The sequence below is a fragment of the Monodelphis domestica genome, chromosome 4 (assembly GCF_027887165.1).
Source record: "Monodelphis domestica isolate mMonDom1 chromosome 4, mMonDom1.pri, whole genome shotgun sequence".
Lineage (NCBI taxonomy): Eukaryota > Metazoa > Chordata > Mammalia > Didelphimorphia > Didelphidae > Monodelphis > Monodelphis domestica.
Window position 1 is genome coordinate 167,634,782 of NC_077230.1, and position 144,179 is coordinate 167,778,960.

The following is a 144,179-nucleotide window of genomic DNA, read 5'->3' on the forward strand; positions in this document are numbered from 1 at the left end:
TAAGTATTTTCAACACCCTAAGTATTTCTTATATCATAGACCTCCCATATCTGTTATCACCTTGTATAATAAAGCAATCAGTTAATCCCAGTTTCCCTTGATTAACTTAAGCATCCGCAGTTCCCAAAGTATCCTTTATATCATAGATATTTTAAGTATCTTAGTTATCATCTTATATCTGTGATGGTAAACCTATAGCACCCATGTCAAAGATGTCATGCAGACACCTCTTTGTGAGCATGTGTCCCATTGCCTGCCAAAGTTATTTATTAGAAAGGCTGAGGAACTACAGTTGAACTGCTCCCTTTCCCCCTCTCCACTACACCTGCCCACCCCTCTGCCCAGCAGCTCAATGGAAGCACTTACTCCTTCCCTTGAGCAGAGGGCTTGGACCACTCTCCTCCCTTTCTCCCTTTCCTGAGTGGGGTAAGTGGGGTGGGGCACAGCAGGCAGTCTGGTTGGGTGGAGCATGGCACTCAATCTGGGGGAAGGGTGGAGCACAGGACACAATCTCTAAAACAGTGACAGCAAACCTTTTAGAGACTAGTGCCAGGCCCTGCCCCCACCACAACACCCAGACCAAGTGCTGTGCCTTCCCTGCATGCCATGCCCCCCCTTCTCCACCAAGTGCTGGGTGTGCCCTGCCCCCCTTACTCCACACAGGGGGAACAGGGAGGGAAGAAACACTCCCATTGGGCTGCTAGGCAGAGGAATAGGTGATTTGAAAAAATGTCATCAGGCACAGAAGAAAGGGGGTAGGGAGCAGCTCCACCTTAGTCCCTCTACCTTTCCAGTAACAAATTCAGGGGTTGGGGGAGAGGCAAAGAGGGGATAGTGGCTATGTGCCCACAGAGAGGGTTCTGCATGTCATCTTTGGCACCTGTGCCATAGGTTTGTCATTATTGCTCTAAAAGATTCACTACAACTGCTTTATATAATGATACAATCAGCTTAATCCATTATTTCCCTTTCTCTTAGATAACCTAAGTACCTCTTGTATCATTGATGTCTTAAGTATCCCAGTTAATACTTTCCCATGTAGGAATGTGACAAATTTAACCCCACTGAGTCCCTTGAGTTTTTTTATTTTCTTTTCACCTTTTTTCACGCTTCTTTTGAGTAATGAATTTGATGATCAAATTTTCTTTTCAGCCTTATCTATGCTTCTCTCTTATCATGAGGAATACCTGGAAGTTCTCTACTTCATTAAATGTGTATTTCTTCCTCTGAAGTATTATGTTCAGTTTAACTGGGTAAGCAATTCTTGTTTGTAGTCTTATATCCTTTGCTTTGCTAAGTATCATATTCCACACCTTTCAGTCCTTTAATGTAGAAGCTGCTAGGTCCTATGTAAACCTGACTTCTGGCTCTATAATATTTGACCTGTATTTTTTTTTTCTGGCTCCTTGCAGGATTTTCTCCTTTTCTTGGGAGTTCTGGAAATTGGCTTACTGTCAAGGTTGTTCTTTCTGCTGAGGGTTCCTCTGGATATGTTTGCACTGATATCAAAACTCCTCAGTACTGAGTGTTTCTCACACTACTCATTGTTCTCATTTCTTACACCAGAAAAGATGGGTCCTTCCTGCTGCTCCTTTACATTTTCTTGGCTGAAACCCTGCTCCACTCAGTTTTCTATAGGCTCCATTGTTCTAACATTTGTTTTGAAGCATTTTTTTCTTTTGTGGTTGTTTGGTGGTGGATGTGGTTGAGCTTAGACTGTTCCTTTCTCTGCTATCTTTGCTGCCAGAAGTGGGAATCTTCCCTCTTTAATAAATTCTACCTGGCTTACAATTTTTCTCTCTTCCCCAACTCTTGTTCTCATACTAGGGGACTTCAATATAAATATTTATTTTCCCTAATACACTCTAACTAGTCAGATCTTTAGCCTATTCACTTCTCATGAGCTACTCCTCCATTCTATCTCAGCTACACACAAACCTTATCACCCTTGATTTTTCAATCACCCACAAATATTACACCTCTATGCCCAAGAGTTCTGAAATTCCCTTATCTAACAATAATTTATCAGTTTTTCATTTCTGCACATAACTTCAACTATATGCTCACTGATGCTAGGCAATCCTAATCTTTTATATCTTTTACTAACTCACTACTCCACCCTCCACATTGACTCTTCCAAACTTTTTCATCCCTCCTCAAACTTTCTACAGATTTCCCTACCCCATCCTCTCAGCTAAAAAACTTTGCTTCATATTTTATGGCAAAAAATGAAGACCTTATTCAACAGAGGCTTCCATTTCCTCCCCATCTCACTCTTTTCTTCACCCCTTAAAATCTAGCCTCTGACCTAATTACTCCACAAAAGTTTCTTTCTCTAAAGTCACTAATGATCTCTTAATTGCCAAATCCAATGGCGTTTTCTTAGTCCTCATTCTCTTTGATTTCTCTGTGGTCTTTGACTCTGTTGCTCATTCTCTATGGATACTCTCTGCTTTCTAAGTTTTGAGGATCTTTCCTGGCACCCCTTCTACCTATCTGCCCACCTCTATCCTTTGCTGAATTGTTCTTTAAGGGTTGGTGTGCCTCAGTTCTGTTCTGGGTACTCTTCTCCTTCTATTCTATTTCACTTGATCTCATTAGCTCCTGTGGTTTTAATTATCAACTCTATGCCAATTTCCCCTATTATGCCCTAATATCTCTTCTGACCTCCAATATTCCATCTCCAACTGCCTTTCAGACATTTAAAATTGAATGCTGAACACACATCTTAAATTCAAAGTACAAAACAATTAATTATCTTTCCTTTTAGTTCCTCTATCCCTTCCTTAATACTGTAGAGGGCAACACTATCCTCCCAATCCCCCAGGAAAACAACCTAAATACTATCTTTTCTTTCAGATTGCTATTACTCTGGTACAGGTAACTCATTGCCTTACATGTGGAGTATTACAATAGCCTGCTGGTAGGTCTTCAGACCTCAACTCCAATCCATCCTCTAATCTGCCACTAAAGCAATTTTCCTAAAGCCCAAGTCCAATCACGACACTCTCCTAATCAATGAACAGTAGGGGGTTTAGCATTCAAGTCTTTCTCATCCAGTTTCCTCCTATATTTCCAGTCTTCTTATACATTACTTCCTAATACATACTGTTCAATTCAGTGATTCTGGTCTCTTTGCTTTTCTACCAACGAGATATTCCATCTCTCTGCTCCAGGCATTCTCTCTGGCCATTTCCCATTCCTGAAATATTCTCCTTCCTTTGATCTGACTACTGTCTTCCCTGGCTTCCTTTTAAGTCTCAACTAAAATCATACCTTCTCCAAGTAGCCTTCCTCAACATATCTAAATTTCAGTGTCATCCCTCTATAGTTTCCTACTTATTTATATAGCTTGCTTTGCATATATTTGTTTGCATGTTGTCACCCCCATTAAACTGCAAACTCCCTGAGAACAGCTAGACTATCTTTTACTTCTTTTTGTATTTCTGACAGGTAGCACAGTGACTGGCATATAATAGATACTTAATAAATGTTTTCTGATATGTTTATACTTTTCAATCTCCCAAAGAATCCCTCTACTCCTTTTCAATTTTGGGGCCAGCTTTTTATTGATTGGCGTGTACTACTAGAAAGAGCTATTGGGCTCATTTAAGAGGTTCTGCGCTGTTCTGGAGCTTTATGCAGTTAGCACGTTATCATCTACAAACAGGAATATCTGAAGAAATTCAGCATTTATATAAACACATCCTGATAGAATGTAAACTCTTTTGAGAGCAGGGATAATTCTGTTTCCTTGTATCTTTGATGCCCAGCATGCCCAGTACAATGCTGGGCAACAGTAGGCATTTAATAAATGCGGAGTGATTGATAGATCTAAAGGAAATTTCTCTTCAATTTCTAAATTTGTAAATAGACCCTAACGAAACATTAAGCAAACAAAAGGTGCATACAGAAAAATTTAGTCTTATGAGTTGAAGAGTCAAAGGCTTTGTCATTTACTGGCTTTGTGTTGTTAAGCAAATAAATCACTGTTCATTGGGCCTCATCAGTAAAACAGCGGGGTCCGGGCCAGGCGATCTCCAAAAAAATCAACTACTAAGCAGAAAACAAGCCTATATCTTTGAATAAAACTAGTGGGAAGTGCTGCGAAGTTAGGTGTAGATACGGCCATGGGAAAAAGAAAGTAGTAATATATACTTTCTTTCAGCCAGTTTTCTTTTCTCTGTTTAGATGGAAGAAAAGGACTCTTGTATAGGTCACAGACACTTGGGGTGATTAACCTAAAGTATGTGGCACGTAGCCCCAGGTTGTAGACCGCTTAGAAAACCCAGTATTTCTAATATCTCCCTCTTTGTCTGGGGTTAGCACCAGAAAACGGAGGGTTAGAGCCCAGGGAGCTGGCGCTCCGGAACGGGGGATCAGACTTAGAAAACGTGAAGGCAAACCAGAAACGCCGCTTCCGCCCTTCTGTCGAGTGAGGCTAGTTCGCGTTCTGTTTATTCCTCCCCGAGGTCAAAGTCTCGCACCCGCAGCCACCTCCCATTGGCTGTTGATGGAACGGAAGCCGAAGAGGATGAGCGTGAACCCGGAAGTGCTTCGCGGCCAAGGCCTGGGCAACTCTTTTGAATGGAATCGAGCTGATTCATCGCGCGTTCGCGGAGCCGGGGCTAGGGGGCTAGTTGGAGCCGCTCCATCTGCTGCCACTATCACCTCAGCAGTCACTCGTAGAAAAGTCGCTTGACTCCCCACCTTCAGGTAAGGGCCGTGAGGGGACAGACTCCGTTGGGACCCGGCTGAGAAATCTGCTTGGCTAGGCCGCTCCCAGCCCCGGATTTTCCTTAGTCACGTTGCCCGATGGGAGCGATGCAAAGTCGGTAAGGCGTCCCTTGGAGGCATCCGTAGAGGAGTCAGAGCCCTTTAGATCCTACTCAGCCGAGTCTCTTCTAGGGCCTTTAGTGATGGTTCCGGGTCTTGTAGTTTCTTTCGACCATTTCTTTTATTTGCTAAGATTTGCAAAGAAGACCCCCCAGTTTTTGGCTTCTACCTTTTAGGAAGGAAAGAGAAAAGGCAAAATGAATAGTCAGTATCTTCACCAAATGCCGAAAATTTGATTGCTAGAAACTCAACTCGACCACCAGTCATTATTTCCTTTTTGTATCTAACAGTGATCCTTGTCCTCACATCTGTCAATTCAACCCCCCCCCATAAAAAAAAAAACTTCCAAAATATTGGAATCCACTGATTTGGCACTTGGAAACATCCTTTATACCTTAACAAAAATTAAATTGAAGCATTGCCCTACTAGAGAATTTGGTAATTGCATTGCTCTTTCCCCCACTGGAAGAAGAAATCTGGTGTATTTTTGCCTTTAAGATAAATTCCCTGATGAAGAATCTTTTTTCTGGTGTTTCTTTTGAGGGATGGAAAAAAGTAATCACTTTGAGATAGCTTCTGTAAAAATATAATGAATAAACAAATGTGGTAGAAATCTTTACCTTTGAGCTGCTTTCTCAAGGATGAATAGGAAAATAAATATTGAGTTCTATGTAGAATTTATTGTAAAGACAATTCAATGATGCCTTTGAAATAAAGGCCCTCAGAGGTTATCTTAATCAGTCTTCTATCTGGAAGCATTAATGTCCTGTATAACATCTAAGAAATTGGATACCATTCATGTAATTTTTAAACCCTGATTCAATTCTCCATTGGTCATCTCCATCTGTTCTTACCCCTTAGAGGAATAGACCTAGTGGCTTTCAAATAGATATGTACTTAAGTGAATGGGAAACTCCCACTGAAGTACAGTTCTGGAAATTGTTTTTCAAGATGCTGCATCATAATATTTATGTAGATCAGCTCAATTGAACTGATCCACTGTTCTTGGCATGAATTATTTTTTTTAAAGCAGCCTTTGGGCTTCTCTAGTACTTAAAGATTGGAAATCAACATCAAGAAACATTTGCTTTTATTTTAAAGTTATCTAAATTTCTTGTAACAATGTTCTCTGCATGCTTGTTGCAACTTAATTTTATTTAAGTAAAGCATGTAACTTTAAAAGGCTATTTCTAAGTATTATACCATCACTGTAATTTGCATTTTTATTTCTGAAAAAAAATAGAGAAAAAGAATAATATTCTCAGCACTTCTCCCTTTCATCATATACAGCTATCCATCTTAGCCCAGGTTCTACTTTCTCTCTGAAGCCTAGTCTGACTACTAATGATTTTTCCCTTACATAAATTCTGAGCACTTCTTGATTGGAGTACTCATTTGGCACTTAAGCAGGCAGTATTTTGTGTTAGACATTATATTATTACTTAACTTTGTATCATTTTCCTATTTAGATTCTGTTCAACAAGGTTTACCTACTGTGTAAGATTGATTGTAGCTACTATATATTTTGCTTTGGGTATCTTCCATGTATATTTTACATGGCACATGGGCATTTGATAGATATTTGTAAAAATGCAATCTTGAACAGACACCACAATGACCATCCAGGTCATTGAATACTATGACTACTACTAGTTTGATTTTAAGTTCCTGTTGATGGAAACATTTTTGGTAGGATCTAAGAATTCTATTTATGCTATTAACTAAAATATCTACTTTTACCTTCCATTTTGGTTTTCCTCCCTGGAGGAAGACTTTTAATACATCCCTCAAAAATTTAGTTCTACCTACAAATCGGTAAAACTATAAAATTTGGAAGAATCACATTTTTAAATGATTGAAGTTTTCTTTCCATAATGAAATAAAAAAATAGCATCCTGATGAAGAAACTGAATATTTTCTTCTGATTATGTGCTTAATGATTTAATTTTACCATTATTTACATTTTGTAAATTTGTAGAATATATCTTTTTCCCTATTTAAATGTAAAACAAAATAAAAAGTACATTCCAAAGTCTCTCCTATCTCTCTAAATTTTTATTCATTCTTTTTCATTAATGCCCTTATTTTATTATGATATTTTAAAAGCAAATATAGCCCAATACTATTAACATCTCAGAGACAGTACTTCTGAGGAGTTGTGCTCTAAGGTAGAAATGAAGGAAGATTCAATAGACCTTACCCTTAGTAAGCTTCTATTCTTTTAGAATGGAATAATCTGTTCACAGAGAAGACATTAGTAGCAGGGAGGAGGTCTACTATGGGCACTTGAGCATTATGTAAGGGGGATCAAATCATAAGATCATAGATTTAGAACCGGAAGGGATTCTAGAAGCCATGTAGCCCACTGTCATCTGAGGCCAGAGCCATCCATACTTGATTATAGTTACAGAGGTAGTAAAAATGACAGGTAGAATTTGAAATCAGGTCCTTTGACTCCAAAGCCAGCACTGTTTCTGCTGTATTGAGAAAAATATGCAATAAATCTGGGAAAGTTGGTTGGAATAGTTGCTGTAGCTCATTAAGCAGGTTAATATTATGGTCAGACCTGTGCTTTCTGAATATTAGTTTGACATTTTTGTGGAAAAGATGATTTGGAGAGAGGCTAGACTTGAGGCAGGGAAACCAATTAGAAAACTGCTGAAATAGACAAAGTGAGAGGTGACTATGGCATTGGGTAATGGTGGTAGTTGTATGAGTGGAGAGGAGGGTGAGTTCTTGAGGTGTTGTAAATGAAAATAGGTAAGGCTTGGCAAGTGATATGGCAAAACTAAGAAAAGTGAAGAGTTGAGGGTATTTTCAAAATTTTGAGCCTGGACAGACAGAAAAGATGCCCTTACCAAAAATGGGAAAATTTGGAAGATGCACAGGTTTGGGGGAAATATATAGTTTTGTTTTGGATATATTAAGTTTGAGATACAATTGAAATGTAATGGAAGTGTCTACTTGGTAGTTGATGGTCAGAAATAAGATTAGGGCTGGATATATAAATCTAGAAATCATCTAGATTTAGCACAATGCCTTTATCTTAGAGATAGGATAAGCTGAAGATCCTTAAAAAAAAAATAGTACAAGAGCATAGATTAAGTTAGAAACAAGAACTGGGACCAGATCCTGGCTTTCCTGATTCCTTGTCAAGTCACTAAACTTAAGTGCCCTACCACTGGACTAAGATGGCTCTGGAAGAGAGAAAGTGAGGCAGATGACTTTGCCCAACTTAAATCCAATTAATTTGGAAGTCTTCAAAAAAAAACCAAAAAACTGAAGAACAAAGGGCTTATTATGTGTCTGATACACAAATATGAAAAAGAAGGACAGTCCCTGCCCTCAAGGACCTTAGAATCAAATGGGGAAAGACAAGACATAAAAGAAAACTGAAAAGAGAAAGGCCAGGGCAACATAGTGGAGAAGTCAAAGTAAAAGTAAATGCCACCTGGTGGGAAATGAGATGTCTGAGGAGTTGCATTCTGCTCTTGCCCCTGCTCCCCTCCCTGTCTTAAGATTCCTTAGAAAGGATAATAGGATAGCTTGTGAGTCCTTGCTGGCTTTATGTATATGTATATATATATATATATATATATATATATATATATATATACACACACACACACACACACACACACACACACACACACACACACCTTCTGATTTGTTCCTTCCATCATGTCTGTGTACAATTGCTTTTTGTAATTTTTATACAGGGTACCCCAAAAGCTTTAACAGCTTTAACCTGCACTCAGACTTTTTGGACACCTTGTATGTATATTCCTTTCAAATTTCATCTTTCTATATTGGATATATTGCCTGTCAGCACCATTTTGAATGAATGAAAAAACATTTACTAAATCTTTACTATGTGACCCTTTGCTAAGAGCTGAGCATAGTCCCTGCTCTCAAGAAGCTAACAGTCTAATAGGAGACATATAGGAAAGTGGTATCCAGGAAAGGAGGTAATGGTTAGGAAAGTCAAAAGGATGACAAATGAAGTCATTGAAGAGAAAATTGTTATGCTCTTTCCGGGAGCATTTGCACAATTGATTTAATTATTCTGAAATTGAAATAGGAAGGGAGCTGCATGGTGGTTGATGAGAGAAACTGGGAAGGAAATGAAGTATAGCTGGAACTAGGCCTGGACTTGGTGGATAATTTGTTCTTCCAGACAACCATTTATCTGGACATGCTGCTTAAAATCTGGGTATTTGTTCTCCAAATAACTAAACTTAACTGTCATTACTAGCTTTGTGTCCATCATCTGCAGATTTGATAAATAAGCCATCTATGTTTTCATCCAAGTCACTGATTAAAAATAATTAACAGAGATTGCCAGGGCACAAGATAAAATCACATAGCATGTAATCAGAATTCTATCTAGATTGACAAAATCAATACTCTTTGGCAATAGTGATTTTGTAGTTGAAAATACTTTTACTGTCATCCATCCTGCCCTGTGAATGTAATCTGAGACTCTGAAGTCTTTTACAACTCTCTTACAATTCTCTTATTTTGTTAATGTCATTATATACAAAGCGGTTCTATGTTTCTTGGTTTCATTCTTTTCTTGGGGAGATGGAGGGTAGGTACTTACAATGAAAGGTCAAGTGGTGCATTTAGAAAAGGCACAAATATAGTTAAGAGGATCTGGGTTCAAACCCTGCCTTTGGCATTTACTACCTTGAAGAAGCTAGACCTAGATATAATAGACAGCTCATCCTTCCAGATAGATATATTTGGGCATAGTGCTTAAAATCCAGGTATTTAGTCTTTAGTGTATTAACTATTCCTTCTAGCCTAGCATCCTTCGCAGATTTGTTTAACATGTCATTGATGCTTTTTCTATCCAAGAGAGACAATATGTACACATGTATTTTGTAAATTTTAAATTTTACTCCACCTTGCTTAGTCTTTAGAATTCTAGCAACCAGGAATGTATACACCCCCACTTAAGGATTAAGTGTGGGGGAGGAAGGTCTATGACACTCATGTGCTAGCAAGTGACAAATCATAAACAACTAACTGACCCTTGGGCTGTCTAAAGCTAAGTTTAAACCACTGTTGGTACATGTAAGACAGAGGAAGTGACATAAAGAACTATCTTTTCATTTCTGGTCACTTCTGTGAGAGGGACTTGTCTGTGGAACTCCACCGTGGACGACGATCACATGGTGAGTGATAAGGTTGACTCCCCTTCTCTTGGCTTTTCTGGAGTCAACAGCCTCTGGAAAGGTCCATCTTTTGGGACTCCTTTTCCCTTGGCTTTTTTGGAGAGATCCCTTGGCTGAGACCTCTGAACTCCTGCCTGGCTCAGACCAGGATGAAGCAAATCTTCCTCTCTTTCTCCCCCTTCCCCCTCCCCTCTCTCTCTCTTCCTTCTATTGTAAACAAACTGCCATAAAATTCCATTCTGACTTGAGTATTTCATTGGGATTTAGAATTTAAATCCCTGGCGACCAACTAAAAATATATATTCAGTCCAACCATAAAATTTATCCCTTACAGTTTATATTCAAAATGGATAAAAGATCATTGTGGAAGAAAGATACCAGAAACTAAGTATAACAAAAGGTTAACTCCAGAAGTTGCTTGAGTTGAGCCTTGAGGCAACCTAGGAATTCTGTGAGGCAGAGGGAAGGGGAGAAGTACATTCCAGGGGCAGAGAAAAACCTTTGCAAAGGCATGGAAACAGAAGATTTAGATGTGAGCATGAGGAGTAATAAGGACAACATTTTGATTGATCTGTAGTAGGTAAAAGGGTATTGAAGTGTTTGTTAGGCTTTAAATCCTATAAATGAAGATTTGTCATAAAGAAGATTTTATATTTATACTAAGTAAAATAAGATGACTATACGAATATATGAAATAAATAATGAGTGATACAGAGCCACTAGAATTTATTGATGGGGAAGTATTAGACCTGTACTTTAACACAATCAATCTGATAATTTTTGTGAAGGATGATGAGGTAGGTAGGAGGTAGATAGATAAGAGGAATTATCTTAGGGAAGAGGAATTATATGATATTTCCAGTCTTTCCCTGTTTACTGAATCATTCGCTACTTCCTAGAAACTTGCCATATTCTCAAAAAAACTATCACTTGATATTTCATCTGTACCATCTTTTCTGCTCCTTTTGACTAAACTCTTTGAAAAGAATATCATTTCTCTCCTCTCTTCTTAATCTCTTATGTCTTTCAGCCTCATCATTTCATGAAATCTGCTCTTGCCAAAGTTACCAATAATCTCTTAATTGCCTATGCCAGTGACCTTTTCTCAATCTTTATTCTCCTCAACCTCTTTGAAACCTGTTGATCACCCTCACCTACTTGTTACTCTATTCTCTCCAGACACCACTCTTCCGATTTTCTTCCTATTTATCTAACCACTTCTCCTTATATATCTTTTGCTGAAGCCTTTCCATGATGACACCATAGATTTTTCAAAGATATCTGTGCTGGGTCCTCCACTCTTCTCACTCTGTACTACTTTTCTTAGTGATCTCTTCAGTTCCCAAAGATTTAATTACCATCTCTATGCTAATGATTCTCAAATCTAGCTATCTTGCCCTGTCACTTCTCTGACCTTCAGTCTCTCATCTCCCTTTTAGAAATCCTGAATTGGATGTCCAGTGCATCTTAAGTTCACCATGCCCAAAACTGAACTCATTCTTTTCCTCTCTCCCAAACTTGCCTGTTACCATAGAGGGCAACACCATCCTTTCTGTCACACTGACTGGCAACCCAGGTGTTATCTTGGATTCCTTATTTTCTCTCATCTCCCCCTCAGCCCCATCCAGGCTGTTGCCAAGGCCTGTTGATTTCACCTTTACAATAACTCTTGAATATTCCCCCTGCTCTTCTGATTCTCCACTCTAGTTCAGCCCTAATCCTCACATGTAGATAATTGTAGTAGCTACTAGTGGGTCTGCCTACCTCAACTCTCTCCCCACTCTAATCCATCCTCCATTCAATCTGCAAAGTGATTTTCTTAAATCACATGTCTGTGTTAGTTCCTTTCTCAGTAGCCTCCAGTGTCTCCCTTTCATCTTTAAGATTGAATGCAAAATTCACATTTGGTGTTTAAAGCCTTCATTATTTAACCTCTTATTCCCTTTCCAGTCTTACTTCCCTCCAAATACTCTTCAATCCAGTGACAGGGGTCTTACTGGCTCCAAATAAGATATTCTTCTTTTCTGCTCCTATCATTTTCTCTGGTGATCCCCCATTCCTGGAATGCTTTGGCTCCTCATCTTTGCTGGTTGGCTTTCAAGTCCCAACTAAAATCCCATCTTCAAAAGAAGCCTTTCCAACTTCTTTTAATTCTATTATCTTCCCTCTCTAAATTATTTCCTATTTATCCTGTATGTTGCTTGTCTGTGTATAGTTGTTTGTGTGTTGTCTCCTAATAGTGCAGTCAAGAGGTGATGAAGGTTTTAATTAAAGTGGTAAATGTAAGTTCAGTGAAGTACCAAAGATATACCGTGCTGTGAGCTTAAAAGTGATGTCTCTCATTTGGGTCAGAGGGTCTGACTACTAATATAATGTTTTATAAACCTGATTCTTCTATTGTTTTGAGAGGTCTATCTCTTTAAACAGTCCCAGTTTGACCATTTAATTGAATTAATGGATAGTGAAGTAAGCAGATCCAGGAATACATGCAGTGGTTCCAATAGTGTAAAATGGAAAGTATAGCAAAATGGAATTGAATACTAAAGAAAAACGATTCTAGTTGAAAGTTTTATTTTATTATTATTTTTTAATAGCTTGAGGAAGTGTGGTATGGGTGTTGTTCTTTGAGTCAGAAGGTACCTATTTCTTATTCTACCTCTTGGCATTACCTTGGTCACCACGGGCAAATTATAGGACTGGAGATCATATACCTTAAGCTGGAAGGTCTCTCAGAAGTTATCTAGTCCAACTCACTTTTGTTTATCAGGAAACTAAATGTAAAAATTACATGCCCATGGTCCCACAGGTAGTATCAGGGGCAGACTTTGAGCCCAGGGCCCCTCCAGAACCAGTATTTTTCCCTCAGAACTATGTCACTTAATAAGTATTTCTTAAGCACCCATTATGTTACAGACCTTGTGCTAGGTTCTGGGTATAAAGTTACAAAGGTGTGGTACTTGAGCTGAATCTTGAAGGAAATTAATCCGGATTCTATATGGTATAAAGTTAGGCCAGAAGCATTTACTAATAGCCTTCTATGTGCCAGGCACCATGCTGAGTGCTGGGAATACAAAAGCAGGCAAATGACAGTCATTGCCTTCAAGGATCTCACAATTTAATAGAGGAGACAACATGAAAACAACTATATACAGATGAGCAATGTACTGCGTAAATAGGAAATAATTAGCAGAAAGAAGACACTAGAATTAAGAGGGATTGGAGAAAGGCTTCCTGTAGAAAAATAGGATTTTAGTTGGGACTTGGGAAAACAGAGAAAGCAATAGGCAGAGAAAGGAAGGACTGTGTTCCAAGGCATGAGGAACACCCAAAGAGAATGCTTGGAGTTTATAGTGGTTTGTTGGGGAACACCAGGAGGCCAGTGTCACTGGATGAAGAGGGTATAAAATTTAAGTGAGGAGAGAGTGTGTTCCATGCACGTGGGGCATTTGACCCAGTGTTAGGCTATGGCGTTGGGTGATGAAGCATGGTGTGGGGGAATCAAAGAGTGGCCAGTATGACTGGACTATTTGGAGGGAGAAGGGAAGTAATGTATAATGAGGCTGGAAAGCCAAGTTGTGGCTAAGATACAAACACCTTTAAGAGCTAAACAGAGGCATTTTTATCAGAGGCAGCAGGAATTAGAGCTACTAGGTTAAGGTAGTGACATGGTCAGATCTGTATTTAAGGACACTTATTTTGGCATATGTATAAAGATTGGATGGGTGCAAAGAGAACGGTGATGGATGACAAAGACCTGAACTAAGGCTTTGGGACTAGAGAGAGGAGATTGATATGAGAAACTGGGGAAGTTAAGATAACAATGAAGTTATAAACTTGAGAGGTTAGGTGAATGGGGATAGAAATTTGGAAGTTTGATATAGGGATAGATTTGAGGAAGGATTACGAGTTCTCTTTTGGGGCATGCTATTTTTGAGATGTTTCTCGGATATCTGTATTGAAATATCCAATGGTGATGTCTGTGATTATGAGCAATCAGTTGGTGATGATTAAACCAATAGGAAGTGATCACCAAAGGTCACCAAAGGAGAGACCAGAGGACTTGGAACAGAAGCAGAAGGTATTGATACAGAGAATTCACTAGAAAAGATGACTGAAAAGGAATGATCATAAAAATACAGCGTATTCAACAGAGTGAGATGCTACAGAGAAGTCAAGATGAATGAGGATTGAGCAAAGAATATTAGGTTTGGTAATGAGATTAAAGAGCAGTTTCATTTGAGTGGTAAGGTTAGAAGATAATTTAAAGAAAACTGTGGAGTGACAGAAGAGGAAATAAAATAGTCTAGACAATTTTTTTTTCCCCTAAGAGTTTGAGAAGAAGAGGCCTGTTGAATGTTGATGTGAATAGATGGTACGGTCTAGTGAAGATTTTAAGTGTGAGGGATATTTGTAAAGGTTTGAAGGCAGTAGAAAGGGAACTATCAGTTAATGAAACACTAAGAGGCATAATTGAAGAGCAATTTACTGGAGATTGAGTGTGTTCAAGGCTTAGTGAAAAGTGTTATCCCGGGAAGGGCCCCTCATTGGGGTAAAGGGGAGAAGGTGGGAAGAAAAGGTAAGTCATGGTAAATGTCTTCAGCTTTCCAAGTAAAGAGGCATAGTTATCCTCAGTTGAGTTTGGATAAAGATAAAAGAGACTTGAATAGAGATGGTAACTTTTAGAATACCTTCTGCTAGGAGAGAATTGGTTTGGAAGATACCTACTCAGAGGTGATAACTGAAGTGTTCAGAAGATAAAGTCACCAAACAAGGAAATTTAGATAAAGAACACAGGGAAGGGAAGAAGAGAAAACAGAAGAAATTTAGTCAGAGAACAGGGAGAACCATGAGAATGAAAAGTGACAAAGAAAAGGTTTCTAGGAAAGTATAGTAAATAGTGACACATGAAATAGAGAAGACAGGAAGGATAGGATGGTCATTAGGGACTTCTATTCAGTGATAGTACAGAATAAAGTCTGCTTTGTTAGAACTGATAATAGCAAAATGGGATGGAGAGGAAAATAATTCTTGTAGGACTTTCTTCACTAGACTACTCAATTTAAAATTAGAGTTTGAAGGGACCTTGAAGGTTCTCCTACCCAAATCATGAGTACTACCTAGAGGGGATTCTTGTCCTTTTTCTGGTGAAACCTATGGAAACTTTCTCAGCATAATGGGTTTTCTTTTGTTTTCCTAAACCCTTACCTTCTGTCTTGGAATCAATATTGTGTATTGGTTCCAAGGCAGAAGAGTGGTAAGAGCTAGGCAATGGGGGTCAAGTGACTTGCTCAGGGTCACACAGCTAGGAAGTGTCTGAGGCCAGATTTGAACCTAGGACCTCCTTTCCATCTCTAGGCCTGGTTCTCAATCCACTGAGCCACCCAGCTTCCCCCACCATCATGTTTTTGTTTTTAGATCTATTAAATAAAATACATTGGATTAAGGAAGATAAATATATTGAAATATAGTTATTTTTTTAAAAGACTGGCCCTTTCTTCCTCCCCCCTGCCCCTGGCAATTTGCTCTTAATCCTAGCTTCATTCCTAATATAACAACTATTACTGACTTGAATTTGAGAAAGTCTCTATTCCTGTCAAGGCTATAGAGAAGGTATAGTTCTCATATGTCTTAGGATGTAATTTAGGATTAATTTTGTTTTTCAAAAATGTTTTAAAGGATTTTAGGGGGAGATATTTTGTTTCAACATAAGCCAATACTCAGGACAATCTACCACTTCCCTCACTACATTTCCTTGTAAATATCTATTCAGAATAACTTAATGACTGCAACTTGTTGTATTGGTCACTTTTTATCTTACCTAGTTTTTGGTGGTTAATTGATAAAAAAAAATGTTAAAACTTTGAAGGTGTGATAACAAACTTTAGTTTTATTTGACTTAAGTTTCGTTTCACCTTTAATGTTTTCTTTGTTTACATTATTGGTAACATCAGAATTATCAAAATCATTGGTCTATCAAATTCTTAAATGTGGCTCAGCCAAGTTAAAATGCAATTGGGAAATGTTTAACAAAATAAATATAAATTCAACAGAGGTAATATCAGTTTGTGGTTTTCTAAGTCAGTGTATTGCATTTGAGGATCCATTCTGTTTGAGTTGGACACTACTGGTGTTTTTTTTGTTGTTGGTTTTTTTGGGGGGGGGTCTATACTCTTCTATTTGAAATTCTTCAGGATAATAAAAACATTGTATTTTATACATACTTGTGTATATTATACACCCACATTGTCTTCTCTGGCCAATGTAAACCTTCTTATAGTTTTAAAAAGAATTATTTTGTAGCATGGACTGGGCAACCAGTGACATAATTTTGTTTCTATAGAAAAGTACCTCCCCAATTTTAAAAAGATTGAAAAATTGACCTTTGGAATAAAAATTTGTTCATTAGCAGGGGACTTCTTTCATATTACTATGATAAGCATTGAGCTTCAATATTATGACAAAACATCTGGGAGAAATATTTAAATGTAATGTCATGATTCTAACATGTTGGAGAACTCAGCAGTGTTGGGAAAGGATGCCTGAGGAATTAACTTCTAGTAGTACCTTAGTGTTCTACTGGGGCAAAACTTCTTTTTTGTTGTTATTTTGCTTGCTTAATCTTCATAGTCATTACAGTTGTTCCCCCTCCCTTTTTTTTTTAAGTTTAGGAAGGAGAGAAGAGAAAAAGATACTTTGGAAGAGTTTTACTTCAAAACTGCTACTAGGATCAAGAGTTTGAACTAAGAAGAATTTTTTGCCAAATTCAACAAATTGAAGCCTGAAATACTGTAGTTAGTGACCAGGTAAGAAACAGAAATATGTTTCATCGATCTGTTGTTTTTTTTTTTTTGTTTTGTTTTGTTTTTTCTGAAAAGGATTTGGCTTTGGTAAATATATCGTGCTTAGCCATCCTGTAAATGTAGATTTGACGTGCTAAATAATCATCCACATTTGTAAAGGAATTCATAGTGGGCAATTTGGAAATCCCTGATTTTGTAACATACTTTGAAATATTACTTATGTCTTCTGTTAATTTATTTTTGACATTTTACTAAAAGTTTTGTGTAATTTTTAATATATTATCAAAATAAACATTCTCAAAAAACTTTCTTCTTGATTTTATCTGTATGTAGTTCAATTCTTTAAAAAATAGTTCACTTTGAATAATGTTTTCCTGTTAACTGAAAAACCCAATTTTACTAAAAACAAAAATTTTATTGGACAGATTTTCTTTCCCTTTGCTTCCTACATTGCTTTCAATTTTCACAGCATCTGGAAATCTGTCTTTGAAAGCTCTAAAGCGCAAATGGATAAATTAGATTCAATGGAGAACAGCATATTAAGTATTTATTAAATTAGCATACTTTTTCTTAGTTAAGTCTTTTTGATTACTTCTTAAAATTTTGATACTCAGGGTCATGTTTAGAAAATGGATTCTTGTTTTGAGTTTATTTGATGCTGTGCTAAGAACATTTTTTCCTTGCTCAGTAATAAATATATACCAATCTACTTGTTTTTACAATTTGTACTCTTTTAATAATTTATGAGCATATAAATGATCCACATAATAATAGGAAACTTTGTGAAACCATAGGAAGTTTCTTGAAGGTCTTTTTTTATTATACTTGCTATATTCATCTAGAAATTATATATGGTATATGTATTTTTGCTTTATAGAAACTCTTTGGAAGCAAATCATACATTAAACTATAATAATTACTTTATCATGAGTTTTTTTCATTAAACAATTATTAAAGTTTAAGTTAAGGGAACTTAAAAAAATTATTCAGTAATTTATATTTTCAGCATGGTTCAACATATATATATTTATAAAAAGTTCTTTTCTTAGTGGTATAATAATTACAGCACTTTATTGGATTTTAGTGTCTTTGACAGTTTCACCTGGTAAAACAATGTAGACAAAGTCATTTTGCTTAGTATTGTTTCCAGTAACTGTAATGACATGTGCTAAAAAAATGTGACTTGGGATGAACAGAATTCTTGAAAGATGATAGCAATTTTGAAAAAAGAAAATTGCTTAGGAAAAACAAAATGTTTTAGGCATACAGAAGTTAGATGCTTAATCTTTTTAAATATTGTAAATAATTATATGATCGTTGAAACCAAGTAAACCAAGTAAAGATACACACACACATTTTCTTCTTTTGTGTTCTAACTATTCTGCCTGAGCTATTTATATTCACAAGAATTATTTCTTTAACTTTATCTAAATATACTAAAATAAATTAAATTGTTTTTATTAATAACCTAAATCATTTATATTTAGTGACTCACAACACTTGCCAGCCTAGAATTTCCTAAGTGAAGAAGGTACATTACCATACGTTTGCTCCCTACTATCTGCAATAAATGAAATTTCTGTGTAGCTTCTAGAACGTTAACTGAATGCATTTAATGTTTACTTTATAGTATTTCTTTTTAGTATAATGAGTTCATTAAAAAAAGCTTTTGATGCTAATTCAGAGATCCATAATCTGCTCACAATGTCTTTCACATGTAGTTTTGATGATAACTGACAAGCTGTAAGTTAATTAGCACAGAACTTACTAATGAGGATGTTAAAATTTAATTTAAAAGTGAGGATTTTTATTTGTACACTCTGGACAAATTGACGCACACTCAATCATATACATGGTAAGTATTCCAGGCACTTTTCTTGTTCAGGTACTGTTATCAGATAACAATAAGAAAATATAATTAACTTGATAGCAAAGTTTTGAAAAGTATGCTAAGATTGCTTGTCTTTAAAACTGGGGATAACCCAAAACCAAAGCAGTAAAATAAGGTCTGTTAATTAGCGTAGAAGACAGCTTCTTGAATTAATATGTGGTGTTAATTAACAGGAAGTCTGATGTTGTGTTGTAATTACCACCAATATTTTTGACATACTGAGTGACTGAAGGTGAATTATATAGATAGCAATTGAGTAAACACTTTTGTGCTTAGGAACGTTTTCCTTTGTTTCTGTTTTCTAGAAATATGGACAGACTACTTCGACTTGGAGGAGGTATGCCTGGGCTTGGCCAGGTTAGTATACAGTTTCTCAGTGTATCTTTGAACATAAAGAAAAAGATAAAACCTTTTTTTCCAGGTTTCTAGAGGTAAAAGAAACCTCAAGAAAATAACCCCACAGATGACCTTATGGCCTTCGTGTTATCTTGCTACACTAAAGGCATATGGAGAACACAGTTATCCTAATTGATATTCTGCCCTGGGAATAATAATGTTAACTACTTGTTTGCTTTTGATATTTTGAGGTTTATAAGCTTTTCAGAGTTGCTTTTTATTAAAAGGACTAGGTTACTTGAAATACCTTATTTGTTTTAACTTTTTTTAGTAGTACTCATGCAAAATTAATGGTCACGACTATTAGCTGTAATCTAAAAGTGATCATCAAAATTAGTTATGTGTATGAAGTCTTATATGAGGTTTTATATTGCCAGCTACCATATGCCTCATACCATATTTTTTTAAAGTATGTGATTACATGTCTTTTTTTTCTTTTAGTTTTTTGTATAGAAATAATTTCTTTTACATGTAGCTGATTAATTACTAAGTAATGATCTAGGTATCTTCTTTGTTTTATGTTATTGATGTGGAAAGTAGAAGGAAATAGTGTTAACCATTGTGTCTTCTGAAGCCAGTGAAGATATTCTCTTTTATCAACTCTGTGCTAAGTATTGTAGGAGCTGCTGAAGTCTAGTTTAAAAAGTTATGAATTTGAAGTTAGAAGAATTGAGTTCAAGTATTAGGTCTAAATTCATATTAACTCACTTATTGTTAGCAGTATATTCTTTGGCTGTTTTCTGAACCATAGTTTCATCATCTCTAAAATTAGGATAATAATAATTTTCTTTCTGAACTTACAGGATTATTGGAAGAATCAAATAAGAAAAAGAATATAAAGCACTTATCAAATTGTAAACTACTGTCAGCTGTCACTTACCTACTTCAATATTGTATGCATCTTTTTTATGTTGTTCCCTTTCCAATTTTCCATTTCTGTAGAAATGAGTTTAGTTTACATATTGAAGTTCATGCTTGACCCTAGAGATAATCTAGATGAATAATCTCATTTTACAAAAGACTGAGTCCTTGGCAGTCTATTTTTTATATCCTATTTTCATTATTTCTTTAGCCATCATCATCCCTCTAATACATTATTACCACAGGAGGTTGTTGTCTTCTCATTCAAATAATGTTTATTGTAAGCACCAATATCTTTCATATGAAAGTTGAAGACATTTTTGGTATTGAGATATTTATGTTGAGACATTTAGTTTCATAGCTTGTGTGTAAATTCATTCATTAGATAGATGGCCAAATTCTATTTTGGTTTGTAATTATTTCATATTTTCTTTAGAGAGCTAAAAACCTCTTTCTGATAGTTTATTGCATCCTGGAGCAGTCTTCAGTTATTTTTAGTGTCTTTTTCTTAAGCAGTTTTGAGCATTTCTCATGTTTCTTTGCTGCCAACCTGCTTCATGACTCTTCATTTTTCTAACATCTGCGTAGTCTAATCCTTCAAACTTATGCCTTCTCAGGCCTTTCTGAACTTGACGCTTACTGAAACCGTTTTGAGATACATGGTAAATTTTCCAGATGTCTCCTAAAATTTCATTGAATTTGATTTGAAATTAATTATAAAAACATAACTATTTTTTTTAAAAAAAACCTTAGTTTTCATACTATAGCCAAGCAATGTAGTATGTAGATATTTCTTAAGGGAATTAGATTGGTGTTATAGAAATGTATGAAGGATCTGTGGTCATAGGATTATAGCTTTAGTTGGAAGAGAATCTTCAGGTCTTGTCCACAAACACACACTCACACTCAAACACCACCCCATTTTGCAGATGAAGAATTTGAGACCCAGTGAGATTAATTTCCTTGTCTGAGCTCACAACTGGAATTTGAATCTTGTAGTACAGTCCTAGGGAGAAGTTTCTTGAGGCATAGATAGGGTGAGATACTTGTCAAGGGTTACTTAGATAAGTGTCTAAAGCACTATTTCACCCAGATCATTCTAATGTCATGTCCAAATGCTCTTCACTCCACCTTGCAACTTTAGCTCAGATTTTTAAAATAAATACATGATTCTTATTCAAAACTTCCCATAATTTCTTTTGTTGAAGTCTCACAATTGCCCTGTTAAGCCCTTAGGGGTGTTATCTCTTTTCGACAGAAATTGAGGCTTAGAGAATTTAAGTAACTTGACTGAAAATAGATAGTGTCATTGATAAGATTTGAACCCAGATCTCAATTTACTCTTTAACACTTTTTCCACTATATCATATTTCCTCTCACAATTAAGCCTTTTAGAAAGTGACTGCAATAAGTTATCACATCAGCAGTCTATACTAGAATATTTCTCGTTGTGCATCTCTTAAGGACTTGAAATAATGGAGATCACTGTCTGTTTATTGAACTAAATAATACCTTGATGACCATTGCTAACCTTTGTCCTATTAATTAGTGGAAAAATGTAAATTTTGATAGTCTTTTTAGATTTCTCATTAATCAGAATACATATTCAATGATTCTTAAGTATTTTTTGTACTTAGGAAATGTTACACAAGGTTCTAAAAGGTCATTTATTTTTATTTCATATTCCCAAGGAGATTTTTAAGGTCTTGAAGCAGAGCTTAGTTTTCTGATTTTTCTTTGAGTCTTATTTCTGTGCTTTTCCTTTTTTGTGCTTAGAACATTTATCACAATCGGTGATAGTGAGATTTCTCCACCCCCCCCCCCCAATTTCTTTATTCTCTTTTTAATTTTATTCACCTTTAAGAATTTTTTTTAGTCTTGTTTGCAGTGTTTCATTGCAGAATACTTATTTTTATCTTATTAAATGCTAGAGAGAGAGAGACAGAGAGCACCACATGGCCAAGAGAGATAGACAGAGACTCTGATAGAAGCAGTTTCTAATATTTCTGTAATCCTAACTGTGGCTTATTGGTACTTCTTTTAGCTGTTTGCATTATATTTTCTTTGATTTAGAAGCTCTGGATTTTGATTTTGATGTTCTAGGGAGTTTTTATTTTGCTATTTTGGGAAGTGACTTGTATATGCTTTATATTTTCACTTTGCCCTCTGGTTCTAATAGTTCTGAGCAGTTTGCATTTATGTTATCTCAAAATGTAGTATCTAGTCTTTTTTGATCATGATTTTCAGTTAGTCTGATGATTCTTAGATGATTTCTCCTTGTTTTGTTTTCCAAGTTTTTGATAGTATTGACCTTATATTCTCTCCCCACCCTCCCCCCTGGCTGTTAATTTAATTTTATTATTTCTTGTTGACTCAGTTGCTTTCTGATTTTTGTGGAGTTCAATTCTTGGATAAAGAAGCCCAATAACCAACTCTTGTAATCCCCATTGTCTACTTAGCTGTCCTTTTTTGTTTTTAAACCTTTACCTTCTGTCTTGGAATGAACACTGTGTATTGGTTCTGAGGTAGAAGAGCAGTAAGGGCTAGGCAATGAGGGTGACTTGCCAAGAGTCACACAGCTAAGAAGTGTTTGTGATTTGAACCCAGGACTTCTTGTCTTTAGGCCTGGCTATCAATCCACTGAGCTACCTAGCTGCCCCCCTTAGTTGTCATTTCTTTGAACATTATATAATTTTTATATTTTGTTTCATTTCTTCCCAGTACTTTTGTAGGTCTTTGTTGTCAGGACATTCTTTTCTCTGAGATTCTACAAGGACTTCTTCTGAAGTTCATTTCTTTTTTTCAGTTTACCTGTTGGATTCCTCTCAACCCAGTCATTGGGTTGTAGAATTTTCTTTTGTTTACTCTTTTCTCCAGTAATGTTTTCTAGATTGGGAGCTTTGTGCTTGGATTAGATTCTTCCTGCCCATAATCTTGAATGATTTTGCTTGGTTTTGACTAAACTCTGTCTTCTTCAGAATTCCTGGGTGTTGGCTCAGTATGCTGGTGGCTATACTTAAGTTTTGGCCTGGTTACTTTTATCACCTCTTTTCCTCTTTCCAAATCCACTCCTTTTCTGTGACTCTAGCAGGCTCCATATTTTGTTGGTTGTGTTGTTAGCTGGCCTTGTGCAATGCTCTTGGTGTTGCCGTGGTCCTTCTTCCTTCTGTAGATTGAATGTGGGCTCTGTGGGTTCTGGTCTGCCTGAGGTTCCAGCATGGGCTACCTAGGCCCTGTGCTTCAGGCTAGTCTGGCCCCATCTCCTGGGACAGCCTGGGCCAAGCTACCATGGTTCTGGGCAACACATTGACCTGCCTCTGGCTCCTGTCCGATTGAGGCTGGGATCAGGACTGGACCTGCCTGAGCCTTCGATGGCATTTGAGGTGGCTTTGTTTCCTGCTGTAGGACCAGGATGTTTGTGCTTCTACCTCTGCCTTCCTGGCCCAGCTTATCTCTGCTCAGAACTCCCCAGATTCTGATCTTGTGCAGCCTGGCCTCGACAGAGGAGCTCAAAGATATTTCTCTTTGATTTTCTTTATCCTTATTCCCTCCAGTGCATTTTTAGTCCTTGACTGATATGTTTGCAGGTTATCTGGGCTCCTGTAGATCTTGCTCTCATCATCTGAGAATCAAGAAAAGGGAAGAAGTTTCATCAAATTTCTTGGCAAAACCAATCAGAAACCTGGTTCTCTTTCTCACAACTGATAGGGGCTTCAAGTCTACTGAAGAAGCAAGGGTACAGCGCTCCATGCATGTGGGGATGCCCTGGGACCTTGTGGAATATTTCGTTATATTCACTAAAGGAGAGGCACTTCCTGGTGCTTCTGGTACTGTGCAACTAGACTTAAATTATATTTCAGTAATTGATAGCAAATGCATCCTTTGGAACTAATTTTTCAGTGTTTTATCATGAAATGGGATGGAATGAAAAATAATAAAGCAGCATATAGAAATTGCTGAATATCTTTGCAGGGACTCTTTTTCAATGACAACATTAGTTTTCTTGATTCTTCTGTAACCTCTGCAAATGTTTGGAGGTGGAAAATGGAATGTCATGTACATTCAATAGCTAACAGGCCACTTGGACTGGAGTTTGTTATTTAAGCACTGACAAAAGCCTTTAAGGAACTGACTTTCAATTAGGGGAGACAACATATTAATTTATAAGTAAATTCAAGGTAAGTTGTGGCTAGGGTGCTTACTAGCAGCTGAAGGTTAATAATAACAACAACAACAACAATAATAACCAACATTTATAGAGCACTTAACTGTGTATTGAGCACTGAAATAAGCACTTTATTATCTTACTTGTTCCTCACAACAACCCTGGGATTTAGGTACCCTTATTATCCCCATTGTGGAGATGAAGAAACTGAGAAAAACAAATTAAGTGACTTTCTCAGAGTCCTACAACTAGGGATTATCTGATGCAGGTCTTTCTTATTCCAGACCCAAAGCTCTGTCCACTGTTCCACTTCTATGCTTCATTTAGGACAATGATTCTTAATTTTTTTTGTATCATGGATCCTTTTGGTAGTCTAGGGAAGTCTGTCAACCCCTTCTCAGAGTAAAATTTTTATTTATTTATTTTTAATTAGAAAAAATTTTAATAAATTTCCACATAGGTTTTCCAAAGTTACATGATCCAGTTTATCTCCCTCCCTTCTTCCATCTCCAGAGCTGGCAGGCAACTCGTTCTGGGTTATATGTATTATCATGTAAAACATATTTCCATATTATTTGTTTTTATAAGTGAATAATCTTATAAAACCAAACCCCCAAAACATATACCCAAATAAACAAGTGATAAACCATATGGTTTCTTCTGCATTCCTATTCCAACAGTTCTTTCTCTGGAGGTGGATAACATTCTTTTTCATAAATCCCTCAGAAGTGTCAGAATAAAGTCTTTAAATGCATAAGAAAGAATAAGAAAGAAAGTGTCTGAGATCAGATCTGAACCCAGAACTCCTGTCTTTAGGACAGTCTCTATCCACTGAGCTACCTACCTGCCCCTTCTTTTTCAGCTTTTATATTCTTTCCATGGTATCCTTTCTTTTGAGATTCTGAAATGTAGGTTCATATATAAAGCATATAAATTTAGAGTGATATATTTTATGAATTCTATTTGAAATCCTCTACTTTCCCATTTTTGAAATGAGCATAATTCTTATCCTTAGTTTGCTTTGGTTCTGGGGTAACTCCTGCTTAAGGTAATTTCCTTAGACTAGTAAGTTGCAGGTCAAATTTGGAAGAGGGAGTTTTCACATGTATTAAGGTGAGGTGCGAAAAGATCAGGAAATATGATGAACTGCTATTTTTTTTTAAACCCTTACCTTCCATCTTGGAATCAATACTATGTTTTGGTTCCAAGACAGAAGAGTGGTAAGAGCTAGGCAATGGGGGTTAAGTGACATGCCCAGGGTCACACAGCTAGGATGTGTCTGAGGCCAGATTTGAACCTAGAACCTAGAACCTCCTGTTTCTAGGCCTGGTTCTCAATCCACTGAGCCACCCAGCTGCCCCCTGAACTTCTATTTCTAATAGATTTTACTTACCTATAATATATGCGTTCCTTCATAACTTCTCTGAAGACTTGTGTTTTTGTGATTTCTTTCAGCTTCTTGAAACTAGTTTGTGAACTAGCTCTTTGCCCTAGGATTTTCCCCCTCCCTCCTTCCCTTCCTTTCTATCTTTCTTCTTCCTTCCTTCCTTTCCTCCATAACTCCTTTCCTTCCTTTCTCTCTCTCTCCCTCCTTCATTTTTCTTTCCTTTTTAAGAAAGTTTTTTTTTTATATCCTCTTTGACTTTCCAGGTTCTTGACCCTGTTTCGATCCCAAGATTTAGAGACCTGTCACATCCTCTTCCCTAATTATTTGTGTAGTTACCACTGTGAGTCATTGATCTGTTGCACCTGATCTCTAATTACCTGTTCCCATTATTTTGCCTTCTATTTTAACTGGGTACTTGATTCTTGGCATCTTTCCCTTCTACCCTCTACTCCAGACCACAAGAGTATTTTCCCCCCTAGGATTTCTTGTAAGGGAAAGGAAACTATACAAACTCAGAAACAAAGGATAAGGTAACTAGAAATATTTATTTTTAAAAATAGGGTTGGGAGAGAGATTTCCTAAAGTTAATTAGTCTTTCTATCAAGTCACAGTTCCCAAGCCCATAATTTTCTCTAAGCCTGGAACATCTATCCTGATGTGGCTCCAGAAAGAGTAGTGACTCATCTAAGATCAGGGCCTCTACAGTGATATTAGATTTGCCATGAGGGTATTCAGTGTCCATTTTATATTGCCATACTAAGTTGGCAGACTTTTGATCCACCAGCTTATGTTATTGTTCCTCCCAACTTTATATCATTCACAAACTTGTTAAGTATGCTATCTATATTTTCCTCGAAATCATTCATTAAAATGTCACTAAATCTATGCTACAACTGAAAAAGAGACCAAATCAAATGATTGATCACTTCATTCACATAATAACATTTAGAGCTGAAAGGGAACGTAAAGGCCTTCCAATTCAATGCCTTCATTTTACAAAAGAATAAACTGAGACCCAGAGAGGGGAAGGTACTTGCTAAGGTTACAGAAGCAGCAAATGACAAATATGTAACTATAATCCAGTCTTTTTGGATCCAAACTCAGTGTTCTTTCCTCTGTTTCATGCTGCTTCTCTGTTCATAAAGCATTTCCTAGTAATCAGATGACTTAAAACAGGAGTACTTAATCTTCTTAGTGGCACAGACCCCTTGAGCAGTGTGGTGACACCTATAGATCCCTTCTCAGAATGTTTTTGAATGCAGAAAACAAAATATGTGTAGTATTGTAAAGAAAACCAATCAAAATATTTTTTTAAAGTTCATGGATTAAGAAACCCCTGTCTTAAATCATGTGTCAAATCACAACAGATGCAGAAATATCTTCCTGAGTCCACAGATAGTCTACTATATCATTGGTTCTGTTTTGTGTCAGGAAAGATGTACACCATGAAACTACAAAACTTCTCCATCTAACACATAGACATATGTGTATACACAAACACATCCCCTCCAATTACCACCCACACTCAAATTTGCAATTGATTGTAACCTAGTGACAATAATCCTTAGATTTTTATCTTACATTGTTTTTCAGTCTCATTCAGTAATTTCCAGAAACAGTTACACAAAATGATCAGTTAGTTGTTTAGAATAATTTCCAAGTTATTACATTTTAGTATTATTCTTCTGTAACACTTCCTGATAACATTTTTAACTTTGCTGAGTTTAGAGTTTATAACAAATCATGCCAAGAGTTTATAAGTTAATCATTATTTAGACAGTGATTTTAGAAAAACTTTTCTTAACCTTAGTCAGAAAAGGGTAACAACATTCCTGACAAAAATTCTATATACTTTAGATATTCTTTGTTTCTTGGGTTTTTAAATATTCTTTAATTATAATATTTTGCATGCCAATTCATTTTTCTGATTATCCTTTTCCCAATTTTGTGAAATGAGGTATTCTTATTCTTATTCTTATTATTATTTGACTGAAATTCTGTAAGTATTTATTGGGCTGCATGATCCTTATCACACAATAAAATATGTTAAGTTTTTTAGAAACCTTAAAGCAATATATAAATGCTAGCTATTAGAACTCACATTTCACCCTCTTTGTTATAACACTTGTTATATATGAAGTTCATTAGTAAGTCAAGAGGGACCATAGCTGAGATATTTTAATATAATCATTGTGTGATTTTACCTTATTACAAATAATTTTCTAGAGAAACAATTATTTTTAAAATTAGATGCCACAAAAACTAAAAAATATTTGCTATTTATTACACTATTAAAAATATTGATGCTATTAATTCTGTTAAGTGAATGTCCTTGTATTTCTTTATAATAATGGCTAGTATGTACATATTCTTAAGGTTTGCAGTTGTGCTTTACGTAGATTATCTCATTTGATCCTCAAAACAACACTGTGAGATAGTTGCTATTATGGTTCTCATTTTACCTGCAGAAAGAGACTAAGAGAAATTAAGGAACTTGACCAAGCCACACAAACTAGTAAATGTGTGAAAAGAGATTCAAACTTGGCTTACTAAATTTAGTTGTAATTCTTTGGATACTATGCTACCACCTTCAAGAAAATTAAGGAAAGGATAATACTCCAAATAAATTAATTAGAATAAGCCCTTCTAATTATGAATGCTTTCAGGTTCTAAAGAATATTATACCTTCATAACAAGCTATGTTATGGCATGGAGGGAGGTCTCATATTTACTCTTGAGGTTTTTCATATCATCAAGGGAGAAGCAAATTCCTAGTGGGTATAATCACATCTAATCTATGTAATATTTTTGAGTATTCTAGTTCTGTGACTTTTCAAGGGCCTAGAGATACAACAGCTAATTAAATTATTTGCTGAGATGTAGAGGAGTTAAGATCAGTATTATTGAAGGAATTACTGTCTAGGGTAGAATTACAGATCTTTGAAGAATCTAACTAAGCACATAAAATCAGAACAAGTTAATCATAATGAATCAAATGAAACTTGAAATTTATGTCAGTATATTCTTAAGGCAAAAATTGAGATAATCAAATAATTTTATAAGATCTGATGCCATTTTAGGAGATGGAAGTATTCAGACTTAGGAAGTATAGCTTTTTGTAAATAAGAAAATTTTTTTCCCCCTTTGGATCTATGATTTCATTGGTAGAGGGGAACTTTGATTATAGAATATATATATACATATATATATATATAGAATATATATATAGCTGTCACTTAAAATTTTATAGAATTGCCTGGGAACGTGATAAGTTAAATTATCTACCCAGGGTCATATAGTTGGTATGTGTCAGAAACAATCTCTCCCAGGCTAGAAGGGCTGTGGCCACTTATATAGTCTAATCTCAGTATTGATTAGTACAGAAACTTTTAAGCTACTTCACTTTTCACATCTGGCCCAGTTTGTCCTTCCTTAGGTCTTTATCTCCTAAGGGCTCACCATATTGGTGCTGAACTTAATGACACTTGATTGGCTTTGGCCTTACTGCAGCTCAAAACTCCCAAATTCAAGTTATCCACCAGCCTTGGCTTTCCCAATAGCAGGGATTACAGTCATATACCATCACTCTCAGCCACATATTTGTTACAGTATAGTTTTATTGTGCTCATTGTACTTATAGATGAAATCAAAGACAGAGAGATTATTTAAAATTTGAAGCAGCTGATTTAATTTTACAAGTTTTTTTCTCTCATTTCTTATATACTTCCCTTCTTTTCTCACTGTGGTGTGTTTTCATGATATTTCCTGATTCAAATTACGTCTGAAGTTTTAAAACTATTGTGTAAAGTTCTGAGTCTTTTTCACTGACATTAGCAGATTCACTTAATTCTAATCTTGCATATTTTGAGTGTCCCATATGGTCAGCGTACCTCATTGTTGGTATTCTTTTCTTTGTTCAGTATCCTAGAGGCATGCCATGGACAGAGTAGTCATTACCATATTGCACCTTATAAGTTGTGTTTACCCGTGGTTCTTTTAAAGCCATGTTGCCATTGATCTCAGAGGCTGCTTGTTCCAAGGGAAAGTGAATATAAGAGGGAAAGGCACAGTGGGGATTGCTCTTGGAAAATACATCGACATATATCCCCTAAATAGCAAATTACAAATTAGGCTAATTTTCCATGTTCTCTAAGGTCTACAACTTTACTTGGCCATAATAGCAATTGACGAATTAGTTCTTCATTCCCTGGTATTGTAAATAGCAAAAGATGAGTAGTAGGAAACATGATTCTAATAAAAAAAATAATATAAGGATGATAAATGCCTGACTTTCCAAAGGTAGCCCTCCCTAATATGTAGAAAAATTATTAGCCAGTCGTTTTCCATTTCACTTGATGCATGTATAGATGCATCTATGCATATTTTTTTCACACACATTTTTCTTTGGAGGATATAATGTTCTTTGATCAATATGATGCTAAAACAATGTCTTTTTTTCAGGGATAGTGTTAAGTTCACTTTAAAAAATGCAATATTGTAGTTTCCAGAGATTTAAAGTTGAAGATTCTATACCATGCAGTAGAAAGTCAGATAAGATGGGGGGTTGACTCATGTAGCATCACACTTATAAGCAAAGAAATATTTGTAAATGGTATAAGGAAATTTTTCTGAGGAATGTGTGATTTTAAAAAAAGATCAACTAATTTAGCAGGAGTGAGAAATAACTAATGGGTATTCCCTGTGCTTCATCAATATCTGCTCTGTGTGAAGAGAATGCAAGGACAGCCCCTGGGCACATAGTATGTGAAGTTAGAGAAGGCAATAGATGACATAATTCATAACCATAAGACTGCAAGGGCAGAATGTTGATACTCTAAAGTGGGCTTTTATCTCAGAGAGAACCTGAGTCATTAGAACTTTGAAAATTGTCCAAAGGAAAGTTGAGTGGCATATTGTGATAGCCATAAGCAGGCTGCATCATAGAACTTTAAACCGAAATTACAAAGAAGTACATGAGCATATCCTCATAAATGTATATAAGCAAAAAAGATGGAGTGGTCATATGAGAGCAAGGATTAACTGATGGACTGATGCTTCATATACGCTTTTCGTTAACTCACCTTGTTGAGAGAAAGTGAGAAAACCTGGAGCACATTGGGTGGATCCCTTGTGGCAAATTTAATAGGAGGATATGAACAAGATTCAGTCACATACTATGGGCAGATGTGAATGGGGTACAGTTTGCAGCATTGATAGTAATATTGTTGACATATTCAAGTATGAACAAGACTCAAACATTGTGGTTAGGCTATCCATATCATTTGTATATTCTGCATCACTTCCAGGAGTACCTTCATTGATGAGATCACAGATTCATCATGGTGTTGGAGAATAAATTTTGGGTCATATTTAAATGTGAAAGGCCATGTGTATATAAGTGTTCTGGGTTAGCAATCTAATTAGGCAATACAAATTTCCTAGTTGTATACATAGTACACACTCAATAAATATTTGTTGAATAACAGTGACATGCACATAGTAGGTGTTCAGTAAATCCTTAGTGACTTGACTTTTATATAATAATCAAGTGTTTTTTACATCATATGTATCAGTCATCTTCCTGAAAAGTATTATTTTTGGTCCCTTCACCTGGAGGATTACCAAGAGGTGAAGGACTAGTGAAGCATCTTGATAGTATTTAGCAGGTAGTAGCATTGTCAAAGAGAGATGCATAAAGGATAGAGATTGATGTTATGGAATCTAATATTGTAAACAAATGTCACTAACATATCATTTTTTCCTTCAGTTTTATGTAATAAAAAACTACTTATATATTGAGTCACATAATTTCTTTTTGTGGGGTCAATCTAACTACCTGATTCATAGGCCAAAAGCTGGAATTGTCATGTTTTTTGTAAAACTCAGAAGTTAGAGTTTAACAAGTCATCACCTCTAGTAAAGCTTAAGGGTTTTTGTTATCTTGACAGGTAACATGCAGGCCAGTTAGGTATATTTTAAGAAGAACATTTGAGGAGATACATTTAAGTTTTCCATTTTAATTTTTCTATATCATATCACTTTGATAAAGACCAGTGATACAGAACCAAGGGCAACTTTTGAAAAATGATTTATAAACTCCCTTCTTTCGGTTCTGGAAAAGTTTTAATGTTTAGAAACTGCTTCTATATTCCAGACCATCCAAACAATTTTATGTTATGTTGAAAAATTGCCCTGAGCCATAGATAACTTTTTTTAAAAATTAAGATATTCATAGTGACCAATGTTAGTGTCCCTTGACATTCAATGAAAAGAAAAAGAGGTACAGAGAGCTGTTTTAGTTGAATAATGGACTTGCCAATTAGCCATCAAGTGCTTCCATCTGTGAAATTGTTGATCAGATGGGTTAGCTGGGATGTTTCCAGACTAGGGCATCATAAATGGCACTTGAAAACTGTCACTTTGATGATGAGGTTTGAAGTCTTATACTGCTTAATGCTGTGCAACCCTTTCTCCCTCCTCTTCCCCCCACCCCCAAGTGTTTTTTTTTTGGTTTTTTTTTTTAGAACACAGTGATCCTACTTACAAATTCTGTGGCATCAAGAAAACTTGGGAGACCTGCCACTGATGTAAAATTCTGCCTAATCTGCTGCTCTGGTCTGTGCTGGGTTTAAACAGAGTGTTAACATGGCCTTTAAAGTACTGTGGTTAGTGATCTGCTTGGTACAGAAGTAGGTAATATTCTTTGTCCATGAGCCATAAAGTTGGCACACGTTTCCAACATTCAGAAATATTTTTGTCTTAGTAACAGGGACCAGTCCTCAGTCATTACTTTTATAAAGTGAGATTTCACTTCTTTGGTAGTTAGGGTTATATAATTGGTCAAGATAATTCCATAAATCTTTAGAATATAAAACTTAAGAAAAATCAATTGAGTGAAACTTCAAGACTTAGAAGATGAATTTTAGTTTCCAATAGTTGTAAAATACTTCCCACTCTCATACTAAATACAGATATTAGAGAAATTAAAAACTACATAAAATGTAGTATATTACATAAATGTAGAATCATTTTTATCCATATACTTTGGTTGAATATAGGTTTTACTTGTAGAATATGTAAATATTTCTTTGCAGGGTATTTTAAAAAAAATACAAATTTGAGGAAGTTTATTTAACTGCAAAATACTGTTACAATAGCATATTTCGTCCCTTACCACCAGTCAGGCATTTCTTGAGGGTCTATTTATGTGATAGATGCTGTGAATGGGAGGAAGTATACAAACAGACATGCTTCATAATCTCAAGGAATCTTCTTTTTCCTACATCCCTTTGTTAGTTACTTCTACCTAATGTGCCTCTCAACCTTGTTAAACTTCTTTTATCTTCTCCTTTTCCCATTTTCCATAATTTTCACACTGAGCAATCTATAAATTTCTCTTTGTGTTTATTTATGCCTAACTATTTTACCATTTGCCTATCATACTGTAAGTTCCTAATGAGGATCCATGCCTCTTTAACTTAGGTTGTTTCAATTTTTTAAAAAAATGTCACATGGAGGGCAGCTGGGTAACTCAATGGATTGAGAGCCAGGCCCAGAGATGGGAGGTCCTAGGTTCAAATCTGGCCTCATATACTTCCCAGCTGTGTGACCCAGGGCAAGTCACTTAACCCCCATTGCTTAGCCCTTACCACTCTTCTGCCTTGGAACCAATACACAGTATTGGTTCCAAGACAGAAGGTATGGGTTTAAAAAAATAATGTCACATTAGAACAGTGTCATGTGTGATGGTAGTTTAACAATGTTGAGTTGTAACCTCATATATATGCTCACATTCTGTATACACAAACTATATAAATTTTATTTCTTAGATCCTGCCAAAGATGTGATTTTTACCAACAAAGCTACTGTCTTCTAGATTAACCAAAACTAGTGGCTTAAAGTTCTTTTGAAATTCTCAGAACGTCTTTGGTTTTACCCCATTTTGAAAATGACATTAATAAAAGTAATTTTGAAAGACTAATACCTTTCAAGATTAAAAACATCAGTTTGGTACTTGTAATTTAATTACTGCAAAACAATTTTTAAGCCAGAAGGATTTTTCTGATTTGTCATGATACCTTCCTTTTTTACCCTTGTAAATAAAAAATGTGATAATAGTTGCTGTAGCTAATCTTATGGTTGTATACTGCCCATTCTGATATTGTTCCATTTTGTGCCATTACTTATAACACAAATTTTCAATTTTTCTTCTCTCTTTATTCTTTCTTGCTCAAGCATCAAAATGCATTCATAGCTTCATTCAAGTCAACAAGTATTTCTTAAGTGCCTTCTCTGTGTTTAAGAGTACAAAGAAGAATTAAAAACAGTCCATGTCATCAGGGAGTTTGCGTTCATCACAGTATTTAAAGTAATCAAAATAGATCTCTTTTCAACAAATGAAAGCACATACCATTTTTGTGTTTTTTCTTTGCCTTGCCAATCCCAAAATAATTTATTTTGTTAGAACTGGAAAATATTTTTTTTCCCTAACTGCCATTGAAGCATTTAGATTCCCATAAACTTATGAAATTATATGGTTAATTTGAGATAAAAGAAAAATGTTAATACTCTTTTCACAATTGTGTTTCCTTGACTCATAGGTCAAGAGTACCTTTCAAGGATATGCTAGTTATTGAAGTAGATAATAGATACCCTTTGAACTAAGTGTCAAAGGGAACTCCAGGTTCTAAGAGGCAAGAATGAAAAGTGAGAACATTCTAGGCATGAAGAACCACTTGTGTAGAGGCACAAATGGGTATATACCAAGTCTGTATTGGGAATGATAAGTAACATGTCATAAAACTGGAGAAAGAATGCTGGAGTCACATACTGAAGGATTTTAAATGCCAGAGCTGATATTTTATCCTAGGGGCAATGGGGAACTACTAACTCTTCTTGGGTCGGTTATATTAGAGGAGTTTGAAGAAGGGTTCCCTGCATACTGAAAAGCCCTTTTGTGGTGCCCTTTGGGAAGGATGTACCAGTCTGGAATCCCAGAGGAGAAGCAGATTTGAGTGGATTATATCTGTATCATTGATTGAGGTACTTATAGCATTGAAATTGTAGATCCATTGGACTACTAGAGTATTTGAGTTATTTGCTCTTTCATATTTGAACATATATAGTAGTTAATGGAATATAAATCTCCCCTGTATATATGGGTTCTTCTGAGATTATATGAGATGGTGAGCCTACTACATCTGAAATCTGGAACAAGGAGATGACTGAGAGAACAAACTAGAGAAGATATTCATAGTACAGTATGCGTGTCTTATCCTTGGATATCTAAAATCTTTGGAATCTGGGTGCTGTGCTATTCTCAGCACTTTTCTTGGAATGGACAACCAACCAGATAAACAGAACCCAGATTCCAGTAATGAATGAAGGAGTTGTGGAAGTTTGCAAATAATGATCACTCCAGCTTGCTGGTGGGGTGGATTAGTGCCATTTCTGAGGCTACCTGGCATCTTTTTGTTGTTTAGTCTTTCTATTTATTCATGTCCAATTCTTCATGACCCCACTTAGGGTTTTCTTGGAAAAGATACTGGAATGATTTGCTATTTCTTTCTCCAGCTCACTTTACAGAGGAGGAAACTAAGGCAAACAGGATTAAGTGATTTGGCCGGGGTCACTCAGCTAGTAAATGTCTGGGGCCAGATTGAAGATGAGTTTCCTGGCTCCAGGCCTAGTACTTTATCCACCCTGTCATCTAGCAGTCCCTGAACCTTGAATCTACTCTGTATTTATATGCAAGGTAAACAAAACACACATAGATGGGTGTGTATATATATCTATGTGTGTTTTGTTTCCCTTGTCTAGATTGTAAGCTTGAGAACAAGACTATTTTCATTTTTTTCATTGTGCTTAACATAGTTCCTATTGTATGTGGTGGTGTTTCTGTATTAAGTACCTAATGCTTGTTGGTTAGTGTTTTGGAAACTATTCAAAGTAATGATAATCTTTCATTATCAACTGAAATCCACTTAAGTGTAAGTAGGAATGGAAAATCCCATTCTTGATTCAACAAACACTTATTAGATATCTACTATGTTCAGGCACTGTACTAAACATCAGGGATACAAAGAAGCTAAAGACAGTCTCTGTCTTTGAAAAGCTTACAGTCTAATAGAGGAGACAATCAGCAAGCAAATCTATATACAGGATAAATAGGAAATAACAGATGGAAGGCACTAGAATTAAGAAGAGTTTGGGAAGATACTGTAGGAAGTGGGTTTTAATTTGGATTTTAAAAGAAAGAGTGGAGGAAGGAAGGGATTGCATTCCAAGCCTAGAGCACAGCCAGAGACAATGTCCAGAGCCAAAAGATAGAGTATTTCATTTGTGGAACAGCCAGTAGATCAGGGTCACAGGGATGGAAGAGTGGGGTATAATATGACTGAAAAGATAGGAGGGGGGCTAGGTTACTAAGGGCTTTGAATGCCAAACAGTACATTTTGTATTTATACCTCAAGGCTATAGGAAGCCTCTGAAATTTTAATAGGGGAGTGAAGGGATCAGATTTGTGATTTAGGAAAATCACTTCAAGTGGGCTAAATTGAGGATAGATTCAGCAGGGATAGACTTGTGACAGGCAGACCCACCCTGCAAGCTGTTGCAGTAATCCAGATGTGAGCAGATAAGGACTGCACAGTGACCATGTCAGAAGGAGTATATCTTCAGAGATTTTGCTGAGGTGAAATCAACAGCTTGGCAATAGATTGGTTTGGGGTGGGGTAAGAGTTAATGAGGAATCCAGGATGACTCCTAAGTTACCAGCCTGAGGGAATAGGAGGAGTGTTGCCTTCTAGACTAATAAAAAAGGTAGGAGTAGATAGGGACTAGGGAGAAAGATGCTCTTATTCATCCTTCGTTTTCAAAGAGAACCAATGACATCATGAAGGTGATGTGTTGGCTTGCTTATGACTTAGATTTAAGTGAAACAGAATGGCACAAAGTCCTCAGCCTCACTTTCTTTCAGTCATCCAAGTCCAGTAGCAAGACAAAAGTTAGGATGATTAGAGATGGCTCTGGATGTAATGGATGAGCTTGGTGTCCTCCATGTCTAACTACACTCTAGACCAGGGGTCCCCAAACTACGCCCTGTGGGCCACATGCGGCCCCCTGAGGCCATGTATCCAGCCCCCACTGCACTTGCGGAAGGGGCACCTCTTTCATTGGTGGTCAGTGAGAAGAGCACTGTATGCGGCGGCGCAGCAAAGCGCGGTGTCACTCATGTACAGTACTACTTCTGGTGGCATAATCCTTTGTGTGGCACCGTGTTCTGAGATGAGGGACTGTGCAAAGGATTATGTGACTGCACAATGGAGAGGATTCCGCACTGTGTATACTGCATGAATTTAGGGTTAGGGTTAGAGATAGGGTTAGATCCAGCCCTCCAATGGTCTGGGGACAGTGAACTGGCCCCAAGTTTGGGGACCCCTGCTCTAGACACTCCATATCACCTACTTCATGGCTATTGGAATAAAGTGGTCTCATCTGCCCATTCTGCTGGGGAATGTCTTCACATGCTTGGGGTAGACATCCCCCCTGACTTACACGTTTGAAGCCTGTTGGTTCACCTCAACCTGGTTTAGCCCATCTACTGATGATTTTACTGGGGTATAGCCACATACTACAGCTTCTTGGGCCACTAGTGAGAGTTTGGTAAACACCAAAGGTGAATGAACATCTCTGAAAAGGTCTCAGTAAGCTCTTACACCAGAGGTGCTTATCCTCCCTGAGCATTCCATACACCCCTGGGAGAAAGAGAGTGCTTATTGTTTTGAACCTATTGAGCTTAAGATGTCTATTGGACATTCCATTTGAGTTGTTTAAAAGGCAATTGAAGACTTGAGATTATAGATCAGCAGAGAGATTTGGAGAAGGAAGGTAGATTTGAGAATCATTAGCAAAAAGATGGTAATTAAATCCATAGGAGTTGATGAGCTTACCAAATGAAGTAGTAGAGCGGGAGAAGAGAAGAGAGCCCTGGACAAAACACTGAGGCACACTTACAGTTAGAAGGCAGAATCTGGAGGAAAATGCAACAAAGGAAACAGAAGAGCAGTCAGACAGGCTGGTGACCCAGGAGCGAGTGATGTCTCTAAAACCTAGAAACAGAGAATATCAGGGAAGAGAGATTGATAACAGTGCCAAATGTCAAGGAGAATGAGGATTGAGTCCTTTGGATTTGGCATTATTAACTTTGGTGAGAATAGTTTTGATAGAGCAATTAGATAAGAAGCTGGATTGTAAAGAGTAAAGAGGGGGAGAGGAGAGAAAGTAGAGGTATCTGTTGTAGATGACTTTTTAATGAATTTAGACACAAAGAAAGAGCAGAAGAAAAATAGAATGATAGCAGGAATAGAAAAGCTAGGTTTTTTTCAGGATAGAGAAGATAAGGGCATGTTTTTAGGGGATAATCTGTGGAGGAGACAGGATTAAATGGGATCACTTGAGAAAGGAAAGAAGTTAACTTTGGTAAGGAATAAGGTCCCTTCATATGAAACTAGTTTAACAAGGAGAAAGTAGCAAATGGCAACTAAGTGAAAGGAGATGAGGAAGAAGGGAGTTCATGGTGAATGGCTTCATTTTTTTTCTGTAAAATATGAGTCAAGGTTCTGTCTACTTATTTATCGTAAATGATCAAGATAGTTTAGAGATATTGGTAATAAAGAGATTGGTTTCTGTGATGTGTTGTCCCAAGCCTAATTCCATTGGCCATAATCCATTGGAATTGGAAACCGCACCCTATGTTCCTTTTGGGTGTACATCCTTTTCTGGGTAGTGGGATCCTATAGCAATTGACCTGAGGCCTTGTCACAACAAAAGATTTTCTTTGACCTCTATCTGCCTTGGTTTCCTCACCTGTAAAATGAGGATAAGAATAGCACCTACCTCCCAGGTGTCGTGAGAATAAAAGTAAAATTTGTAAAACACTTTGCAATTATTACAGCACTATGTAAATGGTAGTTATGATGATGATTTATTACTACTTTTAATATCATCATCATCAAGGTAACAGCTAGTAACTTGATAAAGCCAGTATTCAGATTTCCAAGTTTTCCAATTCCAGATCCACAGATGTTTCTACCACATCATCGTTGCCTCGTGATGTCAAGTTAGCTTTTATATCAAGCTAAGCAGAACAAAGAAACCTATAAAGCCTTTAGATGATGGTTCATGTGAGTTGCTGGAACATTGAAGACTTGATCACTTTGCCTTGATGACTTGGGCAGATTAACACAACTAAATGATTCCTCCTTGGGCAGGTATTTATTCTGCTTTAGTTTAAGACTAGAAAAAAGCTAAAATAGGAGAAAAATACTGAATTTGTAATCAGGAGATCTGGGTTTTGATTCAGGCTCTGCAATTTACTAGCTGTATAACCATAAGCAAGTCATAACCTCTTTTAATCTTACCTCTAAAATGGGGCTGATATTTGCATGTGATTATAAATGAACAAGTTTCTAGGACTAGGTTGTAACATCCATAGACTGTTATTAGTAAATTTTAAAAATAATCACGAGGAAAGAATGGTTAACAAATTAATTTTATTTTATTTATAGAGTTTGGAAACTTATGTTTACAAATATAGTCTTATCAGACAACTCCTAAGACTGCAGATACAACTATATTTAATACAAACTTTGAATATGCAGATGCAGTTTTATTTTTTAATAATAGTTGGCTAGATGGTCCTACTGATGCTAATACTTTGTCCCTCAAGAAATGTTCTTAACAAAAAAAGTTGATTTGCTAATATTTAGAACTAAGATACTTGAATGGATATATTACACATGTAACTTTTTTTCTTCTTATCCAGACTAATGATTTCATCACTATGGAGAGCTTCTTGTGTAGAAACTCCCTCAACTGATATAGATTGGCAGCTCAGAGTTTTTGACAATGGCTCTGCAGAGTGCTTGAATCATTTACCTAGCAATGACAGTATTTGAATCCAGGTTTTGATGATTCCAAGGCCAGCCTTCCAAACCACTGTGACAATTTGGAGCATGAATGCATGTTTGCATATATACATGCATAAACACAGTATATATATTTTTACATAACATAATATGTGTGTATATTATATATGCAGTACCTTCCAGGGTACTGAAAGAACCAGCAGGTATGATTGTTAAACCAGCAATACTCACACTTGAAAGATTGTGAGATGTGGGAAAGGTGAAGAAGGACTTAAAAAAGCAAGTATCTTGACACCTTGATTTACCTGTTATGATTAAAGTTTGTGTCTTTAATCTGCTTGCTAACTGAAGGTAATTGACCATGATTTCATCATCTACCTGTATAAACCCCCATTAGTCCTGTATCTCCTCACTGTAACTTCTATTGTATTTCTTTTTTTCTACCTCTTACCAATAGCTTTCTTCTTTTCATTGCTCATTTGTTCTTTGCTCCTGCTTTTCTTACCTATCTCCTTTAACTTCTCTTTATCCAAATGAGATAATATATTGGAAGCACTTGGAAAACATTTGTTTTAGGTAGAGAAATAACCTTAATTAGTGCCAGGTAGAATGAGGAAAAATTATATATTTCAGCCCAGCTATACTACGAATTGTATAAAATATTCTTCCTTGCTAGTAGAGATCTGGTTGACCAGCTAACCAAAATGAAGATTCCCCATGGAAGGCTTTAGCTTATTATTCTGAGTCTATTCCCTTTTCTTTCTCAGTGCCCTTGGAACTACCTGCTCAGTACAAGATGTTGAAGTATTCATTTCTCAGGCCTTGAATGTCCAGGAGCCAGCTTATACCTGTGCAGGGTTCCTCCTTCACAAAAGAGAGTTATGGACTCAATTTTGGAGATATCTGGCAATTTGTGTTGATAGAAGGAATTACTTTCCCAGGGAGTTCCTAGAACATTGAAATAGATTTGCATTGCCTCTTCCTCACCTCATCTCACTCCCAACTTTTCTTTCTTTTACATGCTGATTTTTTCTTAATCTAATGTTTATTGCCATTTTATTCGTTCAAACTTAAAATTATCTTACAAGCTGGAAAGTGAAAAGCAGAGCAGTTTTTTGTTGTATGAAGGAAAAAATGTTTTAAAAAATATTTCAGGAAAGAACCCCATATGAGGAAGCAGGAGCCCTTAATTCTAGTTGCTGATTTGACACTTATCAGTGTGAAACTGGACTGATGACTTCTCTTCTGTGGGCCAAGTTTACTAATTTTTAACAACTAAGATGGATCTCACAGTTTTCTTCTAGTTTTAACATTCTTTTGATCTGTAAATTCTGTTACCTGAACCTATGAGATTATATAGGAAGCCAGGTGTGCATTTAAACTGTTAACTGTTAGCTATGACAAAAGTGAATTCAGAACAGGGATTCTTAGATCAGAGGGGTCAATATGCCTCATTTGTCCCACAACATTCCCAAGTACAGACCAGATTACTTTAAAGTGTCACTGGGAATTATTTGACAAAATGAATACAAATACAATAAAATAAATATCACTACATTTTAAAACTAAGACTCCATATTCCATAGGAATTTTTGTGCTTGGGATAGTTGCCTCTTGGGAGTTTAATACCAGTCTTCTACAGTATTTTATAGTCTGCCATAAGAGTCAGTGTTGTAGATAGTATAAAGCTCTTTAAATACTCTTGAAGAAAGCACATTCTTGCCCTTCCTAGATACTTTTTGGGATATTTTTTTAAAGATCTTGAAACAACTATACTGAGATGCCTCTATAAAATCCTCTGGGGATGAAAGACTAGTCTATAGCAAAGATCATCAAGTGCTGTCCATTCACTTTTAGTGGGTCAAAATAGAGTGATAGATACCCTGCTGGTTGGACAGCCCTGTGGGTGATTGATTATTCTAAGACATAACCCCTAATCTCATGAAACAGATGGTACAGAATCCCAACATTGGCCATAGGAAAGAAAGAGGCAGGGTCACTCCTAGTGAGAGTTTCTGGCCTGAGGCAAATTGTGCTGTTTCCTACCTTATACTTCTATTTTTAACCGTTTTATAAAGTTGAATGAAAAATAGAAAAATAAATGTTAAGGAGCTTTTTTTGGAGGGACAGAAATATAACTAAAAAGATAGTGTAGAAATTTGGATTCCCAAGGCGACCAAGACCAAGGCTTTTGCCTTGTTTCCCTATCTAGGCACTGAAGGACTTTATAGGAGAGCTTTTTACAAGTCATCGCATTTGGTCATACCAATAACCCTGGGAAGCAGATGGAAGTGAGAAGAAATAGGCAATGTTATCAAGGAGGAAAAAAAAAGGAGAAAAGATGAGGGAGAGAATTTATTTACCAATAATGACTTAAAACTAACCAATACCACTTTTTTTTTTTAACTTTTTACAATGAATTTCCAGGAAGGTATCTTCTTTCTTTATAGAGGTATTAGACTAATACACAATCCTGTCAATCATTTACCTTTTTAAAAGCTGGCTACATTTCACCAATAGGGGAAATAATCTATCTTGATTGCCCACAAATATGTACTGAGTAACTGCATGGCAATAGATTCTTTGGAATCGTAGACCTAATTGAAGAGATTGTTCAGGTTTCAAAGTTGCAAGACTAGCTTTTACAATAAAAACGAATGTTCAGAAAAGATCATATAATGAAGACAGAGCCAGCTTTGAAGTCAGGAAGACCTGGGTTCAAGGTCTGCCTCTGAAACATACTGCCCATGTAACCATAGGGGGCATGTATTTTTACCTCTTAGTGTCCTTAGACAACTAAGAAGATAAATTTTTGACAGTGGAAAGAGCACAAGGTGGACTAGACTAGAAAAAGCAAACAAATCGAAAAGTAGTATTCAGAGTATCATGTATAAGCCATTTGAGATTTCATTATTCAGGTGGTTGCCATTTTTAAATATATAGAAATGTAGATACATAATATTCTCTGCTAAATTTTTTTTAATATCACCATCTATTTCTCTCTTCCATTCTTTCTCTCCTTCCTTCCTTTCTTTTTTCTTTCTGAGAATTAATGTGCCATCTGGAAACCTCTGAGATCCTGCCATAAAAGGAATTTTGGCTTTTTGGCAACCAGTCATCAGGATATGCTGTGGCTGTGCACCTCAGAATAATGGAATATAATTAGAAAGGTGGACTAATTCAAAATACATTTGAAGATTTCTCTGTCTCAGAAGATTCTTCTTTGGACATGTTGAGGACATTTTGGAAATAATTCAATTCATATTTATGCTCCTAGGTTGAGGATACCAGGGATCAAGTCATTCATATTCCATATCTTGAAATTCAACATAAATCAGTACAAATAACTGAAAACCTATTCCAAACACTATACATAGCCTACATCTTTGTTTAATGTTAAAATTAGCAAATAGAATTATAGTTTTTATTTGGGGGGGGAGGGATGTGGGAGGTAGTTGTATTGCAATTAACTCTCCTTGCCTTCTGAATAATATATCCATTGGAACTGTCAGCTTGAGGATTTTTTTGTAAGCATTTTTTTTTAACTTTAAAAAGTAACAAGTTTTAAATTAATTGAGGGAAAACAGCTGAAATCAAGCACAGAAAGGGTTAAGTCGACATGAAAGAATTCATTTCCACTTTAATGACCTAGCCTTGCTGGGTTAGGACGATGGGGAACATGCTTCTGACTTGTACTCCTATTGCCAATTAACACCTCCTATAACAGGTTGCCTCAGCTAGTCATTGAAGCACAGGCAGTAGAAATAGTTTACATGCAGCTTGTTTTTCACACTAGTTGTTTAATACTCTCAAAATTAAAGTATTAAAAGGTTGTTTCTTACCTTGCTGGGTAAGAGATAAACAATACAGTGGTAGTTATTTGTATGTTTTTGTATTGGCTTGTTTATGTGCTATTTCTATTTTAAAGGTTTTTAATTGAGGAAACTAAAGGTGGCAACTACATCAAATTTGATATTTTGTGTTGAGATTGCTGAGTGGAGACTATAAAAAGTTAAAGCTCATTTTGTATCAAGTTCCCCCCCCCCAAATTAATGTTTTGTTACTTTTTAAAAGTATAATCACCTCCATTTTTGAAGTTTAAATCCCTTTTTGTGGAAGACTTGTCTGTTAAGACACTATATTATTTCAAAATTCTCAAACAACCAAATATATAGTCCTAACTGGTGCTGGAAAAATAAACCTTTTATAGCTTAGGAGGGAAAAGCATGCATTTTGTGTAAATTCTTGAAATGTTTTATATTATCACTTTTTCTAACATAATTAACTTCAACTTCAATTTTAGACATTTGGGGAGCATTGCAGTTCAGTGGTACTATTTATTTTACATTTCTTTAAAGTGACACTTTGGTTCACATTTAATCAGCAGGTATTTTAATAACATAATAAAATTGGCTAAATAATTGATACCAGTTCACACTAAGAGAAAGGTGGAGTAATATAACTAAGAGTGTTAACAAATTTGCTAAAAGGCCTGAGTAGGTAACACTTGGAGGCCATAGTTTTTTGTGCCGTTATAATGGCAAATGCCTTTTTTTAGCACTTAGTCAACAAGGGCTGCCCAAGGAGAAGTCACAGCTTTTATACTGGATCAGATTTTAACCTTCTAAATGACAAAATGCTTGTTTCATTTAATTTAGCTACACTTAAAGTTTATTAGCAAGGTAAATCATTAGAGCCTTTTAAAAAATCATGAATACATAGCCATAAGTAAATTCTTTATAACTAAATGTGATAAATCAAAATTCAGTTTAAAGTGGTATATTTAGTTATCCTAATTTGTGCCAGGAAAGGGTTTGATGTCAACTTAGGATAGGTGTGTATATGTGCATGTATAAAGACTAACGCAACTATGATTTTTACATATAGACAGGTTATTTCACTCTAATACTTATGGATAGTTTAAAGGCAAAAGCTTCCTGGTGAAGCTGTTTTTTGTTTGTTTACCCCTTTTAAAAACTTATATTGAAGGATACTTTTAAAATATTTTAATATAGTCATAGGAAATAAGTCTTAGGGTATTATAGCAACAAATGTAATTGTTTCAGTTCTTGGTTTTGTGTATAAGACAATGGGAGAATTTTATTTATTTTTTTTTTATTTTCTAAGGCAGTCTGTCAGGAACAATTTCGGGGGAGGTTTAGGGATGGAAGAGAGTGAAATTGTATTCAGATGATCAGGTATTGCCAATTTTTGGCCCGTTTTGCAAAATAACAAGCTGTTTTAATTTGCTCCCACTTAACCTCCCCTGTCCCCCAAGATCCATTTACAAGCTGCTTAGTATATTGAAGATTTTTTTTAATTGGAAAGAATGTCAACATCATAATTGAGCTTAGGTTGTACCTAATATGAAAAGTAAATCCAAAATTGAGATAATAGTTCAATTAAATCAACAGTTAATTTTAAAGCAAATATGCTTTTAAGCTTTGAAATTTACAAGTAGACTCAAATTTTGAATATAGGCCACAATTATAATTTCCCATTTTACTATTTAAGATAACATAAAATAACTTGCTTTTTCCTCTGTAAATAATTATTGTTCATAATGTTTTTCTGTGTCTTGTAACTTTGTCTTAAATATAGGAGAGATGTATTTTGAGGTAGCTAGAGATTCCTAAGAGTAAAATGAAAGTTACAAAAAAAAGTTAATAAAACTTCCTTAATTTGGGTAAAAAATTTCATATAGTATCTTTATTATATTTGTTTATTTTCTGTCCCCAAAACCTTGACCTATTCTTAAGTTATTCTTTGGCCTAGTTTTTAAATTAACTTCAAACTGCTTATATTTTAATATAAAACCTAAAACAATGCAGTACTTTTTGACTCGTTTGATCATTGTAAAATATTGTATGGTACTGTAGTTATTATGGTGTTAAAATAGTTGTAAGGTCATTAGAGTTAACTTGAATAGTTCACACACTCCACAAAGCTGATAATTTTAGAGCTATGCTGTTGATTAAGCACCAGAGAGAAACCATTTTCTCCATTAATTTTTTTTTCTGTTACTTATATTAATAACTCCCTAAATCTACAATCTACTGAGATAATTTTGGTTGAGATTTTTATTTGGAATCTAATTTGGTATTCTAAATCCCATAGAGCCTTGCACATACTGGGTGCTGAATTAAAGTACATTGCTTCTGTTTTCGCAAAGTTTTATTATATAGCATAAGTAAATATAGTACATTTAACTAAATTTATCCAAAAAAGGACCTTACAGATAAGTTTGTCCTTTTTACAGGAGAGGACACTGGGGCCTAAAGCACAGTGGCTGATATAAGCACTTAATAAAAAGCATTAACCGACTCAAGTGACTTGCCAAAAGTGGCGGAGCTTAGTGGCATAGTCAAGAAAAATTAGCCCACAAGTCTCCTGTTTTACTCTCCAGAGCTCTTTCTAATCTTATCTCATTCCTCAAAATTTTAGGTAAATACAATTTACAAAATATATTTTTAAGGACATCATGTGTAGCAAATGTCACTTTCTTAATGATTTAATGTTACAAAATTTACATCATTTTCTCTTTCAGTGACAAGCTGAGAATGTTCTGTGGACAAAGAGTTAAAATAGTGACCAAGGCTATTACTATTTTCCTGACAATGGTTTTGCACTTTACTAGGACTTAACTGGTTCCAGGATCTCTTCATCACTCCCATCACTGAACTATAGAATTTTTTCTTTTTATAGCCTAAAAGACTATATGAGTGCCCTTTTTTATTACATTTTTAAAGAGTATATCTCTTGGTGTTTATGGTTCTCTAAACTTAGCTCTTTTTTTTCCCCCTGGATATTTATTGTGTCCTAATGAACTGGGTAGCAACAATACAATAATCTAAAACCACAAGCATTTATTTATTAAGTGCTTCCTGGGTGTTCAAAGCACTGTGGATACAAAGAAGAAATGGAAAAACTACCCTGCCCACAGAATCTTTCATTCTATTAGGATGAAGTCTGGAAATCCTTAACTTCAGGATTTATAAAGTGAATTCATTCTTAAGAACATCTTTTCAGTAAAACGAATTGCATAAGTTAGTACCTTTACAATTTTTGTGTGTGTGATTGCAGCCTCATATTTGACTACACTTAATTAGTGTGGTTTAGTCATTTGAACCCATTTGGAATAGTTTGCCATTTCTTTCTCCAGCTCATTTTACAGATGAGGAAACTGAGGCAAATAGGGTTTAAGTGACTTGCTCAGGGTCACCCAGGTAGTAAGTTTCTAAAGCCTGATTTGAACTCAGGTCTTCCTGACTTCAGCCCTAGCTTTCTATCCACTGAGCCAGCCACCTAGCTGCCCTTACTTAATTAGGTAAAAAAACAATCAAAAGGGAATGTAGTTGTTCTTAACAATTTACTTAAAATGTTGTGATTCTTTGAATGAAAAAAATTAAAGCACAAAGCCAGTTTTTGAAGTCCTTCCTGTGTGTCAAGTGCTAATACAAATAAAGATGTAAGAAAGTTCATATCTTCAAGAAGCTGACATTCTAGCAGTAGGGGATCAGAGACCCTCAGTCTTAAAAGTCACAGGAATGCTGAATGGATCAAGAGGTCAGCCACTGGACCTACCATTTCCATTGGTAAAGATTATATTGATTTGATTAAAATTCTCTGAGCCAGAAGTGGAAAGGGGAATTAGTGTCCAGGTTTTTCTTCTACCCAGATTTGGGCTTCTTGAACAAGAAATTGTTAGAAATTAGGTTTTTTTCCTTCCATTAGATGTTTGGTACACAAGTCTTTTATGTTATTTATTCAGCTTTGTGTTCACAAGTTTGTTTATTTTTTTGTTTGTTTCCATTTAATCCAAAGACAAGTCACATTTCCTCAAGTCTAGCTTTAAATAGACAGTTCTGTATTAGTGCATATATTGGCAAATTGTTTGCCTAGACAAATTCTTCCTTTGCAAAAGGTCCTTCTTCTCTACCCATCCAAATGCTACCCATTTATCATTTTCTTGTTAGTGCTCCACTGTCTTCCTGAGACCTTTCTTTTACCACTCTTGACTGTCCACCTTGATCGCCAACTTCCCCTAAGATACTGGTGTATTTAAAGTTTATAGTAATCATTTTGATACTTAATCTTTTGTATTCTTTAACTTTTTTTTGAAAGTCTCACCAACTAGTGGCTAATAATACTACTCATTTACAGAGCACTTTAAGATTTAATATATTCATGTTTTCTCATTTGATTATGAGTTATGAAGGCAAAAACTTTGTTTTTGTTTACTTCTTTTTTCTACAAATATCTAGTCAGTGTTAGGGAAATGGTAATTATGTCACTACTCCAAGGATTCATTGTTTTCTAAATGTAAATACTGTAGCTCCCTTCTCCTTGGTAGACTTTGTTACTACTTTGTCCTACTTTAGCACCTCATTTTAGAGTTAACTCCAGGTTCTCCAAGGCTATACCAAGGGATTTCAAGCTCTGCCAATTTCTCCTCTCCTAGAATATAGTCCAGGCCTAGGACTATCTATTTTCTGTGGTCCTGCCTAACTGCCTAGAGAGGCTCAACCTCAGCATGTGAATTTTTTGACATCATCAGTATTTTAGACAAAAAAAAAAGACCCCAGGCCTCTGTGGCATTGTTTCATCTGGCAGGAACAGTATAGCAAAAAGGGGGGAGGATAGTAAGAATTATTACAATTTTAGACAGTCTATAAACATAAAGCAATTAGTACTTTAAGTGTAGACTCCTCATCTAGTGACAACCTTGGAATTCTATTGGAACTAAAGTCACAGAAGTTTTTGACATTTTTAGGTAATAGGAACTGGTTTTTGTGATTTCATTGGTGAAGTAAGATAAGGAAAGGCCTCTCTCATTACAAGTTGGCAACTTCTGTCATTTATAGTCTTAGGGAACAAATGGCCTAGACTAATGATGGCAAACCTTTTAGAGACCAAGTGCCCAAACCGCCAAATGTGAGCTCCCCCGCCTTACCCCAGACAGGGAAGCACTCCCATTGGACTGCTGGGAAGAAAGGCAGGTCATGTGAGAAATATCCTCAGGCAAGAGGGAAAGGGGGAAGGGAGCAGCCCTCTGGCATGCATGCCATAGGTTTGCTGACACAGACTTAGACTTTTTTCACAGGGAACCTGTAAACAAAGGACACAAACAGTAGAATGATTCTTGTGCTGATTTTCCTTATTGAAGGAGTTGGCAGGGTTGTATTTATCAAAATTTAATGGAACACTGGTCATCTCACACTACATTTCTTCATAAGTATTTGCACTGCATAATATCACAAAAAAATAAAATTAAGTGGATCCTTATTTAATAGATAGGAAACAACTAGTCACTAATATGAGGATTATTTCCCAATCAGTTGTCTGTGTTCACAGTCAGACCACAAGTTTAAAACACAGACCAAAATTAATATTAAATTAAAACAGAGGTGGTGAACCTTTTTAGAGAGAGTGCTGTATCCCGCCCCTCCCTTGTGTGCCACCTCAACCTTACCCCCTACAGAGGAGGAAGTGCTCCCATTGGGCTGCTGGGCAGAAGTGTGGGGAAAGTAAAGAATGTGGAGAGGTTAGGGGAGTGGAACAGCTCGGCTCTGAGTCCCTCTGGCTTTCTAGTAACAAACTCTGGTGGACAACTGCAGGCCTGCCCACAGAGCAGACTCTGCTTGCCCTTTTTGGCACATATGTCATAGTTTAACTATCATGGAACTAGAAGAACAAAATAAAATGAGGAGCCCTATTTGTACTTAAGGCAACTATAATCAGGCTAGTTTAAATAACTTTATGTAGAAAATGGGAAATAAGTAATAGATATTAATAAACTTTTATAGTTTCTTTTTATTATTTTATTAATTTTAATTTATCTTTTTTTAATCCAAATATATTTTATTTTCCCAGTTACATGTAAAAATAATTTTCATCATGTTTTCTAAGGTTATAAGATCCAAACCATCTCTTTTCCTGCCTTCTTTACCCCTCCTTGGAGATGGTAAGCAATTTGATCTGGGATATTATCATGGATTTGCATGTATTACCATGCAAAATACATTCATGTTGGTCATTGTTGTAAGCACACACTCATACAAAACTAAAACTCCAAAATAAAACAATAAATATACTGATGTGAAAGATCCAACTCCAAGAGTTCTTTCTTTGGAGGTGGATAGCATTCCCTGTCATAAGTCTTTTGGAGTTGTCCCAGATCATTGCATTGCTGAGAGTAACCAAGTCTTTCATAGCTGATCATTGTAGAATATTGCTGTTACTAGTATAATGTTCACCTGATTCTGCTTATTTCACTAAGCATCAGTTCATGCAAATCGTTCCAGCTTTCTGAAATCATCTTGCTTATCATTTGTTATAGCACAATAGTATCCCATCACCATCATATAAAGCAGTTTGTTCAGCCATTCCCTATTTGATGGACATCCCCTCAATTTCTACTTTTTTTGCCACCATAGAAAGAGCTGCTAGAAATATTTTTGTGCAAGTCAGTCCTTTCCCCTTTTTTTTTTATGATCTCTTTGTGATACACACCCAGTAGTGGTATTATAGGGTCAAAGGATATGCACCATTTTATAGTCTTTTGGGCATAGTTTCAAATTGCCCTCCAGAATGGTTGGATCAGTTCACAACTCCACCAATAGTGTGTTAGTGTCCCAATTTTGCCACATCCTCTCCAACATCTATCACTTTCCTTTACTGTCATACTTGCCAGTATTGTTTTAATTTGCATTTATCCAGTCAAGAGGGATTTAGAACATTTTTATGATTATTGATAACTGATTTCTTCATCTGAAAACTTCATATCTTTTGACAACTTGTCAGTTGGGGAATAGCTTGTATTCTTATGAATTTGACTTAGTTCTCTATAGATTTGAGAAATTAGACTTTTCAGAGAATTTTGTTGTAAAAATTCTTTAACCAATTTGTTTCCCTTCTAATCTAATTCATATTGGTTTTGTTTAGACAAAAGCTTTTCATTTAATATAGACAAAATTATTCATTTTACATCTTATAATGCTCTCAAAATCTTGTTTGGTTATAAATTCTTCCCTTCTCCATAGATCTGTCATATAAACTATGTGCCCTAATTTACTTATGGTATCACTTTTTATACCTAAATTATATACCCATTTTGACCTTTTCTTGGTCTATACCTAGTTTCTGCCATACCATTTTCCTAGCAGTTTTTGTTAATAGTGACTTCTTATCCCCAAAGTTGGGGTCTTTGGGTTTATCAAACACTAGGTTCCTAAGATCATTTACCCCTATGTATTGAGTGTCTAATCTATTCCATTGATCTTCCATTCTATTTCTTAGCCAGTACCAGATTGTTTTTGATGATTACTGGTTTATAGTATAGTTTGAGATCTGATACTGCCAATTCATCTTCTTTCACATTTTTCTATCAGTTCTCTTGATATTATTCTTGACCTTTTGTTCTTCTAGATGAATTTTGTTGATTTTTTTCTTGAGTTTTATAAAATAATTATTTATTAGCTTGATTGGTATGGCTGCAATAATTGCTAAGTAAATTCTTACAATTTCTTAAGGAAGTTTAATTGATGGAAACCAGTCTCTTCAACAAAGAAACTAAAAACAACCTAAAAAAACAGCCTAGCTAGCGAAGAGTTACCAAAATGTCTTTTTTTTTTAAGTTTTTTAAATTGATTAATTTAGAGTATTTTTCCAGGATTACAAAAATCATGTTCTTTCCCCTCCCCCTACCCCTCCCAAAGCCAATGGGTTTTACATGTGTCATTGGTCAAGACCTATTTCTATATTGTTTGCACTAAAGTGATCATTTAGAGTCTACATCCCCAATCATATCCCGGTCGACCCATGTGATCAAGCAGTGGTTTTTCTTCTGTTTTTCTACTCCCACAGATCTTCCTCTGAATGTGGATAGTGTTCTTTCTCATAAGTCCTTCAGAATTGTCCTGAATCACTGCATTGCTGCTAGTAGAAAAGTCCATTACATTTGATTGTACCACAGGGTATCAGTCTCTGTGTACAATGTTCTCCTGGTTCTGCTCCTTTCACTCTGCATCAGTTCCTGGAGGTCATTCCAGTTCACATGAAATTCTTCCAGTTCATTGTTTCTTTGAGCACAATAGTGTTCCATCACCAACAGATACCACAATTTGTTCAGCCATTCCCCAATCGGAGGGCATCCCCTCATTTTCCAACTTTTTGCCACCACAATGAGCATGGCTATGAATTTTCCTGCACAATTCTTTTTCCTTATTATCTCTTTGGGGCACAAACTGAGCAGTGTTATGACTGGATTAAAGGGAAGACAGTCTGCAAAATGTCTTTTAAAAGACCAAAATGCCTTCCAAAAATTATAGAAGAGTTCAGTTTAAAAACAAAAACAAAAAAAACTGATGTGTGGTATCTTCCAACAGAACAGCAAAAATCAGTGGTGGGGAAACAAATGTATATAAAATTTGATGATACATCCAATTAAACAAAAATATCACAAGGGTATTTAAGGATGAAACTGGAAGACAACAAGTAAGGGGGAAAAAAAGAAGGAAAAAGATTGATCAACATTTCCATAACAGACTTTCATCCTTCAATTAAAATGAAGCTATCATAATTAGACTGTGATACCATAATATGAGGAAGTAGAAATGACACTAAAGAAAACTGAAGGTAGGGAAAGCAGTTGGACTGGACTAGATATACAGTGGGGAGGTTTATATTAGAGGTGATACAATTTAGGGTATTATGGGATAGGTTTTTTTAAGGTATATGAAATAAAAGAGGATACCAAATGTGTAGGGGAAATAGTAGGCGTTATAGAAAAAGTTGGTAAACAAATGGAATTGCATGCTAAGTATCAATTCTAAGGCAGAAGAGCAATGAGGCCTAGGCAATTGGGGTTAAGTGACTTGCCCAGGGTCAAATAGCTAGGAAGTATGAAGTCAGCTTTGAACTCAAGACCTTTTGACTGTAGGCCTGGCATTCTATTTACTGTGCTAACTGTCCTCCTTATACTGACTTTTTACTCTTCTCATGGAGTATCCACACAATAAAATAGCAAGAGAGGAAAAAACTGTTTAGCAAAAATAAGCTAACAGTCTGATAGTATATGCAATATTTTACACCCATAGTTTTTACTCCTATATGTTGTGTATCTAATCTATTCTACCATTCTATTTCTTAGCCAGTACCAGATTGTTTTGATGATTACTGCTCTGTAGTATAATTTGAGATCTGATACTCAACTTTGTAGGAAAAAAGAGAAGTACATTATATTTTTTTTTTCTAACTAAGCATGATCTTTATATGGTATAGAATTGTTTCCCTTTTTCTTCTTTTCATTCATATTACTGTAATCATTGTTTTATTGTTTTCCTGGTTCTGCTTAACTCACTACATCATTCATGTAAATCTTCTCATGTTTCTTTTAAGTTTTCATATTGATCATTTCAATACCACAATAACACAATAATAAAGTTATAACTTATCTGTATTGCAGTGTACTTTTAACATTCCTTGCCAAGTATTAATAGTGGAAATATAGCATGTCCAAGCAGAAAATTTACTGGATTTGTACTCAAAGCATCCAGATCAAAACTCTAGCCCCTCTGATTTGCTACTTGTATGACTAACCAGATAGATCATTTAACCTCTCTGTGCCTCATCTTCCTTATCTATAAAATGAGGGGGTTAGACTAAATGGCCTTCAAAATCCCCTCCAGCTTTTTTAAGTTTTTAGAATATTTTGTAGTTTCATGCAATGCTAGAAACTACTTGTAGGACAGTCTGTACATGTTTTATTGACCTTTTTAACTGATAAGGAAATTAAGGTTTAGAAATAGATAATTTGACTGAGTTCATACAGCTGGGACTTGAACTCAGGTCCTCTCATTTCAAATATAATGTTTATTCTATTACATCATGCTATCTCTAAAAGCAGGTTGTTGTTGATTTTTTAGAATTGCTTGTATTTAGAAGTACAAAAAAGGCAAAGTAAATTATTTTTAAAAAATTAATAAACAGCAACCTTTTATTTATTCATCTGCTATAAATCCATTGGGTCCATGCTTCAAAGGCAGAAATGCGAGCAATGACAGCACTGCTCCTACATCAGACTCGGTAACAAAACAGAAAACACATTTAGGACTTGATGCTGCAAAGATACTTTGCAAAATAAAACCATCTGGGATTTGGTGAAGGAATACATCTGGCGTTCTCTTGAGCATCTCTCCATCCATCTTGCCCTTGAAATCATATGCATGTGTATGTGCTTCAGCACATACACACATGCTATCACCTCTGTTATTAGAATAGACCTCCCTAGAATAGACCATCTTCCATAGTATATGCAGGTAGTCTAGAAATACCTAGAAATGAATTAATATGTAAAAGAATATAAAAAGAATGTTTCAGTATAGTCAGAACTCTAATTCAGTACTGTAGACATTAAGCACCTGCTCTTTGCAGGAGACCGCTATGTGCTGGGCTCTAAGAGTACAAAGATAAAAAACATAGCTATTCTTCATAAGAGGCCCACATTCTCCTAATGGGAAATGAAATGGGCACAGACATATCCACTTTGATAGAAACTACTACAGGAAATTTTGAGAAGAAAAGATGAGGTTTTTAATTGGGAAGGGTTTCATGAAGAATTTCTTACCTGAGCTGAGCCTTGATGGAAGATAATGATTTTCAAAATTGTGTTGAATGGAAAGATTAACTTCTAAGCATTGCAACATGGTGTTGCCATTGAAGTGGGAAATGCAATTTTCAGGGAACGGGTATTTTTTTTAGTTTGTCTACAAAATGGTCTCCAGGCCTTTCTGATTGAGCATCTCTAGCCGTAAAAAAAAAAAAAAATCATACATCCAACTAGTATACATATATATTTTGTAAACCATACATATATATTTTTATACCAATAAATATGTACATTAGAAATATTACATAAAATAAAAATCAGAAAGTGACAAGATAAAAATGAAATATTTGATCCTAGAGCCAATAAGGAGTCACCAAAGTTTATTCAGTAGGAAATGAAATGATTAGTTTGTTGTCTATGTGAAGAATGAATTGAAATAGAAAGAACCTTGATGCAAGGAGATCAATTAGGAGTCTATTATAATAATCTAGGTGATGAGAATCTGAATTATAGGGTCCAAGCCATATGAACAGAGAGAAAAGAATAGATAATGGAGATAAAAATGAGAAGACTTGGTGATTGCTTGTTTATGTGAGGTAAGGAATGATGATGTTTAGTCAATGATGATACAACTTAAAAGTTGCAGATATCTTTGTGGCAATCTCATCTAACTCCTACTTAGAAGGAACCCCAACTGTAAGAAACCAACACATGCTAATCCAGTTTCTGCTTTAAGACCTCTAAAAAGGGGGAAACCCACCATTTCTTTAGGCAGACAGCTCTAATTATTAGGAAGTTTATCTTGACATTAAGCCTAAATTTCTTTTCAGCTTTACTCATTGCTTTTGGTTCTCTTCACTGGGGCCCAAATTTGACAAGATCAGTGTCTCTTCCACTTAACAGGCTTTCAGATTCCTTCAGACAGCTATCATGTCTCCCTTCCACCCCCTCCCTGTACCCTGTTCTTCAGGTTAAAATCTTGAATTTCTTTAACTCTGGAGTTCTTAATTGTAACTGTAGTTTTCCTTTGTAATTCTGTGTGTTTTATGTACTTAAAAACATTCTGAGATAGGATACATAATCATCACTAGATTTCCAAAGGGGGCTATGACATAGAAAACATTAAGAAACCCTGTCTTAGATCTTGAAGATATTACCCACTGTGTTAGTTGTCCCTCCTCCCTTTGTGTCATCTTCAAATTTGATGAGCAAACCATTTATGCCTTTATCCAAGTCATTGATTAAAATGTTAAGCAGCAGAGGGCCAAATACAAATCCCTGCCTTACTCCAGTGGAGACCTCCTGCCACACTGACATTGAATAATTAACAGATTGAATTTGGCCATCCAACCAGTGCTGAATCCCTCTTAATTACATTATTGTTTAATCCATATCCCTCCATCTTCACAAAGAATAATATGATATGGGTTTTTTTTGTTTTTTTTTTCAGAAGCTTTGCTTATATGCATAGCATTTTCCTCTCTTTCCAGTTGTTTTTTAGTTTTTGGCAGAAAGGAAATTAGTCTGAAAAGTTAGTCTGGTATAATCCATATTTGTTGAAATCATCCTCACTCTTAGTAATCGCAATTTCTTTCTATGTGTTCAACAACCCTCTCTTTAATGGTCTGTTATACACTTTGCTTAGGAATCAGACTCAAGTTGCCCAATAGTTTGTAGATAGTTCTCTTTCCTTTTTGGAAAATCAGGTAGCTCTCCAATCTTGCATTATCTTTCCTGGTTTTCACATTCTGTCAGATATTATTGACAGTAGCTTAACAGTCACACTTCTCACTTCTTTTAGGGCCTGAGGATGTAGTTCATATGAGCCAATCAGTAGGGACCAACTCTTGAAAGGAATAGAGGAGCCAGAGAGCAAAGTCATGGGCAAAGTAGAAAGAATAGCCTTGACAAAGAGAATTTCTTTCTCATTCTGCTAAGACTGGAACAAAGGCATTACATTGATCCTCACAACAACCATGTGTGGAGGTGTTGTTATTGTCTTTGTTTTACTGTTGATAAAGCTGAGGCTGAGGGGGGTTAAGAGATTTGCCAAGAATCATATAGCTAGTGAGTGTCTGAAGCAGAATTTGAATTCTTTCTTTCTTATTCCAAATCTAGTGCAACCTAGGAGGCATATGAAGAATTTTGAGGTAGGGAGTCTCACAATTAGAGATGACCAGTCATTCTTCATGGAAGAAAGGGGTAAGGCAATCTGCCAGGAGATAAGATGGTTAACAAGATGTTGTAAAGATTTGGGGTATTTACTCCATCAGGGAAGAGTTGTGTGATAAGAAATTGATTAAAATTGAGCAAATGTATTTGTTTAGGGGTGAGGGCCCAATTTATGGAATATAAAGACATAGATTTAGACCTGGAAGAGAACATAATGATTATCTAGTCTAATCCCTTTACCTTATGCTAAGGAAACAAGAAGCCCAGAATAGTCACAGAGCTTCTAAGTGGCAGAGTTGGAATTCAGCCTTTGGTCATCTAACTCTAAAACTACTGTTTTTCCTTTGTACCATGCTAACAAGGTAATGTTAATTTGTTATGGGCCAAGTCCTTCCATCATTGTTCAGGAACTTGAAAGAAAAAGCAAACAACTTAGATGGTAGTAACCCAATGATAAGAATAATTCATTCTTATAAGAAACATTCAATCAGTGTTCAAGGGAAAGACAAAAAGGGTAGAGGTTCAGAAGAGAAGGAAAGGAGCCAGAACAGAGTTGATAGACTGAGAAAAGAGGGATTATGAACTGAAAATTATCTTGAAGATCAGGAGAATCAGGGTTACATTTATAATTAGTGAGTGAGGCAGTGGGAGAGGTGGAGGTACAAAATATTAAGATCATAGAGAAGAACTTATTGTTCAGGATCTTTGAGATGAAATATTTTGTAGTTGTGATGAAATCTACCTCTGCCTCACGGGTGGCTAATTTGGAATAGAGATAGAAGTCAAAAGAGGTCAATATTGAGGAAGCCAAGCTATTCTGTTATCAATGTGAATACTGAAGCCTCAAGGGATGGTGAAAAGGGACTAAAGTGGAAAAGAAGTCTGAAACCAATATTGAACTCATTCAGAAGGAACAGAGGATGAACTGGAAGTTTATAGATAACAGCAACAAAGACTTGGACAGATGGGGTACAGATGATGATGACTGTTAAAGGGGTTGAAATAAAAAATGGCTGTGCCAACTCATCTATCTGGCTCTGTAAATTGGGAATAATGAGAAAAATATTTACACTGGAGAAGGTGGTGGCATATTCAGTAGGAACCTTGATGTCATTGTCCATAGTTGGCAGGCACAATGGAAGGGATTGGGAAAAGGTAGATAGGGATCTTTGGATTGAATTTGGTCAAGAATGAAAGTGCCAGGGGGCTGCTGGGTGGCTCAGTGGATTGAGAGCCAAGCCCAGAGATGGGAGATCCTGGGTTCAAGTTTGGCCTCAGACACTTCCTAGCTATGTGACCCTGGGCAAGTCACTTGACCCTCATTACCTAGCCCTTATCTCCTTCTGCCTTAGAACCAATACACAGTATTGATTCTGAGGGAAAAAAAAGAAAGTACCAAAAAGTTAGCAAAGGAAATGGCATATGGTAGTTTATAATCACAGAGATAATAAAGGAGCAAGAGAAAGGGTTTGTTAGTCATGGGGCATAGGGAACACAAAATTCATAAAAACTTGTTAGGCTAATCACTGTCAAGCTTTAAATTAGAATGTTGGCACAAGGCTGCCTTGACCAGTGATGAAAACCAGGTTAGGCTTATGGGTTCCAAGTGGGTCCAAAGATGTAGGGGCATATGCCCTTTGTGTTTCCAGAAGGAACTTCTCTCCTCACCCCTTAGTTGTATGCAGGAAGGGAGGAAAGTTTATAATGCTTATGGTTTCAGTTTCCAGGTGTCTTTCAAAATGAAAAACCATTTCAGTTGAGCAAAACAGAAAAAGCACATTATAGTTCCATCTGAGATATTTGTACTCGTTAACTTTTGCTTTCCTTTTTCCCTCGGTTCTTTTTTTCTGAGAACAAGATTTTTTCTATAGCTATCTTACACTAAGTAGAAAACAAGAATATTTTTCTTTATTATACTATAGCATCAACAATTTCTGTTTTAAATTTTGCTTACTTCAAAAACAAATCACATTGATTATAATCATTTTTATCTAGAAATTTAACCAGTATAAATTTAATGCCACACCAAGGAGATCATAAGATCCCCAGAAAATGTCTTAATCAGCAGACATCTGACTTGTTTGCCAGACAGAGAGAGATGGCTGCCAACAATATCGAGTTAGAATGTAAACTGGTTTGTAAAATCTCATTTTAAAAAAACAACAACAACAACCTAGGAGCAGTATCATTTCATAAAGCAGAGAAAGATAGTGGAAAGCAAAACTGATTTTAAACAAAAGTTGGCAAAATTACAACTAGACAAAGTCATTCCAAGAGTATTCAAGGGTAAAAATGGAAGAACAATTACAGAAAAAAGAAACATGGAAATAATTTCCAAAAACCATTGTAATAAACTAAACTATCAAGAACAATGGATCCAATATTCTTGGACCCTAATATCACAGCATTGAATGTGCTTATAGAGGAGATAAAAATGACCCTAAAGAGAACAAAAATCGGGGAAATGGCCAGATTAAAGTGTTATAGTGAGTAGTTCTTTGTTGGAAGTGACATGATTGTGATAGAATTGAGGAACCAATAAACAAATTATTTGAAGTAGGGGAAGATACCAAAGGCATGGAAAAACTTCTAGACCTTAATAATACTGAAATGAGGAGACCAATAGAGATCATCAATAACTGCCAACCTATATGATTCCTCTGTACTCTTTATGAAAGTCATCTGTTCATAAGTCAAGGGCATTATTGATGAAGATATCAAGCAACAACAAAGTTTTTGAAGTATTCAATGATGGACTAACAACTTTTCCATTTTACAATTAATAGAAATAGAGAGAGACTACAAGATCTCATGCTTATTGTTTGATTATTTAAAGACATTTAATTTGGTAGAGCAAAGCACCAACTTTACAAGGCCCTTGACAAAAGATGTTAAAATCATTCAAGATTATATCAAAAAGATATTACAGAAAGAACCCTTCTGATAAGAAGCTACCATAATGCACTAGGCACTGGAGATGAATGAAATAATTGCTACTTACATTGGAATTACATAATTGAGGAAATAAGTCAAAATGAAAAATATACAGTGTAAATGTAAAGTGACCAAGTACAAGTTATTCGGGAGGGAGAGCATTAACAGTTGGAGAAGGGAATCAGGAAAGGCTTCATCTAGAAGATGGTGCTTGAGCCTCATCTTAAAGGAAGAGTGGACTCTTAGGAGTAAAGGAGAAGTGCATTTCAGGCATATATGTCAGCCAAAAAAAAAAGATACAAAGACAGGAGATAAAATGTCCTATATGAAAAAAAATGGAAAGCCAGTTTGTCTGGACTACCAAATATAGGAGGGGAAGTGAGCCAGTAAGATTAGTTGGGACCAGATGATATAAGATTTTAAAAACTAAACAAGCAATTTATAAATTTATCTTAAATGTAAAGCTCCTGAAGTTGTTTGAGTGTAGTAGTCCTGTGATTAGACCTGTTAGGACAGTGATGGCTAGAGTGGTGAGGGATTTATGGGAAGGAGACCAATTGGGATACTCTTGCAAGAATCTAGAAAATAGGTGATGAGGACCTGGACTGAGGTGGCACTATGTGCATGGGGAGGAGAGACCAGGTACAAGAAATGTTGTGAAAGTATAAACAGCGAGCTTTAACGTTTGACTATATGGAATAAAAAAAAATGAGGAGTCTGTAATAATGTAAGATTGGCCTATTAATGAATTTCAGCAGAAGTAGCGAAATTTGGAAGAGGAAAGAGTTTAGGGAGAAAGATAATGAGTTCAGACTTAGACAAATTGTTTTTAAGTTTTATCCAAAATATCCAGTTTGAAACAAGCATATATACACATGTTGGAGGATGAGAAGGGAGAGGAGTCCTAGAAATCATCTACTTTGAGATGAAAATTAAACCTATGGAATATAATGAGTTTTCCAAAAAGAATGTAACCCCAGTTAGGGGACATGATGTGATGATGGAAGAGAAAAGACTGAGAAGGAGTAATCAGACATTTTAGGAGGCCAACCAAGAGAAGGTAGTGTTATGAAAACCCGCTTAGGAGAGAAAAGGAAGGTAAACAATGTAGAATGTAGCCGGTAGGTCAAGGAACATTAATACTGAGGGAAGATAACCAATTTGGCAGTTAATACATCATTGATAATTTTGGAGAGAGCAGTTTTGGTTAAGTGATGAGCTAGAAAACTACATTTCAAAGAATTAAGGACTGTGTGATAAGATAGGACGTGGAGACTGTATCCTTTTCCAGGAATTTGACTAAGAAAGGAAGGAAAGATAAAGAATTTTAGCTTGAATAGGGAAAGATTTTTTTTAAATGATGGCCAACAAGCATGTTTGAAAGTGGTAGGAAGAAACTAGTTGAGAAAGAGAGGTCAAAGATTTGAGAAGAGGGATGAGATCAAATGACAGTTTTAATAATAATAATAAAAATGATAGCTAACATGTATAGCAATTACTTTATGCCAGGCACTGTACTAACCTAAGCACCTTACAATATTGTTGTCATCTGATTTTCTTAAGATCCATAGGAGGTAGGCGTTACTGTTACCTTCATTTTACAGAAGAGAAAACTGAGACAAAAAAGTTAAGTGACTTGCTCAGGAGACATACAGTTTGCATAATGGTATATGAATTCTAGAATTAGTGGGATATTCTTTTTATATTATACACCAAAATGGACAATTTCCCATGGAAAATGAATATGCTTTACCTCAAAGCAAAGGCACATATTTTTTACATTAACATTCTATTGGAGTTGCTACATGGGAGCAAGATGTGGAATACAACTACCTTCAAAAAAATTAAAATGAGAATTGCACAAAGGGCAGTGGAGTGATGTATTATGACTATGAGCAGCCTAAAACATAGAATCAATTAGGAACTCCTCAGAACAAGAATGAAGAATGTTATCAAGTAATAATATGATAGAAAAAATAAGTCATGTTTGTCATATGATGAACAAGGAATACAAGATTGACAGCAAGAATGTACCATTGATAATATCACAATGTTAGCAGACAGCACAGAAGGCTTCCAGCACATTGTAATTTCCTTTGGAGAACTTAAGGGAGGACGGGGCAGAATTTTATATAAGATGGGCAGGCTTAGAGAGGTTGTCATCTTCATCACTAGAAGGACCTTCTGAATTGAGATCACAGGCACACAAAATAGCACAAACCTAGGACACATGAAATTCCTCACCAAGTTTAAGGTTTCATTTAAAAAAAGAAACCTTTTAAAGTAAATTCAGTTACATGTAGCATACATGTAATTTACTTTAATAAATTATGTTGGTGTATTATATTAAATATAATTTTTATTATGTACATCCCCAAATTATATTAAATGTTTTTTAAAATGTTCCCATTAGTATAGCTTGTAGTGGGAAGACGTAACCAAGGGATTGGGATCTTTTATTTCTCCCTTCCCTCTCCAAGCAGTGGGAAGATCTGCCACCACTCGAATCACTAATCCCTTGGGATCTTTGATTTCTCACAGGGCTTGGATGAGGTGAACATCAATGCCTTCTGCTATCTGAAGAAATTGGGGGTAGGACAACTGGGTGGCTCAGTGGATTGAGTGCCAGGCCTAGAGACAGACTAGGCTTAAATCTGGACTCAGACACTTCCTAGCTGTGTGACCCTGGCCAAGTGATTTAACCCTCATTGCCTAGCCCTTACCACCCTTCTGCCTTAGGGTTCTAAGACAGAAGGTAAGGGTTTAAAAAAAAAAGAAATTGAGAACTGTTGCCTCCTGTGGTCCTTCAGAGTTCATCATTTGCCCTTCCTCTTTGCCCTTCAGTTCCCTAACATTATTATTTAATCTACTGATGAAACCTAAGAACCCAACATTGCTACTTGTGGGTTTTTCTATCTGTCCTGTAGCTTAACTTTATTTTTTTGTCTCTCCAATTAGAATATGAGTCTATTCCTTATAAGCAGAGGTTGTCCTAATTGTTCTTTTTGTATCTCCAGTTTGTGCTATAATTCTTGGCACATAGTAAATACTTGATAAAAACTTTTCCTTTTATGTGTTAAATTATCAATGACTTTAGGTCTTTAAAGCTTGCTGAGGAAAGAGGGTAATGTTGCACTGATTTCACTTTTCATTCTGTACAAAAACAGGTTGCAAGTGGATTATATCTTCCCTTACAATTTAAAAGTTCTGGAAATTCTATATCTTTATCCAAGAGATGAACAGTTGATTGATAGATTGAAACAAAGCATGAAAGAGACACCTTACAGATCACTTCACCATTTCTAGTTTGGGAAATAGGGAATTTGTGGTGTCATTGCATACCGAAAGCAAATTTGAGAGAGGTGGTAGTGATAAATTTGATTTTGAATATTCCCTTATATGTTAAAATTTTTGGTGATAGGTCTCAAAGAAGCCAGAGGTTTGAGATGAGGAAAGTAAACAATTCAGATATGGAGGTCAGTTAGTACAAAGGCAGAGATGGGACAGGGAGCAGTATGCATGTGAGGGATAGCAAGTAGGCTGGTATGGCTGAACCCTAAAGTACATGGGATAGAATGATGTGTACAGAGGACTTAATTAATTATCCCCTTAGGTATCTCTGAGGAAAATGGCTACTTTCCTTTGGCTGCTCTTTTAGTGAATGTGGCTTTAATTTTTAGCCAATGTATGAATTATTAAAGCAACTTTTAATAGGCTCAAGTGATGAAGACATTACATTTATGACAATAGCAGGTAATAGGCCACATGTAGTAGAGTACTGTGCTAGAAGTTAGGATACCCAGATTCTAGTCTCTCCCTCTGACACTAAACAGCATTTTGATCTTGACCAAGTCATTTAACTGTTTTGGACCTCAGTAGTATAATTGTATTTCAGACTTTGCATGCTGTGATCGAAGGTTCTTCAAAAATGTGACAAGAGCTATACTTGACTTGCTCTGATTGCATGAGGCTTTTAAAAATTGCTTTAGAGCTTGCAGGCCACTTGTAAATTTAGTGTTGGATCCTAAAACACTGGAGGAGCATAGTTTCCTCTCCTGCTCACAAATAATCCTGCTTCCCTATTCATTCTACTTAACACTTCCAATTCCTTTTAAAGTCCAGATTGTCAGATAGTTTTTGCCTAATAGCCATTATTAATACCAGCAGTGTGGTGGCCATGTTTTTATCTGAATACCTCAATATTTAAAGTATAATTTCTTTGGTGTAAATTCCCCCTATCCCACCACCACCACCAGAAGGGAAAAAATCTAAGCTAAACTGGGAAACTTTGCCAAATTCAGCTCATTCAATATTCAGTGAACCCATACTTAGTCACTGAACTTGGTGCACTTTGAGCCTTAGAAAACCTCCAGTCATCTTGCTTTGTTCTTGTGTGGTGTCAGAGTAGAACTTTAGTGGAACTTTCATTGTACCTGGCACCATGGCAGTTACTGAGAAAAGTCATTTTACTCATGTCCTTAGCCTTACTACATTTACAAGTGCATATTTAATATATGTATATGCATGTGCTCGTATATGTGTGTAGGTTAAGCCTAGCAATTAAAACAGTCTTTTGGGATAACTATCCACTTGACTTTCTTTTGCCTTTTGCTGCATTAGTTTTACTCTCTCCCTTATAGATGATCCAAAAGAACCTTAACGGTCATCCAATACTATTCCCTCATTTCTTTTTTTTTTTCAGATGAGAAAACTAAGGCCCAGAGAGGTTAAGTGGCAGGAGAGCCAGGATTTGAACCAGGGTCCACTAACTCCAAATCCCATGCTATTTCTACTGTACCACCTAGATTTCATTATTGGCCTGTAGGGGAAAAAGGTTAGCTCCTTGACTCTAGTTCCTTTCCCAGGAAGGAAAGTCATTTTAATGGGTATTAGTTTTTCACATATGAAACATGCCTCTATATATGGGAAGTAACAAAGCTGCACCTTGCATAAAATGGGTGAATGTATTATTTGTTTTGAAATGTACAAACATATAAAATAAATTCTGTAATCTTTATTAATGAAAATTTAAAAGAAAAGGAGGCAAGTTCTTTACACAAATTTTTCATTACTATTTTACAAATAAGAAAACCAAACCAAAATGGATGTTCCCAATGATCCTGGTCCTTATTTGGTAAAATTTATGTTTTCCAATTTTTAGGTTCACACTAAAGTAGTCATTAGTTTTCATGTATTCTCAGTATACCTTGCCTTTTCTCAACATTATTTCTAATCATTTTTGCACATGGTGGGCAACATTATCATATTTTTAGAAGTGTTAGTTTCATCACAATCTCAAAAGTGGAAAGCCTATAATCTCCTTTATAACATCCTCAAGAACTGTTCTTCCAGCCCCTTCTTTAGGATCTCTTGAATTCTTTATTAAAATACCAAATACAAACAACTCTGCTTCATACAGTTATACGTATAGCATACATTCCTAGAGTATGGTATGCATGTATCTATGTATATATCAATGTAACACGTGGATCTAAAAGTGTAACATATAATGAAAAAAAGTTTTGGCTTCTATAGGGATTATTATTAATTTATAACTTGAATTGCTAACTTCTTTGATCTACAATCTGAAAATACAGTTACTGTCTCAGAAAGGAATATGAGGAGTCTAGAACCCTATAATTGCAAGAGTAACTAATTGCATTGATTTCCAGAATCATTTCATGTCCAACATTTTTTAAAACATGATTGTTCATGGGTGTTCTTATTGGAGAAATCACATTTCTAAAATTATAAACTTCTAACTGGTCACAGCCATGTTTTGTATAGTATTGTATTCTAAAATAGATTTAGAAACTTTTAGTGATAATTTCCCTAAAAGTCCTTTTTGTTCAATAGAGGGCACACCAAGATTAACAGTACTGTCTGGTTCAAAGGTTCTAGTTGAGTTTTCTGAAACATTCATTGTTGCGCCATAGCTTCTTCAACTAGTTGTTCACACCTTGGGCAACAGTGTTAATTTTGGGGAAAAAAAATACTCACAAAGGGAGGGGTAGAGTATTTTGCATATAGCTTTTGCAACTAGGGAATGAAGGTCCATTCCCTCCTCCCCTCCCCCCCAGTTGTACCTATATGTCTGCAGAGGGCTACCATAGTTCTAATGTGCAAGTTACTCTTAGATAAAACCTGATGAAGCTGCTTGTGTTGGTGCCAGTTAATCATGCTAGCCTAACAGCATTTATATTCACACCATTATAAGAGGCACATAGTTAATTGATGAACTGAAGCTATTTTACTGCTGAAGGTAGGTTACTTTTGCTGAAAGACTTATGGGTAGTTGGGGTTTTTCTACTAGGTTGATATGGGGAAATATTTTTTCTCCTTTACACTCCTTATATTGTTTAAGCAAATAAGACCCATAAACACTGAATTTATTTTTTGTTAATATGGGTTAGTTAATAGCAAGTATTTGATAGTATCTGTTAATTATCTTGTTTTCTAGGGGCCACCTACAGATGCTCCGGCAGTAGATACAGCAGAACAAGTTTATATCTCTTCTTTGGCACTTTTGAAAGTAAGTAGAGCCACTTACTTTAGTATGTCTTTTTGCCCTTCTTGCAGCTTTATTAGACTTTTTACTATTTCAGTATCAAATATATTTCATGTTACTTGACACTTTCATATGGAACCTTTTATTTTAAACAGGTAAAAATGAAGAGCATTTTTCCCCCTCTGAAGAAAAATTAGTTGGTAGAAATCTCAAGTAGATTTCTTAGACAGATAAAGCTTTAAATCCAGTTGTAATATTCATTCTTCCTTACAGATGTTAAAACATGGTCGTGCTGGAGTTCCAATGGAAGTTATGGGTTTGATGCTTGGAGAATTTGTTGATGATTACACCGTCAGAGTGATTGATGTGTTTGCTATGCCACAGTCAGGAACAGTGAGTACTTTTACAGTTTCTTCCTGCAAGTAAAAGTGGGTTTTTTCTTTTTCTAAATGCAAAATAACTTTTTGTCCTGCTCCTTTTTGTTTTTGTTTTTTTCCCAACAGTAAAAAAAAAAATCATAGCAATGATTGTAGAAATTTCTACACCATGTCCTGCGTATAGATCTCTTTATTAATACTTTAGCTTTTGAAACAAAATAACATTAAACTTACTGCATATACAAAGAACAAGATACAGTATTGTGTTTGAAAATCCACTTTTAAGTTTGAATTCAGTAAGTTTTGGTTATTGTTCCCATTGTTTTAAAAACATATCCCTTTTTTCTAATATTTTAAAATACATGACTATATGGTTATAACTATTCTTGCTAAGTATTAAGCATGTAATTTGAAGAAATCACAGAAAATGTCTTTTTACCCAGGTGAGGTAAATTATTTATAAAAGTATACACTTTGTTGGTATATAAGGAATCCACTCTGTTTCCTCTTAATGTATTCTGGTTTTGTAGGAAATATATTTGATCGGTATAAATAGGTGCATTTTCTATATTTTTTCATAAGGTTTTAAAGATGTTAAACATTCTACTATCAACATAAGCAGAAAAATCCTTTATAGCTCTGTGGGAATTAAAGCAAAGCAGGTACTTAGGGCAGAATATATACAACAGGATAAATGTCTAAATTACTCTTAATTTAACCATGCTATATTCATTCTGTTAGAATTCATTTTTTCCTTGTATTTATTTTTTCATATTTTCACATGGTTAAATACAGAATTGTTTCCAGGGAAAATATATATTTGGGCTTATAAAAGCAATGACAACATGTTTGCGCTTGTTACATTAAATGCACAGTGCCAAAGTTTGAGGGAGAAAATCATGAGACATTATGTTTATTCTATAGCTTTTCTTTTAATTATAAGTTAACAGAGATCAGCAAATTTCTTCATTAACTGTTACTAGTCCCTCTGGGGCAAGCACACCTTGTCTTATTTAGAGTTGTACACAAGCAGATCTCATAATTTCTCTGTAATTACTTGTCTACAAGATAATATGAGGTAGTAATTTGGATCACTAAATAATAGTAGAAAGTTTTCTCTCTGAAAAGGTTAATTCTTAATTTTCAGACCAAAATACTAAGGATTTCTTTTGAGGAAATATTTGTTTGCTAGTGAGTTTACATAATATTGAAGTTAAACAGTGTTCACATTCTAATGTTATACATTTATAATGAATGGTCTTACAAAGAAATGATGCCTTCTGAGAGATTTTTCTTTCTTCAGAAAAATCCCATTTTGGATAATTTGTCTAAAAAATAATTAACTTTAAAGGCATGGTGATTGATTTTCAGATCTAGCTTTTTTGGAAAGTAGTTTGTGTTTGAGGTAATTATTATTGTCAAAGTAAGCCAGTGCTCAAATTGTGTATTCAGACCCGCTTAACAGACAAAATAACAACAATGTAGTTTCTTAAATTGACTACCAAGAACAGAACACTTGAAGCTACCAGTTGATTATTTCCATGGATTTTTGTCACTGAAAAATCTTTTTTTCTTCTGTGAGAAAAATATTTAAGATTTTATTATGCTACCCACATAAATGCAGAATATTTACCTGCCTATTGAGAATGCAACTTGATCAAACTAGTCCTAAGATTAAAGGGTCACAGATTTAAAGTTGGAAAGGAAACATAACAGTCATCCAAGATCTTCTCCATGGGGTTAGTAAATGCTTTTTTATTGACTAATGGAGACAAAGTTAGGACAGGATGAACTTCTGATCCATCCAGAAATTAAATAATTTTATAATTGTTTGGTCATAAAGTATAAAAAGTGAATCAAATTTTCCAAAGTTATAAACTATGAGAAGTTTGGGGAAAATTTTAAATATAACTGAATGAAAGACCTGTTTTTTAAGGATAATCTCCTCAAAGGATTATCTTATGTAAAATGACTAGATAATTCAAGGGAATTAAGCTGTCTCAAGTTTAAAAAGATTCCATAGTTATTTCTATGAAATTGTCAGTTCACCTTGCATGTCAAGGTTTTTTTGTTTGTTTTGTTCTCTCCAAAGTTCCTTATGTGCTAAAGCTAATCATCTTTCTAAACCAGGGTGTCAGTGTAGAGGCAGTTGATCCAGTATTCCAAGCCAAAATGTTGGATATGCTGAAGCAGACGGGAAGGTAAGGGTTTCAAATCAACACATAAATAAGTAGTCGAAAACATTTCATATGCTATATAAACTGTTTACTTTTTTAGATACACACCTTATAGTTATGTGTATTTATGGATATTATCACTGAAAAAATTCACGACATAAAAGTATAATCAGTTGCATCACCTACCTAGTTATCTCTTCCCTCCCTGAATTACAGGAATCATAAAAACTTGCCAACCAGCGAATTGCCTCACATTAAAATTCTTGACTCTCACGTAGTCAGCCTGTGCTGTAGCTCCCCTCTCTTCAGCATATGGACTTACTATCTAATCACTTAAAATTGAAAGAGCTTATGTTTTCCACATGTTTTGATAGTTACAAGTATATTCGTATTTTGAATATTTAATTATATCTATAGGCATGTGAATTACCATTTAGGTGTAAAGACAGAAAAAGTAGTAAAACACAATCTTATCAATTTTGGTGATTTCAGGCTAAACCTCTCAACAGTTGTCATTTTTTTTTGCTCAGATTCTTTTACTGTGGAAAAAACTTCAAAATTCATGTTAACAAAAGGCTCAGCAGCTGAACAGAACAGTGTAAATTGCTTTTTGACTGAGTTCCTAGTTCTACTGCTGGTTTAATTGATATTTAATACTTTCATGACAGTGGATCCCAGTGTCCGTTGTTCATGATGGACTTTGTGTCTGGAGAAGGCAACTCCCAGAGTTAAGGAGTTAAAGAGTCGATGTTTACTTGAATGCTGAAAGGTAAAAACTGGCTCCAGGAAAGTGTGGCAACAGGGTGAAAAACTGTGAGCCTCACCCACCACTGCTAATGTGCATCTCTTAATGATAGCACTCCTTTGTCACACTGATTCATTTCCATGTTTTCAAGAGATAATACGGTGAATAATTTCAGTGTTTCTAATGGTGCTTTTTCACACCTGTGTGTTTTTCATCTCTTCTTAATTTATACCCTGTTAGTGGAGTGTTTCTTTTCATATCATAAATGTTTTACTACTTCCATTAGGAGTCCCTGAATGCCCTCTTTGTTTCAGGCCTGAGATGGTTGTTGGTTGGTATCACAGTCACCCTGGCTTTGGCTGTTGGCTTTCTGGTGTGGATATCAATACTCAGCAGAGCTTTGAAGCCCTGTCGGAAAGAGCCGTGGCAGTCGTAGTGGATCCCATTCAGAGTGTCAAAGGAAAGGTAGAGTTTGTTTTTCTTTGGGGGTGTGAGGTGTTGGTGGGTGTATATCTAGGTCCTTTCTTATTAGCACAGCATTTCAGTGGCCCATTTATTTATTTGACTATAAAAATGTTTCTTCTGGGAAGTTTTCATAATTAGACTCAATCCAAAATTGAAATTAATCAGCCAATCATGAAAATCTATAAACATATTTCCCTTGTATGTTAAGAATATTATTTTCCAATTTTAAATTCTGTATTTGTTCCAAATTTAGTCAGCTTCCATTTAAATAAATGTATGTCTTTAACCCTTTATTGTTTGAAAGAACATTTAGAAGTGATAACCCCAGACCCAAAATGTTTTATTAATATTTTGACAAATAGTTTAAACAAACTACATTTATGAATAGTAAGTGGGGCTGAATACAGCATTTTAATAGCTAGTTACAAGGCTTTGTTTTGCAGATGTTGCACACGACACTTTTTGGCATTATGTGTTCCAAATGTTTTAGACAATGAAAACTTGCCCCAAAGACTGGGTCTCAACCATTCACATTTTTGAGTGAGGACGCAGATGAATGATTAAGTATGTTAAATGATTCTGAAAAGAGATTAACTTGCAAAGCATATTGGGTTATAGTTGTCCTTTGTTGAAATCTCTTTTGTTCTTGTTTAGTTCTTTTTTTTTATTTCTTTCTTTCTAGCCCCATATGCCATTTTCCTATTTCCTGCCTCATGACAGCAGGGAGCAGCTCTATTATCACCTTCACAGAGCTGTCTGCAAATGTGAGAGGCAATTCGATTTTGCTCAACCACAGGGAGAGTGGATTAGAAAAACTACAGAACGTACAGAAATTGGCTAGGTGGTTACTGCTTTAAAATACTGCTGAGGTGTCTTGTTTGAGCATGTATTTCCATTGTAGTGCAGAATAATCATTAAGATCACAATATATTTATGAAATCTTTTTATGCAATTTTATAAATACTTTTTATAGTACTTAAAATAAATATTGACTTGCAATATATCAGACCTGTATTATAGTAGTAGTGCAGATTACATTTATATCTGTTCACTAGCTCAGACAAACAAAATATTACTGTTACTTCAGAGTGCTCATCTGTTATGAATTTATAGTCCAACCATTTCTGACGTGATATCATTATGATGGATCAAAATTGGGGTCTTTCCTAAATCATGATCTTATTAGTCTTGATTTAGCTTTTCAGGATAGAAGCTATCCACAAAAGAAATAAAAGAAACTAGCACATAAGAGAATTCAAAATAAATAGCATCTGATACTTTGGTAGATAAAAATCTTTTGATTCATTTAATTCCTTTGACTATATATGATTATTTAGTTGGTGTACGAGGAAAAAATAAATTAAATTGTGTTCATTTTTTTAATTAACTTATGGTATCCCACCACAAAATTTTAATTCACATTCCTCATATGAAATACTCTTTGTTTTGTTCCAGCTAATGCCATCAAAATGTTGTCCTCTTTGTTTAAAAATATTCAATAATTTTCACATTGGAATATCAAGTATTCCTTTCAAAAATTTCCTGCCATGTTTAAGTGATGAGTAATCATTGAGGCCTGGTTTTAAAGGAAGGTAGCACTTTAGTTTGTAGCATTGGTTAGAAACTGACAGATTGAATTTCCATGTTAGCTTGACTTAACTGAGAAGGAGGTACTTTGAAAAAAAAAATGAACTTCGACATAGTGGAAAAAAGCAGTCTTATTTCTTTTAACACAGAACGTTACAGTTCTGAGAATTAAAAACCTAGCTAAAACATAACGTAGGTTATAAAATGTTGATTTATATGGCTTTTAATCATTCATATTGGTTTTGATATATAGAAATATTAATAAATGCAGTAAGATTTGTGCCACATTCTAAAATAGTCATAATGAAAATTTTATAATAGTTTTCATGTCTTAACATCTTGAAATTATAAAAAAATTGCATGATCTAGGTTTTGTGTTTGATATGGGAAAATATTTGAGCTAAGTCTATATAGATCTCTAATCTGAATGATTCACATAATTTGTTTTACTTTTAATATTGAGTTGTTTCATATCATGCCAAAAAAGCATCTAGTCCCATATACATAAATTGTCTAAGTAAATTTGGGAAATTATAATTCTTTCAGAATTGTCTCAAAATTATAAGAACTATAATGAATATAAGTAAATATCATTCCAAATATCTTATTGGTTATATGACTTTAAATTCCTAAGTTTACCGGTATTTTTCATATGTAATTTATCAAAGCTGTCAAAATGTATTATGAGGCAACTGTTGACTCAAGAGTTGAAATTGTAAAACATATGCAAGTTATTTAAATTGAGACTATAGATCTTTATCCATGAACCTCTTGGAAGCAACTTTTATCTGTTTTTTTTATATATCCCATTTTATTGTTTATTAAGTAATATTCTGAGTATCATATTTCATCAGTTTTATCGTTCATTAATGATGTTTTTCACATCATTAAAGTATTATAGACTTTGCCATGTAAACAGATGTAGAAATTTCAGAAATGGAAAGTAAGCTAAAGGATTATTTTAAGTCATTTTCGACAACAAAAGTGATTTTTACAGATTGATTAAATTGTTGGTTACCCATCCTGAAATCTTTCCTTACCACATTGCATAGTACAAATATATAAATGACCTATGTATGAGTGATATTTGAGCTTGGCATTGCATAAATTGATTTAGACAAACCTAATATTTTCCAACTAGCAGTCTATAATCAAGAAAAGAACATGGAAGCAGAAAATAACAGCAGATTCATAGGCTGTTAACATTTTAGCCTTGGTTGAACTAAGGCATGTACATAATTGGCATATCTAACATGTATTATAGTGATGCCAACCAAGGGTATTTGTGTAATATTCTAGTATAGTCATTATTGCCAGAAATTACTGTTGAATGAGCTAAATAATAAGAAATATGATACTGTTTTAAGGTAGTTGCTTCCTTAGTTTATTTGTAAAATGTGCCAGTTCAGAGACCTGTTCCTCAGGTTGAAACATGAATTTCATGCTTGCAAATGTTGCTTTATATACTTTCCACACATATGACCCCATCTATTCATCTAACATTCAGTTAGCTTGGTGAATTAAGGTTTTGTTGCCTTACTTGCTTACCACTTAGTTCAGGGAAGATAGTGATGCAGTGCAAGTTGCTGGCTTTGGAGTCACATGACCTAGGTATATGTCCCCCGGCTCACATTACCTGTTCAGCCTTGGGTAAGTCATTCCCTGAAATTTGAAGTTTCCTCTTCTGTGAAATGAGGGGTTTGAACTAGATGACCTCTGTAATCCCTTCCATCTCTTGATCTCTTATTCTTTGACTTAGAATAAAAAGAGTTGTTAAATAGGTTTTGATATTATACATCCAACAAGGTTCCAACAAAAGTCCTGTAAGCAACTGACCAGTTTCAGATTTTCTTTTCTGTATCTGTACTCTAAGGAAATTATTTTAAAATAACAGTAATCATTTATCCCATTTTTTGTAGGAGATTTTTATTGGGGAGGGGTGTTCCATGTGTGTGTTACTTGGTTTTCTTTTGACATATTGCCATTTAGAGGACTTTCCTATGATAATCAGTATACATATAGTATATATCATCAGGAAAATAAGTTACAGGAAGAAAAGATAGATTGGTCATGTGATGAAGGAGATGGCTGAACAGCCAAATTCATTAATATCCTCATTAAGTCTAAAAAGTTGAGGAAAGTATTCAGCATATTGGGTGGACCTACTGTGGTGAACTTATGGAAAGGACATGAGCAAAAATTACACAAAAAATGAGGATTGGGAATGGAGCCTATGGATCCATTTGAATATTGAGAATTTTCCAGATGGATTTTTTTTTATTACATTGTAATCCAGTCAGCAAATGGTTTTTTGGTTTGGGCTTTATTCTGGGAAGGTAGAGTTTGAATAGTTCCAAAATAGTAAGAATTTTGGAATTCAAATGAAATATTATCATAGAGACTGTCCACAAATAACTTATAAAAAGAACTATGGCAGAGTGGAAGGAGTTTTATATTTGATGTTAGGATATGGGTTCAGATTCAGCTCTTAGCTTATTCTTTACCTTCATGACTTTGTCATTTCTCTTTTCTGAAACTCCATTTCTTAATTTGAAAAATGAAGGAGTTTAACTAGATGATATTTCTAAAAGACTCCTTCCTACACTAACTCTTCAATCCTACACGATGAGGCAAGATCCATTAGAGAGTTACCAGACATTTTCCTAAAATTGTGTGATACAAATAGGTCATAAGGTAGTAGTTGTGTGCATACATTAAATGCAAAAGAATATGAGACCAACAAAGGACAATATTGTTTGGAATGGCTTTACGGAGAAGCTAAGACTAAAATTGAGTCCTTGAAGAACAATTGGACTAAGCAAAGATAAGTAAGGAAAGTCTTCTAGGTGCAGGAGCTATTATAAATAAGGAAAATTTCACTTCTTCAAATTCAGGCATCTGTCACAGTGCAAAATCAGTTGCAAATCAGTTATTTTTCAGCATTCTTAGAGAAAGAACAGGAAATTGGATGCTAGTGTGGAAAAGGAGAAGGACAGAGAGAAGGTGTTGTAATAACTCACTTTTCTGAGCCCTAGGAAAGACATCTAGAATGATACTTCCTTTCTCAGGATGGATCCTTTACTTAGTTAACAAATATGTATAAGAAAATTCAAATTGTATGATGTTTTAACTTTTCTAAATATTATAAGATTTCTTTATTAGTTTTATTTAAAATTAAAAATTTTAAATTCTAGTCAATTAAGATGGTTAGGAGCAAGGTCAAAACACAGATGTAGGAAATAAATGTTTCTGAAAATTTATCAGTGAATATTTGTGTAAAATTCTTAAGAAGGTGAAGCTATTAAGGACTAGCGAGATTATTCCTTTCATATTTTCTAGACAACCTGATACTATTTCTAGGTAATTTCTCCCAGGAATATGTTTTAATAAAAGGACTATAGTAATGTCATGGTCGGAATTTGGCTTTAGAGGTTGTGAGCCAATGATCACTAGTTTTTATTCCAGTTCTTAGCTTAGTTGTTTATTTACTGAAAGACTTTTGTCTGCACTAGGCCTCTAACATATCAGAAAGATATGTTATATATTGCATTTAGCTTTAAGAATAAGAAGTAAACATAAGCATAGTCACTTCAGTCCAATTCACTTTTGATAGGACAACTTTTATTAAAAAAAAAAAAAACCAAGATGTTAAGATTGTCAGTAAGGATTCTGCCAATTTGTTTATTGTTGGACATTATGCTTTAAAAGTTTAACAACTATAATTCCAAATTCCCAAATCTTATAAATATTGCAAAATTTTAGAATTACCATTTTCCTCCTCTTTTTTGGTTTTAATATTCATTATATAAATATTTTACTCGTTAACTGGAATTTAGAAAAACTAAATAGAAAAAATATAAATTCATTGCCATAACCAACTTTCCCTTTCCAGCTCCGACTATAAGAATAAGTGCTATTTGCTTCCTATTTTTCACTTTTACAATCAGATTGAAGTCTGGTAGCAAACTGATTTACAATCTATCAAGATAACTGGAAAGAAAATAGTTAGCTGTGCTAAAGAAGTTAAATCTTTAAAAAAAAATAAAGTAGTTAAATCTTAAGTCCTGTGCCATACTCCATAATTCTGCTTAATAAAAAATTCACTTCATATATTCACTATTAAGTGTTGAATTAGGAAACGTTCCAAAAACATAGTGACTCTCCTATGAATATACAAGTAATCCTGGCAAATTCAGGATTCAATTTGAGTTCCTCTGACTCCAGTTCCACCCTTCATTCCATTATACTCGCTTATCTCTCAAACTTTTGACTAAGTCATTATGACTTTATAGTACCTTTGAGGGATAATGAAAGTTCTAAAAGAGACTGGGTCAGAATGCTCAAAAACAAATTTTAAAACCTTATTAAGAGTTATCCTGTTATATTTTGTCCTTTTTCAGTAGCATTCTTCAATAATGATTTAATTATAAGGAATCCTTTCTCAATTCTAATACCTTATAATTTTTCCCCATTTATTCTAAAGGTAGATTGTTTGTACATATTTGTTAGTTATTTCACCTGAACTCCTTAAGGGTTATAATTATTATTTGCTTTTTTACCCTCCTTAGTGCTTTGCACAGTATCTGGCACATATTGATACTTAATAAATATTTGTTGACTGATTTCTTTTTTTTCTAGCATTTTATAACATGAGTTTCGTAGCTATGTTATATCAATGATCTGATACTTATTTCACTTTTTCACTATTAGAAAAGCTATATAAGAAAAATAGGCCATTCTTTAGCACTAAAAGGGATGAACTAAAAGAAAATGAATCATTGTTTCTGGTTTCTTATATATTTTAATATGATTGAGGTGATTACACATTTGGGGAAGCACGATTATCTCAATGTGAACTTTAATTTTTTTTCTATAAAATACATTTTTGTTGATTTTTGTCTTTATCTCACATATATTTCCCACTGTATTCTTCACCAATCCTCTCCCAATGAGACATCTTTTGTATGAAAAAACAAAAAAAGTTCAACAAAACTAATTAGCAAATTGAAAAAGAATTTATTTGCAGTGTTCTCTTTGAGCCCGAACCCTTCCAAAGATGTGGAAAAAGAAGAATTGCCTTCTCAATTCTTCCTTCCAAGCTTTGGTCTTTATAAATTCATAGCATTCAATTTCATTTCATTGTGGGTCTTTCCTTTTGCACTCAATATACTTAAAATAAAAACAAAACACCCCTATCTTCTGTCTTACTGATCCTAAGGCAGAAGAGTAGTAAGGGCTAAGCAATGGGAGATAAATGACTTGCCTAGGGTCTCACAGATAGTAAGTCTCAAGGGTCAGATTTGACCCCAGGACCATCTGTAGGCCTGGCTCTCAACCCACTGAGCCACCTAGCTGCCTCTTCTCCCCCATGTACTTGTAAGGCTCTCTCCCTATTCCATTACTTTTGGAGGGTTAAATGTTTTATCACTGTTGCTCCCAAAGAAATAGGAGTTTCCTGATTGGTTATTGGTTATTGTGACTTCCTTCTTAGATTCCTTGATCTCTATTGGTCCTTTTTCAGCATTTTCTCAAAGCTACAGTTAAATTAGGTATTCATTACTACAGAATCTCAGAATGTTAGATTTGGAAGAGTCCTTAGATATTACTTAATCTAACTAATCTAACTGTTTGTTTCATAGATGAGTTAATTGAATTCCTGAGGGGTGTAGCTCTTAGCCAGTAAAACAGCAGAGCCTCAAACTTAAGACTTTTGATTTCAGATCTATGCTACAATTTCTCCACAACATGAATAGTCATGCTGCATATTATGAAACACGGTTAACCATTTTTGTAGCAAAGTATAATACATGTACTTCCTGCCTACCAAAAGAAGGTTTGTGAGCCAGAGACTTTTAAGAGTAAAGCCAGTTAGTCACTAATCATTTCTAATGCCCACTATGTGCATTGTGGTAAGGGCTTTGCATACAAATAAAAAATACAAAGACAGTTCTTTTCCTTGAGGAGCTTACAATCTAATGGGAGAAGATAGCACAACAAAAAACCTTGAAACTCGGGGGTAAAGTGGCAACATTTTGTTTTACCTATACCTGTGTCCATGTGACAGACAACTCACAGTAGTTTTAAAGTCAGAAGTCTCAGATAAATTTATGGGAAAATAAACCTTAGAAAGCTACCTGTTATTTTTATTTTTAGGGGTATTGATCAAATTTTAAATGTATGAAGAAAAAAATGGTGAAAAACTATTGTTGTAGAAGTTTTTTTAAATGCTTGGCATAACTTTTATATTGCTTTAATGGTATGTTCAATATTGAACCATTTGAAAGCCTCACTGAGTAACTTACACAACCATCCCTAGCAAAGCAATTGATCTTTGATCATTAAAAAGCATCATACCTATGAGATCTAATATGTTTTAGCCTTGACCAATAGTTTCTAGATTTATCAGTCCTTGAGTTTTGAGATTGCCAAAGCAGAGCCAGTTCTAGCCCATTAGAAAATGAAATGACATTAACTTTTTATTTTAGACAGGCTACTGAATTGCTTTATGAGACCTCTATCTTGGACATGGAAATTCTACTTGATTAACAGTATTCTGAGAATTCTACCTACTCCGTTAACTAAGCAGATTTCAGCATTAACAGCTTCTAGGCTTGCTCAAGATAACTTTGATACTATTTATTTAGAGCATATGACTCCAGGGATATTGAAGTGATAAAGTTGTTAAGACTCTAAGGCATACTAATTCATTCTTTTTATAATTGACACTAACATCTAATGTAAATAATACTTAGGTGCATTTTTTATATAAAATTTCTTAAGGAATTACATACCTTTGCAACTATATTTCTTGTTTTGTTTCTTGAAGTCTAAAGAAGAGGTTAGCTTTGTGATACCAAAATAGTAGCTTACATTTATATTTAAAGTTTATAAACACTTTCCTCACAACAACCTTGTGAGTATAGATCATGAAAGTATTGTTGTTCCTTTTTACAAACTGGGAACCTAGAACTCACAAAGGTTCAGTGACTTGAACAACTAGTGAGTATTGGAGTCACTGAACCTTTGTGAGTTCATATATATATCTAGAGCCTTTGACTCTCACATTTAGTACTCTTTCCACCTTACCAGAATGCCATCCAAAGCCTCTGAACAGTTCTCTGATTTAAGCAGTAAATGTTAGCTGCTTAAATTTGTTTTCTGAAATTCAGCCAATCTTCAATTTACTTAAAGTCAATATGTTTTGCTGTACTAATTTTTATAATAATCCTTTTTGTTTTCATTAAGACATGTATCTTCAAAACTTGTGGCTTACCATTGGAGTTCTGATGCATGCCCTCACTTGTCAAGATAAATGTATTATCCTGCAATCAGCTCCCCTACTTCCAGTATATTGAGGTTGTACTACAGATCTAGCCATAGTAAGAAATTCTCCAAGGATAAAGCAAGAAAATGTACATACTCATAGGAATCTCTTTTCCAGAGCTAAAATTGACATTTTATAAATAATTTCCATGTTGCAAACTTGAGACTCCCAATCACAGCAATTCGGTGATATGTATTTGGCATGAGTCAGTTTCAGTTCTTAGTGCTTTTCATTGAAAATGGCATCAAAAGTAAGATTTCTCTGAATTTTTAATGCTATGGGTTTACAAGGGACAAGAGATGTTCTTCTCTTAAAGATGTCTGACAGTGCATAGCAGCATAAATAACGAAATGGTCATAAAGCCAGCAGCACTTCCAAGGTCATTTGCCCCTTAATTTTTAAAGAATCTAGAAATAAACTAAGCATTTGATAACAGGTCTTTTGCAGGCGATAAAAGATATTTTAGATGGGACATTGCCTCTATTTTCACACCTGGCATATTCATATTATATCTTTTACAGATCAACTTTATTCACCAACACGTTTCTTTAGAAATACATAATTCAAAAAATAAATTGAGTTCTTGAATTTCAACAAAGAATCTTCACATTTTATCATTGACTTAGTTCTGAAAATGGCAATCTCAAGCCAAACTTTCTTTTTTGTTGCTTACATTACAATTCTTTAAAATGTAATAGATCTCATAGTGAGCTGCATGTAGAGCTCTTAAAAGGCTTCCAGAAAGTTGTTGTTTTTTTTTAAGTTCTGGAATTTCTTATATACTAAGAAAATCCAAAGAATTGATAGTTTAGAGAAAGAGATTGCCTAAAGATTTATGCAGTTTCCTTTAAAATGTCTTGTTAGTAAACTCTTTAAAGGAGAATTTGCAAAAAATATAGATTGCTCTGTGTAGTATACATTAAAGTATAGGTTATTAAAATAGGTTAGCATTTTTAAAAAATTGTTGAGTGACCTGCAGCTGATTAAAAAGAACATAAGTTAAAAAATGAATAGCATATTGGATGAATTGTAACATATTCATTAGTGAAGCCAAAAAAATCATGAATTTAAACTTAATTTGGAAATGATTGCAGTTTTGGCTCTTCAAACCAAACTCATTACTAAAATCAAATTCTGAGTCCTTGACCCTTGGTCATGCTTAGAGTAAATAAGAAACATAGTTATTGATTTTCAAACTATTAAGCTTTTACAAACTAAGACAGATGTACAAAATGATGCAGTTTTTATTTTGTATTGGCAGCTTCCAAATATTTAGTATCTATTTCCAAGAGTTGCAATTAGTAAAGCAACCATGGTACTGAAATCCGCACATCCCACAAGCTAATTATATTTGCAAGGTCAGAGTGAATACATATTTTCAGAAAAATAAAGGGTTATATAAATATGTGTCTTCTACTTGGCTGTTATATCACAGTTTGTTGATCTGGAGTATAATGTGTACAATTCACAAATTTGTCTGATAACAGAAAGTGGTGTGTGATTGTGTTTATTTTACTAACCAGTATATTCACAGCAATCACTTCCAAATATCTCTCCAGTAAAGATGTGTTAATTACAAAACAGACAAGGTCTTCTATTATATTAAAGCTACTAACAAGAAGACAGCAGGAATCACACATGTAAATAGCATCATCAACCCCTATTTTAGTCCTCTGTTTTGATCTGTGAGTTGCGCATAGACCAAAGGTGCTATTAAAGACTGAGTGTATGAAATAGGCAGCATTATATGAACAAAATTTATTCAACAAGAAAACAGACCTTTAACATGAATTTAACAAGCCTGAGAAATTATAAACTATCATATGCTGCAGATTCATGCAGTGATAATAAACAAAAAAGGAAAGTAAGAGGTTTCCCTAAGCTAGCCAAACTGCTAATGGTTTTGTTATAAGCTGTCTACTGTTGCAGTGACCTCTGAAAAGTCTCAAGGCACTTGTACCAGAAAATATTAAATGGTCAGGATGCTGAATAGAGATTCAGTGTGGTATATTGACTTCAGCATGGGAAAGCATTTTTAAAGGTCTATCGTCATATTCCTGAAAACATTCATCTTTCTTGTGCTTGGAGGTTTTTGTTTTTACATATTAAGAGGTAATTTTGTTAGTCTGTTTTGGGTAAATTGTTTGCATTAATAAGGTGTAGGCTGCCTTAGATTAATGGACATGTGTATCCATTATAAGAAGAGAAAAAATTTAAACTGCCAAATTGAATTGTTGAAAAAACTCAAAGATTTGAAAAAAAGTGGACTTTCCCCCTGTACTTTAATTAATCCTTGGGGGTTCTCTGTTCATGTTGCTGTGTCTGAGATTTCCATTCTTAACTATGCAGTGACCACTTTGCTGTCATTCTATTGCATCATGCTGTAAATACACAAACATAGAAAAAAGCCTTCAGCTTGTACACACCTCCAAGTGCTCACCAGGGCTTTTTCTTGAATCTTACTGTGGCATAATTAACACCTACTTCACCCATTGCTCATTAGTACACCGGACATTAATGAGTCTATTTATTTTGATATGCTCTAAAGGAAAAACCGATTTGTTCTTGCAGTGCAGAAAGCAATTATAAGAGTGTACAAAAATTAAAATGTGGGTTATTTTGCTGTATTTATGCTTTTATTGCGTACTAAGTCTAATTTTGGTCTGCAGGTTGTTCAGCATGTTAGCTTCCTTAAGACAGTTGCTATAGTGATGGCAGTGAATTCCTTTAATCTTGGTGTAGTTAAAGTATTCGTTTTCTATTGGTTATAAATGCTATTAAGAAGTTGTTACTTTACTCATTTCATTTTGCATAATCCATCATAGACTAGTTGAATGATATATTTAGATGCTTAAATATTTTTCCTCGATTTCTGAGTAGAAGTTGGAAATTTTATATTTCATTTAACAAGGCATGATAACTCTTCAACTGATCTTTCTTTTCCTTCTCATGAAGTTTCACACCTGTTTAGAAAGGTTATAAAATATTATAGAGATTTCACATGTAAAATAGTGGTCTGCTGCATTACCATTCGTTAGAAAATGTTCGGTGTAAAAAGTTTATAGGTATTAATAGTATTATGTTTTGGGCAGTGCTGCAAAGTCCAAAATGCTAAACCTTCATGTACTCTCAATTCCTATATTGGAAATGAATAGCTATATTAGAAGAAGTAATTATATACCAAGATAATAATGTTTTTGTTATATTGCCATTAGTAGGTTAAGACTGGTCATTTCAAATTTCATTTCTGTATAAGTGTCATTATTTTAAAGTATGATAAAATAGCTAGTAAATTCAAGCATCTTCCAGAGTCATTATTTCTTGTTTTCTTGTGATAAATGTTTTAACTTGTTCACCATACACACACCCCAAAATAAAATTATAGATTGTTTCCTTTCCCCCCCCCTTGCTTTTTTAACCAAATAATTCATTATGGATATGCACTTAAAAGTTATGCCATCCAATGAAAATGTTCCACCAGTAATATATAGATCTTTAGGAGATGGTGTTGATTTTTGTTACTTTATGAATAAAAAAATAACTTGCATGATAAAATTAATAAATGGATTCTAGAAGCATATGTTTATTCAACCAGACCATGTTGATATATAGAATTTTTAAATTGGGTCGTTTTCATCATGAAATACATATTAAATTATTGAACTTTATTTGGTATATAGATAAGCAGTTTGAAATGCATTTACTAACTGGCCATTATAGTAAAGAAACCTTGAAATGCTCTATTTCTCAGGATGTTTTAGTCAGTTAACAGCTGTCTCTCTTGAATACATATTTCTTTCATGGCAGTCTTTTAGAAAGTGTGTTTCCCCCCCTCCCCCCTTTCCTTCAGACTATCTTTTTTAATATCTAGCATTTTTGCACAACCCTAATTTAGATTCACCTTTTCAATTTGTTTTATTTTCATATTAAGACAGCTTAATTCCCATTTTTATTCTTTGTTTCTCCTTACATTATAACAATAGCTTACATTTTAAAGACAAAACTCTTACATTATTTGAGTTCTAAGGACAATAACTATATTTGGAATGTTTTATATACCAAAACATTTTTCTTTAAAAGTTCAAAGAATTATAACTTTATAACATTTATAACTTTATGTAGTGCTTAGTGATAATAAACGAGGTTAGTGTTCAGTCAGCAAAGAGCTCTAAAAGGTAAAATTGTGTTGTATAAGAATGCAAAACCTTTTTTAAAAATATGTTTACTAAATTTAGCAGAAGGAAGTTGGCCATGGGTTTTTTGTTTTTGTTTTGCAGTGATCCCAGGAATATGGTTATCATTTATGTACTGTGCCCCCTAAATCTCAAATGACCTTGGTCTTCTTACATTGTTTCTTACTTATGATCATGACACTGGTATGGACTTTTAAACCCATCGGCTGATATTCAAACTCTTCCGTAGTCACAAGGAGTAAAAGGCATCTGACTAGGAGAGAATACAGGAGGCAAGTTCCTTGCTGGCTATAATTTTGTTGTCATTTCAAGTATCGTGGTGGTATAATTGATGTGACAGGCCTGGGCCTTAGCTGTGGTCCCTTACCTTGTGCTCACTTTCAGTTTTAGTCTCTCTTTGTCATTCATTTGGATGAGGTAAAATTTAGGTGACAAAACATATGCACACCAATGGAGGCTATATAATAGAAGCTTAGCAATGACGTATTGCAGTAACAGGAATGCAAAATTAATATTTTTCCTCACATGAAGCTCATGAAAATTGTAATAATTGGTGTCACCTTACATTACAAGATAGAGGGTGGTGTGCTGATGGCACAGTCAGCAGGAGGCTCTTTTTTATTAATATTATAATTAAATGATTTTCTGGAAATAGGCCAAAAACAGATGCAAGTTGATCATGCCTTGTCCACTGTTGCTTGGAATCATCACTTGCTGTCTCTAAAAAGAATTGACCTGACACCTTGTTTTTACAGGTTGTTATTGATGCCTTCAGATTGATCAATGCTAATATGATGGTCTTGGGACATGAACCTAGACAAACAACTTCAAATCTGGGTCACTTAAACAAGCCATCTATCCAGGTAATGCCTCTGTTTGATAATGTGCTAAATTCTTGATTTATAATATGGGACCTTTATCAGGTTAGTAATTTAAAAACCTAATATGTCATACTAATTGGTATGCTACTCATCTTTACAATTCTCTGGAAGATACTTGATAATGGGGGCTTGAATGATTTAATAAAGATACTTTTGAATATTAAGGTACCCCTTTTAGGAACATTCAAAAGCATCTTTTCCTAGAGAATATTTTCTGATTTTGCATGTTTGTGATGTTATTAGGTATAGTTTTGGGTAGAATGCATTTCACTTTTTAGCTGTTGCCATCTCTTGCCAAAAATCAAGGGACCTCTCTGCAGCATTAGTCAAAGAAGAACTAGTAAGTAAAAATCAGATAACTGTGAAAGGAAATTTCAGATATTTTTAATGTTCCTGGAATTTTTCCCCTTTTAATTTTACATGACTCTTTTAAAGTTAAAAAAAAAACCTTGAAAAAATATAAAATGTTTTTAAAAGTTGGAGCCTATATTTCAGGCATTCAAATGAGACATTTTTTGTTGCCGAGAAAGTGTAGAAGTGTTTATGTTCAGACACTAAGTATCCTCTTGAGTGATTAATGTTTTCTTTGAATCATTCTCATGCCTCATTGTTTTTACACAGACCTTTATTGCCTATAAAATTATTTTAAATGTGCCTTTAAATGCACGAATATTTGTGACCTTAGAGCTAATTGCTTCTCTGAAGATTAATTAAAAGCAGAGAAATAGTAGTGTATGTGGTTAAATAGAGCATACGGAACAAAGACAATATAGTAGCCATTACACCTCCCCTTCTACCTAGTACTCTCAGATAACTGTCTTTGGGGATTTGTGGCTTTGATTGTTAAACATAGTTAAATCTTTATCAAATTTTGACCATTTAACATTTTGATTTACCTAATTCTATAACAGTCCTTAACAAAATAATCTTGATCAAAGTGAAACATATACTGAGTTAAAGAACCAAATTGTATTGCTCTTGATTTTTATAAGTGAAAACTGCAGAGTATAATGAGTATGAAATAACCTACTAGTATTTTTGATTGGGTATAGACAAGCCCAAGCATGCATGTTTCAAGAGAATATATTACTGGACCTTTTTAGCCTGTAATAATGACCTCCCTTGTAAACCCCCATAGCATCTTACTACTTCATTATTTTTTGCAAAAGGTTAAGTAGCATCTCACAATCAAAGATCATTGTGATTACAGCATGATATAATTCTGCCAGAAGTTTACTAATTGCATGTCAGCAGCCACCTGTTGCATAGTTCATCATTTAAATTAAAGTCACTTTTTTTAACATTAAGTGAATTATAAGCCTAAATGTTATTAATGGACTCTTTTTTTCTTAGAGTCCAGGTTACACATATTTATTTTTTCAGGTATTTCGTGAAATTCTCAGATTTTCTTATAAAGTATTAGCCAAACTAAAGTTATAGGGCCCTGCGTGTAATATAGTTACAGTGTTGTTGTTTCTTTTATTTTGTAGATTGATTTTCTTCAAATTAAAATCTGTAAATATATTTATTTCACAGTTTATATAGTGCCCATCAGAATGACATCTATCTTGGTGTTTTACAGTTTTAAGACACTTTTAAAATATTAAAATACTCAAATGAAGCAAAGCTAAAAAAAAGTAGCAGAACAAACCCTATATCTTTTCCTTACTTATTTTAGACTCACCTATAAAGAAAGGAAACAAGAAAGAACCAAAGTAAGCAGTAATATTCCCTGATGGAGTTTTAAATATTCATCAGAATATGTAATAAAAGGGTCAACAGCTTTTTAAAAGTAGGTTGGCACATTGATAACCCCCTTCTCTCTTCTGATATGACTGGTTATAGTAACTTTCCACCCAAATGGGAATACCTTCTGTGGCAATTAATGATACTTTTAGAACTTGTTTATAATGAATATAGTAATTTCATACTAAAGATAACACATTTCTAAACAATCTATCTTTGTGTCAATTAGCTCCACATTTGAATTGTGTTTTCTCATTGATCATGATACTGTATTAGAGATTTTTAAAATTATTCTGATATATCATATACACAGAAGATGTGATTTGACCTCCAGCATATCTATGAACTATTGAGAAATTAGTAGGATCTTCTTGAAACTTAATTGGTACCTAAATTTTTCTTTTTAGGTTTGTCATCATTAAAACTACAATGGGAAATTCTTTTTTTTTTTTCAAGAATACACTTAGAGTAAATGAGGATAGACTGACAGTCTACCTCATGGAAATATAAGTGTTTTTAAAATATTTTCAGATCCCAAGAATAGCTTTGTGTTGTTTTACAATGTTAAATTTTCTGAAAAACCATCCTTCTACCCACAATAAATAAACATCACCAAAAAGCTACTTAAATATATACTGCTAGAAAAATATTTTAGGGTTTTTTTTTTTTTAAGTATATAGCATAATAAGGGGCAGGAAATTTTGTATTTGAAGTTATTTTAATTTAGCTCAATCAAGCCTTTTACGTAATCTCTAATTTTTTTTTCCTTCAAAAAGTTTAGATTACAATTGGCAATTCAAATCAGGGTCTATTTCCTGCTTTCCCTTAGCAAAGGCTATATAGAGAAGCAGGGTAATATTTATTGAATTCTTCATTCTGGCAGCCCCAGTGGATTTGATTTTACATATGTTTGGGTCTCTTCATTTATCTGAAACTTTCCATGATCTAAATTAAGTTCCATTCCTAAACCTTTTGGATATGAATCCACTTTACTTGCTTTATAAACCTAGGCACACGGACTATATAAGGTGGTACACAATGTCATCCCATCTGGTGATCCCAGTGATCTATGGCTACATTCTGCACTACTACAATGTGGTTTTTATTATCTCTGAAGCACTCACCATTCTTCCTTGTCACATCTATCCCTGACAGTACCCATCTGCCATAATTGCTGTTGTTCATTAGAATTGGGTACCTGCTCTGTACAGAACATTGTACTTATCTGATCATTTTTCATGTCACCTGAATTAAATTATTTGGTCCAGAGATAGAGATAAGTCAAAATGGCAATGAATAAAATGCCACTTCTTTCTCCCTTTTTTAGAATGTCTTTTTACTTTTTAATATGAGTGCCATATGTTCTTAGAAGTCACTTGAAACAAAATAATAAAGCCACACTATAAAGAACTGATTAAGGAATTGTTAGGATTTTGCCATTTGTTTACCCCCAAATTTCCTACTATTCACCTGCTTAATTCCTCTTGAAAACCCCTCTAAGCTTAGAATAAATAACTCAGATCAATGCTGTTTTGTAAAAGGCCTTTACACTGCATGGAAAAGAAAGGTAAGCAAGGAATTCAGGATGTCAGTAAAATAATAACTGAACTAGAACTCAGAAAAAATTTCCAAAAGCATTAATCCTCTTAGGAGTAGTTAGAAATATTATTTGTTCCAAATTTGGACATATCATAGATTAAATGGATTTATGTGGACTATCTAATCCTTGATAATTTCAATGACAACTTTTCCCCCCAAATTCTAAATACCTAGCTTAACTACTGAATTTGGAATAGATCCTATAGGCTTGACTGATTACCTGTATTTTCATAGTCTTTTTTAAAAGTTTGTGAAGCAGAACATAAAACATGGTTCTTATTTGGTTGTCAAGAAAAATTAACCTGTAACTTTTTTCTTTTAAATAGCAAATTACTATGATCTTTGCTATTTTCCTATTACATAATTAAGTGAATAGTTTTAAACTTAAGGAAAAAACTGTCTGCATTTAGAGTACGTCCCCACCAAGTGGCAGCAAGTGTTTGTGGTTTTATCACATGTGAAATAGATTGGATTTGATTGTATTTATTCTTTAGGAAACCATATTGATATTTATCTGCCCCCCCCCGGGGCATTTTCCCCCTCTTAACTGTGATAATTCAACATTTTCCTCAGTTGAAAATTAATTCAGTCCAACAAATTTATCATGTTCTCGACTTTAGGAAAAAGACAAATATACAAATGTAGTCTTCCCTCGAGGAGTTTGTTTTTCTAGACTCTGTACTTTGCAATTTTATACTGAGTTCCCTTTATCTGCCCCCTTTCTACCACTGCTTAGTTTAAATTGAGGTATATTTGCTTCAGAACCAATTACATGCCAGAAATAATTTCTTGGCATATAGTTGGTAATATTTTGATTTGGCCAAAATATATAATCAAAAGCCAAGAAGATAATTTCTTCAGTACTTGAATTAATATATTTTAGGATTGTTATTCTTCTCCAAGAGTTCAGATGTAATGGCTCTTTATGCTGGCTACAACTAATAACTGAAATTATTGTCAATTATTGGTTCTGTTGGGGAGTGGCTTTTCTTGGCATGAAACTTACTCAGTCTATTCCTGACCCACCATTGTCAAGCAACTTTTATTATTTAATTTCAATAGAATTTTTATTATTTAGTCTCTGCATATGTATTCATAGGAAGGTAAACTGTAAAGCAAATTTGAGGCAGATAACCTTTTAGGCACAAGTTGAGTATCAAAATGCACATTGTTCTGTATACAACTCAACAAATTTAAAATGAATTTCATTCTTCACTACAGCTACTTACTTTGGAAGGTAAAAGCTAATGTTGATTGATATTTGTAACTGAAAAACTAGTATGCAACATCATCCTTAAGTTTCTACCTCTATGCTGTTTGTAGAGAGAACTATTTGAATCCACCACCAGAAAAAGCCAAGTGTAAAGAACCCAATTAGGGATGTAGGTAGAAACATAATCCATCAATCATTAAGTGTTTATTAAGTGACTACTACATGCTAAGCACTATGCTAGGCTCTGGGAATACAGAGACATGGCCTGCTATCTGGTCCCCCACTATCTAGTTTGGTGAGGCAACATTTTTGTTCATAGCATCCCAAATTTCTTAGTTTGGTTTTAGGATACCATGTATGTAGATATATACAAAATAGATTCAAGATAGTTTTAGGGGAAGGTTTCCTGTAGGAGATGGTGCTTAAGATGAACCTTGTATCAGTTTAAAGTTCCACCAGAAATACATTAGTGTCCCCTCCAACATTTGTCATTTTGCCCTTATTATTTTTTTAGCTAGTCTGATAGGTGTGAGATACCCATGAATTTTTATACAACAAATAAAACAAAAAAATTTTTTAAGATGACCCTTGAAGGAAATTTGGGATTCCAAGAGGTAGAGGCAGGGAAGGAGTGCATTTCAGGCAATAGAAAGGCATGAATATATAATAAAGGAATTAGATGTTTGACTTTTTTATTTTCTCTTTTGATAGCAGCTAAGACAAAAAATTAAGTTGAACTCTTCAGCAACAGATCTAGAAATTTTTGTTTGTGTGGTTATCCTTGAGCAAGTCAGCCAGCTCAGATGAGACCAAGCTGCTTTGTAATATACATATGGCAACCAATAGGAGTTAACTTCTCTTAATCTCACTTTGTAAATTTGTTGCTAGAAATGATTCTCTTAATCCTGAGTCATATTTCAGAAAAATGTACTCTTTACCATGAACAATAAAATGTAATAGCTGACATATAGTGTCATTGGACCTGCAGTAGACATTAAGATGTTTAGTATATTAACTTGTGGTTCTTTAATTATAGGTTTAAAATTTTAAATTGCCCACCTCCTTTCTAATCACTTAATTTTTGCAGGCATTAATTCATGGACTGAACAGACATTATTACTCCATTACTATCAACTATAGAAAGAATGAGCTAGAACAGAAGGTAAGTTTTCAGTTTTGTTTTAAGAGAGAAAAAAACTGTTTAACTATGGTATGTTGCAACATTGTGATTTGAATTTTAATTTGTCGTTTTTCTTCAGTTATCATTGTCTCCTGTATTTTCTTCTGTATAATGTTTGTGTTGCGTTATAAAATACAATAAAGGAAAGGCTCCTTTGTAATAGGTTACATTTTCTCTTCCATAAGTCATGTTTAATTAAGGTTAGTCACTGGATGCTAAATCAGGAGAGAAGTGGCTAATAAAAATAATTCCAGTGTAATGTTTATTTTGACAGATTACAAAACCTTTCCTTTTCTTAGCTTTGTGATTTGCTGACTAAATTTTTGTTACCCTGTAAAATTGCAGAATTTTTAATTTGTAGCTAAATTATTAACTAATGTGGATTTAATTTCTTAAAGTTTTCCGGAAATACATTGAATGAATTTGTGTGTGTATATTCTGCATGTTTTAATTTGTTTCAAGTTTGCCATTTTAACCCTGAATAAAAAATAAATTGGAAGAAGGCTGAAAAATTTAAGTCGGGCATGATACCACACATTTGTAATACTTGCTCCTGAGGATCACTTGACCTTTAGGTGTCATGAGCTACAGTGGGTTAAGCCAGTCAGGTATCCATACTAAGTGTGTCACCAGTTTGGTGAACCATGTGTGGGTAATGGGGAACCAGGCTGCTGAAGTAGAATCAACCTTGTCCAGGTCAGAAGTAAAGCAGGTGAAGAGTTCCATGCCAATCCAGTAGTGGGTTCAGGCCCATGAGTGTACACTACACTTCCAACTTGTGCAAGATAAAGGACCTAGATTTCATGAGAGAATAGCGAGAGAGAAGGAAGAGACAGAAAAAGAGAGGATAATTATGTTAATGGCCCTCATATTCAGAGTTACCATTCTCCCAATTTCTAAATTTTTAACATCTTGAGTAGGTAAGGATTTTGCTATTTATTTTCAAATATTTTGAATATAACTTTTTTTCTACCTTGCTTCAGTTAATGTGAAATTCTGCCTCTTGTTTAATATTACTGTTTGAATTGTTTTGCTTTTCAATATTGCAGTTGAGTCATACTCCAGAATAGCCTCATTGAACAAAATCTTATTTTGTCGCTTTTTAGAGCACTAATTTAACTATTGATGTTTAGCTATTCTTTTCATACTTAGATGAAGGCACATTAGGGAATCCAGTATTATTGCTCTCAAGGTGAAAAAACAGTGCATCCATAAAGCTATATAAATATTTGTCTCCCTGTCCATCTGCATTTTTGTTTTTTCTTTAGTGTCTTGATAAGTGGGCTTTATATATACATTTCTTTTTTTTTTTCATGAAGGTGATAGTGTAGACATAAATATATTTTATGCTTGGGACACTTTTTTTCAAGTAGTCCATAAATATTTTTCTACATAAGAAATGTGGGATAGCTAAACATTAAAAGATGAAAAATTCATCCAAAAATATAGATGTTTTAACCACATGTTGGTTAACATCTAGCCATTTGGAAATATGCAAATAATTAAGTGACTTTCAACTTAACATCCAGTTTGGGGATATCCTACACCAGAATCTTTGGATTAAACATTACATTTTTTAAAATGAATGTTATTTTTTATCTTAACTACTTTTTTCATTCAGTAGTATAGGCTTTATTTCCACTCTTGTCCAACTATGCACTTTTGTTGTTGTTAGGTCATTTTTCATTCATGTCTAGCTCTGCCCTTCCCAGTTACCCTCAACCATGCACACTAAACTCTAAAACCTAACCCTTTTACTCTTAGGCATAATAGTAACATTCATATGAGGGAACTTTTTTAAAGCTCCTTAAGTGGTAGAGAATCCAACTCTCATGTCTAGCCTTGGGGAAGTTGTCAGGGTGTCAACAGTCCAACATGGACTGTTTTCCCAACAATAATGTCTTTGAAGGGAGGCAGAGCCAGCATCCTACTTCAGCACATCATTCCAGGAGTGCTTCACTGCACATGTAGCTGCTGATCTCACCAACTTAGGTTACCTGACCATTAACAAGGGAAAAGAAGGTGCTGGCTTGCATTTCCTCATCTGGGAGTTTACAGTAGCACTAAAACTACATACCTAGTCCAAATCCTTATATTTTTTAGGTCAAAATTATTTGCCAAATAGTCTACAGAGTTATGAATTTGGGGGTGGGAGTGGGGTGGAATCTTTACATTTAGAAACTGGGTTGTGCAATATGTTCTAGGCTCATGTGCAATAATAAACAAGGCACTTTGAGTCTATAAATTTATGATTGTAGCTCTAGGACCAGAAGAAATCTTAGGAACCATCTAGCCCAACCCCTTTATTTTCAGATGAGAACATAGTAAATTTAAAATTTTATTGTCTTAAGTTTGTTAGAAATATTGTAAACTTGGAAACAGGCATATTTGTATGTACAATAACTTGCTATGTTTAATTTTAAAATTCGTTTTAAGGAACTGAAATTGTTAATGCAGGTAATTGTGATATGACTATTTTTCAGATGTTGCTAAATTTGCATAAGAAGAGTTGGATGGAAGGTTTGACACTTCAAGACTACAGTGAACATTGTAAACTCAATGAATCTGTAGTAAAGGAGATGTTGGAATTAGCTAAGAATTACAATAAGGTAACTATTTCTAATAATTGTTTAAACTTTGGAAGTAAATTTGCCTTTTCTAATGTCAGCTAAATAACTTCATATTTGGAGGTTTTTTCTCTAAAACTATATTACTTTTTTAAGATTCTGTTTTAATCAGATATTTTATTTAACCAATTACATGTAATAATTTCTAGCATATGTCTTCCAAAATCATAAGATTCAAATTATCTCCTGTCCTCCCTTCCCTCCCTCATCTGGAGATGATAAGCAATTTGATCTAGATTATATATTACTTTTTAAGATAATAAAGCAACAACTAATACATTGAAATCTCAAGTTTTTTCCTTAAACTTTCTTGATAGTCAATTATAGAATTTTTAAGCCAAGAAAATAATGCTCCTTTGAAAAGTATAAGCCAATCCTGATGAAACAATTTTAATAGGTTATTATTTGGCTATATAAACCATTAAATCAGCTGAAATGCATTACTTGTTTTATGCAATCTCCTTTGTTTCTCTTTTGCTTTCATATATTTATAAGTGGTAATTTTTTTGTATTAGGAAAGAATCAGAAGTATTAGAAAACTACTTCAGATGATGGTGGAAATATATAATATAGAGTGTAAAGTATGATATACTCTGCTCTATATTGAAGATAGTGTTGAAATAAAATGAACCAGAACTCAGGGCATGTAAAATTCATCTAGGTATTAGAGCAAATATATTGCCCTTTGTAGAAATTCCAAAATTCAAGCCTTGAACTAAAACTGACAGGTCATTGGAAACTAGATTCCAACAGAGTTAGGTTGGTTTTGCAGGGCAAGTACTGATTACATAGCACTCCTGCTGGAAAATCCACAGTAGTGCTAGGGTTCAGAGAAAATGCTTAATCTTTCTAATTTACAACTCAATGCTGTGGAAATTATGAAAAGGAAACAAAATATTTAACATATTTTGGATTGTTAGCCTACTTTTTCTTAAAGATGTTTTTGTTTTTTTAATTACCATACATTCATTAGGTTTTAAGGCAATATGTGTCTGACAGCGTCTGTCTCACCTGAGTCTACCACTTCTCTACCAAGGAGATATTACCGTAAAGTCAGCATTGGATATTGCATTCATAAGTATTCTAAAGTACTTTAGTTTTGTTTTCCTGTACATTATTATAGTCATAGAGACCTTTCTCTTCCTACCACATCCAGATTTGGACTCTTACTTTTCTCCATGATTGAAGGAAAATAAATTTTTTTGTGTGTATTTAAAACACAGAAGCAAATATCCCTGCTAAATCAGTGCCTTTCTAGCCTTCTTTCTTGCTGTTCATCAGAACATTTTGCCTCCCATCTCCATTTCTTTCTACATACCTGGAATGTACTCCTTCATCCTTGTCTCTTAGAATCCCAAGTTTCCTTCAAATATTAGTTTTTGTGCCACTGAGACCTTTCCTGATCCCACCAGTTGTTGGCTTTTGTGATTCCCTCACCTGCTACAGCTTCCCTTCTCTACCTCCCACCTCTCAAAAACCTTATATTTGTTTTCTGTGCATTTTGTATTTCTTATTTATATTTTAATGTGTTGTCTCTTCTGATGGAATACAAACTTCTTGAACACAGGGGCTATTCCTTTTTTATTTCTATTCCCAAGATCTGATACAGAATGGACAGTAAATGCTTACTGATTACTGATTGGCATTATACCTAATGATAATTGAGTTTTCAAGTCATTTATGATTGCCCTGTTGTCTAATATATTTAATACATAGTGATTAGAACATTTAAGTAAGTACTAGGCCATCAATTTCAACTCTGAATTCAGTACAGAAAGAACAATTTAGGAAATCTTGTATTTCACTTTTATTCATTTGGTTATCTCCTTAATTCTTGAACTAAAACACCCACATCCCTGCTATTCTAACTCACCTAATTTATTCATGCCAGGATGCATCTGCTATTTTTGTGTCTTATTTTAGTATTTTGATTGCAAAATTTGTAAATGAGTGTGCAGGTGGAAAAATGAACTGCAAAAGAGCATTACTTCTGTGGGTGGTAGAGGAACAAAGGTGGAGAGCATGATGATCCATGAGTAAGAAATATTTCCCTGCCCCCTTTTTTGTCTACTTTTTTAACATTGGAATGCTATAGATCTTGTGATTTAAGGACCATTCCTCTTTTCATGTGGAAATATTAGCCTATCTGAGTGCCAAAGGAATGTTTGCTTTTAAGGTAATAACAATGATTAAAATAATAGATTCAGATCTAGAAAGAACTTTCAATGGTCATCTAGTCCAACTTCCTCATTTTTCATATTAGGAAACAGAGACTCAGAAAAATTATGTGACTTGCCCCAAGTCACACAGATAATAAGTAATAGACTGGAATTTGAACCCAGTTCTCTAACCTTTAAATCATTACTCTTTTCTCCTTGACAATATTCAGGACCCAAAAGTATTCATTTAGAACACATGACTGCCTCTAAGTTATACAACAAAAGCTACATATTAAATGACAAAATTTCTGTTTAAATTAACATTTTTGGTACCAATTAAATGCTTAATAACGGATAAGTTTTAAAGTATATATATAGGAATTAAAAGTTTTCATCATCTATCATAAATAAAATTTAACAATAAATACCTGCTTAGATATTTTAACATAAAAATGATGAAATTCTGGTCTATCAACATGAAACAAATGCTATGTGGAAAGCCTAATGGTTGGTGTTGGAATCACAAAGACAAAAAATATCTTCTGCCCTCCAGTGTTTACCTTGTACTATGAGGGATAGAACATGTATATAAATAAATATAATGATTTGTAAATTGATGAAAAGGACACTAACAATTGACGAGTCAAAGAATGAATACTTCCTCAGAGACTGTGGAATCTCAGCTGAACCTTGAAGAAGGACACATTTTAAGAGGTCAATATTTGGAAAGAATGGATTAAAAGCATTAAGTTCAAGGAAGAGATAGCAATCTAATTTGTTTAAGGAAGAAAGTTTAAAGCAATTTTGAAAAGATGGATGAGGGTCAGATTGCAGACAGACAAAACTTAAGTCTTAGAACCAATAGGGAACCACTGAAGGCTTCTGAATAGAACTGACAGCAGATCCCATACCTTAAGAACCTTATTTTGATAGCTATATGAAGCTTGGAATAGAGAGAGAAGAGATTTGAAGCAGACTATTACAGTAAACCAAATAACAAATAAGTACTCGAAGCCTTTTTCTATTAATCACAAAATTTTATTTCTTCTGCTAAACAGATATTACCTAGAATTAACCAAACTTTATATTTGTAAAATATATAGCATCAAAATTTTTTGTTGGTTTTTCTATTTTTTTTCCTGATTGCATACAGAAACAATTGTTTTTAAATCCTTACTTTCTGTCTTAGAATCAATAATAAGTATCCATTCCAAGGCAGAAGCGTGATATGCGCTAAGCAATTGGGGTTAAATTACTTGCCCAGGACACAGCTAGGAAGTATTTGAGTTCTGATTTGAACCCAGGACCTCCTGTCTCCAGGCCTAGCACTCTATCCACTGAGCCACCTAGACACCCCAGAAACAATTTTTAACATTGGTTTTCTGCCGTTTTTCAATCTATGTTATTAATGTGAGCAAAAAACTTTTTTTTTCTTATTTTGAGTTAATAGTTTTCCAGTTGCTAGTTTCTAAAACAACCTTTTTTCTTTCCTTTATCTTTGTTTTTTATTCTGTTTGAAGGCATTTCCTCAGGTTTATTTAGATGGGTCAGAATCCTATTGGATGTTATCAGATGATATGTCCCCTCTAGCTTTACAATAAAAATATTTTCTGGTTTAAAAGAGTTTGATGTTATTAAAATCACACTCTATTAGAACTTCAACTTTTTTAAGTTATATTTTCAGTACTTCACAAACCCATGATTTTCTATTAATGAAGCTATTGTCTTCCCCTGATTCAGATTACCATCGCTCTACAATTTAATAAACAATCTTAATGAATTTCTAAGGACAAAAATATGTCACCTTCAACCAGATTGGCTGGTGATCAGCCTTTCCAAACATAGATAGATTAATCCCTAGATGAAATAGTCTCTTACTGAATCTACACTTGAAATTTTCCCAGAATACTAAAATATAACCATTTAAAGATATAAAAGTCATTCACAAACTTTTTAAAGAAGTTAATAGTTCTTTAAATTATTCTCTAAATATGCCCTCTTAAATAAAATGGATAGTTATGAATCAGCTATAGTCTTTTTAGAGATATCAGATTCAAATATGCTATATTTTCATTTTAAATATTTTCCATTCTAAGGGATCTTATTTTATTTATTTATGCCAATTACATGTAATAACAAATTTCCACATAAGTTTTCCAAAGTTATATGATCCAAATTGTCTCCCTTCCTCCTTCTCTCTCCCGTCCCCGAAGCTGATCCCATTTTAGTAGTATATTTTCTATTCAAGGAGAAGTTTGTATTTAGGACCCAAAAGGTATTTCTGACCTGAATTTGAAAACTGGCCAAAGTAATGCCAGGGTAAGGACCGTGTTTAAATGGTAAAATAGTAGTTAAAATTTAAAACCTAGCCAGTGTATTTGGACCTTTTTGTGGAACTGCATTTTTCTTTTTAATCTTTTTTGCAAAGGATGGGTCATGTAATATTAAAAAACAAAAGGTATCATTAAAAAGTAAAATTATGCAGTGATGATAGTTGAAATTATTTTCAGTCATTTGATCGAGATCACTAGTAAGCTTTATTCAAAGAATAGGTAACATGAAACCAATCCTGAGAGTTTAAGGGGAGAAGTCTATTCGTGAAGTAGAAATACTAGAATAATTTTTGATAGTGGACTCTTATTGACTTTCTACATTCATCTGGTTTACTATGTGATTTCTAACTCTTTTTTTCTTATTATCTTATTCTTATGGTACTAGGATTTTGAGAGAAGGTAACATGAGGCATAAAATAGTTGAGATATCTTTCAAGAGGAAAAGATCCAAGGGAAAACATTTTTGACAGAGAAGTCAACCTTGCTTGGCATGGTGGAAAGATCATGATGTCAGAGGGGGGCTGGGTTTGTTAACTCTCATCTTCAGAACTATATCCAAGACATTTCCCACCTCTATGTATGAGTTTCCTTATCTCTAAAAAGGTGAATAATACTTGTCACTTGGTTATTGTGAGGGTGGTGCTTTGTAAATCTTAATAGTACTGTATCAGTGTGGCATTGATACTGTTGTTGTAAGAGTAAATTTGACTGAACTGAAAATTCTAAATTATTGCTAAATAAGATATTAGTCTAAACCAGGGATTCTTTGTCTACTTTTCTCAGATTCCTTGGAGAAATCTTTGGGGGACCTGTACTGAGAATTTTTACTATTTTGATAACTATATTTCAGTATAATTATTTCTTCTGTACATTTTTTGAGAAGTGGTCCATAGTTTTTATGGGTCTGACAAAAAGGTCCATGGCACAAAAATATCATCATCCCCCTCCCATCTATTTTCCTAGACTTCATCATTTCCAGGCAGCATCTGAAAGATGAAATCAACTCAAAACTCACACCTCTGCTTATTTCCCTCCCCAGCTGCATGACTTCATCAGGCCCCCAAACTAAGATTCCCCCCAACACTCCCCACCCAAACTTTTCAGTTGTTCTGGTATGTTTTGCCTTTCACCCCAACCTCCCCCTCACCCCATTAAACTGATCTAGAAAGACATTTGGGCCTCTTCAATTGTGGGTACATTGTAAGGAGTTTGAACTCAGTGTAAAAAGCTTTTAGGAGTTGCTCTCGGTTTCAGATCACAGGAATGGCATCATTAAAACATGATTTTAGGAAGATTCTTGCTAAAGCTATCTGTTTAGTCTCCCTCATTTTACAACAGTAGGAGCATTCAGAACAGGTTTCTCCAGCAGGTGTGTGGGCCAGAGGGAAAACACTGATACTGCTTCTGCTACTTCTAAGGAAACCAGGAAAGCTTAAGTACTATTTGTGGTACTAAAAGCGCAATTATAGGATACACTTAAGTTTTATACAAGCAGGGGGGAAAAGCATGGCCTGTATTGGATCATAATACTGTATTTCCTTTCCGCTAAGTCTCAAAGGAACAGATGTCCCTCTTCTTCAACTTAAGGGCATTACCTGTGCCTTTAGTGACACCTCTTCCCTGTTTCCTGAAAGGTCTTGCTCCAATACCATTCTGTCTTTCTCACTTCTCTGATTCTTTCCTCTTTGCTTTCAAACTTGTAGAGGTCACCTCATCTTGAGTAAAGAATTCCTACTGCTTCCTCTAGCTACCTTTTCCCCACAAAACTTCTCAACCAAGGATCCTTACAGCTATTCTGCATCTTTTAGCTCCTTTTTACTCCCTAAACTCTGCAACCTGGCTTTACCCCCCCATTCCTCATAAACACCCATAAAAAGAAAAGGCATTTGAATTTAGAACATTCATATTTGAGTCCTGGCTCTGATACTTCTCTATTTGCTTGATACTCAGGCACATCTTTGTAAGCCAGCCTGAGGAAATGAAAATTAATGGCTTCATTGTCAGTAGAAGGAAATTGGGAAGAAGTGACTGAGAGGCGATGATGTTAAGAGTTGTGTTTGACATGTCACATATTAGTTGTTAATGAGATATAGGAGATGCAGCCACATATATAGTGGTTGGAATTACATGTTTAAATGGCAGATTTCAAGGGGAAGAGCAGGAAAAAAAAGGACCCAGGACTGAGCCTTATGGAATGCTTGGTAGTTAATGGGTACAGGGAAAGAAAAATGAGAAGAATGGTAAGAGACATTAATAGAAAAACATTTCAGAGGAAACTGAGCTTACAGAATATTACATGGAAACCAGATGGTTAGTTGTTTTAAAAAGGTAAAAAAAGAATGAGAACTAAAAAGAACACAATGGATTTGACCTCAAGGAAGGAGATCCCCAAAAGGAGTTTTACTAAAATCATGAGAATTTAAGCCACAGGTGCTTAAAGAAGAAAAAGGAAAAAAAGATGGAATGACATTTGAGGTTTGGGGGTTGAGTGAAAGCTTTTTAAGACAGGGAAGACTTTTAGGGGGATTATGATCATGCATCAGACCTTGTTCCAAGAATTTTCAAGAACTGTGCAGACAGTGCACGATGGGATAGCCATCTGGGGGTCTTTGTTGATAAACTGTTATAAACGTTTCTAGTGTGAATAGCCACAAACATTTTCAGTGCTTTTTGTTGGTTGAGTAAACCGATGAACATGAATGCAAAAGCAAAATTTGACGCCAAATCATAGAAGTTGCCATAAACACAGAAGTTCCCTAGTGAGGACACTGCCTGTGCCTGAATTTCATTTAATTCTACTGCTACCATTTCTGAATTTTTCTGGTGACTGGCCAGACTAGGAATATGAGTGAAGACAAACTGATCTGGTCTCAATGTATACAAATAGAGGTAAAGCAAGTAGATGAAAGAAATGTTTAGGGCTTTTGGTAGGTGAGTTTGGCCTCCCTTATTATTGAATGGAATATACTTGCCCTTTTGCCATGAGGTTTGCAACCTTGGTGTATGCCTAAATCTACAGCTGCTCCTCAATTCCCAGATGGCAGCTATGGCTGGGAGTACTTTTTGCCATCTGCATTTAACAAGGAGTTTGTGAGCATTTCTTTCTCTCTCCAGGGGGATTATTTAAAATGGGGGAAAAAGTAATTTATAAGGTAGTCACTTTATGAGCTAGAGCTTATTCACCTGTGCCTACTTATATTACCTGTAGATATAGAGAGAGAGTAGTAAGAAATCATTTCCTGATAGTTTTTTTTGTTAATGGATTAGTAGATTGAACCAAACTCCACAATTCTTGTTTTCTAATACTATATGAGGCACCATTGTTGGCATTGTCCATCATGAGTGAACATATAACACAAAGTGTTAGATACTGCTCTTCAGATGAGATGTATGCCTGGCTTCAAACTGGTGAAGGAAAATATATAATATAATTTGATATGATATGATTAATATAATATCATTGGGCTTTTTTAAAGTAAATTTGCATGATGGAGTCTTAGCCATTTAATTACTCCTAATATAATCAGTATATCCATGTAAACCAGACCCACCTGGGACTTACAATATTATTAATGCAATTTTACTAGGAAAACCACATAACACTAGGGTATGTGGAGAAGGGAGTTCCCAGTTAAAAATCAAATTTCTACTATCTGGAAATACAAGGAATGACATCTGACCTTGAATACTTGCTACCCTGGGAATTCCCAATTGGGGAAGTGTTTTAATTGCTATTTTTCCTTTGCTCATTTTTTATGAATCATAATTTTATTTTTTTAAATGTGTGTTAAAGAAGTATAATCTAATAATTAGTAGATACAATTCTTAATCTAGCATCCTTTCTTTTGGGGCTGGTTCTTCTGTTGGGGTAAATTCTCTAGGTACCTTATCCATTTACAAAATTATGCACTTGCCATCTCTGCTCATTTTCAAGTTCTCTGTTTATAAAACCATTAAGAAGGTGTGAAATGTGGCCAAACTTCTCAATTTATGGAAAGCACTTGAAAAGGGATTGAGTTCCCTAAAAGTGAGGAAATTTGGCAGCAAGATGATCAATTTGAAGCACCCAATATGTATCTTGCATTTGTGTATCTGTACCATGTTCCTTTGTCACTATTTCTGTGGTCACCAGTTTTGTGAAGGATTTCTCTTTGCTTTCCAAGTGATTGCCTCTCTCCCAGTTGTTTTCAGTTCTATAAATGAATCATAGAGCTAGAAGGAACAGCCCGTTAAAGTTCATCTAATACATTGGTAGAATACGTCCAATACTTCTTTCAAATGCCATTGAGTGTTACCCATATTATAAGGTTATGTAATCTTAAAACAAAAAGATTATTATAAATTTCTCAACTCTCAAAGCATTTATTTTCTTATAGTAAAACTGATTTTGCATGATTTTTAATATAGTTCTTAAGTCTTCAAATTGATATTTAATTAAATTGTGAAGATTTATGAATGAATGAAGGTTATTGTTTACTTGATGATTTTTTTTAAATGCTTTGGAAAAATTAATAAATAAAATTGAAAATGCTGACCTTGATCTTTCATTTACAGGCAGTAGAAGAAGAAGATAAGATGACACCTGAACAGCTGGCAATAAAGAACGTTGGCAAGCAGGTGAGATGTACCACCTTACATAGTAATGGGCTTTGTGGATTGTCCAACTGTATGTTAGGGCCTGTGTAGGGAACTTCCTCTGCTTTTTTCTGTCTACTGCTTTGTTTTTCTCTGGCCTACATTCAAGACTTTGTTTTCTATTACTCCTTTATTTATTCTGCTTCATTCAAACTAGTCTAACAGTCCCTCTCCTCCCTGACCATCCTCTGGACTTCCTATTAAATGGCTTCAGGACCTTTAAAGCCTAACTAACTCAAATAACATCTCTTCTATGAATACTTTCCTAATTCCCTTAATTGGGAAGGACCTTCCCCTTTGGCCCTCATATGTAACTTAATGTTTTCTTTAATACACATATATTTTTGTACATTGTAGTTACCACTTTACTAGATTCTATCCAAACTTCTCTCCAAGCCTTTGCACACAATAGGTATTTAATAAATGTTTATTGTACTAAGGAAATGTGAAATTAGTTTCAGGGGCCTTTGATGCTCTCTGTATTTTTTGTCTCTTGAAAAATTAAATCTCTAATAATTCACTTACCTAAGTCAGTGATTTTGTTGAAATTATTTTATAAGGAATAAATTTTAAAAGTCTAGCTCTAAACTAATAATCCAACTTGTTTTTTAAACATCTGTTGAGTAGATATTTGTGTGGTAACTGAAATTAAAATCACATACATACAGATTTAAATGGTTATCTATGCTCTATTACCCCAAAACAGAGGGGGGGGGGGGATAAGAATTGAGATATCTAAAAATATATAATTGTGTTCAGAAGTAAATGGTCTTGGGCTTTACTTAAGGGAAATAAACATTTTATTCCCCATCATTGAGGCAAGGGAAAAATAAAAATCTCACCTATTAGGAGACTCTTCAGATTAATGAGACTGTTTTTTAAAGAACATTGAATACTTTTTTTTTCATTCCATGGAACATGGTTATCATATTGCTGATGTTGGCAGAATCCCGCTATTTCAGATGCAAGACACTAAGCTGTCTTTGCTTTCAGCCATCCTACCATATGCTGTGATCCCATCACATCTCACAAGCTATGTAGGTTTGGGCCAGGACCATTCTTGGATGGGAAATCTCTAAGAAACACCCAGCTGCCACAAGAATGTAGTGTAGATGACTGAGGAGAGGATGCTACCAGTTTAGAGCCAGTTATCCTGGTAAAACACTAGGGGCACAGTTCATCTTTAAATGTAATAAATGAAGATTCCATTATGTCCTAAATATTGTTTTCCTTAAAAAAAAAAAAGTAGTGAGTAGATAATCAAATAAGCTTTTCTTATGCCTCCTATTTTCTGTATATTTTGGTCATATGTATGTAGTATAGTTTTTTGCTACATGGGTATGTGATTTTGTTTTTAAGTTTCTGGCATACTGCAGGTTAAGTTAGCAATTTTTTTTATAGAGTTAGGAATTCTTATTTACTGCTTGTAGAACATTTTCCATAATACTCAGAAATTATTTGGACTGTAGGATATAAAGGTTGAAGGTATTTCTCTCTTTCCATTGTTTTCACTGATATAACATCATAACTTCTTTTTACTTGATCCCTTAATGTTGGATTTTCTTTTCTGTTTAGTAAGGAAAGGAAGTAGCTATGTAAACTGAGGGAGATTAGCACTTTTTGTGCTCATAAGGATCATCCAAAAGATCTTAGTATTTTGATTTTGGCCTCTTCTCCATGAGGGGACAAACACACACATACCCACACACACACACATGCATGCACGCAACAAAAAACAACCCAAACTCTTATTCTGTTTCTTTTGCAAATCTGTCTTTCTGATTCACCTTTTAACAAATTACAGTTTTGTGGTTTATCCATTTGAAATTGCTGGTTGCATTTTTTGTGGGAATTTAGTGGTATAGATAACCTCAGGGTCTTGAACATGTAGCTTACAGAGACGTAGCCAAGTAATTATTCGACCGATGAGCAACTGTGTAAATTTGAGAGTCTTGGGTATTACAGCAGTATCTATTAGCATTGTTGTAATTAAAGATTTGTTTATTGTATCCATTACACACTACCTTTTTCAGAGCTTTTTATATTCAACTATAAACTGCTTTGGGCTGGAACATAATATTGCCTAAATTCTCTAGCCATTTATAAAACCGCAAATTTTTCAATCCCAGTTTAATCAGTTTTTTCTAGCAAAGCAACAAAATTTAGCCAAATGGCCTTATCAGTACTTGTTCTTATGTGTGAAATTGCTTAAAATTAGTATTTAAATTCTCTCAATATCAAACAGTAAGTTTCAGTTCAAAAATATCTTTTTCAAATCAGTCAAAACAAGGCATATTGAACTAGGTTCATTAAAATGATGCTGGATTTCACTGATCTTCACTTTTATTAGGCATGGTTCTTTTGTATATTGTTCTTAATAGATTCACACAGTTAAACGTCTTTATAACAGGAGAGAAGTTCTTTTCCCCTCAAATAAGCATGAGTACTGCATATAGAATTCATTATTGTACATTCAGACCAAATTCTGGAAGAATATAAGAGCAGTGATGATATAACTAATCTATTATATTGGAAATTAAATTCAACAATAAAAAGTAAGAGTTGAAGTTGCAGATTTCAGGAAATTGAGTATAGCACAGTTTATCTCAATTTTTCCATTTGCACAATTACCAGGTGCTGATATTTAAATGTACCAAAATAATTATTTTCTCTACTGCTAAGATCATTTCTTCTTTTGTTTTACTTTTAGGACCCAAAGCGTCATTTGGAAGAACATGTGGATGTGCTTATGACCTCAAATATTGTCCAGTGTTTAGCAGCTATGTTGGATACTGTTGTATTCAAATAAAAACAACAGAAAGCGATTAGTGATACTTTCAGTGTATATTCGTCTATTGTTTCTAACGCTCACAATCAGTTGACTGCCGAAGGTGTATTTGGTTAAATGGAAGACATCTGGCATCATTTGCAGTCCAAGAGCAGCTCTATAACACCTTTGGGTCTCTGTTGTGCAATTACTTCTGTTTCTTTAGGTCAGGATCTTTGCAGATTCCAAAGTAGTACAAGAATACATCAAAGTGGACAAATTTTATTAAGTTACCATTTAATATTTGAAGAAATCAGTAGTACATATATATTTTGATTGTTGCTACATAATAAAAATACATTTACAATCTATCTAGTCTCCTGAGGTCTTTTTGGCACTGAGTGGAATTGACAGTATTACATTTGACAACACTCTAGGAAGCTCATACAGATGAGATGTGTTTTCTTTTACATTTTGAAGCTCTTATAACACATAAAACATCAGTGTGATAACAAAACTTCACAAATGAAAAATGGTTGCCATTAGTTTTCAGCTCTCACATATAACCCAGAAAAAGAATGTACACGAACATTTTGTTAAAGGCATTCAGGTGAAATACTGTACTGAAGCTTCTATTAATGTAGCATAAATTACATTCTCAAGACTTAGATGAAATGAATGTTAGGAAGGGGAGGAGAATGAAGTTTTCAGTTTGTTGGTTTTGTTGTTTTTTTTTAAAAGGACTAAGAACTTAAAATGACACTTTGGGGTCCAAAGAGACAACTATAAATTCTTTCAGACATTAAAAAATGATATATTTTTACAGTGATACTGCCTCTCTCTAAAATCAGCTTCCAGCTTGAGATCATTAAGCTTTTTGTTTTTCATTGTGTGCATACCACTGTACTGAACACCAAAGGCTTTGGGCAAGTAGCTTAACTTGTTAGAACCACAATTTGTTCATGTCAGAAGGAATAATAATACTTGTACTACCTACTAAAAGGCAATCTGAGTGCATGGGAGACTGGTTTGGGAGTCAGGACAACCTTTATTCAAATCTTACCTCTCATATACTAGCAAGTCATTTAACTTTCCAACTATCCCAACTATTTCTCAAGTTATATGTTAGCAAAGTAGCCTTCCATGCGGATTGATAGAAGGAATTAACAAACTGAGAGTTCCTTACATGGATCAAATTCCAGGTCCGAACAACAACAACAAAAAAGCCTGCCTCATCATAGGGTTGTGTCAAGTGCCTTTCTAAATCATAAAGCATTATGTAAATAGGAACTCATTATATAGAGCTTGGCAAAGGAGATTCTCGAATAGCTCATTATAAAATGTCTACGTAAATATTGAATTCTCCTTTGCCCAAAGCTCCCAAGGTCCCATAATCTTAGTGAGCCTAATAAAACCAAAGCTTCTTGGGTGAAGGTGTTTTTTTAGTGCCGTGCCTTTCAGGAAAGTTTTAGTTAGTATGTTTAGAATTTAAATTTAAACCGAAGTTACCTGGTTGAAGTTTCAGGCAAAAATTAGGAATTGAAGCTTTTCTGTGGACCAACTCCCTTTTCAGTGTGCCTAAGTGACTTTTTGGGTAGTCTTGCATATTTTTGCTTTTGCCTTCACTTACCCTACTTTCCCAGAGCTAACAGAAGATAGACTATGTTGATTTTTGGTATATGGAATAGACTAGTTGGAACTCCATTAGGTGGCCCACAGATTAGAAAGTATGGAAAAACAACAGTTTCAGGATGGTTTGGGGCATAAAAGAGTAAGTATTGAAACTGATATGAGGAATGGGAACCTTATGTGGGGCTGAATGTGGAGTTGAGACACTTTGTTTCCCATCCTAGCTGGTGTGAGGTACAAGAGCCTTAACCTTTGAACCTTAATATCTTCACCTGTAAAATCAGAATAATACCTATAGGACCCACTTCCCAGGATCCGATGAGATTATACTATTATCTAAAGCACTTTGTAAACCATAAAAGTGTTTCTTGAAATGTCAGCTATTACAGGGAATGTACCAGAAAGCACTTAAATACAGCACTTAAATTTACATTATCAGGAAAAATGACTGTTTGGCTTTACCTAGCTAGCAGAAGCCTGGATGAAGAGAATATTCCAATCTAGCAGGTTTATTTTTAAGCATTTTTTTTCCTCAGATAAAGTATGGTAGGTTGTAGGATTAATTTGTTTTGTTTTGCTTTAAAAAAAATGTTAATGGATTCAAGTTGAGTACAAATAGCTTTAAACTATCTTTTTTTTTTTAATGTTGCTTCTCAATCTTTATGGGGTCCGAGAAGTATGAAAAGCCTTTCTTCATTCTGCGCTTTTATATTCCCCGGGTTCTTTTTACCATCCAGCATCTCTACTACCCCTCACCTCCAGCCCAAACTCCTCATGTAAATTGTTCTCAAACACAGACCTTGCTAGAATAGCTGTAATCAAAACGCCAGTTTTCTTCGTAAATTGTTTTGAATTCAGATTACCCAGAATCATAATTCAAAGCACTTTTCCCTCCTGAAGCTGCTGCTAAATTAGAGGCCTTCACTCAAAAAGCTATTCCAGTTCTGCAGAGAATTTATCTAATGGAGTGTATACACATAACTTTCTTACCCAAAGGAAAAAACTGCCTTCAACGTCTTGATTTTCCTTATTTTATAGCTTTGGGATTATTTTGTAAACCATGTTCAGAAAACCAAGTTTGCCCTTGGTAACTTTGAAGTAGAGAAAGAGCAGATTTATCTTGGTATTCATTTAATTAAGTCAGTGCCGGAAGTGCCTGGTGCTCCTTCCCCAGCCTCCCACCTCATGGGTATTTTTTCCCAGTCTTCAAAATCAAGTCCCAGCCCCAGCGCCAGCCTCTGGAGAATGCTCAAAGTGGAGTCCCGAGGAAGATCATCTCTGTATTTAGAATTGGTAGAAGTCGAGATTGGGAGTCTGGTCCTCTACACATAAAGGGGCCCTTGGAGATGAGATCATTTATCCCAGAACAGATTTTAACCTGGAACCGACTGACTTCCATATCCAGGTTTTCTACCTGTAGACTTTCTCCCTACTTCCCACCATGCTGTTCTCTTTTCCAAGTGAGGCAGCCTAGAAGTCATGATTCCAAATGGCCTATGGAAAATAAATAAGGGGGCACTCAACGTCTTCTCCTGCTGGAGTTACATCCCAAAGAGCTCAGAAAGACTAGAGTCCGGGCATGAAACAAGCCAGATGTGGCGTTTCGTTTTTACTTCTTGGAGGAGCTTTGTCACATTTTTTTCCCTTCTAGAAAATTCTCTTTCCTTGTGACTAGGGAGCCTGGGGATGCATAAGCAAACCTCGAGTGTGTTCGCCTTCCCCCACTCCACCCCTTGGCTTGCAGTCCAAGGTTCCAGGTGGTAGCTTTGGCGGTCTGAGGCCTTCCCCACATACCTAACCCAGGGTACGAGGCGTATTGTAGCTTGAGCACCTTTAGAAGAGCAAGTTTTGTCCGTTGTGCCCAGAGCTCGGAAAGTGAAGGAACCTGGTTGACCCCTCCCCTGTATATCATGACCATTCCAACGCTACAACTCTGCTCATCCAGGCCACAGGAAGGTGTTGCTCTTGCAAAGCCGAGCTCGCCTGCCTTCGGAACAGTAGTTCTGGGGAGCCAGCTTGGCTAAGCGACGTCCCCCTTCCTGAAACACTGGCAGGCAAGAAAGGAGCCCCCCCTCCCCTTCACCCACCCGGTCAGGAGCCCTGCCAGGCGCTGTTTCGTTACCCATCCCCGGCCTAGCTTCCCTCCTCTGCCCAGGTGGGTGGCTCCTCCTCGCAGGCTGAGTGCAGGGGGAAGCCCGCTCCGTCTCAACCACCCCGCGCTACAGTCGCTGCGGGCTGCAGAACAATGAGGCGGAGTGAAGAGAGAACGAAAAAGGATGGGAGGTGCGCTCACGTCCGTTCTAGCGCACATTGCGCTGGCTCCCGGGGCGCGGGCGCACCTGCTGGTGGACAGAGCTGAAAGTCTACCCGAGGGAGAGTTCACAGACCTGTCTAGGCTGAACCGCGATGCTCAGGTTGCGGTTCCTCCTCTCTCTTTTCACCCACCGCACACAGCCTGGCTAAGAAAGCAGCAGGAGGGCGGGGTTGAGGGTGCACCCTACAGTGGGGAAGCAGGTTTGATCACTCTCTCTCCCGCTATGCCAGCTTCCTCCGAGCCAAAGGGATCTGGGCGTCTATCTTTTATCTAGCTATGTCAGTGATTTGGGGATAATCTTATCCTCCCCCCCTCCCACCACAACCCCCCCCCAAAAAAAAAAAACACATCGAGGTCATTTCAGGCCTTGTTCTAATTATTTTAAACCTCTTCAAATTGTGGTTTTCTTCCCCTCCTTTTAAACATTGGAGACGTGGGTTAATTTTCTCTCTAGGTCTTCTCCCCCTCTCCTTTAGCAGCGTTCCTAGTTTTGACACTACTTCCATTTTGTGTCTTCCAAGACCACTGCATCTGATATTTGTATTTACAAAGGGAACCGTCCCCTTTTCCCAGCGTAGCTTCTGATCCACTGGCCACGACAGGGGACCTCCAATGGCAAGAAATGAAAAAGCCCGAAAATCCCATCAGTTAGATGCTTCAAAGATAATCTGCATTCAAGCACGCAGATAAAATATTTATTTACTAAGGAATCCGTAAACATCACTGCAAATACATTAAGGCACTCCAGCTCAACAGCTTATTATTATTTCAGAACCTAAAAATGAGATCATATATTGCCACTGGGTCTGTAGTCAACCCAGAAACGAAACCTTCCAGAACTGGGTGGGTTGGTTACTGCTGCCCACTCCGTCCCCTCCCACATCACACTCACTCTCCCCACCTCGACCACTACGAGCAGCGGCTAATTCTGGAAAAAGAAAGGGGGAGGGGAGAGGGACTAGAGAAAGGGGAAGTATGAGACACACATGACCCATTCACAAAGGGCTAACTCAGGTATTGTGTACTTTTGTATTAGCTGGAAAAGACAAATTCTGGAACTTTTACAGGGTTAGTTGAGGCCACCGGCTCGTGGTTTGTATACTTTGCACTTTGAAAATGGTTACATTCAACTGAATATTTGGCTCATTCAAAACTGAAAAGTCTCCCAACATCGAATCCCCTCCCCCGTCCCTCCACCCAAAAGAAGGGAGGGGGTTGGAAAATGTTTAGTAAATGGCAAGTCTTTTGAATTTTCCTAAAGCAGTGGTCACAAAGCTTAAAGGTGACACAACAATGATCACGGAGAACCAACACACACTTTCCCCCCCTATTGCCCACAATAAAATCATCTCCTTCAAATTGCCATGATCATCGCGACCAGGAGCCAGGTGATTATCCTAATTAATGTCTATCTAATTAAATTACTGTCAGCAGTTAACCAATGGCAGAAGCCGTTTCATCGGCTGCACAGGCAGCAAGATCAAAAGTGAGCCTTTTCTGATTGCTGCATAGTGTCAATTGGCCAATCTCTTCTCCCAGGGAAAAAAAAAAAGTAAATCAAACCTTTGAGAAGCATTTGCTGGTTGAAGTGCTTTCCGTCTAGTGAGGGGGTCTGTGGATTTCTAGTTTATGATAAATAGCACTTTAAAAACCAGGGAAGGGAGGGCGATTGCTCTGGTTCTAGAGCTATGCAGCTGGAGCACTGTCTTTCTCCTTCTATCATGCTCTCCAAGAAATTTCTCAATGTGAGCAGCAGTTACCCACATTCAGGCGGATCTGAGCTTGTCTTGCATGATCATCCCATTATCTCGACCACTGACAACCTGGAGAGAAGTTCACCTTTGAAAAAAATTACCAGGGGGATGACGAATCAGTCAGATACAGACAATTTTCCTGACTCCAAGGACTCACCAGGGGACGTCCAGAGAAGTAAACTCTCTCCTGTCTTGGACGGGGTCTCTGAGCTTCGTCACAGTTTCGATGGATCTGCTGCAGATCGCTATCTCCTCTCTCAGTCCAGCCAGCCCCAGTCCGCTGCCACTGCTCCCAGTACCATGTTCCCTTACCCCAGCCAGCATGGACCCGCGCACCCTGCCTTCTCTATCGGCAGCCCCAGTCGCTACATGGCACACCACCCCGTGATCACCAATGGAGCTTACAACAGCCTCCTGTCCAATTCTTCGCCACAGGGCTATCCAGCGGCGGGCTATCCTTACCCTCAACAGTATGGGCACTCTTACCAAGGAGCGCCTTTCTATCAGTTCTCCTCTACTCAACCGGGACTGGTGCCCGGCAAAGCTCAGGTCTACTTGTGCAACAGACCACTCTGGCTGAAATTTCATCGGCATCAAACAGAGATGATCATCACCAAACAGGGAAGGTAAAAGCTACATTCGTTGCTGCTGCTACAGTTCCTGCTGCTGCTGCTCTTACAGCCGCTGCCTGCTGGGCTAGCGGACAGTCCGCAGAATGGTGGCGACTAAGGCAGCGAGGGTCGGGTTTGGGGGGGGGGGATCAGGAGCAGGGGAATATGAACCCCGATTTTCTTAGCTTACAAAAAAGATAGTGGAGGGATCTGTGCGTGTATGGGGTGACAAACCGGAGGGTAAAGGTGCGATCTAGACCCAAGATCTGACCTGCCTGGGTGGAAAATGGGAAAGGGTCGTTTGGGCACCGGCAACTGGAGAAGGATACGTTCATTTATTAAGCGGGGTCCTTCCTTGCCTCTCCTCCCGGAAGAGAGGGAAGATCTGCCGCTCAAGCCACTCCAACCCACCCCTCTCTTCCTCCACTCCCCAGGTCCCTTCCGAGTTCTTTTTTCTTTCTCACGGTCCTATCTTTAAGCCGGCATCTATGCTTCCTTGGCAAGTGTTGCCTTTACTTCTGGGGCATTGTTTTGTTTTTTGTTTTGTTTTCGCACAAAATCTTTAACATTAACTGTTCTTTCTTCCGTCATTTTCTTCTTCCTTTTCCTTCCCTCTTTTTTAATTTAAATAGGCGCATGTTTCCTTTTTTAAGTTTTAACATTTCTGGTCTGGATCCCACGGCTCATTACAATATTTTTGTGGATGTAATTTTGGCGGATCCCAATCACTGGAGATTTCAAGGAGGGAAATGGGTTCCTTGCGGCAAAGCGGACACCAATGTACAAGGCAAGTTCTTCCAATTAACACTTTTTTCTGACACATATTTAGGTGAGAATGATTAATTAAAGCCTTTGTGGACTGGCTCGAGCGACTTTAAAAACGATTGGCCAATTTTTTTTTTTTTTTAAGAAAAGGAGACGGGGAAAGGGGGGGGGGGGAAGAGAAGTAGACTATACAAAAGCTAATTTAATCATTTATAGCTAATAAAAAGAAAAGAGTGCCTCCTGAAAATTCCTCTTCAAAGTGATTTACTGATCAAGGTGTGTGTGTGTGCTTGTGTATGCATGGGAGTTCTTGAACACGGTGGCAGGGAGTGGGGGAGTGCATGTGTAAGCAATGTATGTTTGTTTCTCTAGGAAACCGGGTCTATATGCATCCCGATTCCCCCAATACAGGGGCTCACTGGATGCGCCAAGAAATCTCTTTTGGGAAATTAAAACTTACAAACAACAAAGGAGCTTCAAACAACAATGGCCAGGTCAGTGAAGCACACACACACACACACACACACACACACACACACACAAAACCTCGGACCTCCCAAACCCTCCTCTCCCGTCTCCCTTTGCTCTTAAAATCAACTACCAGAAAGAAAAACAAGTAGTACTACCTATTTCATAAACTAAATTATCTCTTCTTTCCCTCCACCTCTGCCTCGAATCAAAACATTTTCTCTTTCGTGGAAAGACAAGCATTTGGTGTTTTTCTGTCTTTTAAAATTTAATTTCAACTCACTAAAATGAAACGAACAAAGAAACACGGATTAAAATCTCCCTTCTTACCCTACATCCTCCCAGCTTCCCAAATACAAATATTCAGTTGCTTGATTTCTGAAAGGAAAACCGGCTTTTTTTAGGATGAATAAATGCAAGACCCGGGGGGGGGGGGTGGCCTAAGGAGTGGGTGGTTCGGGTCACATTTTCTTGAGAGTGATCTAGTCGGATTTTTTCTGACAGCTGTGAGATGGCGAGGTCTTATCCCTAGTTACCAGACTAGCGAGCAGAGGCAGGTCCTGCAAAATATCTAATATATGCCTCACTGCATCCACGCGCGCGCGCGCACACACTCGTACAGGCACACTGTTTTAACTTGCCGCTGGGTCTCCCCTTTTCTCTCTGCTCGACAGATGGTGGTTTTACAGTCTTTGCACAAGTACCAGCCCCGCTTGCATGTGGTGGAAGTGAACGAAGATGGCACCGAGGATACCAACCAGCCAGGGAGGGTCCAGACTTTCACCTTCCCTGAGACACAGTTCATAGCGGTCACCGCCTATCAAAACACAGATGTAACTGGGCTTGTACATTCTATTTGAGGCAGGCATCACCCCCAGGTTCCGGCAGCGGCAGCAGCGGCAGCAGTAGCAGTCACAGCGTTTAGCTTCGCAGGATAGGAGGGAGGTGCACCCTCCAAAAATTGCTGGCAAGAGGGGAATACGATTGTTTATTGCCTCGGATTTCGGGGACCGGTTTTGATACTTTGTTGGTCTCCCGAATCTCTGGCGACCTTAATTCGAGGAGTTAGAATTGGATCTGTAAACAAGAAAAGATTAAAAAAAAAACAACTGTTCCTCAATTTTTCTTCCTTTGCAAAACAAGCAGATCCCACTCCCCCTGCATTTTCATTCTTGGCAAGCGCCATCGTTATCACATAAAATCAAAACGCTTTTGAAACTGTTTTCTAAGTGGGCAGAACTGAAGGCTAAAAGGAACAAATTACCACCCTGGGAGACTGAGGAAGCATTCACATTAAGGGGGAATATTCAGAAGGGAATCAGCTCCATTGGTCAATCGAGCATTTTTTTTTTAAGCAAGTTTTTAAAAGCTGGCAAGAGCTGCTGTTGTCTGGAATGGGGGTGATGGTGCAAAATACACTGAAACTTTTATTTTATTAGTAGATACTTTCATTTAGGTGAAACTTGAATTTAATGTGTAAGGTGAAAATTCTCTGTGCTCATTGCAGCTGCTATTCCAAACTCAACACAGTCTTTTAAAGTGTCCCGAAAGGGTTCCAATAGTCAACATCTGGTCATAAATTCAATCTCGCTGAAAATGTTTCTGTCCAAATAAATATAATGCTTTTAATAAGCATTTGTAATATGTATTTAAAATTCTATAAACGCAGAACAAGAACTAATTAAAAACATCCATTTAATTTGGGCCTTTCGTTTAAGTTATTATTCACTTAAACTTTTCCTTTCCCATTACCCCCCCCCCCCATATTTAAATAAGGGAAGCCGTACATCTGATGAAAGTATCCTTGTAATAATGGACTGATTCTACATTCTCAAAAGTACAATTTCTCTGACTTGGCAAATAAATATTAATCTTTTTCTTCTCAGATTACGCAATTGAAAATAGATCACAACCCCTTCGCAAAGGGCTTTCGGGATAACTATGACACGTAAGTAAATTTGCTTCTGTTTTTCTTCATTCTTCGGGGTCACAATAATAAGTGCAACGTTTACCAGTTGAATAAAATTGTAGAATTGTGGAATAGAAAGCTCTCAGGAGTGAAACGTGTGAGGATGAGGTTGTAGTGGGGCTTCCCCCTCTTTCCTCTCCCTCTTTTTGTTTGTACCCTTTTCTTTTCAGAGGTTTTCTTAAATTGGTTGTATTTTGGTGTCAAGGTGTTTTTAGTTTCTATCTAGCTTTTATCTGAATTGAGACGTTGTTCAGTCCGTTCTAGGATTTTGGCTTGGTTGTTGGAAGATAGTTTTGCCTCTGGGTTCAGTCCTGTTGTGTGTGGCTGCAAGATGCCTAACTCAGATTGTTTGCATCTGAAGCTTGTCTCGGATTCTGCCCGAAACTGCACGTTGCTTTGGCAGTTGTGAGAGTTTATTGGCATATGTGACATTCAAGTTTCCTGTAATAGCATTTCCTATTCATTATTGTGGACTAGATAAAAATGTACAGAAGCCTACAACTAATGTGATGAACTGCTTGCTTTAACAGTTTGAGTTTGGGGAAAGAGGTGAAGCAGTATTTGGTGCACATTTAAATAGAGTCAAAAGCAAATCATTTCCCTCTAAATTTTTACTTTCTGGATATGACTTAGAAACTTACGTTTGTTTCTTTCCCTTCTGTTTCCCTTTTTCATATTTGTCCCTCTTGTCTTACTTAATTTTTCCTTCTTTCGGGGCAATATTTCCGTTTAAACTAAATCCCTACTAAGCTCACTCTAGATCAGAGCATTAGTGTGGGGGACCAGGCTCCATGGCTCTGGGTTTGGATGGTGGTGGATAGTGAGTTCTAAATCTAGATTTCAAGGGAGTGTGGGGATTCCCCCTGTTTTTTTCCCCTTGACCATATAAGGGAAAGACACAAGTCTTAATTAGATGGCTTGCTCTCAGTGCCTGGGATACTGCCACGAAGTTGTAGCCGCCCTCTGCGTAGGATCAGATTAAATTTGCAGGGAAAAAAGAAACAGGGCTGCCGCTTCATTTCCAGCTTCGGGCAGATGCCATCATTTCTTAAACCCCTAAACCCAATCTGTACTCGAATTTGTCAATGCAATGAGAAGCACTTTTAAAAACTGTGGACTTGGGTTTAGGATAATTGATAGTGATGCATATTGCATCTTCATCTTCTCTTTAAAAAGACCAACCAAAGTATTATTCTTCTATCAAAACATTATTCCAAAGTAAATATACTCCCCCTATTTACTCCTTCCCCTTTCTAAAACAGGAGTCATGGGATAGTGTTTTGCAAAGGGTTCTAGCTAAAATATAGAAGACAGGTAAATCCAGAATGTGTTGGTTACCAGAGATATTAAAAGAAAGATCTTTAAAATCCTAGTTTTTAAAATTTTATTATTAACATCTGTTTGAATGCATTTAGTGTTGCAAATGGGCCTAGGATTCTCAAGAGGTTCAGATCTAGTTAAACTGTCAGTGGGTGGTTAAACTAACTTTTGGCAACACTGTTTCTGTATTTTAGTAAATAAAGAAGAAAGAAATAGTTGCTTACTTTTGTTCCCTTCCAGCCCCCTTAGTTTTAATCTTTAAAATACCACAAAATTTCAGGACAGAGATTACTTATATTGAGTATCTAGTGCAGAGGAGCCCTTTTACCTGTTAATGCTCTTTCCCCTCCCCAACTCCTAAAAGGCTAAATGTTGCAGAAATCTATTTTAAAAGGCACTTGTTTATGACTTCATCTTTCTTTTCCCCACTTTGATTTTAAAATCAGCTGGTGTTTATTATGAAAAAGAGCATTTTCAAAACCATAACAATTTTCCTAAGCAAAAAAGAAATATTGCTTTCCTCCATCCTCCCTTGCACTCAAATTCTGAATTTTCCCTTTAGTTTTTTTTTTTGAAGGCAGAGTTCTGAAAAATTAAATTTCAATTTAGATGTTACCCTTAGAGAATTCAGCAGCTGTTTCTGTGACCAAGAAGTTACTCTCTTCCAAATGGAACTGAGATAAGAAAGAACTCTTCTCCTTTAGCTCCACGTCCCTTCTCCCCCCTCTTCTCCCCTTCCCTCCTCATGCTTTAAAGATGCTTTGGTGAGCATTTTAGGGTTCCTGTCTCATTTAACTGAAAGTGGAGGGTTTTTGTTGATCTGTAGGTAGATACATTCCTATTCATCTAACAGCCTTTTTTCTCCTTCAAATAATCTCTAATGAGGTTCTATTAGCCTAGAGGCCTAAGCTTATTCTCTAACAAAAGTCATTCATGCCACTGTAGGCCAGCACAGCAGCTGCCAGTGACCCAACCCTACCAGTTAAAGTCTTTTGGGATTGCCTGGGGATAGTTGGATAGCAAAAGGTTTCAGCCTCAATTTTTTGACAGCCAGACTCAAGGCTCCTAATTGTGTGAGATAGGGGGCCAGAAAGAAGAATGTGTGGGGGATGTTGGATGAGGGAAATACTTTTCTTTGTAAAAACTTTAAATAATTTCCCTTTCATAGTTTCTTTGTACAAGAAAAGATTTTTTTATTTGTTTGTTTTGGTGGGTGTGGAAGGTAAAGAGAAAATAATAGAAGACTAAAAAAAAAGTGCCTCCAAGATATTTTAGCAGTAATCTTTTGTACTCTGGAGGTTGATTGAGGTCTTTTCCTTCAATAACTCCTTCTGAGGGCACACACACATTTATATTTCTTGTATCATTTATGCAAGAAAAAGAAAAGATGAATGTGCAGGCCTTTGAATTCTAAGAAGATATGGATGACTTTCTAAGGGACTTAATGAAAGCAACAGGGTGGGAGAAGAGTGGTAAAAAAAGAGGAGGAGGTGGAAAGAAGGGGGAGCCTTTGTTTAAAATTTCTCTCTACAACCATAAAGTATCCCCAGAGTGTAGAAACCCCTTGACCACACAGAGGTTTGTTTATCAAGTATCTCCTTGACAAATCGTTCTGGCTTTGTGAATATGCATAAATGTTTTGACCAAGCAAAGGGCAAAAGAAGACCTTCAAATAGTTTCCTTTGCCCTTGAACTCTACATTTTGGAACTCTTTGCATGACAAAGAGACTGAGAAAGGGGAGAAGAGGTAGTCTTAGTTTTATAACTAAGGGCCTTCCTTATGCCCATGCATACAGACCTTCCTTTTGGGTCAGTGATTTCCTAGGGTGGGGATGAAGGGATGCGTGCCCTCTCTTGTCTCTTCCCCCCTCCCCCCCCCCCCCCCCCCCCGTCTCCATAGAGGATGGCTTCTTGAAATTGGGCATGGCCACAGGAGGGATGTATACTTATTTTGGGAGGGGGGTTTAGGGGAGGAGGTCAGAGTTCCCTCTCTTTCCCTGACCCTGGGGCTCTCTTCCTCCACTTCCTCCTCTTCTTCCACGGACACTGCGTGCCATTCCTCCCGTTTCTTTCTGTCTCTCCCTCTTGGTAGGATCTACACGGGCTGCGATATGGATCGCCTGACCCCTTCGCCCAACGATTCTCCCCGCTCGCAGATTGTGCCGGGGGCCCGTTATGCCATGGCTGGCTCCTTCCTGCAGGACCAGTTCGTAAGCAACTACGCCAAGGCGCGCTTCCACCCGGGGGCCGGGGCCGGCCCAGGCCCAGGCACAGACCGCAGCGTGCCTCACACCAATGGGCTCCTGTCGCCCCAGCAGGCCGAGGACCCCGGGGCCCCGTCGCCCCAGCGCTGGTTTGTCACGCCAGCCAACAACCGACTGGACTTCGCCGCCTCGGCCTACGACACAGCCACTGACTTCGCAGGCAACGCAGCCACCTTGCTCTCCTATGCGGCGGCGGGCGTCAAGGCACTCCCACTTCAGGCTGCAGGCTGCACGGGCCGGCCTCTGGGCTACTACGCAGACCCGTCGGGCTGGGGGGCCCGTAGCCCCCCGCAGTACTGCAGCAAGTCCAGCTCCATGCTCTCCTGTTGGCCCAACAGCGCAGCGGCGGCCGCTCGCATGGCCAGCAGCAACCCCTACCTGGGTGAGGAGGCAGAGAGCCTGGCCACTGAGCGCTCGCCTTTGCCCCCAGGCTCCGAGGACTCCAAGCCCAAAGACTTGTCCGACTCCAGCTGGATCGAGACCCCTTCTTCCATTAAGTCCATCGACTCCACCGATTCTGGGATTTACGAGCAGGCCAAGAGGAGGCGGATCTCGCCGTCTGACACTCCGGTGTCCGAGAGCTCCTCTCCTCTCAAGAGCGAAGTGTTGACCCAAAGGGACTGTGAGAAGAACTGCGCCAAGGACATAGGCTACTACGGCTTCTACTCTCACAGCTAGACTTGGCCGCCCCGCAGCACCTCCTAGGCCCAGCTACAGCCCCAAGACTCCCTCTCATCTCCCCCTCAGGCCAGACCCGGACAAGTCTTTCTTCTTCCCCTTCCTTTTCCACTCTCTACAACCCCACCTTCCGCATCTCATGCATTTTCTTTGAGTCCTACCATTGCCATTGCCTTCTGCAGTGTATAAATACAGATCTCCAAGTGTGTTTTTAACCTTTTTTTTTTCAGTCAGCGCACTGATCTTCAACTTTAGCTGTAACCCCCAACCCCTTTAAACGTCCCTGCTTTTCTTCCCTTCCACGAAGTTTTCCTTATCTAAGTCTCTACCCTTCCTTCCCTTCCCTCTTCTCTCCTTCCTTGGCCTACTATTTTTTTTTCTTTCCTTCTGATGTACTCGTAATGAAATCCTTCACCTTTTGGGAGATCTGGACAGTCCTTGGTTTTGCCAGGCAAAAGCCAAGCAGTGCTATAGGAATGCAGCAATTCCAATCCTTTAGACACCTTTCTCCAACCCTTACCCTCATTAATAAATAGGACGCCTGACTCTAGAAACTGGAGCCCATACAGCGCTTCCTTCCTTATCCATGAATGGATGGAAGGGATGTTAATAATTTTAGTGGAACAAAGCCTGTGAAATGTCTGTACATAGTGTTAATTTATTGTAACGAATGGCTAGTTTTTATTCTTATTGTGAAGGCACAAAACCAGTTCATGCTTAACTTTATTTATTTATTTTCCTTGAGAGATGGTTAACTATATTCTAGAAGCTCTGGTAATGTAAAATGGCCAATAGCTATGGCAATGAGTAATGGGTTTCTCACTTCTCTGCAACCCCTCACATGGAATAATTTACTCTGTGCCCCAAGTGCACACAGCTAAGGAGTACCTACCCACCCTAACTCCCATAAAGAATGGAAATCTGTTTATAGGAAAGTAAATTAAATGGCATGATGCCTCCCAAAAGCAAAGTTAACTGAATTTTAAAGTTTTTTTTCTCACTTCCTAAATCAAATAGCTCAACATCAGCAATATTATTTTGCCTTATTTGTTTTTCCCAAAGTGCCAAATCCATTACTGGTCTGTGCAGGTGCCAAATATGCTGACAAACTGTTTCCGAATTTCTCTTCAGTTTTCTCCCTCTTTATATGCTGTAAATCTTTGTAATGAATACTCTAAAACGATATAGATGATTGAATTGTTGGTAACTATAGTGTAGTCCAGTGAAGATGAATCGTGTGAGTTGTATATTTTGCTGCATTTTAGTTTTGAAAATGATTTTCCTCTAACCTAGAAAACAGCTGAAATCTGACTTCCTTGGAAAAACACTAGCATTGGTGCGAGTAAGACTGATTTTTTTCCTCTTGTAAGTCTTGTTACATTTGATAAGGAACATTAATCCCCCTGGAAGTAGATTAGTAGGATTTCGAATGTTGTGTAGCAAACTTTTACAATTTTTTTTGATATTTTAAGTTATAACGTGAAATATGCATAATACACAATATTCAATCTAGATTCCAGTCCATGGGGGGGATTTTCCTAATAGAAATTCAGGGTCTACACGTGTGTATATTTTTGACTCTTCTGTAAATCTAATGTTGTGATTTTTATATTTGTTATGTTTTGTCTGTGAATTGAATAATTTATACCAGTACAAGCTCCACTAAGAAATGTTTTGTTTTTGCTCGTTTGTATCGTCTGTGTATAACAAGTAAAATAAATCTGCTAAAACTTTAACACGGTGTTTTAAAGCAGTTTACCATTTGAAGATAATTCAATTATAATAGATGATTAATTTTAAACGATCAGGGGAAACCGCAACAGCCATGAGACATCTAGCTATAGCTTCCTTCTCCCCCTTCTCCAGTACCAATCTTGACTCAATTCCCCTGTCCTTTTTACTTACAAATATTTTATTCCATATATTTCAAATATTTTATTCCAAACTTCTCATCATCTTGCTTTACTTTTTTTTTCCTTTTCAGAAGAGCTTGCCTTTCCCCTATCTTCTCAAACTGCCGCTCCCAGAAATTCTGAGACAAAGAAAGCAGAAGGAGACGTTTTAAAATCAGGGGTTGACTTCTAAAATTCATAGAGGAAAAGGGAAGAGGTGATGGGAATGGACTGGAATATGTGTGTGTATGTATCTGTGAATGCATGCATACATTCATGTGTGAATTGAGTGGATGAAGTTAATAAAAAGGCCTGCGAAAGAAGTATCGGGACAAGTTTTAGATAGTGGATTCTGATAATTCTCTTTTACTAACTTGTCTCTGAGGCAAGAGTACTAATTTTTTTTTTTTTTGCTAAATCAGCTCTGGAAAATGTCTTATTCTTCCAGAAGCTGCTGAATCTATTAAGAAAAAATGCTCTTGCTCTGTACCCAGAGTAAAAAAGGTCCATTCCAAAATCTATCAGATTATATTGAGAAGTGTCTGAGGGTGCTTAAGGGTCAAATAGAAAACTGAAACGGTGCCCAGTTGAGTCTCAGGCCCTTATTCTCTTTGAGGAATTAATATACAGGTAACGATATCCAACTTTTCGAGTAGGGCAAGGAAAGAGGAACACAGTTAGGTCTCATGCGGATCTTGCAGAGCTTTGCCTATGTCTGTTGTGGGAAGACGCCTCTTTTGTGCAGGTGACTGCCACTCGATTTGGAATTAAGGTGCAAATATTCTTACCAATCTCGAAACTTTTGTCTAGCTGATAATCCCCATGTTTCTGATACTATGTTTTTCGGTGTCTTAAAGGTTATAATATATCCCCCTTAAGTCTGACAGATCTAAAGAAGACTCAAAAGTACCAAATAGAAGACATTTATTCCCAAGTACAGCTCTTTTGCCTTCTTTGGACAATTCGACTACCACTAGACGGCGCTCCGTGGAGTTTTGTTTTGTCTTACATAGCAAAAACTGCTATTCTCTGATTTTTTTTCTTTGTCCCCCACTCCCTCACCCCCTTAAATACCAAACAACAAGAAGAAAAGTACAAATTACGGTTCATATGTAACAAGTGGAGTTCCTTATTTGAGAATACGTTTTTGTTTTTTTTTAATATGTAACCCAACCCCTTTTGTCCCCAATTCTCCTGCGGTTCTTTTGGCGTCAGATGCTGAGAAGGTACCCTCACAGTTGTAAGTAAAATTGGAGGGTTGTCCTAGGAACTCGACGGTTGTTGTTTGTTGTTTGTGGGTGTTTTGTTTTGCTTTGTTTTGAGGGTGTTGCTTTTGTTATTTACTTATTGGGGGGGGGGAGTGGAACTGTAGACCACCTTCTGGTTGGGGGGGGAGAGGGTTGTTGAACGTATATTCACGTGTGAGCATTGTGGTCAAGTTTGCGCGCCTTTCGTGGCTCTTCCTTTCTCTGGTGGCAAAAGCCACCAGCGAGTAAAACCAGTCCGCGCAATGTGCGGTAAATGAGGTTCTCAGAGACAGGGATAGATTTTCACAGGAACGAAGTGCCTAGTACAGAAAGATGAGCCTTTGCTGATATTAGGAAGTAACTTAAAAAAAAAATTGGGGAGGTCGTTTCCCTTGCAGGCTCTGCCACCATCTGCTGTGTGGACTGAGTCAGCGTGAGGTAAATTTGCAGCTCCTTGCTCTTCCCTCGGCAGCACGCTTTTCTTTCCTTTTCAAAACAATGATCATTTCCTCAACGCTTCCAGAAAGGGTTCGATGTCTTGCAAAATGACACTGTCAGTGTGTCTGAGAAGCTGCTGCTGTTCAAGGGAACCCAGAGTTCGCTGAGGAAGGGCGTCTGTGTGTGCGGAGGGGATGCAGCTTTCCGTTCCTTTCGCTTAGAAGTCACATTATTTTTGTTTGGGTCGAGATAGTGAAGCCCTGGAGTCAAGGCTTCAGGAATATACTGTGTACCGAGAAGGGTCTTTCTTTTTTACTTAAGCATGGGACACGATTATTGGGAATGGAGTTGGGGACCTGGGGTCAAAATCCTGGTTCTTCCACTGCCTGTGTGACCTTAGACAAGACATCTAGGGGCTAAAGGCCTCAGTTTCCTCATCCATAAAATAAAGGCTTACTAAAGTAGCATGGTAGCCGGAAGTAGTCCTTCTGGCTCTGGAATTGGAGGACCCGAGTTCAAATTCTTAGTCTCCTCCCTCCACCTTTGTTTCCTAAACTGCTTACGCAGGGGCGTGGATGGAGAACTGGACTAGAGCAGGGACTCTTTAATTCGGGATTGATAAACTTCTTTAAAATTGTTTTTATAACTTTATTCAATATGATTGTTTTCCTTTATAATCCTATGTATTTTATGTTATGCATTTAAAAAATCCTTCGGAGAAGTCCTTAGGCTTCAACAGACTGCCAAAGGGCTCAATGACGCACACAAAAAAATGTTAAGAACTGGGGATTAAATGACTTCCAAGTTTTTTTTTTTTTTCCAGCTCTAAATCCTTTGAACTCCCAATTTGGGGGTGGGGGGACTCCAAATTTTTGAGAATCACGTTATCTTATCTCCATTTTCCTTCCTCTTTTCATTTACCTCCAAAGGGGCTAAAACTCCCAAACAAAAGATCTTTGCAAGATTCTTCTTGCAAACCCAGACTGGATACTGGGTCTTGGCTGGTAGAAAGAAGTCCGAGTGCAGAGACTTTGGGCTCCGGAGTAACAGTGACTGGGAATCAGAGGAGGAGGCGGGAAGCCATTGGCCGGCCAGTCTTTGGGGTTTCAGACCAAGTGACTAAGAGACAGTACTGCTGGGACAGCAGTAGAGACCGTCCTATCCTTTAACCCCATTCCTCCTCCAACTCCAGTTTCCACGACGTAGCGGCTTGGGCCACGTCCTGCTTCTGCTCAACCCCGACCTAGGTGCTTCTGGGAGAAAACATTTTTGTGCAAGAGAAGGATATTAGGCTTCATCCTAGGCCGGAGTAAGCTGAGCTGGGCGCCTCGTGATTTCTATATATGTTCTGGGGGTGGTGCTGAGGGTGGTTGGGTTGTAGCACTTGCACGTGAGGACCAAGACTTTCTTTTGCCGCAGAATCACCCGTTCGGCGTCTGGGCGCTACTAGATCCGCAGTACTAGGTTTGCTCACAGCCAGTGGGCGGTGTCATGCCCTTAGCACGACCTCAAGCTGGAGCTGAGGACTGTCGGAGAGTCATGCGGCTCAAACCGTAAAGAGGGCTGATACCACACCCCAGAGTCCCCGACAGAGCCTTGCGCTTTCAAAGCAGTCAGAGTAGGAGAAAGAAAGGTTTCGGTTAGGGGGTCGGGGTTGGAGGAGGAGGGAATTGAGCCTTTTTAGGGTTCTCAGAGGTCAGCGCAATTGACTGATTTTGATACGATGGCCAGCTAAATCCTTCATTAAAGGAAGGATTTCAATCCTTTGAGCATAATCCTAGATTCTCCAGTTTGTGATTCCCACTTTCCTCTCCCATGTAGGTGGATTTAAATGAAAGAACACGGATGCCTTATTTTTGCTGGACGTTAAAAATGCATCTATCATCCGTCACTCTAAATTTTTTAAAATGTCAGTGGTTAATCTGATAGAATAATCAGAAGAAAAACTTTTGAGGATGGGGCCAATTCTAACTCAGGAGAATTTCAGTCACTTGCATTGTACATAGGTGTGTGCCCACGTGTGCTCATGTCATCTTTACCCGAAGTTCATCTGGCACCTCAGGTGTGGAGACTTGGGGATGAGGAATTTTAGAGCAAAGCAGCAGAAGACTTCAGCTCTGAGGCCTCTCATTAGGTAAGGTGGACAAGGAAAGTAGAAACTATTGGTGTATGTGAAATATAAGATAGTTAAATACAAAACACACGAAGAACCAGGGAACTGCTCATATGTATTTATGTGCATGCTTACATTCACATCTGTATATGAGCCTATTAAAATAAGGCACATAATTAAAATAATCTATTAAGGTACCCTGGCTCCTTGCATTTCATTGTTGTTTTTTAACCACACTAACTCTAGAGAATTTTATCATTTAAAAAAGATTTGAAGAACTCTTTCACCCCTACACTAATAAAAGCGAAGAGAGAGGAAACTATGTTTGAGATATTAGGGGAAAAAGTAAAAGAATCTTTTCCTCTTCCTCCCTACCCCCTTTCCCTACCTCCTGCCACCCCCACCCCCCTCAGTTGTGATGGTTGTTTAAGCAAGATCTATTTTTGGACATTTGCTGGCACACCCAGGTTCATGAGATGTTTCATATCAGTTGAAAAAGTTGAAGACAAGCTAGGTAAGGTGTTTGCTTATTGCTATTGTACTGAATTTAATTTCAGCTGCTTTAGGATGTGTGTATCTTCATGTCTCCCGTCTTCAGCTTGTATAACAATAGGTTGCAACATATTTTAAAATGTATTCACTTAAAAGAAAACCCCACTGCTTTCCCAATAAAGTAAACCTGATGGTGTACAAATCCCTGGTCTCTCTGAGCTGATTATATCCGCCTTGCATGTATTTTACACCCACAGTATGGTTTGCAGCAGTGTACAAGGCATGGCATGAGGAACTGGATTTGAATAGTTCCATTAAAGCAATGACTGAATAATCCTTCCAGTGATAGCTCTCCCTTTTACTATGCTAACTCTGAAATAAATATATAATCTAATGCAAGAAGCATGGCATTTAGGGGACCCTTGCTGACAATATTTAATTTCATAAACTTACGAACTGTGACATTATTAATGCCACATCCAACAGAAGACAGAGATCTATACAGAGGCTGGTACCACAAGCTGATTCAGGTTATTTGACCTATTACATAACACTAGTGTCCTTGTAAATATTACCTGCAATTTTAAAGTTGAATTTTAAAAAGCTTTTTTTTTTTTAATGGGGGGATTTTCTCAGATTCCACCTTTTTTTTTTTTTTTTACAATTTCTGCATGCTAGTCTATGTATCCTAACTATCATGTTTGTGAGGAAGAACAGAGAGTTTTCACAGGGAGAAAATTATTAGTAGAAGTGAATAGGTCAGGGCTTTATGTCTGGCAATTTTAACACAGTCTACTTATTTGATTCCATTGCTAGTGAGGAAGGAAAGAGAATATAGGGATAATTCATAGGTAGGGAAAGTAATGGCTCTATGATTCCATGACTGTTTCCCAAAATTAACCAAATGGCAAGTTAAAGGAAAAGCCCAGTGTGGGGTGGGGAATAATTTCTTGCTTATCTTTCGTCAAGTGTGTCTATGTTGTCTCAGATCATTTTGTTAGCAAACATTGCTGTTGGAAGAAGGCTTTTAATTATAAATCTCTACCTTCAATATTTTGAATTTTTAAAAAAGTATGTTCAGTATGTGGTACATAATAGCAGTATTTATTCTCAAACTGTAAGTATACCCCTTCCTTCCTTTCAACCTCTTTTCTACCTACTACCTACCTACCTACACACGTGCGCGCGCACGCACACACACATACAAGACTGCATTTAGTTCCTTTTATGATTACTAGTGAGAAAGGGGGGAAAACATTTGCAATCTTACGGAAAAAAAATTCAGATGCCCTTTTTTTTTGTCCTTGGTTAATTCAGTTTCATCTTAAAAGTTCAAATTTAGCAGAGCACATGTTCCTCCTGATCATGCCAAGTGTGATTAAAAACTAGTTGGGAAATAAAGCCTTTTCAGACAAGCAAGCCCTATATTGCCCTGCCCTGTACTATGTACCATATATGCCATATCACTTTGATTGCTGATATGACTGAATATTTGCTACAGATTGTGTATATGTTGGGCCTATAGAGGACAACAGAAATACATTTCAATTTCAGACATGTGCAATTTGATGAATTCCTTAATTCACTATAGGAAATGTAATGTACAAGCACTAATATATATTCATTCATTAGATTTCTTAGAATTCTAGGAAAAGAAAAAAAAATTGCTTTTAGATTACCAGCAAGTATCTCCCCACTTATGTTTTTAGTAGATAGTATTTTCTATGATTACATCTAACATATGCAGTCACAGAACATTTCCCCCTTTGTAATGTAACTGAATTGTGGGTGTTTTTGGAATCAAAACTTTCTAAATCTATATGAATAAAATTTTAATTATGGTATCAGGTGCTTTTTAAGAAAAATTTCAGTTGCCTCCTATTTTTGTAGACAAAATTGGGTATTTAAATCTTTACTTCAGCATAGGCTATCTGCCGCTAACATTGATATTTTTAGATAGTTCTTTCTGTTAACCCTTTTAGATTTCTGTTATTTTGGATGGCCTGTTCCATTGGAATTTACTGGAAGTCAGCATTTTTTGATATTTCATAAGTGTGTAGCACAACATAGTTTATGCTTCAATAATATGGTCAGTTTATAGGTTAAATATTTAAAAATATTTTACCCATATTTTCTTTAATAGCATTAGGACTTATGATTTGCATAGCACCTTCTCTGAAGTACCAGAAGCTCTTTTCAAAATCTTATTATTTTATATAATTTTAATTCACCTTGGTATCTATGTGCTTTTTTCATCTGAAAACCTTTCTTTTACTTTGAATCTTTATTGGCTGTGTTTTTTCAGTCTTTGTTTTTAGTAATTCTTTGACCTCACTCACCTTTGAAATGTGCTCTATTTTTGCTCACATTCTGCTATATTCTTTTGAAGAAAGTCAAATGAAGCATACTGACTTCCTCCAGCAAATTTGTTCATTCCTCCTCCAATTCTGCTGTCTCCCTCAACAAACTATATACTCGTTTTGCCCTTGTTGACTCCTTTACCAACAGATCTTTTCTATCTACCTCTTTTCTCAACCACTTCCTTATTCTTTTGCCTGATCTCCATCCCTCATACAATCCTCTTGTAATTTCTTAATCTGTTGTATTTTAGGTCCAAACCTTACCAATATTGCATAGGGCCATTAAAAAACTTTCTGAAGAAATATTAGATACAATGTATCCAATATGTATGATTGGGTCCGTTTTCTATTTATTGTCTATTACCTTTCCATGTACTTCTGTAACCTATCTCTTACCTTGTGTTCACTTTCCCCTCTCATTTAGAGTTTTTCTATTTGTTAAGGGATAACTAAATATTTTTCTTTTCTTAAGGTGGTATTTCAGGCTATTACATATATTTTTTTTCTACTCTTCTTTATAGCCAGCATTCTTGGCATACATGTGGCATACATCTTTTGTCTCCACTCTCTTTTGATACTCAGAGAGTATCTTTCAAAGGTTCCTTTGATCCCTTTCAACACTACTTTCTCATTTGCATTAACATTAAAATCACTCTTACTAAAATCAACAATGACCTTCACTTAGCCAAATTGAAGAGTCTTATTAAGCACTCATCCTTGGTTCTGGATGCCATTTTCAACTCTAATTAGCACTTCGATTCTGCAACTCTATCCTCTCCTTTATCACCTCCTCAACTTTCTTTTATACATCTTCCTTACCTAGTCATTTTTGTTTTTCATGGATATCCCTCAGGTTTTGGTGTCTCAGGTTCCCTCTTAAGCCTTCCCTAAGTAATTTCATTTTAGAGAACAGAGTGAATGAAAATTCAGGTCAGGGAATGACCAACGAGTACTTTCTTGGTTACATATATATTTTATCAAACTACATATACCCATATGTGTGTCTATGTATATGTGTGTGTATATATATGTGTGTGTGTGTGTGTGTGTGTGTGTGTGTGTGTGTATTCTGTATGATTATTTTCATTCTCTTGATGATTGTATTTCCTGAATGTTTCAGGAATACTTAAGAATATAGGACCTAGAGCTAGAAGGGAATGTACAGATTATCTCATTTCATAGATGAGAAAAACTAGAAACAAAGGTGAAGTATACTTGCCAGAGACTGTATAGACAGTGTTAAAAGCAGTATTTGAACCAAGGCCTTTTGAGATTCCTTTTTGAAAAAGGCCATTTCCATTTTGTTTTACCTTGTTCTTTCATGAACTACTTCATACTAGCCTATGTTTCACTGGTAAAACTTGACTCAGCCTGAAATATGATCATGATTAGGTTGTATTTCCTCAGTTAGGGTTTGAGTTATTTGGCTTTCTGTATTTGTGTCCCTAATGTTTGACAAAGGGCAAACATTTAACAAATACTTTTACTTCGTTAGTTTTTACGCATTCGTTAGTAAATGTTAATTTATTATTTGATGAAAGGCAAAGAGGTTACAACCCTCAAGAAGAGTATAATATAATTGAACACATGGGCTCTTAGGCTTGCTTTCCAAGGTGGCAGAAGGTAGAATTTTATAGTTATAGAAGCAGATGTACTATCACTCTGAAGTCTCATACTAACCAAAGGCATATTTCTATGCCCTTTCTCCTCATGCCTACAAAAAATAAAGAGCAGATCTAATAACCCACAATTCAAGATTTGCAGATCAGTAAGTAGATCTACTTCTGACATTCTATTTTCTATATTAAACTTCCAGTTCTTTTTGGACCCTTAAAGCTCCACAGGATTAGAGTCTTTATCATACTGGTTCTCACAGTTCTTTTTGCTCTGCAGGCATCTCTCAAAATAGCACATTAGATTATAGTATGGTGATTGTGGGGAACAAGAGGATGAGGCCAAGAAAAGCAAAAGGGAGAATTTGGTGATTCCTTAAATTCTTCTTCACTAAGTTATTGCCTGAATTCTCTCCTTGACTCTGTCCCTAGAACAAAACTCTTCGGGAGATGAAACTCAAAGAATGAAGCTGAAATCAACCAAAGCAGCCATTCCTTCTATCTATGGAAACAGTTCTCTCTGCCCTAGCATTGGTATAGAGTCTTAGCATTGAATTTTAACCACTTGGCATATAGTGTCCTATACTGTTTTTGTACTTAATGTTATATCATGAGAATTTTGAAAATCACAAAATACCATCACATCCTACAAGTTTACAAGTAAACTAAGTGGGAAGGCATGATTGGTAACTTGGTGACATGGTGTGGTATATATAGTCTGGTAAATCTGTTTTGAAAATACAAAGTAAAAGTTTAACAATTGATAGTATAGGAAAAAGAGCATCTAAATAAAAGCAAGGAAATTTGGGCTCTAAATTGGCCCTGCTATTAACTGGCTGGTTGAAATTAGACAAGTCACTGTGATCATATATTCAGCTTGATCTGATTCTGATAAACCAAGGTTGAATAAATTCTGAGGGGAAAAAAGGCATTTTTACAGCCTAAAATATTCTGAGTTTCCCTTACTTCCCTGACAAAGTTTTCTTCCAGGAAGGTAGAATTAAGTAATTTTAAAATGGAATAAGTCACTTCTTCCTTAATAAAATTTGGCCAATTTAGAGAAAGCCATGAAATCTAGATTGTACCCTGATTATTTTAGGGACCACTCCCCCCCCCAATTCATTTTTATCTCAATCAAGGTTTTTAGGATGCTTTTAGGATTATCTTATATTGTGGCAAAGTTAGGGGATGTTGAGATGAAGTGTAATGCTTTATCACATTAGAATTTTCTTTGCATTCTGGTTTGAAGCATCTTGATCTTCAAAGTTTCGTGTTTTATTTACTAGTTTGACTTATTAGAGAGAATCCTTTTAGGTATTTGATAGAAATACATTATTTATACTAAGTGTATTTATGTTATTATAAACCATGGTCTGCATCTACCCTGGGAAATATGGAGTTCATTTCTTACTAATATGGTACTTGGATGGTGACCTGACACCTTTCATCTCCCGGTGCTAAGTACCGGTATTGGCTGTAAGTGGAATCTCCCTTGAGACCTCTACCAGATAACAAAGATTATAGTTGCCACTGTTGTGAATGAAGAATCTACATGATTTACCTTGGTTCCCAGGGAACATTTGCTAGTGAATGTGGTATTGTTTTATTCTACAGATTGATGAAAAAGAATTTAAGTTTTTACATGAGGCAACAGGAGGCACAGTAGAAAGAGCAGTGGGCCTGAAATCAGGGTAATTTGAGTTCAAATCTGGCCTCAGACCCTTCCTAACTGCATGACCCTAGGCAAATCACTTAACCCTCATTGCCTAGCCCTCACACCCTTCTGCCTTGGAAACAATACAGAATATTACTTCTAAGATGGAAGGTAAGGAAAATAAAATAACTCCTGTCCCCTGAAGAATAGGAGAACACAGTATATATAAGGGAATCATGCCCAGCTAAGGCTATTTTGGTTTGGAAAGACAGAAGGATGGTGAATGGCACCACAGTAGAGTAGATTGACCTAACTTTTCTGTAGCAATGGTGACATTAATTTGATTATGAGGAGATGTGAAGAAGATGGTTGGCTAGAATGTGAAGTAAGATACTCACCAATTAGTACAAGTTCATGAATGGAAAGAGCAAAACTTCTGTGGTAATATTTTCTGGCTATGGAGTGCTGCTGCAAGGAGCATGTTAAGCTATCTTGGAGTATATTAAGAAATATGAAAAAATTAAGAAAGTATTTCTGAACTAGAAAAAGACAGCAACAACAGCAACAAGCTAAGAAGGAGTTGAAATACTGGATAGGTAAGGGAGATAAGATAATAAGAGAATACCTTGTTGTCTACAAGTTCAGATCATTAGGGCCAGATATATTCTATCCTATGACACTAAAAGAATTTATAGATTTAATTCCTGAGCTTTTGTAAATGATTTTGAAAAGAGAGAAGAACAGGACAGATACAAGAGAACTGCAAAAGGGTAAGTGACCTGATCTCCAAAGAAGGGAAGAGAATTGGGTTTTCAAATTATAGGTCAATGGTTATCTTTGCTGAGTAACAGAAAGCTAGATGGAATTATTGAACATTTAGAAAAAGGACTGGTGAGCATGAAGAGTTATGGATCCATTAGGCATAATCTTGCTAGGCTAATTCCGTTCTTTTTTTTTTTTGGACAGAATTTTTAGACTTCTTAATAAGATGAATACTATACACAGCTTTACATAGGTTTTAGCCAAGCATTTGATAAAGTCTTTCCTGCTATTTTTGCAAACAATATAAAGAGCTGAACGAAACAATAGTATAGTTAGATGAGATCCAAATTGGTTGAATGATTAGAAGGAAAGAGTAACTATTAACAGTTCACTGTTGACTTAGAAGAGGATCTCCAGCAGAGAGGATCTTTCTTTGCCTTTGTGCTGTTTAACATATTTTATCAATGGTTCCAGTAAGGGCTTAGATAGGATATTACTCACATTTTCAGATGACTCAAAGATGTTGATAGTTAACACACTAGATTATAGACAGATTCCAAAATGACCCTGCCATGCTAGAACATTGGGCTGAATCTTAGTAGGATGAAATTTAATAGGAATAAATATCTTCTACTAGATTCAAACAAATCAGCTTCATAAGTACAAGACTGCAACATGGCTGGGCCATAATTCATCTGAAAAAGTTTGGAGAATTTTAGTAAACTTCAAGTTCCATACAGGTTAATAGAGCAACTTTTTTTTTTGCCTCTTCTGGCATCCCTGATGTATATCGTGGTGACTAGCACATTGTAGGTGCTTAATAAATTTTATTGATTGATATGGTAGCTAAAAATACTAATATGTTATTAAACTTAGAATTAATGCTAATATTAGTATACTTCAAGAGATATGATGTTAAGGACTAGGGGAATGATAGTTGTTTAACTCTACTCAGGTTATACCACATCTTAATCTTGTGTTATGGTTTAGATATATCACATTTTAGAAAGGACATCAATTAATTCTTTTTAAAATCAATGAAATCAAGTAAGAGAATTTAGACAGGGACAGTCAGTATGGTTGAGAACATACCTTGTGAAGATTGGTTGAAGGAATTGTAAGCGCTTAGCTTTGTAAGGAAGAGACTTGTTAGGAATGTAGAATATGATTATTCTCTTAAACCACATTGAGGGTTATTATGTGAAAGAGAGATTTGACTTGATTTGATTGGCTTCAGATGACATAACTAGAAGTAACATATAAAAGTTGCCAAGAGGCAAATTCAGGTTCAGTGAGTAGGGGAAAAATTTTATTAAGTTGCACTATGTGCCAGGTACTTTATAAATATTACTTGATTTGATCCTCACAAGAGCCCCATGAGACAAGTACTGCTGTTATCCTCATTTTACAATTGATGAAATTGAGGCAGACATGAGGTAAATGACCTACTTAGGGCCACATAGCTAATAATTGCTTCAAGCTGATTTGAATTCAGGTTTTCCTCCCCTCACTCTTCTCTTTGCCATCTAGATGACTGTCAGGTAAAACTTTCTAACAGATTTATCCAAGAGAATAGCAAACTCCTTTTAGTAATAATGGGGCAAGAAAGGGACTCTTCTTTACTTGAAATCTTTGAACAAAGGGTGGATGACTACTTGTCAGGAATATTATACTAGGATTTCTTGCTCAGGTGTGGTTTGAAAGAGATGGCCCTTGTAGTTCTGAGTTTCTGTCATTCTGTGAAGTAAACACATGTAGATAGTTTGAATGACATAATTTTTTTTTTGGTTTGGAAATGGCATAGCATGGATATATGGAATGGATTACATTTTGTAAGTATGTTCAGTCCTTTGAATGTAGAAGAAAATATAACTGAAATGTCTTCTCACTCCTTGTCTAGAATCTACATTTGTATTTTTCTCCTCTCCTTCATTATCTTGTTTTTCTCCTTTTTCTTTCTCTTCCCTCCTTCACCTTTCTTTTCTCCTTTTAATTCTTCCTCCTCCTCTTCCTTCTCTTTCCTCAGTTTATCATGATTAAACAATTACTAGCAATGATTTAAGAAACCCTGGGATCATCTATTAATCATCTGGATAGACTTAAATTGGAAGGTCATCTAGCACTATTGTGTACTTGACATCTGATTTCATTCATTTATTCATAACAGAATAAATTCCAGAGTGCCCAGAATAGTCTTGATCTATGAAACCAATATAGTGTTCTAGAAGGGGGAAGTGGGCACAACAATGGCAGTAGTGTGTTGTATTTCCATTCTGTTAAGGAGGGATTACCTCTAAATATGTCAGATGGCAAAATATCTTTCTTTCAATATAGGCCAGATTCAGGCAGACAACTTCAGAATCTATGGCAGATTCCCAAGTTACTCAGTTTCTAAGTGGTTGCATCCTTTTGAGTCACAAAGTGAATAATAGTCAGCACATTGAGTCACAAAATAATCTACATAATGGGGGAATTCTTATATTCAAGGTGCCACAGTGGAAATATACAGACTTTTAATTTAGTTCTTTGTGTTAGTTTCTTATTCTTTAAACATTCTGAGGAAAATAAGTTGCACTAATAGTATTGGATATTAATCAAATGGCATCTATGTTTTGTACAATATTCATATTATTTATGGATAGTTTAAAAATAATAGTTATAGTATACTGTTGGACATCCCAAACTGGGTGTCCTGTAGACATCTTAAACTCCACATGCCCAAAACTGAACTCATTACCTTTTCCCCAAAACTTTTCCTCTTAGTAGCTTTCTTTATTGCTGTTTAGGGTGCCACCATTCTCCAATCACCAGGCTCACAAACTAAGCATCTTCCAGGACTCTTCACTCTCTTGCACTCCCCCCACCCCAATCCAATTTGCTGCCAAGTTCTATTGATTTTACCTTTATAACATCTCTTACATACACTCTTTTATCTCAAGACTCTGACATTGCTACCACCCTGGTTCAGGTCCTCTTTCCTTTACACTTGGACTGTTTATTGAAAAAGATTGCTGGTTGGATTCCTTTGTTCAAGTATCTCCCCACCCCAGTCAATCCTCCTTTAGCTTCTAGCTCCCAAAATGACCTTCCTAAAACACAGTTCTAACCATATTGACCCCCTATGCAGTAAACTCCAATGATTCTCTATCATTTCTAGAATCAAATATAAACCCTTCTGGTTGGCATTCAGAGTCCTTCACAACCCACCTTTCCCATCTTATGTCCCTGCACATACTCAGTGATCCTGTGACATTGGCCTCCTTGTTGTTCCTCAGACAAGACTGTTTCCTGACTCTGGGCATTTTTCCTGCTTCTCTCTCCTATCTAGAATACTCTTCCTTTTCATCTCCCCCTCCTGGCTCCCCTGGTTTCTTTCAAATTTTAGCTAAAATCCCATCTCTTCATTCCAGTACCTATTTCCAAATTATACTGCATATAGCTTATTCATATACAGTTAACAAATTGTCTCTTCCAGGCGACTGTGAGCTCTTTAAGAGTGGGAGCTGTCTTTTACCTTTCTTAAGATCCCTAGTATTTAGCACAGTGCCTGGTCCAGGATAGGTGCATAATAAATGTTTATTCACTGACTGACTTGGACCAGATGATCGCTAAGGTCCCTTCCACCTCTAGACTCAATGAAAATATAGATATTTAACTCTACATTGAGAGAAAAGTATTTTGAATGATTTCTGTATGTTGCTGGAAAAGTCTTTCTCATACAAAAATATAGATTTTAAATTCACAATTTTTATTTTGTGGATTAAAGGATATGACTTAGGTGATGATGGCTTAGAAGAAATGATGTAATAAAAATGCACATAGCTCAAAAGGCTAAAGTGAGATGGTTTAATTAAATATAATTTAGGGTTTAATAACTTTTTGGACATTTGAAAGATAAGACAAAACATGTTGGTTCATATTTAGAAATCAATAGATTAAGAAGATTTATAGAGAGGCAAGAAAACTAGAAGAATAAAAATTTAAGCCATTGATCCTGCTAGGTTTTTTCCCTCCACTGCAATATGTTTCATCTGTTTTGGAATAAATTATTTATTAATATTAAAGAGACTTTGAAGTCATATGACCATGGCTTATTATAGTTTACTCCTAAATTTAGAAGTGTTCCCAGATTGAAAATGGTAAAGGGAATAGAGAACAAATGTGAAGTTGAGCTTTTTTTTTTTTCACTCAAGCTCTCTGTCTTTGTTTTTGGACTTTACTTGTGAGCAGAGATTTCATAATCTGGATGTTTAAAAAGGAAGTTTTAGACTGAAGTAGAATTTTGAGGAAAATTTAATCAAAATATCAAGTTTTGTTTGGAAAAAATATTGAGTTCATGTTTAATATTTGATTTCTGTTGCTTTTTCAATGAACAATACCCAGAAAATCTAGACTGTAATTTAAAATTTTTTTTGTTTTTTTCTAGTTTCTATATTACCCACATATTTTATCTGCCAGCATTTTATCCACTTTATTGCTCATTAATTCGCTTAATTAGACACTGGAAATATGAATTATAGTAGATGGAACCAAAATCTATGAATTTATTACTTTAGTTAAAAAGATATATTGGAAAGGAAAATATTACTAAAATTAAAGCTTTAGATGGATTTCACTTATCTGCACTATTCTTGGTACCCATCACCACTGCTAATTGTCATAAAATATTTCAGAGCATATATTAATTGAATATGGGAACACTGTAGGCTATGTCAGAGAGCGAGGGCAATTTCAACCTCAATGTAAACTATTTAAGGTAGAAGGACACTTCAGCTACATTGGGATGTATTAGTAGATTTTGAAATTTTACCTGGTAGATTTCCAAGCTTGTTTCTATTGGTATTTTCTTGTTTCACCCTTTTGCTCACTTCTTCCCTCAATTTCCCCAGCAGGGAGTGGTAATTATAGTTGACAATGGCCACCACTATTTTATCCTGTTCTGGGAATCTTTACTTTCTGATATTCCCCTATTCTTTCTACCTGATCTTAGGGAAACTAGAAAAGGAGTAATGTTTTGTTTTAACTTAACAGAGTTTATTTTATACTTATCATGTATAAAAAATTTAATATTAATAAAATTGATCTAATTTTTCCTAGGAAATCCACTAGAAGAGTGCCATTAGTGAACACATTCTTTTTTCTCTTTCTTTCTTTCTCTCTCTCTCTCTCTCTCTCTCTCTCTCTCTCTCTCTCTCTCTCCCCCTCCCTCCCTCCCCCCTCTTTCTCTCTTCTTTCTTTCTTTCTTTCTTTCTTTCTTTCTTTCTTTCTTTCTTTCTTTCTTTCTTTCTTTCTTTCTTTCTTTCTTTCTTTCTTTCTTCCTTCCTTCCTTCCTTCCTTCCTTCCTTCCTTCCTTCCTTCCTTCCTTCCTTCCTTCCTTCCTTCCTTCCTTCCTTCCTTCTTTCTTTCTTTCTTTCTTTCTTTCTTTCTTTCTTTCTTTCTTTCTTTCTTTCTTTCTTTCTTTCTTTCTTTCTTTCTTTCTTTCTTTCTTTCTCTCTCTCTCTCCTCTTTCTTTCTTTCTTTCTTTCTTTCTCTCTTTCTTCCTTCCTTCCTTCCTTCCTTCCTTCCTTCCTTCCTTCCTTCCTTCCTTCCTTCCTTCTTTCTTTCTTTCTTTCTTTCTTTCTTTCTTTCTTTCTTTCTTTCTTTCTTTCTTTCTTTCTTTCTTTCTTTCTTTCTTTCTTTCTTTCTTTCTTTCTTTCTTTCTTTCTTTCTTTCTTTCTTCTTCTTCCTTCCTTCCTTCCTTCCTTCCTTCCTTCCTTCCTTCCTTCCTTCCTTCCTTCCTTCCTTCCTTCCTTCCTTCCTTCCTTCCTTCCTTTCTTTTTTGGTACATGGTTCTCTAAAAAAAGTCAGACTTGGAGAATCTGTCCTGTAGAGATTTTCCCTTATTATAATCATTACTTTAATGAAAGACAGAATGATGCAGTGGATAAAATTCTGGATTTAGAGACAAAAGACATGGATTCAAATCTCACCTTAGATACTTTACTAATTGGTAAGTAGGTTGACCATAGACACTTGGCTAGTGTCCGAAGCATTCCTTTTGAACCCATTAACTCCTCACTCCAACCCCAACTTTCTATTGTAATAAAATATCTGAGTCATTTAAGATCTCTGAGCCTATTTTCTCTTCTGTAAAATGAGGATAACAGTAACACTAGAGCAAGAATCAAATAAGAGAGTGTATGTATTTGGTAAAACTTCAAAGTGCTAAATCTATGCCAGTTCAGTTACAACAATATGAATAATGACAATATACTAATTTCTAATATTTCTTTTCTTTCATGTCTCCATTTTTGCATATTTTGCACTGCTGGTTGTATATAGCTACTTCTTTTTGCCATTTAATTTTTTTGGATATATATTTGGGATGGGGAGACAATGCAAATAGGTAACTGTAAAGATTAAAATTAATATTCAATACTCCAAGTATTAATTTAATACTATTTATTAAAATTGACTTAGAGCAAAGAGGAATTAAAAAAAAAACTCCAGCAAGCACCCAAAATGCTCCTTCCTTACCGCTGGTACTAGCCAGAGAGAGTACATGGGTGGAAACAGTAACTCAAAACTCCATCCATATAAGGAGATGTACAAATAGGAAAAGGAAAAGGGGATTGTGGAAGATTCTAAATCAATATACAACTATTCTGAAACTTTGAGAGCTGCCCAGAGGCACATTGTGATTATGACTTACCCAGGGTCATATAGCCAGAATCTATGAGGTAAGATTTGAACTCAAGGTTCTTTAACCTTGAGCCCAGAATTATCTCTATGACAGCATTGTTTTTTTTTTCCTTTCCTAATTCATGTTACCTCTGCATTGGTAGAAGGAATTTCCTCACTAGAGAGCTCTGCTAAATTAAGGAAAACATAGATTTATATAAAAACCATTTGGTTTAGATCTATGATTTCATTAGTGTAGAGAGTTCCCTAGGAAGGAAACTCTCTATGAAGAGCAGAAAAGCAACTTCTCTGCAACTTTTTATTTTCAGAATATGGTTTAGGAGTAGGTAAATTGGCTGGGTTCACACAATGATAGTGTGTATGAGAGGCTGGACCTTAACTAGGTTGTTCTGACTCCAAGGGTAGTTTCTATCTCTACCTCATTGCCATTCAGTAGTTTATCTGTGTGTTTGTCTATTCTCAGAGCTGTACCTAGGGCACAACTACTAGAGTTTTGTACCAGGGTGGAGATATGACAATGTTTTCCTTCCCAAATAAAAAAAAAAGGAGAGAGAGAGGCTGTCTATACCAAGTTGGAGCTAGGTTAAGTAGCAGGTAGGGATAGAGTCTTTTAGAGAGGTACTGCTTCTCCAGAGCAAATGGCAAGAGGGACAATGCACTTTTGGGATGAGTGGCGTGTAGGAATGCAATCTTTCTCTGCTCACTTCTGCCCTCATAGAAGGAGGGGGTCTTTTAAGAGGTTTGTTCCTTCGGAGTGTGGATGTGCTTTTCTAGATCTCCCTCCAACCAAAGAGAAGGTCAGAACATTTCTTAAGTTATCTTAGAAGTATGATATAGATGATGATTCACAATGAGATCTATGCTTCCTCTTACCATAGTGCAGGGAGAGACAGGATTACCCTAAGGGAGCCTCAGGCTGAATGATGGCATGGGAAGGGGTACTGACTGTGACCCATTGTCTCTATCTTCCTCCTTCCACTGAATTTGCTCCAGTGCCAGAATTCTAGTGATAATATTAATGATTCTGTCTCTTTCATTACCTTGCAAGCTCCTTGAGGGCAGGGACTAGCTCTATAGTACCAATAGCACTTCTATACTTGGAAATTGCTTCATATAAACTTTTAGTTTCATTGACTAAATGTGTTTTCCTAAACATGAACTGTAGTCCTTAGTGTCTATACCATCATTTGCTAGTTGTTGTATGATATTTTTGTTATTTTTTGATAGGCACATTACACCTACCCAACTAAATTTTGGTCCCCCTGAGGGCAAGGACCACATCTTAGAGAGTTTGTTCTTCTATCAGTTCAAGGCACATAGAAGACATTCAGTAAATGATTTTTTAAAAAGCACTGTAAATTAATCCTTATTCTGGTCTCTGTGACCACAGACAAGTCACTTATACTCTCAGGGTCTTATGCAATTCTCTAAGACTTTAAATTTACCCATTATCACCAGTGCTATTGAATATTATACTAAAAAAATGCTAGCTATAGCAACAAGAGCAGAAAAAGAAATGGGTGGAATTCGAATAGGGATTGAGGAAACAAAACTATCCCCAGAGAATCAACCAAAAAAGCTGATAGAAACAATACACTTTATAGCAAAGTTGCAGGAAACAAAATAAACTCACAAATCATTAGCATCCTATTTACTACCAACAAAGTTCAATAGGGTGAGAAAAGGAAATTCCATTGAAAATAACTCTAGACAAGACTTTAAGTTATCCAGGAGTTGCCAATCTGCATTAATAGAGGGAGTTTCTACTCTGGGCATCCCCAAGCATCCCTACTTTATAAAATCATAGATCTGTACTGATGAAATAAGACAAAAACCTTAAGTTAAGGACAGTTAGGATGTCAAAGTTTCATTTTCTGGTCACCAAAGGTCAACTATTATTTTTTATTTTAAAATATATTTTGACTTATATTGTACTGAATCAGATTCCTCCTGATGGTCAAGGTGCTAGAGATTATCATTTGTGTTAGACTGTAAGCTCCTTACAGGTACAGATTGCAATTTTAAAACATTTTGTAAGCAAGTGTTTTGTACATACTAGATACTTAACAAATTGTGGTGAACTGAATTTCTTTGAGTGACTATTTTGAGCTGTTATTATTTGAAATCAGAAATTTTCATCTCTCTGCTGGATAAGTATGAAGCCTTCTACATTAATCTTCCATAATGCAACATTTCATTGTGTTTTTCAGCCTAGTCTTTTAGACTGAAATAATGGGGGGAAATCTATCACAACATTTTAATCACATACACCCAGGATGTAGACACTATAATACATAGGATTTACAGATTATATAAATAGTAGGTCGTTGTGTGCATAAAAGAAATTCTGCTTGCATCTAGGAACATAGAAAAATTCCCTTTCAAATCATTGTCTAAATAAAAAAATTGCCCACAAACATTGGCATACCTACTTTTCAATCATTGCCCCAAAAGAACTTTTCTTTTAATCTAATATTTTATTTTGGGGGGGGGATGGAGATTGCCTTTAAAAGAAGTTTCGAGTAATTGACTAATAGATAATTATTTAGGGAAGATTTAGACTAGGAATTCTGCCTTAAAGCTTATGTTGAAACATTACAAATACATGTGAAGACTCCATAGATTGTTTTGACCACATGGAAGAAGAGTAATATTCACTCATGGCACATCATATTTTTTCTTCTGAATAGGAGGAAACCTAGCTGTTGCAGTTTGTCATGCACAGTATGATACTGAAGTCACGAGTTCAAACCAATGCCTAAACAAAAAATAAAAAAAGAGAGAAGCCAAGAAACTAATAAAATGCTTCCAGCTGACACTGTTAACAAATGTCAGAAGATATAAAAATGTTATTGACTGAGTAGGACAGGTATTTTATTGACTAGAAATATAATTTTAGTTTTTTAATGATGAACTTTTAGTAAATAATTTAAAATAATCATAAAGTATTGGCAATTAACAAGATAATGAAATTCTTATCTGATGAGCTCAAGGTTAGTTCAGTGTAGGTGGAAAGGGCACTGGCCTACCAGGAGACCTGGATTCTAGTCCTGACTTTATTTTACATTTTGTATAGTCTCAACCAATCTCTCTAGGCTTCAATGACCTCATCTCTAAAAAGAAGGATTTGGACTAGATGAACAATTGATCCTTGTCAGCTTTAAAGTTCCATTATTCCTTGAAGAATTTTGAAATATATTTTTTTAATAATGTAAATGCAACTTATTATTTAATTCCCCTTAGACATAAGCATTCATTTCATAAATTGAGGCAATTTAGGTACAAATTTAAATATGATAATAAAAATAAATTAAGATAGTTTCCAATAGTGGGGAAAATGTGAAACTTTTTAATGTTACAAAAAGCAAGAGCTCATGAAATCTAAACCAGAAAATATATGAGGAAATACTAATCAACCTTATAAATAAAACCAAGAGTTAGAAATTAGAGATGAAAGACACCTAGGAAGTATAAACAAGGGCTATATGGGTTCAAAGGAAAGAGAAAGAATTTTGAGTTGAGAGGATTAGGAAAAATTTCATGGAGATAGTGATTGGTAAATTTGGATATATTGGAATCATATTAAAGGCCTTGGATGTTAAACTAAAAGTATAAGAAAATTAATGAGGGGGAAGAAATAAGGACAAATATTAAGTTTTTTGGAGGGGAGTGAGAAAGTCTTGCAACAAGAATCTCAGTTTTCTTCAGTGGCATGTTTTTAAGTATTAAGTAATAAGATTTTTTTTTATTTTTAAGTAATAAGATATTTTAATACCTTTCAAAAGATCCCATATAGTTGATGAATACATTTCAAAACACACATAATTCATTAGACTCAAGTACCAAAAGTGAATTGTAGGAAATGACATGTTCAACCTAATGCTAGGCAGAACCCAATCCAGAGGCTTTGAGGTTGGGATAACTCAACCTAGCTCAGAGGGAACTAGAAGAAAGTGAAGTTAAAGGATAATAGTCTGGAGGTCTTGAGTAGGAGGAGGAAGAAGAGTTTGAAGGGATTTATTAGTAGCTGCATATTGCATTAATGGCATAAATATTTTTCTTCTCTGGAATCCCACCTATCACTCATCTTTTCTGAGATTTTTCTGTTGTTCTCCCTTCTGCCCTAGTATCAAGTAATCTATTCTTTTTTTAATTTTTAAAAATTTTATTGATTAATTAATTTAGAATATTTTCCCATGGTTACATGATTCATGCTTTTTCCCTCCCTTCCCTCCTTCCCCCTCCTGGAATCAATGAGCAGTTCCACTGGGTTTTACATGTATTGTTGTTCAAAACCCATTTCCATATCATTAATATTTGCAATAGAGTGATCATTCAAAGTCAACATCATCAATCATCAATATGTTTTTCTTCTGCATTTCTGCTCCCACATATTTTAATCCCTCTCTTCTTATACTTGAAAATGACCTTCAGGGCAGCTAGTATGATAGAGCACCAAACCTGGAGTCAGGAAGACTTGGGTTCAAATGTGGCCTCAGATCCTTCTTAGCCATGTTGCCCTGAGCAAGTCACTTAACTGCAGTTGCCTAGTCCTTGCCTCTCATCTGTTGTAGAACTGATACTAAGACAGAAGGTAAAGGTTATTTTAAAAAGAAATGAAAAGAAAATGACCCTCTTTCCCCTTTTTCTCCAGGAAGTCCAACTCCTTCCATTGCTCATTCTTTGGACATAAACAGTCACCACTTGCCTGACATACTATTCCTCCTTCAACAGTAATCTGTTGAAATCTTTTCCATCTTTTAAGGCCCAACTGAGGGCCCACATCCTCCTTGATGCCTTATCTGACACCTTCCAACTAGAAGGAATCTCTCTCATTAGCAGCTTTAGAGTACCATACCTCTGCCTTAAAAAAAAAAAATCTCAAGCACTGGTTTTGGAGCAAATGATTTGAGTTTTTGAGTTTTTGATTTTTTTGAGTCTTTGGCACTCACTACCTGTATCATATTGTATATCACTCCACTCCTAGGGGCTCAATGATATTTAAGTTCCCTTAATGCTCAAAATTCCGAGATACTATGATTTGTAAATCAACCAATTAGTTTGGAGTTAGTAGCTTGTAAAATTAGAGGACAGTAGGAAGTAGTAAAATTAGCACTGAATTTGTACTGTTTTGTGTTTAAAGTCTCACGTCTATTGTATGACATTGAATAGGTCCTTTAACTTCCCTCAAACCCACATTCTTCTTTTTAAAAAAGAAAAGGGTTTGAAGTAGACCACAGGATCAAAGATATGGAGATGGAGGAAAGCACAGAAGTCATCCAATCCAACCTCTCAGTTTTCAGATGAGGAAACTAAAACTTAGTAAAGCTAAGTGACTTACTCTTCAAGTTCCTACAAATTCAATGGAAACCTCTAATTTCCTTTCCAACTCCAAAGTCAATGATTCTATTCTCAATTGTTTTTCTATGAAAGTATTCAATGTTGATCTTATTGGCTAGAAGAGCTATAAAAAACTTAAACATAATTCCATTTAAGAATTGCTTTCTAGACCTTCTTCTCTTGTTTGTTTCCATACATTAATGTCAAAGTCAACTTGGAAATGCAATACAGACTTTCAACATGCTACACAAGAAGGTGACCTGCTCTTGAAGAGGGTTTTATCTACATGAAAATATAGAAAGCATGTTTTGACTTTTTTTAATTGAGCCAAATGTATGTGATATAATGAGAACCTTGCCACCAGTGCTCCTCCCCTTTCATACTTGAGAGAGTAAATGGAGAAGAAAATTTATTTCTACTTCATATCTTCCCACTTTTCCATGGTGTCCCAGACTGCCTTTGAAAAGCTGCTTAGCCACTTCCTATCAACTCCTTTTATGTGCTATTTGGCCTTTAGAAATGTTGATTCTGCAAGAATACTAGTGAGTTCAGCTAAGACTTTTCGTACTAACACACCTGTAACTACAGTCTTTCTGTCACTATATACTTCTAAGTCAAGTAACTGAATAGCAAACCAAACCATAGAAAGATATGGGTAGACTTATTGAGGTTTGAGGGTAGACTGACTGAATGGGTACAGTATTCAATCCTTTTGGTATATAATATCATACACTTTTGTAGAAAATCAGATGGTGTCTTTTTTTTTTTTATTAAAGCTTTGTTTGTTCTCTCCAAATTATCACTCAAGTCTTCTTTTTCTTCTTTGATTCCTCAATGGCAAGAACAGAAAGCAATGGTTTCCGAATCTTGACTGAAGGTTTCTCATCGGCATTGAGGAGTTAGGAGTAGTGGAGAATTCCCAGAATCTCTGTCATTAGTTTCATGTTCATTAATTGGCTCATGGCCTAATCTGGGTATATTGCTGATTGGCACTGACTAAATGTACAACATAGATGAGTGGCAGAATTATCCCTTCTTGTGTCTGACTGCTGGCTAGTTTTTCAGCATATGCTAGCCGTGGTGATTTTTGTGACTACAACTGGAGCAAGATGTGATTCCCATGGTCTCATGCAAAGCTGTCGCACTTGAGCACAGAATGTGAAATCTCTGGTAAACTTGGAGGTATGCAGTGTTAATCCTCTCTTGATTTTCTTTCTTACAATTTGGGAGTAGAATCTCTTCATTCTGAAAAATCAGTAATTTGCCACAGATCACAGATGCAATTTCTACCTGATGAAATGATAATGTTGACCTTTTATGATTTTCATTTTCTTTAATACAGAACAAACTAGAGGAATGTTATGGGAATAATGGTGACAACTTGTTTCTTTTTTAGGGACATTTGAGATTTTTCCTTTTACTTTGTATTTAAAGCCCCTTGTCAAGCTGGGTCTTCAAGATACTTAATTTGTGCGTTCCATTTAGGCATTCTACTGGTTTTATTTGAAGTATTCCTTTTGCCTATTTCTGAACATTGTTCCTATCTCAGAGTAGTGGGTGAATTAAAAAAAAAATCAACTGACGTGACGCAGGAGATAATTAACCTGGGTTTTAATATCCAGTTTGTGGTTACTTTACTTCTAATTTTCAACATATGAAAATGATGACCATTTACATAAATATATTTCCTTAAAGAAAATATTTTTAAAATGCAAATAAACTATTAAATGAACAAGGATTACAATATGCAATAATTTTTACACCATTTCTGCAGTGTGCAAAATTTTAATACAAACTTGGTGTATACTTGATAACAATTTACATGTTTATTTTACCATCTGGTAAATGTGTAAACGATATTTTGAGAAGCACATTTCAAATTCACTTTAACAACTTATCCTTGACAATATGTACCCTATCTTATGTATCGACTGAAAGGATCTTGGAAATTTCTGAAAGAGATGAATCCAGGGGGAAAAAAACACATTCACGTCCTTGTTTGTTTGTTTAAAAATATTATGGAGATTTAAGACATAGTTTAGTATCATACTGAGGGATTGTATTGTTTGCTGGCTTTACCAGACATATTGCTAATTAGGGGAGAATAATCAGAGCAGCTTCCAAACATTATAACATGTATA

At 35.9% G+C, this 144,179-nt stretch overlaps 2 protein-coding genes across 3 annotated transcripts; both read left to right on the forward strand.

The window, feature by feature from the left end:
• Positions 1 to 4,529: 4,529 nt before the first annotated feature.
• On the forward strand, positions 4,530 to 104,045 carry PSMD14 (proteasome 26S subunit, non-ATPase 14). 2 transcript variants are annotated; one of them, XM_007494261.2, is made up of 12 exons: positions 4,530 to 4,716; positions 16,685 to 16,819; positions 19,013 to 19,064; positions 65,619 to 65,690; positions 65,940 to 66,059; positions 68,174 to 68,244; positions 69,280 to 69,430; positions 83,290 to 83,397; positions 89,061 to 89,135; positions 91,637 to 91,762; positions 100,827 to 100,889; positions 103,618 to 104,045. In XM_007494261.2, the coding sequence occupies exons 3-12, from the start codon at positions 19,017 to 19,019 to the stop codon at positions 103,714 to 103,716; spliced, it is 933 nt and encodes a 310-aa protein (XP_007494323.1). In that variant the 5' UTR covers positions 4,530 to 4,716; positions 16,685 to 16,819; positions 19,013 to 19,016; the 3' UTR covers positions 103,717 to 104,045. The 2 variants fall into 2 exon arrangements, with proteins under 2 accessions (XP_007494323.1, XP_007494324.1); XM_007494262.2 differs by having other exon boundaries at positions 4,538 to 4,716; positions 16,680 to 16,819.
• A 4,642-nt stretch (positions 104,046 to 108,687) lies between these two features.
• Positions 108,688 to 119,182, forward strand: TBR1 (T-box brain transcription factor 1). The gene is made up of 6 exons (XM_001366719.4): positions 108,688 to 109,997; positions 110,615 to 110,769; positions 111,120 to 111,241; positions 111,890 to 112,048; positions 113,102 to 113,163; positions 116,597 to 119,182. Exons 1-6 carry the CDS (start codon positions 109,306 to 109,308, stop codon positions 117,444 to 117,446), a joined length of 2,040 nt encoding a protein of 679 aa, XP_001366756.1. The 5' UTR covers positions 108,688 to 109,305; the 3' UTR covers positions 117,447 to 119,182.
• The last annotated feature ends 24,997 nt before the right edge of the window (positions 119,183 to 144,179 follow it).

Coding starts and splice junctions, on each gene's coding strand:
- PSMD14 (XM_007494261.2), top strand. CDS start 19,017: ATGGACAGACTACTTCGACTTGGAGGAGGTATGCCTGGGCTTGGCCAG. Junction 19,065..65,618: donor GTATGCCTGGGCTTGGCCAG/GTTAGTATACAG, acceptor CTTGTTTTCTAG/GGGCCACCTACAGATGCTCC. Junction 68,245..69,279: donor ATGCTGAAGCAGACGGGAAG/GTAAGGGTTTCA, acceptor TCTTTGTTTCAG/GCCTGAGATGGTTGTTGGTT.
- TBR1 (XM_001366719.4), top strand. CDS start 109,306: ATGCAGCTGGAGCACTGTCTTTCTCCTTCTATCATGCTCTCCAAGAAA. Junction 109,998..110,614: donor ATCATCACCAAACAGGGAAG/GTAAAAGCTACA, acceptor TAATTTAAATAG/GCGCATGTTTCCTTTTTTAA. Junction 111,242..111,889: donor CTTCAAACAACAATGGCCAG/GTCAGTGAAGCA, acceptor TCTGCTCGACAG/ATGGTGGTTTTACAGTCTTT.